At 34.3% G+C, this 126,858-nt stretch overlaps 11 protein-coding genes and 1 non-coding gene across 15 annotated transcripts; 7 read left to right on the top strand and 5 right to left on the bottom strand.

Moving 5' to 3' along the window:
* Window positions 1-12,299: 12,299 nt before the first annotated feature.
* Window positions 12,300-17,803, bottom strand: LOC146913248 (uncharacterized). The gene is made up of 7 exons (XM_085720895.1): window positions 17,560-17,803; window positions 16,940-16,989; window positions 15,785-15,971; window positions 15,094-15,526; window positions 14,389-14,646; window positions 13,762-13,818; window positions 12,300-13,383 (listed from the first exon to the last, which is right to left on the bottom strand). The coding sequence occupies exons 1-7, from the start codon at window positions 17,801-17,803 to the stop codon at window positions 12,300-12,302; spliced, it is 2,313 nt and encodes a 770-aa protein (XP_085577021.1).
* On the top strand, window positions 17,127-17,232 carry LOC146913249 (small nucleolar RNA R71). Its single transcript, XR_015017232.1, has one exon. It is a non-coding gene; the product is annotated as a small nucleolar RNA R71 (small nucleolar RNA).
* A 14,053-nt stretch (window positions 17,804-31,856) lies between the features above and the next one.
* On the top strand, window positions 31,857-37,702 carry LOC146913247 (putative membrane protein At3g27390). 2 transcript variants are annotated; one of them, XM_085716477.1, is made up of 10 exons: window positions 31,857-32,139; window positions 34,733-34,841; window positions 34,943-35,124; window positions 35,455-35,591; window positions 35,684-35,972; window positions 36,086-36,192; window positions 36,278-36,419; window positions 36,664-36,859; window positions 36,974-37,214; window positions 37,414-37,702. In XM_085716477.1, exons 3-10 carry the CDS (start codon window positions 34,963-34,965, stop codon window positions 37,637-37,639), a joined length of 1,500 nt encoding a protein of 499 aa, XP_085572603.1. In that variant the 5' UTR covers window positions 31,857-32,139; window positions 34,733-34,841; window positions 34,943-34,962; the 3' UTR covers window positions 37,640-37,702. The 2 variants fall into 2 exon arrangements, with proteins under 2 accessions (XP_085572603.1, XP_085572602.1); XM_085716476.1 differs by having other exon boundaries at window positions 34,929-35,124.
* Window positions 37,703-38,315: 613 nt separating this feature from the next.
* On the top strand, window positions 38,316-39,446 carry LOC146913246 (early nodulin-like protein 21). The gene is made up of 2 exons (XM_085716475.1): window positions 38,316-38,726; window positions 39,012-39,446. The coding sequence occupies exons 1-2, from the start codon at window positions 38,510-38,512 to the stop codon at window positions 39,302-39,304; spliced, it is 510 nt and encodes a 169-aa protein (XP_085572601.1). The 5' UTR covers window positions 38,316-38,509; the 3' UTR covers window positions 39,305-39,446.
* A 5,141-nt stretch (window positions 39,447-44,587) lies between these two features.
* Window positions 44,588-50,337, top strand: LOC146913245 (cystinosin homolog). Of its 2 annotated transcripts, XM_085716473.1 has the most exons (8): window positions 44,588-44,884; window positions 44,967-45,099; window positions 46,717-46,806; window positions 48,055-48,179; window positions 48,680-48,722; window positions 48,848-48,965; window positions 49,066-49,115; window positions 49,388-50,337. In XM_085716473.1, exons 1-8 carry the CDS (start codon window positions 44,760-44,762, stop codon window positions 49,541-49,543), a joined length of 840 nt encoding a protein of 279 aa, XP_085572599.1. In that variant the 5' UTR covers window positions 44,588-44,759; the 3' UTR covers window positions 49,544-50,337. The 2 variants fall into 2 exon arrangements, with proteins under 2 accessions (XP_085572599.1, XP_085572600.1); XM_085716474.1 differs by lacking the exon at window positions 46,717-46,806 and having other exon boundaries at window positions 44,679-44,884; window positions 49,388-50,052.
* A 963-nt stretch (window positions 50,338-51,300) lies between these two features.
* LOC146913244 (cystinosin homolog) lies at window positions 51,301-55,974 on the top strand. The gene is made up of 8 exons (XM_085716470.1): window positions 51,301-51,509; window positions 52,170-52,302; window positions 53,230-53,319; window positions 53,429-53,553; window positions 54,516-54,558; window positions 54,842-54,959; window positions 55,057-55,106; window positions 55,599-55,974. The coding sequence occupies exons 1-8, from the start codon at window positions 51,391-51,393 to the stop codon at window positions 55,731-55,733; spliced, it is 813 nt and encodes a 270-aa protein (XP_085572596.1). The 5' UTR covers window positions 51,301-51,390; the 3' UTR covers window positions 55,734-55,974.
* Window positions 55,975-57,562: 1,588 nt separating this feature from the next.
* LOC146913243 (cystinosin homolog) lies at window positions 57,563-59,130 on the bottom strand. The gene is made up of 4 exons (XM_085716472.1): window positions 58,993-59,130; window positions 58,633-58,750; window positions 58,495-58,544; window positions 57,563-57,923 (listed from the first exon to the last, which is right to left on the bottom strand). Exons 1-4 carry the CDS (start codon window positions 59,017-59,019, stop codon window positions 57,810-57,812), a joined length of 309 nt encoding a protein of 102 aa, XP_085572598.1. The 5' UTR covers window positions 59,020-59,130; the 3' UTR covers window positions 57,563-57,809.
* Window positions 59,131-60,042: 912 nt separating this feature from the next.
* On the bottom strand, window positions 60,043-61,112 carry LOC146913242 (cystinosin homolog). Its single transcript, XM_085716471.1, has 3 exons — window positions 60,926-61,112; window positions 60,681-60,813; window positions 60,043-60,385 (listed from the first exon to the last, which is right to left on the bottom strand). Exons 1-3 carry the CDS (start codon window positions 61,042-61,044, stop codon window positions 60,152-60,154), a joined length of 486 nt encoding a protein of 161 aa, XP_085572597.1. The 5' UTR covers window positions 61,045-61,112; the 3' UTR covers window positions 60,043-60,151.
* A 39,047-nt stretch (window positions 61,113-100,159) lies between these two features.
* On the top strand, window positions 100,160-103,873 carry LOC146913241 (cystinosin homolog). The gene is made up of 8 exons (XM_085716465.1): window positions 100,160-100,483; window positions 100,606-100,738; window positions 101,299-101,388; window positions 101,910-102,034; window positions 102,617-102,659; window positions 103,200-103,317; window positions 103,433-103,482; window positions 103,590-103,873. The coding sequence occupies exons 1-8, from the start codon at window positions 100,365-100,367 to the stop codon at window positions 103,740-103,742; spliced, it is 831 nt and encodes a 276-aa protein (XP_085572591.1). The 5' UTR covers window positions 100,160-100,364; the 3' UTR covers window positions 103,743-103,873.
* Window positions 103,874-109,200: 5,327 nt separating this feature from the next.
* On the top strand, window positions 109,201-113,105 carry LOC146913240 (protein FAR1-RELATED SEQUENCE 5-like). The gene is made up of 2 exons (XM_085716466.1): window positions 109,201-109,258; window positions 110,491-113,105. The coding sequence occupies exon 2, from the start codon at window positions 110,591-110,593 to the stop codon at window positions 112,889-112,891; it is 2,301 nt and encodes a 766-aa protein (XP_085572592.1). The 5' UTR covers window positions 109,201-109,258; window positions 110,491-110,590; the 3' UTR covers window positions 112,892-113,105.
* A 523-nt stretch (window positions 113,106-113,628) lies between these two features.
* LOC146913239 (TPX2 (targeting protein for Xklp2) protein family) lies at window positions 113,629-119,108 on the bottom strand. 2 transcript variants are annotated; one of them, XM_085716468.1, is made up of 9 exons: window positions 118,895-119,108; window positions 116,981-117,625; window positions 116,150-116,512; window positions 115,630-115,685; window positions 115,439-115,513; window positions 114,815-114,890; window positions 114,653-114,718; window positions 114,303-114,416; window positions 113,629-114,095 (listed from the first exon to the last, which is right to left on the bottom strand). In XM_085716468.1, exons 1-9 carry the CDS (start codon window positions 118,961-118,963, stop codon window positions 113,844-113,846), a joined length of 1,716 nt encoding a protein of 571 aa, XP_085572594.1. In that variant the 5' UTR covers window positions 118,964-119,108; the 3' UTR covers window positions 113,629-113,843. The 2 variants fall into 2 exon arrangements, with proteins under 2 accessions (XP_085572594.1, XP_085572593.1); XM_085716467.1 differs by having other exon boundaries at window positions 116,150-116,515; window positions 118,895-119,074.
* A 1,423-nt stretch (window positions 119,109-120,531) lies between these two features.
* LOC146913238 (uncharacterized) lies at window positions 120,532-124,364 on the bottom strand. Its single transcript, XM_085716464.1, has 2 exons — window positions 124,236-124,364; window positions 120,532-122,685 (listed from the first exon to the last, which is right to left on the bottom strand). The coding sequence occupies exon 2, from the start codon at window positions 122,280-122,282 to the stop codon at window positions 120,567-120,569; it is 1,716 nt and encodes a 571-aa protein (XP_085572590.1). The 5' UTR covers window positions 122,283-122,685; window positions 124,236-124,364; the 3' UTR covers window positions 120,532-120,566.
* Between the last annotated feature and the right edge of the window lie 2,494 nt (window positions 124,365-126,858).

Genomic DNA, 126,858 nt, shown 5'->3' with positions numbered 1-126,858 from the left:
GGACAGATTCACGGACCATCTGCCCCTGCAACAACAAAGCACAGCAAGCATCATAGCCCTTTCGAGCACAACAAACTCTTACTACAGTGAAGACATCTGAACCACGTCAGGACGGATCAAAGCAGCATAACAAGTCTTATGATTCAACAAAAGCATGGTGTGTCCCCTGAAGGCAGCCATGCTGACGAGAAACCGTCTTTGAGACCGAACCACCGAGAATCCCTTTTAGAAAGATCTGCGGACCACCAAACATGAACCATGAGAAGCCACCGCCGTGAAAGGAAGCGGAGCTGTTGAGAACAGACCCTCTTACGGGTTGTACGGACAAAACGGAACCAATCAAAACCTCCGAGATCCGGCAGCGAGAAAAGCTAACGGCGGAAGTTTTGTGTAGAGCAACGGTGATGCGGAGAATCTGTTCGATTTGGATTGACAGAATCTCATCGCATCACCATCATAAAGGTCACATGGTGGAAGATGGATTTGGATTGGGAGGGGAGAAAGCTGTACCTTGATTGAATTAGATAATGAATTTTGTCAAAACTTGTCCAACTAAAGAGGATTCACTCTTAAACCTTGTGATGGTGTCTTTACCAGTTCAATGATTGGTCAAGTTTTCTAAATATTAGTTAATCATGTTACATATTCATCACTTAATTTATACTTTTTTTTAAGCAAGAGGAAAATTATATTAAATAAAAAAAAGATACAGAGACTAGGGGTCATTAGATATGACTAAGGTATAACCCAAACGAAAATACATCATGATAAAATAGACCAAGTGGACGAGTCATGATCTATCATAACAAAAATTCACTTATCACAGACGTAACTCAGGGAATCCGTGTACGACCGCAAACCATGTTACAAAGAATACGAAGAGTAAACATCTGCAAAGAACAATTAGGGTTTAAGAATGGTGAATGGATTGACCGCCAACACGGTAGCAAAAACAAAGTGCCAACAACTTTCAGAACAAAACAACTAGCATAAAATCTCTTTCGCACATTAACATTTTGTGAACATTCATAAAGTTGCACAGATAACCAACCGGTACCAAAGTGAAGGCAGACATATCGCCTTGATAGTTGCATATCTCAACAAATCTAGAATATCAAATAATTAAATAGACCAGACCACCAAACACAACAAGTTTCAATGATGTGTAAAAACTCATATCGAGGGATAAGTCCAATATGTTAGTAATCAGAAGCTTTCGTGTTAATAGAACCATACCCTTTTGGGTTTTTGAAACTAAACCACATCAAAAAGAGGCCATAAATCTTCGGCCACTAAATGTTTTATCAAGAACATAAGCATAAAAACACATACTAAATAGTCGGAGACCCACAAAAACAAACAACACACCAGTGACAAAACCAACCACACACGAACACCACCGACGACCCATCCAGAATGAAACAAAACACCAGTGGCCACCAAACCAACACGGGTGACAATACTACCACCACATCGCCTCAGCAATGGCTCTATCCACCAACAACCATCAATCTTCTGCACGTACACCAACCTCAGTTGGAACTAACCTCGTAAACAATGGAGAAGATCGAACTAAGGCACGATGGGCACCAACCTGAAGGAGACAACCTCCAAAACACACTGCGCAAAAGCATAGGAACCAAAGAAAATCAAATCACGGCACCGAAAGACTATAAAAGGGGGTGGGTGAGAAGGAATGCTCTCATCTCACCACCGTTAGAAACTATTAGTATTTACGTAAAAAAGAAAAAAAAAGTTAGTGTTATTATTATGAACTACGTTTTCGTCCCTATAAAAATAAAATAATTTATTTTTAGTCCATATAAAAAAAAGGATCCCACATCAATCAAAAAATTCACATTTTAGTTCCTAAAAAATTATCTTGCAAAATGTTTTAGTTTATATTGTTTAGACAACTTGTATTTTTCAAAACTTTTCTACATGAATATTTAGAACCTTATACAATTTTTTTTTTTAAAAAAAAGAGATAGAAATTTGATTTATAGATTCAGATTCAAGTTACTTTTATATGGTGTTTTTGCCATTTAAAAAAAATTGGTCCATATTCAATTCATATTAGGTTAAGAAAATCTAAAATTTTGTGGAGGAAATTTTTATAATGTTCAAAACATGTATGCGAAAAAAAGAATTCAAAATTTTAAAAGTTAATATATTTCAAGAATGTTTAACACATGTTTGTTGTTTAAGTTCCACTATTCAATTACAAACTAATTGTCATCCAAACGTTTAATTTGTGGAACCTAATTTATGACAGAAACACTCAAGTTTTTTTTTATTCATAAAAACAATCAATTTTTCAATAATAGTTTGATCAATACGTCAAGAGAGAATAACAACAGTTAAATTTCATCTTAAATCCTATGTTGAGATTTTTTCATTGTCCACATGCGTTCGAAATAAATGGGAAATAAAGGGGACTAATTAGTCTCAATGTGGGTTAGCATTAATCAAAGAATCCATATGAATTATGCAATTGAATTGAAATTTAGAATTGGTTTTAGTCAAATTGGTTATTGCGTTTTACATTTTCATTGACATCGTGCTTTTTTTTTTTGCCAAATTGGTTTTAGTCCCTACACGAGTGGTATTCGATTTCTTTGAACTTTTTATAGATATGAAGATCATTTTGTTCTCTATGAAAAATAAGAAAGACGAAAAGAATCAGAAACATGACTCACATGCCTTTCGTACGAAAACATTTATGAACTCTTTAATTATGGCTATTTGTATCATCACATCATATTTTTATTATATGCTCTAACACACCAAAAGTTATGTTGAATTTTGATACTTAACCTTCCAACTATTATTTGACCTGGCCTTTTCTTTTTTGTGTTTACAATCTTGTTTGTAGGAGAATGGATCCTGGTAATCAGGCATGACACCAAAACCTGTATATGCGGGTATCCGTCTAAACCCGCTCCAATTGGACGGGGTTTCCCGCTTTAACTATGTTCGGATATGAGTTTGAGTTTTTCCCGATTTAAAAACATGGCAACAAGACAGGTTACAGGGACATAGGTACCCAGCCCAGACCGTTACCCGAATCCGTCCCTGAATGTTGAAAATTACTTTATCACTCTTTTTATATAAATAAAAACGCAAATCCTAAATCATTTCACTCAGTCAATAAGAATGTTAGTACGTGTTTGCATTCACCCGAGTTCTCTTTCTTCTTCCACGTCTCATACCCTCAATCTCTCTCTTCTACATTACAACATTGCCCTATGGGCTGGAAAAATTTCTTTCTGTATTTTAAAAAAATGATTCGCTTAGGATACGGGGATACCCGAATCTGCCGGAGATGGAGACAAAATTCAATTTCTCATCCCTGTTGGGTATGAGTAGGCTAGAAAGTAAGTATATGATAATCTGGGACGGGGATGAGAAAGGTAAAACCCGTCCCCACCTCGCCCTATTAAGTTGTATCTCATTTTCTGACCTAAATAACATTATTTTTTACAATACAAAAAAAATGAAATTCTTTTTTGTTTTTAGTTGTGTTAAAACATTGGTTGAATGTTTATTCTATGTTGAACGTAGGTTTTGGATGTAATTATTATTTTTTTGGTATGATGTTTGTAATTTGTATTTCTATTTCAAAATTCCAGTTATTGTTTGTTTTTGTATTTAGCATATAATTTATCCTTTGCTTTATATATGAACTATTTTCTCTTTTTACATTTGTATGTGCAAATCAATATTTATCACCGTGTTTTTAATTCAGCGTGGACAATAGCTGATATACCATGGTTTCATTTTTATATCCGTTGTTTTGCCAAACTATTGGTTTAGATTTTCGAATCGTTATTTTTGTTTGGAGTTCTTACCTTTTTTTTTTTATCAATGGTGTTTTGCTTGTATAAGGCTTTAGATTTCTGTGAACTAATCTCTTCATTTTTAGAGATACATTTTGACTTAGAGTATGTTTTCTGGGGCTGAAAATGCATTGTGTAAACAATTTTTACTTTTTTTGTACTTCGTTTTGTTTGCAACTCTAACTTAAACCAGAGTTCATCTGCTTAATAGATATCACCTTTATGCTTACTTTTGAACTACATGTATTATGAAACATACATAGAAATTATGAAACATACAATGAACTTAGTGAATACGTCATTTGTTTTTTTTTTTTTTTGACTTGGAAGACTCCTTGGATATTGTGACAAATATTTTATGACTTTTGGTGACTTTAATGTGTTTGTTTGTTGTTGTGGTTTTTGTATTTTTGCAGCTATTACTGAGTAATGGTATTTATTCTAAATTGATGATGACAATAAATAATCAAATTATGACATGATATCTACGGCGGTGTAGAGTTAGTTTGTTATTGTCGTTTTCAACTTTAATTAAAAATAAAAAATTAATTTTCTCTTTGTAATCAAACTAACGTGTTGTATGCAGGGTGTTCCAGCAAATTGATGAATTATAGATGAGGGTTGATGTTTATTTGTGGGGTAAAATTCAGGTATTAAGTGAAGTGTTGATTTTGCATTGAACAACTTGTTGTAATGGTCTTAGTTTTCGTTCTACTATCGTTAATGTTTGGTAGTTGCTTGGATTGTGACAACGATTGCAACATAAATAAATCTAATCATGACATAACATATACTGATGTGTATAATTAGTTTGTTATGTTTGTGTTAGGCTTCGATTTAAAATTAACTTCATTCATCCAGTTTAATAAATTTAAGAGTGATTAGTCACTTCTTTGTCGGAATTTTTGTTCTTCGGTCAGTTTCAGTTACAGACAAAATTAAATTTTGAAAACTGGACCCGCCCATCAGAACCCATTTGAATCTGTTTTTAACAACCTTCCAAACCGTAAACCGATCCTACACACCCGATAATAGGATTTTGCGTACGGGTTCAACGATTCATGGTCGGTTCATGCAAAACTGCTCACCCCTAATAACCACACGGTTACGGGGCTGACGCAAATATCATATTTATCCAATTAGACGAGAATGAGTATCATACTATCCATACTCATGGATACCCATGGACATCTCTACTTCAGACATATACTTTTTTAGCGTTGTGATATGTTACGTGAGCGATGAAGTATTTATTTATATATTCATTTTTTTAAGGAATTTATATATTCAATTATTGTGTTGGTAATTATACCATATCCAATATGACAATATATTTTAGTTTAACATTTTATATATTTACCAATATTATAGACACGTTTATGTTTATGTGTTAATATGTTGTAATGTGTTAATATGTTGTATTGTTAATCAGTTATAAAAGGAATCATAAAATCAATCAAAAAATAGTCTTACGAAGGTTGTGGAAGTGCATAATGAACTCCCGAATCCACAACCCAGAAATGATACGACCGTTCCAGAAAGGTGAACGTCATTCCAAAGTAGTTCGCAACAGACGTCCCATGATCCATAACACACATATTCCCGAGGCATAGCTCAGTTATTTGCGCGTTAAGGACATCTTCGTACCATCCTACGGCAAGAGGACACCGTCCTTGTGGCACAGGAACGATGACTATAAGTACCTCAACAGGAGAGAATGGAAAAGCTTGTAAATTAAATACATTCTGAATTTGCTGCGAATCAAATTGTTCCATTGCGAAATTTGTTGTGTTAATTGGATTCATTGTAACCTAAAAAAAAAAATTAGGTCTTCATTGTTCATACTCACTTCAAATCAAAAAATTCTTACTAAATCCCTTCTTCAGCGGATAAATTACTGTCGGATGTGGGTCGGTTGACGGTTTACAAAACTGGAAAGTTTATAAGATGAACTACTTTTTGGGCTGATATGATATGAGACAGTTCCTTCATTGCAACGTCGGAGAGATGATCGTATGATGGGGAATGGATAGAAAACAATTGTTGAAGACGATCGTACGAATGGATAGAAAACAAGTTGAATAATAACTTTTCAAAAAGCAATTTTCATGAAGCTCTTGTGGTTATGTATATATAATAGGGTCCGTTTAGCTTGGACCCATTCTATGTTTTGATCTATTTTGCACCAATTATATGACCTGTTATCGGAGGTTTTCACCGGTCATTTCTATTTATTTTAATGAAAGGCATTTGTCAAAAACCAGCAAAAACAAATACAAAATAAATATGTTTGATTGTAACATAATTTATATCACCGCGTAGAATTGATTTATTGTTGCGATGTTGAAATTCAATTCGAATTAATTTTGCTTTTGTAATTAAATTAATGTAATTGATCATATAATGTTAATGAATGATATTTATCTTTACTTAACGACAACAAATATAGCATAAATAAACCTGATTATGACATAATTTGTACTTCCGTGTAGAATTAATTTGTTATTGTCGTGTTCAACTTTAAAGTAAAAATTAATTTCGTCTTTGTAATCAAACTAAAGTCATCTGTAAGTGTTATAAACTGTGCAACGCATTGCGACTTATCATTTTATGAGACTATTGTTAACGAAAGACATTTGTTGAAAATCAACAAAAACAAATACGAAATAAATATGTTTGATTGTAACATAATTTATATCACCGCGTAGAATTGATTTGTTGTTGCGATGTTGAAATTCAATCCGAATTAATTTTGCTTTTGTAATAAAATTAATGTAATTGATCATATAATGTTAATGAATGGTATTTATCTTTACTTAACGACAACAAATATAGCATAAATAAACCTGATTATGACATAATTTGTACTTCCGTGTAGAATTAATTTGTTATTGTCGTGTTCAACTTTAAAGTAAAAATTAATTTCGTCTTTGTAATCAAACTAAAGTCATCTGTAAGTGTTTTGAACCGTGCAACGCATTGCGACTTATCATTTTATGAGACTACTGTTAATGAAAGACATTTGTCGAAAATCAACAAAAACAAATACGAAATAAATATGTTTGATTGTAACATAATTTATATCACCGCATAGAATTGATTTGTTGTCGCGATGTTGAAATTCAATCCGAATTAATTTTGCTTTTGTAATAAAATTAATGTAATTGATCATATAATGTTATTGAATGATATTTATCTTTACTTAACGACAACAAATATAACATAAATAAATCTGATTATGACATAATTTGTACTTCCGTGTAGAATTAATTTGTTATTGTCGTGTTCAACTTTAAAGGAAAAATTAATTTCGTCTTTGTAATTAAACTAAAGTCATCTGTAAGTGTTTTGAACCGTGCAACGCACGGGATTGACATACTAGTTAATAACATAACCTAGAAGCTTAAAAAAACTAAGACTATACAAAAGACAAAATTATCAAAAGGCATGACTCCTACATAACGGCGTGCAGAACGTGGAGTGTACTGTGCAGGGGAGTTATTGATGGTTAATAGAGTAGACATAAGTAGAGTATGTAAGTAAGATAAGGGACATATGATGCTTTTATTTTTTGATATAAAAGAATGTCAAAAGAGAAAGAAAAGAAAAGAAAAATAAAGAAAAAAACAAGGTTGAATTGACATAGTACATTAGTATCCTTATCATTTCAACCTATGTTGACTTTAATAATAAGCTATAGCTATTGGATTTGGACCACATGCAGTGGTTGACCACCTCTCTCCTCACATGAGCAATTATCGAGTTTATACAATGCCAAAAGTGTATACATAATTTAATTTAACTTCTTATGAATTTTATTACTCATAATAATAGTGAATATTGAATAAATTATACGATAAAATGTAAAATAATAGTGCAATGCTTATAAACAATGAAACAATATTTCATAAAAATTGATAGATATCTGGCAAGTGTACCAAAAACTATCGAAGTAGTAATAAATATCGATCCACAAGGACTGTGTTAGTTTCAATTATAACCAGTACGTTATACGTTAGGATGTGTAAAATTTATATTTGGTTGCCCTAGGCAGAAAAAGTTTGTTTTAATCAGAGTTGATTAAAGTTGAAAGAGTTTGAAAGAAAATTATGTCAAGATGAATGGTTAAGCCGGTGAATCCACTATTGCTTTATATGAAAAAGTCTACCTCTCTCTACTCTCAATTACTACTCAGTTTTTACGATAAATTAACTAAGTGACTTTGATCAATCTCTCGCATCAAAGCCCTTTCCTAAGTTATAACCCTATTAATCTCTTAACGTGATTGAATAACCGCAGAAGCAATATTGGAACGTTAATTCATGTATCATAACCCTCAATTTCCTATCTCTAGGTTCCTAGTGTTGAGTTAAACAAAATTACTATTTCAGGATTAAAAGCTAGGGCTAGTAGTCATTCAATTCCTAAGATCAATTCATGTGATTGCAAGAAGCTAGGGCTAGTAGTCATACAAAACAATAATCATGAAAAGCAATAAACACAAGTAATTCTGAATAAAAACTGAATAGCATTGAATATAGAGAGAGTTCAACTACAAAATCATATATTACAAAAGTTTCATCATGGCTTAACCAAACTAAAGGTTTAGCTACTCATAGCTAAACAATCATAAGAAATAACAAGAGAAAACATACATAAATCTAACCAACAGAGTGTTGGTATGAGATTCAGGGCTCGTTCCTTGGTCTCCTGTCGTCCTTGATGCTCAAAATCGTAATAATAATCAGTACCCAAAACCCTTGCTAGCAGCTGGATATTTATAGAAAGAAAATTAGGGTTTCAGAAAAGCCCATCATCGTGCCACGTTACGGGCTGGTCGTGGCACGATGCTTCATTAATCCTACGTGGCAGCAGACAAAATCAACCATCGTGGCACGTTGCATGTTTCTTCGTGCCACGAAAATTCCAGTGCTGAATCCTTTGTCCCACGCTTCCTTCAACGTGCCACGAACGTCACCAACGTGGCACGATGCTTCATTCTTGGGCAATTTTCCTTGGTTTCTTGAAGTTTCTTCTCTTGAGCACTTGTTCCTGTTTTAGCTTGATTACACCATGAAATCATTGCAGTTGACTCTCTAAATGCTATAATAAAGACCTAAATATGACTAAATAACTAGTGTTGATGCACTGTCATCACAACCCCAAACTTAAACCATTCCTTGTCCTCAAGGAATCAATTTGCAAATGGAAAAATCGCAGTGAGATAACAACTTACCAACCAATGATATGCTTAAAAAGTTCACTCCTTTCCGGTGTAGTGATGTACCGGATGCCTAGCTCATACCTCCAAATCCACAACTCCACGCAATTGTTTGAATAGGGTCACAATCATCATGCAGGTCTGTTGTATTACCATAAGCTTGAAAAATTTCTAAACTGTCAATCAAAGTCAGAGTCAAGTACACACTGTCAAGGTCTTTCAGGGTTATAACGGGGCTTAGGTGAAAGGTGGATATATTTAGGAAGTAGTGTTATAAAACAATGAAGTTAAGCTCATACTACTTGGATATCTTTGGTAACATCACAAAAAACCAATCCTTCCTTTCAAATTTAACACAAAGAGTACTAGAGAACTTATTATTTTTTTCTGAGACATATAAACATTGTTGGTCTCATACACAAGATTCTTTTCTTTTCATTCATCATTTTTTTTCCGCACCATTTCAAGTGCTTTTTGCTTTATTTTCAAGAGATAACATATAAAATTGAATCATTTCTCTTCTCTTAGTTCTCTAGTACCCCCACCCCAAACTTAGTAAGTTGCTAATTCCAAAAGCAATCCCAAACTTGAACATTTACATGACCTAAAGAGCTTACTTCAACAAATAAGTGGGACCTTCATTCCTAGGGCCTTCTAGGTTTGTAACATGTCTCGTCACCGAACAAAAATGATCTATACCTAATGGCTCAAATTGGCTTTACAAAGGATAAATAATGCATAAATCAAGGTAGGCTCAAAAAGGCTCAAGGTACCAAGCACTTTGCCTTAGTGTGTACAAAACAAGACCAATTAACAAATAGAGAAATATCGCAAGTTCTAGAAACAGCAGTTGCATGGAACATTCATATATGTAAAATTGGAAAAATAAAAATTTGGCTATGGACCTTACAAGTTTAGATATCTGGGAGTTATGGCTACCTATTTCCTTTGCCGAACACTTCCCTCTGAAACAATTAGGCATCATCCTCCTTGAACTCTTTGGCATATCATTGGTATAGCACTGTTATGAGACTGATAAATTTCCACAAACAAACAGATTCGTTAATAATAAACAAAGGAAAGCATTACAAACGGGGGGAAATTAAAGTTAAACAAAGTGCAAACCAACAAAATGTTCCAACGGAATGAAAATTACATCAAAATAAACGAAACAAAGATAGAAAGCTGAAAAATAAAATTGGACTCAAGTCCATCACTGCTCATCGTCATCAGTGGCCTCTGGATCACCCTGCAAACCAGCATAAAACTCATTTACGCTCTGATCACTAGCTGCCTTCCCATGAGCAAAATCGGATTTAAGACGACCCTCTCTCTCACCAGCACGTCTCCTCTGCTCCATAATATAGTCCTCCATGTTGGCTTCAGTGCCAAAACGGTCAAAAGCATTGCTCTGCAGCGACCTCTGACGGTGCTGGTCAGCAGCAAGAGAAAGCTCTGCTCCAAAGTAAGGACCGTCCACATACAGCTGTGATGATGTATCCTGAGCCCAGCAAGCCATACCTCCTAAGTAGTCCAGCATCATCGGGTGTAGTGGTGGGTATTGAGGTGCATCCTCCTGCATGGGTTGTGCCTGAGATGATCCTCCACGCTCTCTCTGAACCGGTGGTCCCTCATGACCCTTCTTCTTCTCAAACTTCACCATAGCGGTATCATCAATGTCTCCCTTTGACTTTAGCATGATGTCCCCAAGTTCTTCCGGGACACCTTCTTCCTTACACAAGGCATTAATTAAACATACATGTCCCAAATGCACCGAAGTCCCGCAATCTGCCATCTGCTGGATACTCCGGTGGATCAATCGCCCAACATTGATCCCATAGCCGAAGATTATGGCCTCCAAAATGTACAGCCGCTCCATAGGTAACTCGAATGTAGCAGAAACACTCTCCACGGTGGAATGAATGAAGGAAGCCCAAGCCTTGTATTGTGGCTTAAGATCCACAACATCCATTCTAGTGGGAAGTCCAGTTGCCCTAGACCTCACATAATCAGTCCCTGCTTCACCAATTTCTTGCAATATCTGCTGAAGCACATCATCAGAAGGAAAATTGTTTGTGCTCCTCTGCCTCCTAAACTCCACATGACACTCCCTTGGTGGCCTTAGCCCTAGAAATGCATTGATGGCTCTAGGGCTATAATCAACCTGCTTCCCACGAACAAAAGCCATATGATCTTCATTTCCAAAAGCATTAGCAAAAAATTCGAGAGCGATGGTACGATTGCTCTCTTTGGTCACCATGTTGTTAAGCTTCTACCACCCAAGAGTTCTTATGGTTGTTTCAAATTGGGGGTATCTCTGGAGATTGATGAAATCAAACCTACGTTCGCCAGTAAACTTGAAACTCTTAATCTTTTCAAAACGCTCAGAATGTACGTCATCCTCAAATTTCTCATATGTGGGTTCCGGTGTGGGTTGGGTTGATCTGGTGTTGCGGGTTGATCTAGAACGTTTGTTGGATGCTGAGGCCATTTGTGGAGTTAGATTAGATGATTTGGATGTGTTGGGATAGAGGAAGATGAAGATTTGGGGTTAGGGGTGGGGGTTAATGAGAAAAGGGTTTAGTTGAATTTGAAGTTAAAGATTAATGGGTTGGTTATTGTGTGGGTTAGGTTGTTTGTAGGGGTGATGGAGATGATAAATTTGAGGTTAAAGGACGAATTTTTGAGGTTGAAGATGAGTGAGACGAAAATTTGGCAGAGTTTTGGTAGGGGAAATGGAAATGATGAGAAGTTTGTGAACTAGGTATATATATAATAAGGACCATCGTGCCACGTTACAAGGAGATCGTGCCACGAAGCTATTTGTAACGGTCTAAAAAATTTAAAACTTCCCACTCACGTGCCACGATGCAGAAAAGCGTGGCACGATCATCGTTCTGGGTAGCGTCGTGCCACGATCATAGAGCCTTCGTGCCACGTTCTTAGTTCTTCCAGCAAACGTGCCACGTTCTGAGAGTGTTCGTGCCACGAAATTTCCGGTGGCGAACAATGTTGGAGCAACTCTCAAAACGTGCCACGATGAAGAACCATCGTGCCACGATGATCTAGGTTTTCACAAAAAAATTCTTTTCAACTTTCTAAAAATATTTTTGCTGTTTTTGTTTTATGAAAATGCAATAAATAAATAAATAAAAACAATACCTGAGTGGATTTAAATCCGATGGGTTGCCTCCCATCCAGCGCTTCTTTACCGTCACTAGCTTGACTTATGATGACCCCTAAGGATCATTCAACACCACTCTCGCTCTATTCTTTGGGAGTTCACCTCCAAGGTATGGTTTCAGCCTTTGTGCGTTTACCTTGAAAGTTTCTTGCTCACCAGGCTTACTAAGCTCCACTGCTCCATAAGGAGACATATCTACAATCACGAATGGTCCGGACCACTTGGATTTTAACTTCCCGGGAAATAACTTCAACCTGGAATTAAACAGCAAAACAAGTTGTCCAATATAAAATTCTCTCCTCACCAACCCCTTGTCATGATACCTCTTAGTTCTCTCTTTGTAAATCACGGCGTTCTCATACGCACGCAATCTCATCTCCTCTAGCTCATTAAGTTTTAATAACCTTTTCTTTCCAGCTAAAGTTTGATCAAAATTTAGGGCTTTGATAGCCCAGTAAGCTTTATGTTCCAATTCAACCGGGAGATGACAAGCCTTTCCGTAAACCAACTGATAAGGGGACATCCCAAGGTGCGTTTTAAACGCAGTTCTATATGCCCAAAGAGCGTCATCTAACTTCCTAGACCAATCTTTCCTAGAAGACGCTACAGTTTTCTCCAAAATTTGTTTCAACTGACGGTTTGAAACCTCCGCTTGACCACTAGTTTGAGGATGATAGGGAGTTGCAACTTTATGTTTGATATTAAACTTTTTAAGCACAGTTTCAAGAAGATTGTTGCAAAAGTGCTTCCCCCCATCACTGATCAAAACTCTAGGGGTTCCAAACCTAGTGAAAATATTTTTCTTCAAGAAATTAACCACAGTTTTAGCATCATTAGCAACACATGGTATCGCTTCAACCCACTTGGTAACATAGTCAACACACACAAGTATATGGAGATAAAAGTAAGAGGAGGGAAATGGTCCCATAAAATCTATGCCCCAACAATCAAAAGGTTCAACTTCAATGATTCCAGTTAGGGGCATTTCATTCCTCTTTGAGATACTACCTGTTCTTTGGCATTCATCACACCTCTTTACGAACTCTTGGCAATCCTTGAAGAGAGTGGGCCACCAGAAGCCACTTTGCAAGATTTTCGCAGCGGTTCTTTCTCCACAATGGTGGCCCCCATAAGCTGAGCTATGGCAGTGCCACATGATACTATTAGCTTCCGTACCTGCAACACAACGTCTAATCAAACCGTCAGCACTTACCTTAAATAAATAAGGATCATCCCACAGATAGTGGTTTGCATCCTTGAAAAACTTTTTCCTCTGGTGCTGTTCCATGTCATCCGGGATTATATTACCGGCCTTAAAATTTGCCATGTCAGCAAACCAAGGCCTTTCTTCAATCGCCATCAGCTTTTCATCCGGGAATTCTGCTGTGATAGCCTTCTCTTTCTTCGTCACCTCCTCATTTTCCAACCTTGAAAGGTGATCAACTACTACATTCTCCACTCCTTTCTTGTCACGAATCTCTAGATCAAATTCTTGCAATAATAGGATCCACCTCAACAGCCGAGGCTTTGAATCACCTTTTGTCAAGAGATATTTAAGAGCTGCATGATCTGAAAAAATAATGACTTTGGAGCCTATTAGATAAGAACGAAATTTCTCCAATGCAAATATTACTGCAAGCAACTCCTTTTCAGTAGTGGAATAGTTAACTTGATTTTCATTTAAAACCTTGCTTGCATAGTAAATTGCATGGAAAAATCTGTTCTTTCGTTGGCCTAAGACTGCACCAACAGCATAATCACTTGCATCGCACATAAGTTCAAAAGGTAAATCCTAATCGGGTGCAATGATTATTGGTGCAGTCACCAACTTGGTTTTAATCAAAGAAAAAGCATTTAAACACTCAAAATCAAAATCAAAATCATTTTCTTTGACCAAGAGGTTACAAAGGGGCTTAGAAATTTTTGAAAAATCTTTTATAAAACGCCGATAGAAACCGGCATGCCCCAAGAAACTCCTAACTCCCTTAACATTAACAGGTGGTGGAAGTTTCTCTATAACCTCTATCTTTGCTTGATCCACTTCTATGCCTTTAGCACTTATTTTATGTCCCAAAACTATACCTTCGGTAACCATAAAATGACATTTTTCCCAATTTAAAACAAGGTTAGTTTCGATGCATCTTTTTAGTACTTCATTTAAGTGGAACAAGCATTGGTCGAAAGACTTACCAAACACAGAAAAGTCGTCCATGAATACCTCAATGTTCTTCTCTATCATGTCAGAGAAGATGGAGAGCATACGCCTTTGGAAGGTCGCCGACGCATTACACAGCCCAAAGGGCATTCTCCTATAAGCAAATATACCAAACGGACAGGTAAAAGCAGTCTTTTCTTGATCTTCCGGAGCCACTGCAATCTGATTATACCCTGAATACCCATCCAAGAAGCAGTAAAAGGCTTGACCAGCCAATCTCTCTAGCATTTGATCCATGAATGGTAATGGAAAGTGATCTTTCCTTGTTGCAGAATTCAGCCTCCGGTAGTCTATGCACATTCTCCAACCAGTGACGGTACGTGTGGGTATCAATTCATTCTTTTCATTAGCCACTACCGTCATTCCTCCCTTCTTAGGCACCACATGAACAGGACTTACCCAAGAGCTATCAGAAATAGGGTAAATCATACCTGCATCGAGCAATTTTAATACTTCCTTCTTGACAACTTCCTTCATTGTTGGGTTTAGTCTTCTTTGAGGTTGAACCACAGGTTTGTATTCAGCCTCCATATGTATTTTGTACAAGTAATAGGCTGGACTAATACCCTTTAGATCAGAAATGCTCCATCCCAATGCGCCTTGATTACTTTTCAACACCCTCATTAGTTTCTCTTCCTCTAAAGGTGTCAATGTATTACTGATGATTGCTGGTTTGGAAAAATCCTCACTAAGAAAGACATACTTCAAGTGTGGAGAGAGTTCTTTTAACTCTGGATTTTTTTCTTTTTCATTGTTCAATGTTTCCAATCCCCCATATTTTTCACCAAGTATGTTTTCAAGTGGCGGGTGGTGCATTTGTTGCTTGCTTGCCTCAAGTTGCTTGACACAATCCTTTACCTCAATATCTTCAGTATCTTCATCATTCTCTATAGAATTAACTAATGTTCTCTCTAAAGGTTGTGTTGGTTGAGGCTTACGAGAATCATCTTCAATTATCTCATCAACAACATCAATTCGGCAGCACTTAGGATTTTCAGCTTGATGTTTCATGGCTTCAAAAATATTAAACACAACTTGCTCGTTGTGGAATCTCAACATAAGCTGGCCTATTTCAACATCAATCAAAGCTCGACCGGTTGCAAGGAAAGGTCTTCCAAGAATGAGTGGCATGTCTTCATCTTCAGCCATGTCTAGGATTACAAAATCAGCAGGAAATACTAGCTCATTGACCTTAACTAGCACATCTTCAAGTATACCAAAAGGGTAAGAGATTGACCGATCAGCTAGAGTAATGGTCATTCTTGTTGGCTTTGGCTCCCCACATCCAAGCTTCTTCATCATTGAAAGAGGCATCAAGTTGATACTTGCCCCTAAATCACACAACGCTCTACCAATGTCTACCGGTCCAATAGAACAAGGAATAGTGAAAGCACCTGGAGTTTTTAATTTGGGTGGAAGTTTCTTTTGAAGAATTGCACTACAATTTTCTAAAAGTGCAATGTTTGCATCATCTTTTGGTTTCCTTCTTCGAGTCAGCAAGTCTTTCATGAACTTAGCATACATGGGCATTTGATCAAGAGCTTCACCAAAGGGAATGTTCACCTGAAGTTGTGAGAAAAGCTCCATGAACTTCTTGAATTGACCTTCCTCCTCCTTCTTCTTTTTGGCTAAGTGAGGGTATGGAAGCTTCCCATATGATGGAACAACTTGTGGCTGATCTCCATCCTTCAATATTTGACTCTTAGACTTCCTCAAGATTGAATCTTCATCAATCAATTTCTCATTTTTTTCTCCCTCTATTTTTTTCTTCCTTTCATTTTCAACTACTCCTTGATCATTATCTTTTTCAACTACAACCTCATTATTCTTTTCAACTTCACCTTCTTCTTCTTCCTCCACTACTACTTCATCAGCTTTCTTTAGAACTTTTGGAACTGGAGGTGTCAAGACCTTCTTGCTCCTCAACTCAATAGCATTGCAAGACTCATTTTTAGGGTTGTCTTGTGTGTTACCTGAGAATCCGCCTTTGTTTTGTTCAGCCAATTGTTTAGCTAATTGCCCAAGTTGAGTTTCAAGCATCTTCCTGGAGGCTTCATTGTTCTTTCTCTCAGCCTCTTGACTCTTCTTCATCTCTTCAAAGTTGCCTTGAGTCATCTTCATAAAGTTCATCATAGTTTCCTCAAGAGCTGAAGGCTTCCTTTGTTGTTGTTGTTGTGGAGGATTAAGCATCTGAGAGTTCAAAGCGTTGTTATTTGAGTAACTGAGATTTGGAGGCTTGTGATACCTGAGTTGTAGTATTGATTTTGCCTTTGATAACCTCCCATGAAATTAGCTTCCTCACTTGATCCTTCTGGAACACATTCACCATTGGGATGTTCTTCACCGCATAAGTCACATTTGATTGCAGCCACCTGTTGTTGCTTATGAGCCAAAGTAAACCCTTGAAACTCCTTAGTTAGAGCCTTTATTTGTTTGTTCATGGCTGCTTGGTTAGCTAGGATTGTTGTTTGTTCACTTACCCCAAACACTCCTCTTTCTTTCTTCTTAGCTTCAGCACGATATTCATTGCCTGCCATATTTTCAATTAAGGCTTGAACTTCATGATCAGTCTTGCTCTTAAGACTTCCTCCCGCGGAAGCATCTAAGAACATTCTAGTGTTTGGTGTCACCCCCTCAGTGAAGATTTGGAGGTATTGTTTCTCGGTGAACTCATGATTAGGGCATCTTTTCAGAAGCAAATTGAATCGCTCCCAAGCATCATACAATGATTCACCTTCTCCTTGCTTGAAGTTAGAGATCTCCATCTTCTTTTCCCAATATTTAGACATAGGGAAATATTTCTCCAAGAACTTCAGCTCTAACTCTTCCCATGTTTGGACAGTCCCGTTTGGAATTGTTAGCAACCAATCTTTTGCTCTTCCCGTCAAGGTGAAAGGGAACAACCTTAGTTTCTTTTGTGCTTCAGTCACGGTGGCTGGTTGCACACAAAACTCGCAAGTTTCAGCAAAGCGGCTCAAGTGTTCATGAGGACTCATAGCTTCAGTCCCATCGAATTGCTTGTCCCTCAAACCGTTGAGGACAGTTGTCTTGATGTCGAAAGCAACAGGGTTAGCTGGTTGAAAAGTGTGGGTCAGTTGACCGCGATGAGTTGCTAACCCGTAGTCCCCTAGCTTTGGTCTTGGTGCAGGTTCTCCCATGATAGCAGATTGAGGAGAAGCAGATGTTTCAGATTCAAGTGAGAGTGGCTCAGGTATTTGTTCTCGAACACCCGGTGGAACGGAATGAGACAACCTTTTCAACCGGGCAGCTTTCCGGAGTGCTCTAGCAGTCCTTTCTATTTCCGGATTGAATTCGAGATCTTTGGAGCTCACTTTACCTCGCATAAACAGCAAATACCTTAGTAGCACTACACAATACAAAGTAATCAAATGAATACTGAAACAGAAAAATAAAACTAAAAACAGAAAATAAAATTGCAGAAATCCTAAATTATAACGTAATTGCCTTGTTGAAATAAATCAACAGTCCCCGGCAACGGCGCCAAAAACTTGATAGATATCTGGCAAGTGTACCAAAAACTATCGAAGTAGTAATAAATATCGATCCACAAGGACTGTGTTAGTTTCAATTATAACCAGTACGTTATACGTTAGGATGTGTAAAATTTATATTTGGTTGCCCTAGGCAGAAAAAGTTTGTTTTAATCAGAGTTGATTAAAGTTGAAAGAGTTTGAAAGAAAATTATGTCGAGATGAATGGTTAAGCCGGTGAATCCACTATTGCTTTATATGAAAAAGTCTACCTCTCTCTACTCTCAATTACTACTCAGTTTTTACGATAAATTAACTAAGTGACTTTGATCAATCTCTCGCATCAAAGCCCTTTCCTAAGTTATAACCCTATTAATCTCTTAACGTGATTGAATAACCGTGGAAGCAATATTGGAACGTTAATTCATGTATCATAACCCTCAATTTCCTATCTCTAGGTTCCTAGTGTTGAGTTAAACAAAATTACTATTTCAGGATTAAAAGCTAGGGCTAGTAGTCATTCAATTCCTAAGATCAATTCATGTGATTGCAAGAAGCTAGGGCTAGTAGTCATACAAAACAATAATCATGAAAAGCAATAAACACAAGTAATTCTGAATAAAAACTGAATAGCATTGAATATAGAGAGAGTTCAACTACAAAATCATATATTACAAAAGTTTCATCATGGCTTAACCAAACTAAAGGTTTAGCTACTCATAGCTAAACAATCATAAGAAATAACAAGAGAAAACATACATAAATCTAACCAACGGAGTGTTGGTATGAGATTCAGGGCTCGTTCCTTGGTCTCCTGTCGTCCTTGATGCTCAAAATCGTAATAATAATCAGTACCCAAAACCCTTGCTAGCAGCTGGATATTTATAGAAAGAAAATTAGGGTTTCAGAAAAGCCCATCATCGTGCCACGTTACGGGCTGGTCGTGGCACGATGCTTCATTAATCCTACGTGGCAGCAGACAAAATCAACCATCGTGGCACGTTGCATGTTTCTTCGTGCCACGAAAATTCCAGTGCTGAATCTTTTGTCCCACGCTTCCTTCAACGTGCCACGAACGTCAACAACGTGGCACGATGCTTCATTCTTGGGCAATTTTCCTTGGTTTCTTGAAGTTTCTTCTCTTGAGCACTTGTTCCTGTTTTAGCTTGATTACACCATGAAATCATTGCAGTTGACTCTCTAAATGCTATAATAAAGACCTAAATATGACTAAATAACTAGTGTTGATGCACTGTCATCAAAAATGACCGTTAATCTTGTTGGTTTAGATAACAAATTTACAAATATCCTTCAATTTGTGATTACATCGTACAAACTCCCATCTAATATGCTTGCTTGCGATGTTCATTAGTTGTTACGATTTTTTCCATGCACTGAAAATCAAGAAAATTAGACATAATGATTTTCATCATGGTATTAAACTTGCAATTGAAAATCAAGACACTTCTTTAATAAACTATTAGAAAAAATTATAAAAAATTTGATATTTTAAAAATATCCATCAAGACACATCCAACAACATCTTATATGCTATAATTTGTTTTTGTATATTAGAAGAAAAAAATGATCAAAGTATATGTTATCATCAAAACTCAAACCTAAACCTAAACAATTCTAACAACAATTCTAATAATTCTAACATAAACCTAAACTATCATAAAGTCAGTACCTTAACCTAACAAGTTTAACAATTATACAACAATATTATATTCAACTATAATCTAACATCTAATCATAAAATCAACAAAACCAATTTATGTGACAATTTAACCAAAAAAACTAACAAATCAATCAGAAAATTGCAATGTAATAGGATGGTAACAACTTACTTGATTTTGTGAGCGTAAATGACTTGGAATCCGCAACAACTTGATTTTGTGAGCGTAATTGAAGTGGAATCCGCAACAATTGTGAAATTTGGCACCTCTTGAACTTCAATCCGCAACAATGGAGTTTTGGAAACTCCTATGTCTGTTTCGTTTTTATAACAGATGAGCGGCAGTTAACTACAGCTGACACCAACAACATTTAACTGCTGCCGGAATGCTCCTGCTGGGGGCATTTAAGGACTTTCCATATGTTAGTAGGAAGTATTGTACACAACAATTTTCAAATGCCTTTATTCTCTTTTTCACTTGCTTACAGTAGGCAACACGCCTTACTCGCTCACTGTAGAGAGCGACGTGTGATGAAAATGAACCGTTGCAACACTTAAATTAATTCACGTTAATATAGGAAAGGAAGCACTTATGTTATCAATAATGTATCAATAATGAACCGTGTGATGAAAAGGAAGCATGTTGATCCAATGTAAACTCAACAATCTACAAACCTACAATAATTTAGGAAAATTGGAAGCACTTATGTTGTGGTATGAACTTATGTTTTGTAACAATAGAAGGATTTGTTTTGTGTTTTAATGTGCTCTTTATCTAGGCCTAAGTAATCATGCTACAAAAGACATTATTCTATATTACATTTGAGATAAGTCAGAGAGATAATCTTTTTTATTATAAAATTTTTTGTTGAGAGAATTACGTTCTATATTAACTTCTTTACAAAAATAGAAACCCAAACATATATAAATTTTCAAATCACACAATGTTATCAATAATGTACATTTAAAACGGTCTTGTAAGGTCTTTGTGAGTATAGCTCAGTTGGCAGAGACAATGCATTGTTATATGCAGGGTCGGGATTCGAACCACGGACACCACACTTATTCACATTTAAAAAGTAAATTTTAGCACTATGCTACTTGACAAAATAAATAAATAAACGGTCTTATAAGTACAACTCATTGAATCCGCAATACTATTCTTCTATGCACCACGATTTTGTTAGTATTGTCGCTAAAAACGTTTTGAAACAAGAAAAACATACATTTAAAATATTTATTCTTTTTTAATCAAGTAGTATTGTGACTAAAATTTCACCATTAAAACAAATAAGCCGGAGACTCAAGATTCAAACTCCGATACTACATGGACAAAAAAAAATTATATCACACATGAATTTTATTCCAAGGAATATTTTTTTTTTTGAAAGAATTCCAAGGAATGTTTTAACAATTGTGTTTGGTTGATAATTTATTTTCCTTGACAATGCTTATTTAAAGAAATGATATAATTATTGAAACACCCTTATCATATAAGACAGACGTAGCACACATATTGGTTGTAAAAATATCATTTCTCTATTGATTAATATGTGTGGTGGCCTTGCGGTTACATATTCCCATCCCTTTGTGCTGGGAATTATCTTTGAAATTTAAGTTTATTATACATAGTGAGGGCGTTTAATATATTTTCAAGAAGTGAGATAGGTAATTTTTCTCCATATTTTTTTAATGGCTCCAAACTCTCTTCTTTATCTATCTTTATCTCTAAATATATACACAAGTTTGTTACACGAATGAATGAGAGGGATGATGATGATTGAAGGGTCTCATACAAGAAAAGCAGAGAAGATAAGGAGAATGAGGGAGAGTGTGAGAGGGAAAAAAATAAAAACCCTAACACAAGCTAGAGAGAAGGCGTATGAAGGGTAGAATAGGAATTACAATTTTATTTAGGGGCATACATAGAAACGTTGGTTATTAATAATGGAAATATAATGTATGCCCATAAATTTCTTGAGTTGGTATTTTCCTTATTAATAATGGAAATATAATGTATACCCATAAAAATTCTTTTGAAAAAGCACTAGAAAAATGTCGACTTGACCTACGTCCATCCACTATGTCAATAGTTCCTCTATATCCACTTCTATCCACCACTAAAGCACATCTAAGTCCACTTCTACCATAAAAAAGAAGAAACTACATAGTGTAACAAAAAAAAAATGCACGTCTGGCCTCATTCAATCACAGATTCAAACACGTTAGAAATCTCATATCATGTTCAAAGTAGTTGAACTTATAAAATACTCTTTAGTACCACTAGGGTGCTAAATACACACTTAATTCTTATAAATTTTTCGTCAAATTCCCAGTCAAATCGGAATAGCATAAAAATACTCTTGATCTCATTTTTGTGTGTGTAAAAACTTAATTTACTTTCAGAAGCATGGACCAAAACATGCATGTTCATACATACAAAGTAGCTCAATAGTTTCTCAATAATCTTATATGTTAAAAAATTGCATGTAGAAAAGCATACCATAAAATTATTAAATGAGAAAAGAAGGAAAAAAAAATGGGACACAAATCAAAATCCATGCCAAACCAATTTAAGATAATTTTTCATTTTGCAAGATAGAGCAAGTTGTTGGAGGTATCCATCCACTGGCCACTAACGAGTGAGAATATGGTTTAGTTTCTACTATCTTACAGTTACAACAACAAACAATGTTTGATTTGTGCTGATTATATAACACTTTCACATAAAACAATATGACCAAAAATGTTGATAAGAAGTGGATTATATATCACTTTTGTAAGCGTTCTTGAGTCTTAAAATATGTCCTGATTTTTTTTTTGGTGTACTAAATATGTCCTGATTTTGATCAGCCTTTGAAGCCCGACTCACTGAAATTTATTAAAAAAAAAAGTTTTAAAACTAAAATTATTTTGATCATACAATAAAAATTAAAAAACAACTAATAAAATAAAAATTGTATTTAACAATGTTTTGTTGATATTTATCATTTATCTTTTAACTCGAGTACATACCATACAAAACACACATTTTCAACTCCAAATTTTATGATTCAAATATAGCAATCAAAGTAACATTTACTTTATATGTATTTTTATACGTTTGTCTCAAAAATTATCACATTTTGCTTGTTTAAAATCACTCCTCTCTCAACGAAAAAAAAAGAAAGATATCACTCCTCCTAAAAGTATGATAACATGCAAAATACATTGTCTAAATAGTTTAATTTTTATTTATTTTGGGGTCGTTTATTGTGTTTTGCATGTCTTCTGCCTAGTATTTCGTTGTGTTTCAGGTATCGAGGGTGTCAAAAGTAAAAGAATGAAAGAAGGAGGTGCAAAGAGCAACTTGAGCTAGTACAGCCCATCACCAAGGTTAATGACATCATGCTGATGTCACACCCAAATCAGATGAAGGAAACGCGTTGAGGGAACAAAATTACCGAGTCTTCCTTCCAAAACTTGAGATTTCATCCAAATCAAAACTTTTGAATCATTTCATTTCACAAACTAGCGACAAATGAAATGATCTTTACTTTGTGTCCATGGATGCAAACCGTATATTGTCCCATTTCACAAACACTTTATTATGGTGCCATATGTTCAAATTACATTGAGATTCCATTTAGAGTGTTAAATATGTTTTTAGTCCCTATAAATATACGAACTTTTCGTTTTAGTCTCTCCAAAATTTTCCTTCAACTTTTAGTCCCTATAAAATTTCCAATCACTACTTTTGGTCCTTATTTTAAAGTAAAATTTAGTATTTTTTTTTTAATGAAATTGTACAGAAATGTGTAGAATATTGTAGAAACCGTTCCAAAAAAAAAAATTAGAATTTTTTAACCAAACATAAATTAAATATGAATTTTTAACCATAAAAAATATAAAAATTCATATTATAATCATGTATTGTTAAAAAATTCTAATTTTTTTTGAGAGAGATTCTTGTAATATTATGAATTTTTCTGCAAAATTTTATTCAAAAATATGAATTCTACATATGAGTTTACTTTAAAAGAGGGACCAAAAGGGAAGATGCAAAATTTTTTAGGGACTAAAAGTTGAAGGAAAATTTTAGAGGGACTAAAATGAAAAGTTGATACATTTATAGGTACCAAAAACATATTTAACCATTTATAAGGAAAAAAAAAAATCTTATGTGGATACGTGTCTTATTTTTTTTGGACAGAATGTGAACATGTGTCTTCACACTCAAACTTCTTTTTCCAAAAATAATTGCATGCAAGAAAAGCATACCATAAAAGAGGAACTAAATCATGACACGCATAAATCAAAATCCATGCAAAACAAATTTATGATCATTCATGAATTTTGTGTTACTTAGCTATTATAAGAGGAAGTTTAATACCTTTGAGAGTTATATACATGTAAACATTGTAAAATTAGAATGATATTGAATCGTTTTCCCTCTAAAATTAAACTAATAGTGATGAGAGTTTTACATTTGATAATGATATGACTTAACAAAAATTATAAGTAGTTGACATCTCACACCTAGAGGAGCTTATAAATCGGTTTTATTAGGTTGATTTACTTCTAATCTAAATTTTAAGTGAAGTTTTAAGTATTTAAAGTGAGATGAGTGCACCAACATAGAGTGACACAAGTGACAAACATTTTCTTTTATACAATCAATGTTGTAATGTTCATTGTTAATTTGTTGGTATTTTTGGAAGTGAGAATCGAAACCACAACTATTCTTATCATTCCACCACTAAATTCTTTTATCTATGTCACTAAGTCAATTTTATATCTCTTTTTGATATATACTTGACTCTTTTAACTATTTGGTCGAGGGTATGATCTTTGATCTGTGCATATTAAAAGAGGTGAATATCTTAAATGAATCTCAATTATTTCAATGGATTATAGTTTTAACAATTTCACTAATATAAAAGAAGAAAAGAAAAGAAAAAGATATGAGTGTTTTAGTGTAACACATACTTATTGCAATCTAGCTCACGTTCAAAGTGGTCCTTTTTCCTTTTTCAAATCCAAAAAGATGGCACCTCATCACAACAAGTCACCATAAACTCGCACTTGCTTTGCTTTTAAAACCATAATTTGGATGTACCTTTTTTGCTTATGATTCTCATAAATTTGAAGGTTACAATTTTGATTTTATGAGTTTGACAACATTGTAATTTTTTGTTTGTAGCTACATGTTTATGGTGTCTTTTTTCAAAATAAAAATAAAAATATGTTTGTAGTGTTTCTATTTCTTTCTGTCTTGTTGTCTTACATAAACAACGAAAACCGCTACAAATAGTGTAGTTGATTCTTGGATCTGAGTGCAACTTTGCGGCAATCGAAATCGTCACAATGGCTCATGAAAACCACTGAAGTTCAACCATTTTTTTGTATTGAATTGAGAAAAATAAAGAGGATTTCAACCGAGAGAATTCATTTTCTTCAACGATGACCCGTGACAGCAAGAAACATATATAATTTTTTTGAGCTTTTATTTTAGGTAGTTTACTTTATATTGATTGGGTTTTGATTTTTACTACCTCATTGTAGCTTCACTCCTTTTTATTTTTTCCGGCATTTAATAATTATTTACTGATTTTTATTCCCTCATTCTAAAAAAAAAGCCGAGAATAAAAAAAGACAGAGAAAGAATTGGTATCCAAGAATTTATTGTTGTTTGTCAACTTAGCACACACTCTCCTCTCGAAAGTTGAGAATGGAAAGAAAAAAAAAAATTCACTTCCATCAAGTTTTAATTTTTTAGAATTTGTAGTGTCCTTTGGGGTTGTTGTGAGAGTTAAAGGTTGTGTAATAACATATTGCATATTTTGTTCATAAGATATTATAAATTTGATATCTTGTGAACGAAATCCTTAATTTGTTATTGATCAATCTTTTACTCTTTCCAACCACGATGAACATTATGAGTTATGAATTAATTAAGACTATAGATGATATGAATCTTTTGTTTTCTCATTCTCAAAATCAAAGAAGAACACGTTCTACATGGAAAACAAACAAGCAAAAAATCACTGGACCTCGATTTTTTTTTTGGTTAGAATTGTTATTTCTTTCTTGAGTTACACCAATTAAAGAATGCTCTTTAATTTAAGTTTGGTTCAAATGCAATTTCTAATGATTGTTTTTCCCCACAATTTAAGGTTAGTATATTTTTCCTTCACAATTGTTAAGCGAGGTTATGTTTGCACACTTACATTGACAACAACATTGATAATCACATAATAAAAACAAATCAGAAAACTATATTAGAGTTTTTTATGTGGGGAAATTTTATTTTATCTTAAGACAAACAAATAATTTTTATTCAGTAAACAGACGAGAAAAATACAAATGGTACTAAACTTGCAAAATTACATGAACATGAAGGAAAAAGTACAAGAGACGTCTCAAACCCAAAAAAATGAAAGAAACATGAAGGAAAAAGACCAACAAATTTCAAAAATAGGTCCTTTCACAAAAATTTATGTTTTCTTTGTAATCATTCTGAAATGATTAAGGTACAAGTGCTTGGTAACTCTGGGAATGTTGAATAGATCAAGAACAAGTAGTAGATACCTAACTTCAATCAAACATCCCTTCTCCAAATTATCCACCCCTTACCTTAAGCCAAGCTATAACCCATGAAAGCCCTCTAAAATGTGTGTATTTAAAATACTTTGATTCGTGTTTAGAATGTTTGTGTTCGGGGGACATAGCAATATAGCATTATTATGTGGGTTTTTGAAGTAAAGGATAGAGGTAAAACGAAAAGTACAAGGATTTATAATTAGAATCATGTGCATATAGTCTAATGACATCTAGATTACATAGTAATAGGAAGAATGAAAAAAAATAAATATTGAATCATGATAGTAAAATCAAGCAAAGCTATCATCATTATTGTTGTGAAAGTGACTCAAAATTGGAGTTTGGAGGCCAAAATTCATGTTTGCTGGAACTGGGAAAATCGGCGCCCGATTTGCAAAATCGGGGCCCGATTTTGGACGTATGTTGGAAGCTGTTGGTGCTGGAAAAATCGGCGCCCGATTTTGCGTGCTGTTATTTTTCAGAAACGTATTTTTTTGGCCAGATTTGGTACAATTTTATAGGAGTTACTTTTACTATAAATATAGGCATTGTATCAGTGTAAAACTTGAGATAGAGGGGGCTGAAACAAGGGTTTAGAAATCAAACTAGGGTTTGTATAGAGTTTGTCTCTTGGCAACAAACTAGGGTTTGAAGGTTGATTCACCTTGGGAAACACTATTAGGATTGAGTCTCTTGGTTACGGGAAGAGGCTGGGATTTGGGTAGAATTAGGCGGGAGACTTATTCTTGTAACCCATTGATATCTCTTTTGTAACGTTACTCATCATATAGTGAAACAGAGGGCTGCTCTCTCCCCTAGACTAGGTCAATTTTGACCAAACTGGGTAAACAGATTCTTTTGTGTTCTCTCTTCTTTTCTCTCGCTGTTTTCTACTTTTAACTTGTGTTTATAACTTCCATACACTTTGTTTTGGTTGCTTGACTATCCCTTGCTCCACACATCAAGTTTGTTATTGGTGTGTTTTCTCATCGAATTCGCAACAATTGGCGCCCACCGTGGGGCAAAGGTCAAAGGATAATCAAGTATCATGGGTTCGAAGTGGGATATTGAGAAGTTTACCGGAGATAATGATTTTGGGTTATGGAAGGTAAAGATGGAAGCGGTGTTAATACAGCAGAAGTGTGAGAAAGCTTTGAAGGGTGAAGGTTCGTTACCGGTCACCATGTCACGAGCGGAGAAGACCGAGATGGTGGACAAGGCCAGGAGTGCCATTGTCTTGTGCCTCAGAGATAAAGTTTTGAGAGAAGTAGCAAAGGAACCAACCGCGACATCGATGTGGGCAAAGTTGGAATCTTTGTATATGACAAAGTCTTTGGCTCATCGGCAATTCCTAAAGCAACAACTCTACTCATTCAAGATGGTGGAGTCAAAGGCCATCATGGAGCAACTTACGGAGTTCAACAAAATCCTTGATGGCTTGGAGAATATTGAGGTGCAACTTGAGGATGAAGATAAAGCTATACTCTTGTTGTGTGCTCTACCGAAATCTTATGAGTCGTTCAAAGATACCATGCTCTATGGCAAAAAAGGCACTGTTACCTAGGAAGAAGTTCAAGCGGCTTTGAGAACCAAGGAGTTGACCAAGTCCAAGGACTTGAGAATTAATGAAAATGGTGAAGGCCTAAGTGTCTCAAGAGGGAATGATGGAGGTAGAGGTAATCGGAGAAAGAGTGGTAAGAAGTCAAAGTCTAAATGCTTTAACTGTCACAAGATGGGTCACTTCATGAAGGATTGTCCGGAGATTAATGGTAACTCCGCACAAATTGTCTCTGAGGGTTATAAGGAGGCAGGTGCTCTGATGGTGTGGTGTTGTTTGGAGGATGAAGAAGGTGATGTTGGTCACCTTGGTATTGATGCCTAGTGGAGCGGTGGTCGTCTGGAGAGACGTTAAACACTCAACATCAGCCTGGAGAGGCGGTGGTAACAATACTCATGATCAGTCTGGAGAGGCGGATGCAACAATACTCATGATCTACCTGTTGAGGTGGAGTTTCAAGGTTGAAGACATAGTGGGATGTACTCATTTACTAGTTGAGGTAGAGTACGCTCAGATTGAGGTGGAGTTGAACACACCGGTAATGCTACGACTATGGAGGACCTTAAGTATTATGCTCTATGGTGAGCAAGGGATTTCTTCATGAAAACGAAAGTCATTCCGGAGGTTGAAGAATGTATAGCACGGCTTGCGGGAATACCCTAAAAAAAGGCCAAGGGTGATTGGATGCAAGGAGACCTTCAAGGAAGCGGGAGATGTCCTGTGTTGAAGATGTCATGGTGAATGCTTGTGGAACTACCTAAAAACTCCTAGTGTAGTTGGACTGCAAGGACTCTTCGAGAAGGCGGAAGACGTTCCGATGGCTGAAGAGGTTAAGGTAAATGCTTGTGGAACTACCTAAAATTCCTAGTGTAGTTGGACTACAAGGACCTTCAAGAAGGCGGAAGACATTCCGATGACTGAAGGGGTTGAGGTGTAAACTTGTGGAGCTAGTTGGTGTAGTGGGAAGCAAGGGAAAGAGCAGCAAGATGTTGATGTTATATTGGCATCATCACTAATTTGGAGTCAAGGTGGAGATTGTTGTGAAAGTGACTCAAAATTGGAGTTTGGAGGCCAAAATTCATGTTTGATGGAACTGGGAAAATCGGCGCCCGATTTGCAAAATCGGGGCCCGATTTTGGACGCATGTTGGAAGCTGTTGGTGCTGGAAAAATCGGCGCCCGATTTGGAAAATCGGGGCCCGATTTTGCGTGCTGTTATTTTTCAGAAACGTATTTTTTTAGCCAGATTTGGTACAATTTTATGGGAGTTACTTTTACTATAAATATAAGCATTGTATCAGTGTAAACCTTGAGATAGAGGGGGCTGAAACAAGGGTTTAGAAATCAAACTAGGGTTTGTATAGAGTTTGTCTCTTAGCAACAAACTAGGGTTTGAAGGTTGATTCACCTTGGGAAACACTATTAGGATTGAGTCTCTTGGTTACGGGAAAAGACTGTGATTTGGGTAGAATTAGGCGGGAGACTTATTCTTGTAACCCATTGATATCTCTTTTGTAACGTTACTCATCATATAGTGAAACAGAGGGCTGCTCTCTCCCCCAGACTAGGTCAATTTGGACCGAACTGGGTAAACAGATTCTTTTGTGTTCTCTCTTCTTTTCTCTCGTTGTTTTCTACTTTTGACTTGTGTTTATAACTTCCATACACTTTGTTTTGGTTGCTTGACTATCCCTTGCTCCACACATCAAGTTTGTTATTGGTGTGTTTTCTCATCGAATTCGCAACAATTATGAACTGTGTTTTTGTGTTGTTGTTGTGGGACATGAATTTAGTTATGCATCACAGAGGTTTCAGTGGCCAAAGGAACCAATGTGAACTCAACAATCTGCAAACCTACAATAATTTAGGAACATTGGAAGCACTTATGTTGTGCTATGACTATGAACTTATGTTTTGTAACAATAGAAGGATTCCTTTCGTGTTTTGATGTGCTCTTTCTCTAGGCCTAAGCAATCATGCTACAAAATATATTGTTCTTTGAGACCGGACAAAGAGATAATCTTTTTGGTTATAAATTTTTTTGTTGAGAGAATTATGTTCTATATTAACTTCTTTAGAAAAATAGAAACCCAAACACATAAATTTTCAAATCACACACAATGTTATCAATAATGTGCATTTAAAACGGTCTTATAAGTACAACTCATTGAATCTATAATACTATTCTTCATATACACCGTGTTTTTTTAGTATTGTCGTTAAAAACATTTTCAAACAAGAAAAAAATACGTTTAAAATATTTATTTTATTCTTAATAGGAGTAAAATGTATATCCATAAAAATTCTGGTATATTTATTTCGAGGCATACAAAGTGTGATTCTTTTCTAACGTCAATCTAAATCCACTTCTAACATCACCACCGCACATCTGAATCCACTTCTACCGTTAAAAAGAAGCTATAAAGCGTAGCTCAAGAAAATGCACGTTTAACCTCATTCTACCCCTGTTCCAAACATGTTAGGAATCTCATATCATGTTCAAAGTAGTTGAACTTATGAATAATACTCTAGGGTGCTAAATAGACAATTAATTGTTATAAATTTATTCCTCAAATTCCTAGTCAAATCGGAATGGCATACAAAATGTCTTGATCTAATTTTTGTGTGTGGAAGAACTCAAAGTTACTTTCATAAGCAAGCATGGACCAAAACATGCATGTTCATACATACAAAGTGACCCAATAATTTCTCAAAAAAGAACATGGTTTCTTATTTTATTTTTTTTGCTTAAAAGGTGACCCTTTATATAATGATTATCTTATTGGATTAGTGCTGCTTACGACATGTTTAAATACTAATATTATTTTTATATAAATAATAATTATATGGTCGAATAATACAAATAAACAAAGAAAACTTTTGAATCATTTCATTTCACAAACTAGCGACAAATGAAATGATCATTAAACATTGTCCCATTTCACTTTTATGGTGATCTGTTCAAATTACATTGAGATTCCATTTATAGGGGGAAAAAAAATCTTATGTGTACACGTGTCTACTTTTTTTGGACAGAACGTGGACGTGTTTCTTCTCACTCAAACTTCTTTTTTCGAAAAAAAATTGCATGCAGAAAAGCATACCACAAAATTATTAAATAAAAAAGGAACTAAATCATGATAGACGTAAATCAAAATACATGCAAAACAAATTATGATCATTCATGAATTGTGTTACTCGGCTATTACATGAGAAAGTTTAATTTTTCATTTTTTTAAGAAAGATTAATGCTATTTCTCTAGGCATAGCAACAAAGCTCATATTCATAGATACGCCTCTGAAACAAACCCAATTTAATGAGTTTTTCCTGCTTTGACTGAGTTTAGATACATGTTTAAGTTTTTCTCGATTTTAAAACATGAGTACGGAAAGAGTGACAGGATATAGGTATTCACCCTGAACCCATACCCAAACCGGTCTAGAGTGCAGAAATCAATTTATACTCTTTTAATATAAATAGAAACTCAAAGCCTAAATCATTCCACTCACACATTCAGAGTCTCAGTTCCAGATGACATTGACTATCATAGTTATCTTTTTTTTTTCTTTCATATCTCACACTCTTGGCCTCTCTCTTCTCCTTCATTGTAGTCATCGTCGTCATCATCTTTTTGCTGAATAATGCATTACAACATTGCGTCCGAGACTAAAAAAAATAGAAAAAGAAAATATATGCATTACAACATTGCGTCCGAGAAAAAAAATAGAAAAAGAAAAGAAGATATGAACATTTTAGTGTAACACACATTAGTTTCCGCAATTCCATTGATATAAAAAAGGGAAAAAGCATATGAGTGTTTTAGTGTAACACACATACTTATTGCAATCTAGCTCACGTTCAAAGTGGTCCTTTTTCCTTTTCAAAATCGAAAAAGATGGCACCTCATCACAACAAGTCACCATAAACATCACACTTGCTTTGCTTTAAAACCAAGATGAACACCTAAGAAAGAAAAAAGATATTAAAGATATGATAATATATGAGGATTTGGTTAACCACTTTGTGACACTCCTTCATTCCTTTTTTTCCAAAATATATATAAACCATTCTTTTACCAAAATACACGCACACACAATCTTAGTATTATTTAAGGCCTCAATTCTAAAAGTTCCAAAAAAAAAGGGAAGAAAATGGGGATTATGAATGATCCTTTTCTTCTTTTTCTACATCTATGGCTATTCATAATGAAGTGAAATTTGAGTTTTTAGTATTATTTAGTAAATTGTTGTCTTTGTAGACATCTTGGTGAGAGTGTAATGGAACCTCCTCATGATATTTGGTCTTCAATATGGAGCTTGTTTTGCTTTCTACCATATTTCGTCAGCCTTTTTATTCTAGGCAACATCAAAGGTAAATTTAGGCTCAATTCTTCCATATTATTTTGGATTAATTCTTATTGTATGCTTTGATTCATTTTTTTGTGAAATTTTTCATGATTTATATCTTCATTTAGCAATGGTAGAGTGCACCTTGATTGGTGTTTCTTGCAAGTATTTAATTTCATTTCGAATTATATTATATATTTGAAGACATAACTCATTTTTTAAGAACACAATCAATTAGATTTGTTTACTATAAGTGCAACAGATAAATTTCATGAAGCAAATGATTTTAAAAATCAAAAAAAAAAAAAGGAAATGTTAATTTGTGTCTTTAAGACACAAGTTAATGAGTTAAAAGTAGAAATTTTTTGTTGTAATTAATGCATTTGTATTAATTTTTTTTTTACTTTTCATTAATTGAATGCACAAAATTTAAGAAAATTTTTATACTTTTTGGTTGCTTAACATGTGCTCTTAGGACACAAGTTAGCATGATAAAAAAATAGAAAATGTTAACCGGTGCCCCCGGGCACTGGTTAAGGAAGCAAATGTAGACAAGAATATATACTTTGTCCTATTTGAATAAACAGTTTAATTAAACATTTATTATATAAAATATTTATGCATATGTTACTCTTGTAACAACAGATAAAATATCGTTAAATTACTTTTATGTAATCTATAAGTTTGTTCGTAAACCATATCCTGAAGAGCTTATGAGAAAATCTCTATTTGGGTAAACTATAATTTCAAAATTGTTCGTGAAAATTATGAATGATTCACAGACACTTTTATTTTTGACAAAGACACTAGCACTTTCTTATGGTGCCATTTGTCCAATGTACATTGAGATTTCATTTATATGGGGGAAAAATCTTAAGTTGACATGTGTCTTCTCTCTCAAACTGATTTTTCTTTTTTATTGAAAAAAAGTATATGCAGAAAAGCATGCCATAAAATTATGAAATTAAATAAAAAGGTAACAAAATTATTGATGACATAAATAAAAAAATACATGCCAAACAAATTTACGATCGTTCTTGAATTTTTTACTTCTCAGTTCTAAGATAAAGTTTTATGTTCCCTCATTTACATCTCTTGAGATTGAGATTTAGGTACAATCACCGTAAAATTTGAATGATATTACACAGTCTTCTCTATGCAACTAGATTAATAGTGTTTAGAATTTGAGTTAAATATGTTTTTGGTCCTTATAAATATGTCAACTTTTCGTTTTAATCCCTCTAAAATTTTCTTTCAATTTTAGTCTCTATAAAATTTTCAATCTTCACTTTTGGTCCCTCTTATAAAGTAAACTCATATGTAGAATTCATATTATTTAATAAAATTTTCCAGAAAAATTCAAAATATTATAAGAATCACTCCAGAAAAAAGGTGACATATTTATAGGGACCAAAACATATTTAACCCTTAGAATTTTACATAATGATATGAGTTGAACAACACGGGACAACTTTACCAGGGAAGGTTGGTTAGTTTACAAGAGTTGGTAAATAGGTGATTCATCCAAAAAGTCGTGAGTTCAACTTTCGTTGTTAATGTAAGGATCTCTTTGGTGAATGATCTGTAAGTACCTTGAAAGCACTCTATAGTCTATGAACATTGAGGTATGTTCTGACTATGGTGAGCCCCGAAGCCCAACTCTCCTAAACTTGTTGTAAACAAGAAAAACATCTTTCACCTATCTCTCATCATCTTTTCAATTGATTTTATTGGGTTGATTTAGTTATAACAAAAATTCTAGTGAAATTCTATGTATGTAAAGAGAGATCAGCGTACCAATATGATGTGACACAAGTGATAGATACTTGACTCTTTTAATTATTTGGTCAATAGTTTGACTTCTGACCGATTTCTATCAAAAAGAATATACATGAAGTAGTCAATATGTTTTTAAAAGAAGTAGTCAATATTTAAATGGATCTCAAATATCTTGATTGATTAGTCTTCGATAATTCACATACATACCAAAGAAAAAGATATGAGTGTTTTAGTGTAACACATATAGTTATGGTAATCTAGCTCACGTTCAAAGTGGTCCTTATTCCTTTTTCAAATCCAAAAAGATGACATCTCATCACACAAGTCACCATAAACTCACCCTTGCTTTGCTTTAAGCCAAAGATGAGCACCTAAGAAAGAAAAAAGATATTAGAATATGAGGATTTTGCTAAGCATTATGTAACATTCCATTCTTTTTTAAAAATATATTAAACCATTCTTTTACCAAAAATTTACAAACAATCTTAAAGTACATTTTTAGAGAATTTCAAATAATTTAAGGCTAGACCCTTTCGTTGTTTTTCTACATTTATGGCTAATAGGTGCAAAATGAAGAATTGTTTTGGAACTCTCTATTGTGCAATGAGCATATGTAATCTATATCGTAGTATTTAAACACAACTTGTACTCGTTAACCAAAATATTGCGTAATAGAATACTACAACATCCACTTCATTGTCGGAGACGTAGGCACAATTGATCGAGTTCTATGATCACTCGTTCAATTGTTGTTTTCTTGTGCGTTTATTTATCTGTTTACTTTAGAGCCGATTTTAGAGTACGATCGTCAAACTTACTCTCTCTCAAACTGTTTTCAGGTATCATTTTCTGTCCCTTAATATGCTTAATCATGACAATTGGAAACTCAGCTATCATACTTGGTCTTTGGTGCATACATACTACATGGACATATTACTGTGTTGTGAGGTACGTTTCTTAGCTTCGACAAATCGATCAATTTATTTAGATTTGAGCTTTTTTTTCCATCGTATTGATTTCCTTAACTGACTACAGATGTAAACAATTAGGACCATTACTGAAGTTTGTGATGTGCACAATTTTACTACCAGTGCTGTTGATTTTATGGCCAGTGTTGGGAATTGTTGGAAGTATTGTAGGTGGTGCAGCCTATGGATTTCTTTCACCATTATTTGCTACTTTTGAAGCTATTGAAGGAGAAAAAGAGAACAAAATTTTCCACTGTTTTATGGTATGTTTTGTTTTATGAAGTTTTTAAAGTACTTGTTATTTCTGTTAAACGTGGTTAACACATTTAACCACGATTTTCATGTGTACATTTTAACACAGATCGTGGTTAATGGACATCATTTACATTTGAACACCGACAATCCTAGTTTATGACGTTTAAAATCGTGGTTAAATATGTTCAGTAGATGATTAATGAGTTGCGACACGTTGTTATATTCATTACGTAATTAACCACATATTTGAACTATGGTAACCATCTAAATCGTTGTCGAAATTTTTCATCAAATTCGTGTGTCAAAATGTCGTATCTGATTTCATATTGGATCCTTAGGATGGAACATGGAGCACTGTTTTGAAGACATTTGATATTGTGAAGGATGTAAGAGATGCATGCTTCCATACTTATTTCTATGTAATGGATGACCTGAGACAAGACGGACCACCAAAAGGAGAATATTACGAAATCAGGTTTGATAGTCTTATTGAGTCTCTAAGCATGAAAGCACACCTTGATTTTCTGTGAAACTTTATTGATGTTTCTAATCGCTTTTTTGATGCAGGCCACATTATTTTCCTGGTGCTATTGTAGCAGCAATTCTTGGCATCACAGTCGATGTGCCGATTATATCATTAGTTGCCTTATGTAAAGTTCCATACATGCTTTTCAAAGGTTGGAACCGTTTGTTTCGTGACCTCATTGGTCGCGAAGGCCCTTTCTTGGAGACAATATGTGTGCCTTTTGCAGGCCTTGCTATCCTTCTATGGCCATTGGCTGTTGTCGGCGCATTTCTGGCATCTGTAATAGTGAGTATCTTTCTCGGTGCTCGGGCTGGAGTTGTTGCCTATCAGGTTAGCCCTAAAATAAGATATTATTGTTCCTATATCATGTTGTGTATGAAGTACTGACATGGATGCGGACAGACACGATACCAACACTGACATATAGAGAGATACCAATGCAGGAGTCCTCTTTCTTGTTTGGCCTTCGGTACATTGTCGCAACTTTGTCTCTTTATGATGAATATAGTAATGATATTCTTGATATGCCGGAAGGATCTTGCTTTCCAAGGTTTTACTCTTCTTTCCTTTGTAATACATGTTGTTTTGAGATTTGCACTTACTGATGCCCTTGACTTGTGTTTGATATTTGATAGGCCTAAATATCGACGAGAAAAGATTGAAATATCACGGACATCTTCGCATTCAAATTCCTTCTCAAGAACTAAGCCCTTAGCAAAGACTATTTCCCGTACAATTTCTCTAACGAATAACATAGCTGAGTTGAAACCATTTGAGGTACTTTTTTACAGATTCAGATTTAAAACATTCGTGTTTTCCCGCATTTGCTGTAATAGCACATCGATATTGTTTGATTAAAATCAGATAACTCACATTTCGGCTACATGATTTGAGTCAAAATGAGTTGTTTGATTTAGATCGAACGACTCACAATTTGCGACTACAGAAAATGCAAGACTTTCTAGTTTTATCTTTTTTGTTCATTTGTGAACTAAATAAATGTTGCTCATGAGTCGTGTAGTTATTGGATGGCTTGTGCAAGGAATGTCTTCATGTAGGAGAAACTTTGGTTTCTCAAGGACTAATAACACATGATGACATACAAGAAGCCATGTTTGGCAAAGAGAGTAAAGTCATTAGTATTGGTTTGCCAGCTTATTGTCTTCTTCAAGCACTTTTGCGCTCTATTAAAGCCGATTCCTCGGGTATATTGATAAGTAAGTAAAGCACTTGTTGCTGTTCTAGTTGCCTTTAGGCCCTATTCGGATAAACAACTTAATTAAGCACTTCTAATATGGAATAAGTGATTTTTGATTACTTCCTCAATGCAGCTGATGATACCGAACTAACTACTTCAAACAGACCAAAGGAGAAGTTTTTTGAATGGTTCCTTAATCCACTTTTGATCATTAAAGATCAAATCAAAGCTGAAAATCTTTCCGTGTCTGAAGAGGACTACCTTTGCAAGTTAGTCCTCTTCAATGGTGATCTAGATAGGGTAAAAAATTTAACTTTTGGTCCTCCTCCGGAATCCGATCGCAAACTAGCCGAACTTGACGCATTGGCTAGAAGGTACATGTCACAAAAAAAAAATCATGTTACTGAATTAGCTTTACATTGATATCCAATAAAATTTCAGTATTTTACTGTTATTATGTTTATATCGCTGAATTCTCATTGAATGTCGGTATAAAACTAAGTCACACTAACGATGAAATTTTGTTAAACTTTTTAATTATTTTCAATAACTTTTGTACTTATTTCTGTGAAGGCTTCAAGGTATAACAAAATTTATCACAAGGTTTCCGACATACAAAAGACGATTCGATGTTCTTGTGAAAACATTATCTGAAGAGCTTGCAGAGAAACATGGAACTTCAAAAATAATTAGATCAAAGAGTGCTTTTCCTCGGATATTTAGTTTGAAATCATTCAACAAAAGTAATGGTTCTGATGAAGAATCTGAACTTGGAAAAAATTCAGAATCTTCATTATAAGAAATTTAAGAATATCATGTTATGTAATTTTTCATGCAAAGAATGCCAATCATTGATAACAAATGTGGTCCATGTGATGATTTGTGTGATATACTCAACCATAAAGAATTTGAGAATGTATGATGATTATAATGTTTAAAAAAATGGAATGAAAATCGAATCCACGAGACCTCTGCGTCATAGTTTAACTAGTTTAATCGTTCAATCACGATTGATCTGGTTGAAGAATAAATACATAAATGTAAAAAATGAAAGTCGGTTGAACGAGATCAACTTAGTTCGATCTCAGTTCAATCATAGTACAATGTAATTAGAGGATCAAACCAACCGAGAAAATCATCGATTCTCAATTTAATGTGCTGAACTAAATTTTGTTTTTAAAATATTGGTATGCACATATCTGATTTTTTTCTCTCTTCACTCATGAAAACTATTAGAAAAATAACAAATTAAATTAAAAACATTATATTAGTATTTACTAAAAAAAACATTATATTTGTAAAATATTAAAGTGAGTATGTGACTAAACCATCGTGGCCCATGATCCATAAGTTGCAAATTTCTTCTTTTTCCCTCTACATTTTCCATATGAAAAATTTCAATTTAGTTAATCTAATTGCAGATTAGACCCTATTAACTAAGTCAAATAAATTTAACAAACATAATGCATAAAAAAATATGTACGACTAATTTTACATGTAACTATAACCACCCACTACCTCCATTTCCCATACGACTCTAGTAAAACCAACTTCCCCACTCTCTCTATAAACACATCTATATATTAAACTAACCTTAATTCCTCAAAACTTTCACCACAAATAAAACTCTTGCAGCACTCACATTATTATTCGCACCCCCATAACACACATGAAAACAATGGCATCTTCTTCTTCTTTCTCTTTGTATTCCACCACCTTACTTGTGCTTCTCTTGGCTCTTTTCTCTTCACTTCAATGTTCTATTGTAGCTTCAACTGAATTTGAAGTTGGTGACCTAAAAGGTTGGGTTGTTCCACCTTCTAATGACACCGATATCTACAATATTTGGGCTTCCAACAAAAGGTTCCAAATTGGTGACTCCATTCGTATGCCCTAAATCCCTCTCTTTCTTTTCATTCATATAATTTTAGGGTTTTAAATTGTAGTCACAGTAGCCGTTATAATTTGTTTATACTATAAAAATGAAACGGTCAAATGTGGTCGGTTCAACTTTCATTAAGGTCACATGCATTACATACTTTGATGTCTCGCCTTAATCGCATTCATGAACCTTTCTTTCTTTAAAAAAATTATTACGGCTACATGCATTAGATACTTTCATTACGGCCACATGCATTAGATACTTTGACATTTTTTTTTTGTGTTTGTAGATTTCAAGTACAAGAAGGATTCAGTGATGGAAGTTGGCAAGGAAAATTACGACGATTGCAATGCGACACAACCAACATTTTTCTCAAACAATGGAAACACTGAGTTCAAGTTAAATCATTCAGGGACATTCTACTTCATCAGTGGTGCATCAGGACATTGTGAGAAAGGACAAAAGATGATTGTTAGAGTGATGATTCAGGATGTTCATTCTAAGTCTTCTGGTTACCATGTTCCTATTTGTGTCTTTCAAATTGTGTTTGTTTTGGCATTTGTTGCTTCCTATGTAATTTGAGTACTTAGGAAATTAAATTTGTTTGCTAGGGTATGGATAATGCAATATGTTTTTCTTATACCATGTCTTTTAATTTTGTTTCCCTTTAATTTGATTCTAGTTTGCTTTGGTATGTAATTAAGATCATTGGATTTGTTTGGAACATTATTTCATGGTAATATATTCTATTATTATTTATGATATTATTATATTAAACGTTATTTGATTTTCATGTGAAAAATATAAATGACTTTTTTTATGATTAAAAGTATAATGGGTTTAATATAAGAAATTTAGCCACATTATTTTTTCAAGACTCTTGAGAAAGAGAGAGGAACAAAGACAAAGAAGGGAAAGAAATGGGGACGTGGATTGTTAGTTATTTCAAGAAAGGGTCCACGAAATGAAATCATGGATTGGACAATGTAACTTTAATTCTCAAATCAAAGATCCCAAACATGAAATATGATTTGCTCACCATTGATGTAGCTCAAATTTAAAACCTTTGTCTTTAAAACAATATATCACGTTGAGGTATGATTCAAGTAGATTTTTGCATGCATGTGCCAAAACCACATTGAAATATCACGTTGAGGTATGAAAAAAATATAAACATGGTTCAAATAGACTTTCTTTCTAATATTCTTTTTAATATTCATTTTTTTATTGATTGAAAATGAATCTTACATAAAGCAGGGAGATGAGTTTTAATCTTTAATGAGTGAATATTAAAGAAAATATTAGAAAACGAGTGTTTTTTTTTAAAGAAAAAAAATTAAAAATGTGTTCATAACACTCCTCATAAAATAATGGTGTAGCAAAAGAATAAAACGGATTTAATTGATCGTAGAAGCTAGGAATATGAGATTCAGGCAAAATCAATTTTAGGCTGTAAAATCTGTTTTCCTTTGTTAAAGCCAAAGAGTTTTTAATGATGCATTCCTTAATTGCAGTTTTGTGCATGTGTTTCGTGTGTATGTATGTTTCTTGTTGCATGCTTTCTCATATCGAAAGCGCTTATGTTGTTGGCCTAACTGTTGCTTACTTATATGATATGATTTGCATATGCATATGTAGCTATTTTTGCCTTTTTTTACTTTGCCTCTTTGCATGTATATGCCAAGTTTTAGAGGAAGTTAAATGCCAACATCATCAACATTAGGTTGACATCATCAAAAAGGGGGTAAATGAAGCTTTCCTAGGTGTTGGGGTTGTTTTGATGATGTTTGGTTAAGACCAGGTATTAAGTGTGTTGATGATGTTTATTGTTTACATGTTCATAGTAATTAGTATATGTTAAAGCACTACCTAGCCATCCATGATCTTAAATTTCTTCAAAGTGTCTTGTGTGTCAAGTTTCATTTTGTGGCAAAACTCCTTTCTCTATACCTTTAAATTATATCATAAATTGTTGATTCGTATCATACTCCGCAAGTCTAGTTCTTAGAAGTGTATTCTTTGTTTTTGTTCAATGTGTTCAAAATCCATTTTTAGTGATTTGATTCAATTCAAATATTGCATTTAATCTCTTGTGAAGTTTGGAGTCAAGTTTTGTGTTCAATATGTTCGGAATCCATTTTTAGTGATTTGATTCGATTCATATATTGCATTCAAGCTCTTGTGATGTTTGGAGTCATGAGTTGTGTTCAATATGTTCAAAATCCATTTTTTTATGTTTGGATTCAATTCATGTATATGTTGAATCAATTCATTCAAATTCTTGGGTGTTTGGCTCATGAAAATTGATTTTGAATCTATTTAGAATTATTTGATTCTTATCAATCTTCATCTATATTTTTTTGATTTGAATCACAGATTGTCCGGTTCTTATCAATCTTCATGACAACTCGGATTTCACATTTTATATTATTGAGTCAATTCACTACTTTAATGATTCGAATCAAACCATTTTTTTAGTGTTATTTTGAGCGCAACTTACTCCTATCTCACTCAACTATAAATACTCTTACCCACACACTTCTATACTCACTAAATCAATTGCAACTATCTCTCTTGAGTCTTCAAACCTCTCTTTCCACTAGTTCTTCAGATTAAACACTTTTTCTAAGAATCTCTGTGGTATTTGAGTCTTAGATTGCTAGAGTGCTTTGTAGATTGGTTTCATTCAAGGAACTTGATTGGGAATCAAGGGTCCAAAGTGAATAGAGTGATTTCTTTCCACCTTCAAGCGGATTAAAGGTTCTTTCTAATCTTCTCAAGTACAAGCTCCGGACATAGTAAAGAAGAGTTTGAGGTGAAGAACTTCAAGGATTGCATGGGAGTTTGAGTTTTGAAAATTTGGAGAATCACCGATTTCAAGGGTTTTACTTGAAGATTTGAGGTTGTGGTTGCCTAGTATTGAAGATTTTGGTAATTGAAGGAATTCTTTGTAATCACTACAATTGTAATCAAATTTCTACAATAGTGGAAGTCCTTGATAGAGAGGTATTTTATCAAGAAGAGTAGACGTACTTCGAAAGGGAGAACTACTATAAAAATTATGGCGTTCTTCTCTTCCCTTTTCCTGTTTAGTTTTGCTTTAATTGTTGTATATGAATTTTAATGCTCGTTGCTAGTTGATTTAATTGTGATTATTTTTAAGACTTAACCTAATCTTAGTTCATTGAATTAAGTTTCAAATCATTAAATCATACTTTCTGTTTCATAGTGTTAATTTGTTTTAATTCAATTAGGTTTGATTTGAGCTTGTCTAGTTTTGTAAATTCTGATTGTTGAATAGTGATAATAGATTGTGCTAGTTAAGATTCTACATTTGAACATCTCAATTCAATAGTGAATCTTAGTGCTATATTCATTGTCTGGATTCTTTTATCGTTTATTGTGCACGAATCCAAAAAATCGCACGTTTTCTAATTACGTTTTTGCTAAACTCAAGAAAATTTTCTAAAACGCTATTCACCCCACTCTAGCGCATACTCTTGAATCTTAACGTGAACATATTTTCAATACTCCCTCCGTCCCAGTTTAACTGAGCCAGTAGACCATTTCACACAGATTAAGAAAAGTGTTTAAATGAAAGAGAGAGAACAATGTTTTTGAGTGTTTAAATGTAAAGTAGAATTTATTGACTTGAGAGATGTGAAAATAGTATTAATTAGAGTTATAATTGGAAAAAAGTAATTAATGTTGTATTGAAAAGTGAAATGAGTCAAGATTCCTGGAACAATATTTTTTTTACAAATGACTTAGTTATTAAGGGACGGAGGGAGTACTAGATACCACATAAATGAAAAGGTGTCTAGTTTAATCATTGATAGCGAAAGTTGTACTAATGTAGCCATCACCTTATTAGTTGAGAAATTGAGTTTGCCAACATTAAAACATCCTAATCCAAATAGACTTCAATGGCTGAATGATTGTGAAGACATAAGGATGACTAAGCAAGTGTTGATCAGATCAGAAAAGATCAGATCCTAGTCCATATAGAAAATTTTGCCAAATTAGACTAATTCCTAACGACACTTATTAAAACTAATACATGTCTATACATGTGTACTTGATCGAAAATCATGCATGTAACTGATGGTTCATGCAAAATGTCTTCATTATTTGGCTGCTGCAACCAAATATCACATTCAATGCCAATGGATAATTAATTCCCAAATGAATACACTTAAGATAAAGGTCCACCCATAAGGTTCATCACCATTTGAAACTGAATTTTTGTCCAAGCCAATCAATAACAGCTAGTCATGAATTTCAAAGGCCAATAGAAACATCACGTGATATGTCCAAGTCATTTTCAGCATCCATAAGCTCAATTGTTTTAGGGTGATACTAAGTTGTGCTCAAAGGGTACAAGTTAAGGGTCTAAAAAACGAATTAAAACATAAATTTTGTATTGAAAAAAAAATAAGGTTTTAATCTTTCAAGACTCTGAATACATCATTTTCAAAATTAAATTTCTACATTTAGCATCTAAACTCAAGACACAAGTTAACATTTTCCATCATTTTAAACTAGCATAGCAAATTGTGGCTCAGGGGTGGGAATGAGCCGGCCCGAGCCGAGCTTTGCTTAAATAGGCCTGGCCTATTTGAAAAAACTAAGGCATAAGCCTTGACCTTTTACCTGTCAAAGGCTTTATTTTAAGTCTGGTCTGGCCTTTTTAAAAGTCTAGCCTGACCTATTAGCCTGTTTAAAAGCCTAGTTTGTGTTACAAATTTCAAATAGAGTCGATTCATCCATTTTTCTTTCTTTTCAATTTGTGTAACATACTTAATGTAGAGATAAACATTAGTTAGATACATATTAAACTAATAAAACACAATCGTAAAATTTATAGATGGATAGAAACACAAGAATAATCATGTATTATAACAAGAAGGATTTCAAACTTAATCTGATAATCATACTTAAACTTAGGCATATTAGTACCAAGCCTAAAAAATCCACACAAGTCAAATGACAATATGGTATTTAATGATAACTAAACAAGCTTTCAAATAGTAAGAAACTGAAAACAAAATTAGCACTTAAGCAGGAAAAAATGCATAAAATCTTCAATGCGATAAAAAAATCACCGACTTAATATGAGAATTTGAAGGAACTGTTATTATTTTTTTGTATTACTATATGAATAAAAAATATATGAAAATGTAATATACTCATATACGGGCCGGCTTGATAGGCCTGATAGGCTTTTTTATAAGCCTAAGCCTAGCTCATTTAAATTAATAGGCTTTTTAAAAAGCTCATGTCTGACCTATTTATTAAACGAGTTAGGCCGGACAGTAGGCCGGACCATAGGCCCCTGACGAGCGGTCTGGCCTACTGAATTAATAATAATAATAAAAAAAATTAAGATGAATAAAATATTTTTATTTATGCATTTTTTATAGGTTTCCTTTCAATGTTTAATGAACTTATGATGACATCAAAGTTTAGTCTATAGTAAAAAGCCACATAATATATTGGAAGAATTTACATGCGAATTCTTTTATAAGTGTTATTTGAGCTTAACAATATCTTCTCCCCATGAGCTTAAAAAATAGTTTTCATTTAGGTGAATTGTGTCACATATATACAAGTCCATAGTGTCACCCTATCGTGTCTCATCATCATGAGATCATATACTAAAATAATAATGCAAAAGAAGGTTGCAATTTGCATTCAGATTCCACTTGACGGTTTCCCAATTCGGTGCAGTTATCAATCAATGTCTATCCTTTTCTCTTTTATTATATTAATTTAATTCTAACAAATATTTCTACTAAATAATACTATTTATGTGTTCCTCTATAAAAAAAAAAAAAACATTCTCTATAATATCCAATGAAATGTAAAGTTAAGTATAATAAGAATTTGACCAATATTATATAAAATAAAAACTAAAAATTCGGCCTTATAAACTCAATAAGTGAAATGTAAATTTCTTCATAAACTATTGCATATATATAATAATTCCCTCATAGAAGTTGGAAGATATTTCATTCCATATATTTATTATCATAAGATGGAGGAGACAGCATGGAACTCTGAAACCTTTAAAATAGCATACACCGTGTTTGGATGGATTGCTTTTGTGGTTTGGTCTAGTAGTTTTTATCCTCAATTTATCTTGAACTATTCAAGGAAAAGGTATAAGCACTTTTTGTTATCTTATTATTTTAGTTTTTCTCTTGAAAGCAAAATTTTTTATGTGGAAAGTTGGAAATTGTAGTGTGGTGGGATTGAACTTCAATTATTTGATATTGAACAACACCAAACATACCTTGTACCTCATCTACAATGCTTCCTTGTACTTTAGCCCTAATGTTCGGTTTCAATATCATCAAAAATATGGATTTGATCAGGTATTTAATCATTTATTTCATCAATTCATCACTTTTTTTCTTTCTCTCTTCCCTTTTCCTTTTATCTTATGTGTGTACTCATTTTCCATGTTTCCAATTGATAAAGGTGTGTATATTTTATCTATGGGAACCTCCCAAAGATTACTTAAATATGGACTTAGCCTATAAGGAGAAGTTTGTAATTAATTACACTTCATTTTTTTGAAGGAATTAATTACACTTCATGTTAACTCATTAACTAAGATATGTACTATATTATTAATTATGTACTTAGCCTCTAATGAGAAGTTTGTAATTAACTATACTTTATGATAACTCATTAAGTAAGATATGTACTCATAATGAGTGAATGTTGGTTAGGATAGTTTAGGGTTGGTACGTTTGGTATGTTTTTACATGATGTACTCCCACTTAAGTTTTAATTGGGTCAGGTCTTATGTCCTCTCAGTCTTTGTATCTCTTTTTCTATATTTATTGTATTTGTTTGATTGGCCTAAAAAAATTAACTAAGATATGAATTATATTTTTTTTTTGAAGGAGGATATGAATTATATTATTATTTGATAAATTAGTAGTAATTATGTGTTTATGAAAAATAGAAGCATAGAAAGTACTAGTATTTTCAATTTATGTACCAAAATTTAATTCAATTACCGCCTATGAAAAATGTAATAAGAAAAAGAAAAGGATAAGGACAGGTATTCTAAGAAATTGTAGTATAAAAAAGAAAAAGAATAAACATATTAGATATTTTTTTGGTAGAATAATAAACATATTAGATAACTTGTGGCCCACTTAACTCCACAGAATCTTTTTTTTTTTTTCTACAGAAAGAATCTTCTTGGTTATTTGCATTTATCATCTGTATGGTTAAGAAATGAAACTTAGAGAGTGAAAAATTAGAAGATGTTTTAGATATTTGGCATATATGAGGAAATGAAAAGAAATCCTTCATCGAACAATCAACTCTTATACTATTGTTGGGTTTTGAGGAAAAGTGAGTTAAACACTATATTTTGTTGAGATAACTGGAGTTAGTATTAAGATAATTAGAGTTAGTTAAGGTAGTTAGAATTGGTTAAATGTTAATTAGAACTATAGTTAGTTACACTTATTATTTCTGATACATTTTAACCTAAAATATTAAAACATTGAGTTTATAAGTCATTTCACTATATAATTAATGTTCGGTTTATAAGTAAGGGTAGCACTGGAAGATATTTTTATTTTTATTTTGCTTTGTTTGGTTTAGAAATGAAATTCAGAGAAAAAAAATGATAGAAAATAAAGTAAAATGAAATAAAATAAGTTGAAAACGAGTATCTATGCGCATAAATAATGGATGACAAAACTCTCTCAAGAAATTTACAAATTTTGAAAAATATAGGGATCCAATATGTAAAATTCAAAAAAATAAATGGGAACTAACATGTCAATTTTGAAATGTGTAGTCACAAATTTGCATAATTTAAAAGAATAGTGAGTACTTGCTTTTTTCCAATCTGTCTAATTTAAATAGGGTATTTTAAGTATATTGGTGTAGTTTTAGCTCAAAAAATCTACATTTAAGCAAATGAGTAATAAATATTTTGGTTCTTAATTTCTTTGCTATTGCAGATGATACCTGTAGCTGCAAATGACGTTGCCTTCTCAACACATGCTGTTTTGTTGACCTTAGTCTTATTGTTCCAAGTTGCAATTTATGAGGTATTGTTTCACATCAATATCAATTGTTGGATAGAAGTTTTTACCAAAAAATATTGTTTGGATTTATCATTCATTATATACAAGCTGGACCGTTGAAAAAGACCTGTGACAAAGTTTAAGAAAATTGGCATAGTATTAAATCGTAGCGTGACATTTGAATACCACACTTTTTCGTCCATCCATTCAGCATCTCATTTTATATCTATATATCTCTTCCTATAATTTCATCAACATATTACATCATTCTCATTTTTTCCTTCATTTCAATGTGTATACATATCCACATTTGGTGTACACTAAACATTTTCCTATTTAATTTGGTAATAATAATTGACATCATTTTTTACATGTTTATCGTTCAAAATAGTTAATTTATGTTTCCATCGCATATATTTTTTTTTAAAAGGCCAAAGATAATTTCATTAATAAAATTTTGACAACAAGTCAAAGGTCAAAACTGTAAAAACAATGCATCCAAAGTCTCTCCAATCCACGTGTAATCTGGATTATAAAGAACATATATACTCCCTCCGGTCATATTTACAAGAAAATATATTGAATAATTTATATATATAGTCAGAAATCTATACTAGATACGTAAATTATTCAATGTGTCTAAAAAGTTAATTGTTTCTTGTAAATAGAACCGGAATGAGGATTTAGTTAAATAATGGACAGTTTGATTGGTCTTGTCAATCAATGTCTATCATGTACAAAATTTGAACTGTGAAAATAAATAATAAAATTAATACAATTCTCAATAATAGAACTAACATGGGAGGAAGATTGTCGATAACCATTCAACGCTACAGCCACATATGAAGTATTTGATTTGATTATACTATAAAATCTAAAAAAGGCCGTATCTTTTGCAAATTTCAAACCCATTGGAATATTTATTCTTGAGAAAGATGTGAAATAATTAGAGGTATGTTAGTAAAAATATATTTAATGTAGTTAAAAATTCAAAAGGATGTTATAGAGTGATGGCTCACCTTAAGCATTCTAGACTCAACAAGTTCAATCTCTGATATGCTTTGTTTTAAGGGAAATGTTAACTTGTGCCTCTGGGACACTAGTTAAGGACCTTAAATTGTAAATTTTTATGAAAGTTCGTATAATTAGTGCATTGAAAATTGAAAATTTAGAATACTTAAAGAGTGTCTCCGAGACATTTTAGTTACACACCAACATTATATGTAGAAGAGCTAAAATCATGATTTTATATTTTGCCTTTTTTTTGTGCAGCGTGGGAATCAATCAATATCAAAAATCACAATGGGAATCATCACTGTGGTGTGGATTACTGTTGGAGTTTGTTTCTTCATAGCATTCCCTTCCAAATCCTGGCTTTGGCTAATTTCCATCTTTAAGTGAGATATATTTACTTCCATAATCTTCTATTAAGAAAAAAATTAAGGAGGAAATAAAATATTCTTAGTCAATTGATAAAATTAAAACTACAAAGCATGATGAAGAAAATAATATTTCAAATGTCATTTTTCATGTACTGCCTTAAGCAATGTTTTCAAAAACGAACTTGATGGTTCAATCGGTTGAATTGAGAATCGGTCAATTTGTCGGGTGACAACCACAATAAAGTCAAAGTCTTATAAAACTTGATCGAATCGCTTGAACTGTGGTCGGTTAATATGCTCCTTTTTTTTAAAGCATTTTAATACAAATTTATTTAATACTCATCCAATTCAACGGTTGTTGAAGTAATTGAACCATGATCTGAAAGTCTCATCTGTTCGATTTTAGGTCCGGTGTGAAAATATTGGCCCTATGATGAAGGTTCAATGTCATTGAAAAACAATATTTGGTTATATTTCAATTCATATCTAACTACTGAAAATAATATTTTGTGCAGCACAATGCAAGTAGTTCTGGCAACTATCAAATATATTCCACAGGTTAGAATTTCTTTCTTTCATTCTGACTCTCTAATGAGTGAAAACCAAACTTTTAGGCCTTTTTTTATTTTTATTTTTAAATGTTACTAAATTTGATCTTCAATATGATGTAAATGTTAATACAGGCATTTATGAACTTCATGATAAAGAGCACAGATGGATTTAGCATTGGAAATGTGTTCCTTGATTTCTGTGGTGGAACGGCAAACTATGCTCAGATGGTTATACAATCAATTGATCAAAGTATGTCTTTATTTCCAAATTCACATTATAGTAACATTCCAAATGACTTTATGCATCAATGCATATAATTAATAGCATTTCTTCTCCTTTTTCATTCTAGACTCTTGGGTGAATTTCTCTGGGAACCTTGGAAAAGTATTGTTATCTCTGGTAAAAATTAGTCCCTTTACCTTTTCATTCACTTCAATTTTGATGATTTGATATCTTCCTTTTTTATGTTTCTGCTTCTTAACCTACAAAATTTGCATTAGAATAATGAATGTTCTAAATCAATCGCAAATTCTTTTAGCGACAAATTTAGACATCGATGTAGTTACCAGGTTGAAAAATCGATTGCAAAATCGGTCGTAAAGACAACATTTTCTTAAGCTAAAAGTGCCTTAATTTTCTTACTCGTGTATATATAATGTAAACATTTTCAGGTTTGTATGTTCTTTGATCTTCTTTTCATGTGTCAACATTATGTGTTGTATCCATCAAAGAAAACATCATCAATTTCTCCTTCTAAACTCGATGACAACATCAAAGAGCCCCTCATCAAGTCTCCTTCAAATGTGCCGGTGGCTGAAAATGTTTGAATTTGTAATTATGTTTGGTCACAATACATATTAATGTATATAATTAGTCACCTGTATGATTTTAGCTAGTGTGTAGATTTTCCCATGATAAGGTTGGTGGGGATTTTCCCATTATGAGGTTAGTGGGGATGCTCTCTTGGCTGAACTGCGTGCTATACAGATAGGGATCGACATTTGTCATAATCGAGGTTACACGAATGTGATTTGTGAAAGTGATTGTTTGGAAGCTGTGAATATCATTGGTTCTAGTAGACATAACTTACATGTTCATGCTTCAACCATTCTCCAAATCTTTAAGGCCTTACAACAAGAAGAGAATTATACTTTGGTGCATATTTTACATGCGTAAAATATGTGTGCAGATTGTATGGCTAAAGAAGGCTCCCATTCGGCTTCTAGTGTTACCTGGGACCGTCCCCCATCAGGCATGGAGTTACTCCTCTTGAGAGACAAGTTTGGAAGTAGGGAGGGCAAGTTTATATATATAGAATGTTTATTTTATTTTTTAAGCAGAAGTGCAAGTGAGGCAAACTATGGTTTACCAAAAAAAAAAAAGGGATCCTTAGAAAATCAAAGGTTAAGAGTTGGTTTCTTTTGGGATAGAAACTAGGATTAGAAAACACTTGGTAAATACATTAGAGATAAATCACTGAGTCTCTAATAGAAAGTGATTCGAGAGAAGGATAGAAATAAGGGTTTGTTGTTACAAAATTTGCTAAAGGTTAATTTCTTGTAACACTTGTATCTTTTTTTAAGAGTAATCAAAACCTAGTTGCATGATGTATATACAAAAATTGGAGAAAATTCATATGATTTGTTTCCAAACAATTCAACAGGAGAGTGAAACAATTCATATTAAAAAAAAATAATATTAAACTTCGAAAAATGAGTTACTATGACCAATTATATACAAAGAATTCATGGCGTCCGGCCTAACGATTTCAATATTTTTTTTTTGTTGAGCAATAATCTTTTTTTTTTTTATCATGATATTGATACAAAGTTTGCCCTACCGCTTAACAATAGCTAATCTTTGACGGAGGACTTGTACGAGTTCTCTCCTCCCAACCATTTGTTTTTCCATATGCATGAAACAATAATGAAACTCCTAACCACATGTTTAAGTGCTCTAAGTCCCTACCATTTTGACTAATCCATTGTTTTTTTATCAGGTAGCCTAATGTGTTTGTGGTTCCGACCTATGTTGATAACTTAACCTTTTTTATTCACTACTAGAAAAAAAAATTAACAACAAAAATTAATGAAGGAAAAATAATAATTCACTCTTAACAAAATTTAGTGACAAATGATTTTTCTTTGCTAATTTTAAGTAACTTTTCTTTGCTAATTTGAAGTATTTTAGTAGTATTTTTTTTTGTTGTCATTACACGTATGTCGAAGATAACCCAATTGAAAACATGTTTATATCAAACATATTTTTATTTTTTTCTCAATATCTCAAACATGTTTATATTGGGAATATAAGCGAATCTCACAAAGCATATGCGGCGACTAATACGCTATTATTAGAACAATTCCTAGATTAATTCTAACGGTAATTTTGTTGGTCAAAATTTAAGAGAATAATAGGCTATTATTAGAACACATGATACTCATGACTAGGGCAATATATGAGTGTACACACACTTTAAATAATTAAATAAATGAAAAATGTGTCACAATTAACCCTAACTTTCCTCATTCTGTGTGATTTTCAACCATAATTAGTTTCACTCATCATAACATATATAACACATATTAGAGAGATACTTCACATTACACATCAAGATTTGGTTTCACCATTTCCTACATTGTTAGGAGTTTTGGGTTTTGGTGAAAAAACTTCCATGGCTTCTTGGAATTCAATTAAACTTCGTGTGACATATGAAGTTTTGGGTTGGTCTGCATTTGTTTGTTGGTCTATTAGTTTCTACCCACAAATCATTTTGAATTTTCAAAGGAAAAGGTATGTACCCTAAATAAATCATTTACTAATGTAACCAAATGTTAATTTGGATCCTTAGATTAGTGAGAGCATTTCAAACGGTGTGTATGTGATTTCTTATATCTAACAATATTCTCCAACAATGTTCTTGAGTGATTTGATTCTTCTTTTGTGAATTGATTCTTCTCAAATTTCACTAATGGAGGAAGATGAGGTGTATGTGGAGTGCATATGTAAGAACATTTTTTTATTCGAAAATGTGGTTTATTAGCATCTTTTTATTCATAAAACCAACAATGTTAAATCTTTTTATTCATGACACCAACAATGTTTTTTTTTAAGGGTAAAACCAATGATGTTAAATTCTATATGAGGTGTTTTGTAATTGCAACTTATATGGTAAAATGTTACATACAAGAGATGTAACAGGATGTATGTTCGAACTGACAATACCCATTTTCTCATAAGTACAAGTTGTCGTTAGACTCTTTTAAAGATATCACTACATTTATTGTTATATTTTAAATTAACATTAATTTATTTTCTTTACCTTATCTATTTAGTGGTTTAATTATAAGAACTATGGGAGGAGCTATAATATTAATGTATATACTTGTTTATCAAGTTCTTCAAATTTGTTTCATTATTATTATTAATTGATTTGGGTTTTGTTTTGATTAGTGTTGTAGGGTTGAACTTTGATTATGCGGTGCTAAACATGGTGAAGCAATGCTACTATTTGGTCTACAATACTACTCTTTACTTCAGCCCTGTCGTTCAGAGGCAATACGGGAATAAATATGGACACAAACAGGCAATTTACTATACTATACGATATAAGAAGCACGTTTTTGGTTGTGTATTCTATCATAATCGTCATGATATTATAGGGTGTGACACACAATGAGCCTTTCTCATGTTGATCTCTCACATACTTTTATTAGAAGCTCGTGTTCAGTTGTGTATTTCATCGTATTCGTCATGATATTATAGGGTGTAACTCACAATGAGCCTTTCTCATGTTGGTCTCTCACATCCCACGGACTATTTCATTGTTACTATAATGCGGCATTTCATCCGAAGCTCGTTTTTTCCCATGTTGATCTCTCATATCCCACATACTTTTTCATTGTCACTATAATACGATATTTTATTATAAGCACATTTTCGGTATTGTATTTTATAAAAATCATCATGATTTTATTGGATATGACCCACAGTAAGCCTTTCCTCATGTTGGTCTCTCACATCCCACATACTTTTTCATTGTTACTTTTTTTTTACTTCAAGGTCAAGTTCATTGTTACTATTACTAAACTCAATTATCACAATGAGATATATGTTAATATTGTTAGATTTAATTCTACTTACTTTATATGATTAGTGTTTTTAATCAAGGTTTGTTTGGTTAAAACATAAGATAATTAAGTTGGTTATTAGTTTGTTACATTTTAGCTTGTCTTTAGCAAAGTTAGTTAGGGTTTGTGAGATAACTTGTCTCGCAAGCCAAGTAGCTAAGCCTGTATATAACTATCATTGTATGTGTAATTCACAACTAATGAATTCACAATTTTACATACTTTTAACCTTCTCATTCTCTCTTCTTCTTATTCTCTCTAAATTGCTAAAATTAAAACCTTAAATTCATAAGAACCCTAGCTTGCATTGCAAGCAATTGATTGTTGCGCTAACAAATATTATGTGAGAGAACTAAACTTTTTTTTTTATTTTGATTTTTCAGATGAATCCTGTGGCATTAAATGATGTTGCATTCTCAGCCCATGCTGTTCTACTTTCTGCAGTTACCTTATACCAGATTGCAATTTATGAAGTACACACACACACACACACACATATATATATATTTTCAATACACTCACTATTATTCTTGTTTAAAATTGATGATTGTTTGTACTAAAAGCTGCAAATTTGACATGTAGCGTGGAAATCAAAAAGTGTCTAAGGCTGCTTCAGGACTCGCAATTTTTGTGTTGATAATTTCAGCAATTTGTGTCTTCATAGCTTTGCCTAATCGCCACTGGCTTTGGCTGATCAGCATCTTCAAGTATGTGTATTCTATGCTCATCTAGTTCTTTGATCAATGGCAATAGTTATTTTAGTTTATTGATTCTTAATTTGTTGTTTTTTGTATTCAGATTTTAGGCAAATTTATCTCGTAATAGTCTTTGACCTTAAATTTCATGGATACATTAATTCAAGAGAAAAAGTCCTCAAGATTTTTCAAAATTGCAATGATCACCAATTTCATGAATAACATGTACATTTTATAATAATTTAGCTTCTCTAAACTCTAAGGTGATGTTGAACCATCTGATCTAGCGTAAGAAATTAATGCGCAAAGTGTGAGAGTGTTCTAAACATCGGATTATGAAGTTTGATTCCTGCTATTAGCAAGGGTTATGCTACATGGACATCGATTAAGGATACCAACAGGAAGTTTGACTTTGTATGGATTGATTACACAATTTTCAATGCAATAACTACTATATAACTCCCTTAGTAAAAAAAAAAAAACTATTATATAATATCCTTTTTTAGTATCTTAACTAGTGCTCCAAGAGCATATGTTAGCTAACTCCCTTAGTAAAAAAAAAAAACTATTATATAATATCCTTTTTTAGTATCTTAACTAGTGCTCCAAGAGCATATGTTAGCATTTCCCTATTAATAAAGTGCGTGGTTTCTTTTTTTTTTTTGTGGTCGGGGTTTGAACCCTAGACCTTGCATATATTATGCATTGTCCCTACCAACTGAGCTAAGCTCACGAGGACGAGTGGGTGGTTTCTTAATTAAGTGTAATCTTTCTTTTTATGATACTAATGCAAATACTGTATAATTTATATCTTTTTCTATAAGGAATATAATTTTTATCTTTAAAGGAATGTTGCTCTAGTTGTTTAATTATTATCTTTGTTAAATTTTATTTAAGCCCATTATCATCACTAGAGTTGTTACTTTACTATTGTTGCTCTTGTTCTAATTATGTTGAAATTGATCATGTTACAGTGTGGTCCAAGTTGCTTTGACAGTTATAAAATACATTCCTCAGGTGAGGGATTTCTCCTAATTTACCTTATTTTCGATCAATATATTTCATTTGTTCATATTAAAAGGCTTTAAATAAATTTATAAAAATATTAACTTATTATTATATATTATAAATTAATATTGATTTCAACATTTTTCAGTGGCTGGTCAAAAATATATATTTTATTGGCCTAACTAGGACATTTTTAAATATTTAAACTTTTTTTACCAACTATTTAAAATTGTATTATTGAAATTATTTAACTATTCATATTCAATTAATATATTTGTGTTTATAAATATAGGCAGTGTTTAACTTCATGAGAAAAAGTACTGAGGGATGGAGTATTGGTTTGGTTTTACTGGATTTTTTTGGAGGGGTAGCAAACTTTATGCAAATGATTACACAATCAATTGATCAAGGTGTGTTATCTCCTTAATTCAATTACCAAGTTTTTTTTATTTTATTTTTTACTTTAAACTTTGAACTAACATTTATTACATCTTTGTTCATCAATAGGTTCTTGGAAGAATATATATGGGAATATAGGGAAAGTTCTTGTTGCAGTGGTATGAAATATTGATCTCTCATCTTTAATATCCTCTTTCATTATTTATTTATTTATTTTATATGTCACATCCCCTTCCATTTCAACCTAAATACATATGCCCTCGTGAACTTAGCTAAGTTGGTATATACAATGCATGATATATGCAAGTTTCAGGATTCAAACCTCGGCCACCACCAAAAAACCTGAAGTAAATCACAAAGAATTTTACGGACTAAGGGAGCTAAGTAATATTATAGTAGGGCGTAAAATTATTTCATATTTTTATTTCTTATTTAAATTTTAATTGCAAAACTATAATATTATTTTTAATTCTTCAAGTTTTTAGATATTTGTATAGAACGAATGATAATATATTTTTTTGAGCATGAACGATAATAATTTTTTACACAATGTACTTAGGTCATATATCGAGTTTTTTTAAAAAAAAAATTAATATAAGTTGTTTATGTTGATATATCATTGTTTTTGATCGAATATTTATTCATTGTAGGTATCTATCATGTTTGACCTACTTTTCATGTTCCAACATTATTGCTTATATCGTCACAAATCAGAGACACCTGTTGAACCTGCCAAGTCTCAAGATCAACAGTTATCAGAGAATGCTGCTTCAAATGCAGTTTAGTCCACAAATTATCTCTAGTTTAGATTTTAAACTAGAATGTTTGTTTAACCATAGAGCATAGATGCTAGAAATTTTGAAAGGGATTTAATCACTTTCCAAGAAATGTTCTCTATGATTTGTTAGGTTCACTATAATATTCACCACTTGTATATATAATTATTTTTTCTAGCTAGCTACATTAGTATTGTTTCAAATCAAGATTAAGATTGAATTGTTAGTAGAACATGGTTTATATATCTAATTTTGTTTTATTTATTAATTATTTGGATTATTAGTTTATTTTGAGACATCTTTAACACCCTGAGCCTTTTTTTTTCTTCCCTTTTTTGGTTTATCAAATTGATTGTCAATATGATATGTATTCTTGCAAGATGAATTTAGTAACACTTTTTGTCAACTAGAACCAATTTTGAATGGAGATATAGCATCTCAATCTCTCTACAATCATAGATCATTAGTTAGTAGTTGCTCTCGAAGTTTCTTGAGACTCTTCAAATATAGACGTTTAAGATATTGATTACATTCATTGACATTGTGAGCGATCTCAAGTCTCTTGGAAAGGTGAGGACTTGTTAACTCTTAGGTTGTAGTGTGAGCTATTGGGATCATTTAAGGTGCACGATAGAGAGAGGGGAAATCATAAATCATTAAAGGTGTCCGAATAGATTAAATTGCGTTAAAATTAGTACAAATCCTTTGCAAGACCTTCAGTGATGAATTGTCTATCGCAACAAACGAATGTTCTGGGAAGCATCACTAGAGTAAAAGGTTGGTGTCCTTAGGGGTTCCCCAACGAACGACAGAGTAACACTCCTCCTTGTCAAAAGGAGCACCCTTCATAGAATAAATCCATCACGAAATATGGAGAACTTAAAAGTTGCATAGAAAAATTCAGGAAATTCAAAAGAGAAGTTGATGATAATGGTTCAAACCTATCTCCAAACCTTCATAGGAACTCAGCATTACCACCTCCTTTAGGAACAACTTTTTCCTCCAGGCTATGATAGCTGGTTCGGTTCATATTTATGTGTACAATTGAGTTTGGTATTATTGTTGGTCGACACTGTAAGTTTTTGCGGCCAATTAGTTGTGTTATGTTTTTCATTTTTGTTGGTTCTGAAAGCATTGAATGTGAATCCTAGAATACCTACGTACTTTGAGGATCTGGTAGTATGTAACACACGAGAAGAAACATGCTTTGAGGTTCAGAGTACGACATAAGAAGTGAAGGTTCGACTTACAAAGTTGATCATGGAGGGAGAAACCAATCACTGGTTTAACCTTCACGCGAGACCGAGAACAATTTGACGTATGAGAGATTAAAACAAAGCTTGATTGAAAGTATGGTGAAAGACTTGGTGGAAATACATTTGAAGAATTGCAAGATACGCAACATATATGTGATATCGAAGAGTATATCATTGAATTCGAACATATTTCCTAACAGGTTTGGCTTCATGAAGATCTGTACCTAGGGTATTTCTTCGAAGGTCTTAAATCGAAAATATAACTCACATATCTCGCATTCAGGCCATGAAATGGCACAAGGTGTATAAAGAGAGTTGCGAAGTTTATTGTTTCCTCGAAGTGTCATATGAAGTTAGACCCAGAGCAAAACAGAAATTGGTCAGGTAATTGATTGTTTAGTTCGTTTCCAAACATAGGAAATTCACCTGATTCCAACCTTAATCCAAACATAGGAAATTGCAAAACTATTTTTTATTGTTTTCATTTTATGTAAACTCAAACGTTGAGTTTGTTAGGAGACAAACAAGGTTGTTCAATCACTTGCTAAGACGACCACATTTTTAGCTAATATCCAAAATCTATATGATGTTCGAAATTGTATTGAACATATATTGATCAATGAAATATTATAACTTATAAGCAATGTTTCTTTAAAAAAAAAAAAAAATAAACCAAAGCTACTAGTAAACAAAACAATTAAAAGTGTAACTAGCCAAATTACTCCAAAGTTACCAATATCAATGAGTGACATGAAAAATATAAGTGCAGGAAAGTGTCCCCACAATGTTGTGACCGTCCCTGACCATGGATTTGTTGATTTCATAGACTTCAGCAGATTAGTAGTTTATGAATTTCTCCAGAATTCTTAGTAGTAAGCCCTTTCTTGTGAGGATATAATACATAATGTTGACACATTAAAATTGAATCATAGAATATAGTTACCTGCAATTGTGATCAAAAGAGTAGAATAATTTATATTTTTTTGGAATTTAATAATAATCTATAACAATAAACAAATTTGCTTAAGAGAATACATTATTTTTTGGGCTTGGATTTTTCATTATTCCAAGGTCTTTAAAAAATATTACAAAAAGATATTTTTTTTTATTATTTTAGTTATATTATTGGTGGTGTTGGTTTGAGACCTTAGAGCGTTTTTCTCTTAAGGTCTCAGATTCCATTTTCCCTCGTGCCAATTTAGGTGGGCTAGTTTAGTTCCTTAAAAAAAATGTTATATTATTGGTAAAAGATAACATAGTAACAATATAGAGTTTATGATCTATTGTTTCTTAGTCCAAATAAGCAATGTCATATCATTAGATGTAATTTCACACTAATACTAAAATTTTAGTATTTTGAAATGGGAACTATACTCTCGTTTGAGTTAAAACATGGGAACAAAAAAGATGTTTCACTGTATATAATAAAAAAAAGATATTTTTTTACAATGATAAAATAAAAAAAATATAAAGATGTTGAGAAAGTATATACGGAGTAAAAGAAAATTGCATACCAAGGATACCAATACTTTACCCATGTTTCCATAGAAATTCACCCAAGAATCTAAATATAGAGAAAAAGTTGAAATTCCAAAGTCATAATTAGTAACCATTTGTAAATAATTAATTTTATCCTAGTAAAAATCGCAAACCTTGATCTATAGATTGCACAACCATTTGTAAATAATTAAAGATCCCTCCGGAAAAGTCAAGGAGAATAGTGTCAATGCTAAATCCATCTGTGCTCTTTCTCATGAAGTTCATGAATGCCTATATTTCATAACAAAAATAACAACAATATAGCAGCAAATTATTCACAGGAATAATTGAGTTAAGAAGCACTTAATGAATTTTATGCATGAACTTAGGGTGTGAACTCTGAAAAATAATAATTGTAAATAATAATCGGTGAAAGCATGCATGAAATTGTTATAAATAAGCTATCTATAGCAAAAATTGAAAGTGATTTTTAAAGAACTATGAAACATAATACGTAGGCAAGACATTGAAACCTGAGGGAAATATTTGATGAGGGTCATATATACTTGAATTGAGCTGCAAAATAATTGATTTTCACAAACTATTAGAAGAAAGTCTGTCTGATCAGTCGTAGCATAGTGCAAAAGATAACTACAATGTTAGCAATTATACTAAACTTATAGTGTTGGGAGAATTAAAGAAAAATGAAGATGATCATTACATTAATCCACACACTAGTCATCTTTTATTTGTTTTTATTTAGTGGGATCTTACTTTAATTCTCAAGATGCATATGATGTACTACGGTATAATTTTTAGCAAGTGAATGAGTATAATCATTATGTTAAGAGTTCCACATCGGTTAGGAGATGGCCTGACAATGTGTTTATAAGTGGGGGTAATCCTCACCTCACAAGCTTGTGAGGTTGTGCCATGATTTCTCTTCACGATTCTTCTTTGGGCCACCAGAGCCTCTTCACGATTCTTCTTTGGGCCACCTGTTAGCAGGTTTCCGTTATCGGACCACCCGTCATTTATGTTCACGCTTCAGATGTTCAGTCCTGAGCGTGAGGGGGTGTGTTAAGAGTCCCACATTGGTTAGAAGATGGCCTGACAATGTGTTTATAAGTGGGGGCAATCCTCAACTCACAAGCTTGTGAGGTTGTGCCATAGCTTGTGAGGTTGTGCCATGATTTCTAAGATTACTTGATTAAAATCAGAAACAATAACAATGAATGATCAAACCTTTTTAACAACTCCAATTTAATGCACTAAACAAAACAAAAAAACAACTCCAACTTAATTGGCAAGAAACTATGTGTTAGGTCGTGAGGGAAAATCTCAGGAATCATCATATTGTACATCATAATGTTATCTAAAACCTTAATGCACTAAATTTCGAGGTCATCTTACTTATAAAATATTCAACTTTCATTTTTTTTTAAAATAATATTAATTTCTAACTCACTTGAATTTATGGATCCTCTCACTATGACATTTTCACATAATATGAGATGTCTAACTCTCACTTGTAAATAAAAACTCTCACTTGTAAAGAAGTTGCAATTTCTTTTGGAAAAAAATGAAAATATGAAGAAACAAAATATGATGATTTCCAATAAATAAAGAAACGGTACATATAAAATAAATAAATTATTAAAAATACTTTTTTTTTAGGGATATTAAAAATACTTATGTCATTCTATCTACCAAATTTATATATGCAAACAGGGATAACCAATCAAAATTTTCTACATAGAGTAAACAAGTTTGAGTCATAAGAAATAAACTTGCTTGAAGATGGAGATTAGCCAAAGCCAAGATTGCCATCACGTAGGGTAATGCTATGAAAAGACAAACAGCAGCACCAAACCATACAACAACAACAATTGCCATCACATATTTGGATAACTTCCGAGTTCCATGCTGCATAAGCCATTTAGAAAAATCAGAAAGCTCATTTACTATATTAATTAGGACTTGTATGGTTTGAGAAAACTTTTTTTGTTTTTTTGTTTTTAAAGGGAAATTAGAAAAGGAGGAAATTACTCTAAAAGATGTTTGAAATAAAAAAAATACTTGATTCAGATCCTTCTCAAAGACTCATTTAGAAATAAAGACTCTCCTTTTAAAATAAAGACTCTCCTTTTAAAGCTCATTTAGAAAAGGACTTGTATGCTATTGTCACAATGTAAAAAAAAAAAAAAAAATACATATATACCTGTCCAAAACCATACTTCTCAAAGTACTGCTTTTGAATAACAGGACTAAAGAATAGGGAAGCATTGTATATGAGATATGTCCAATGTTTGGTGAAGTTGAAGATCGTATAATCTAAGCTTAAACCCACTACACTGTCACCAATATTACAAAACCAACAAATTCAAAACATCATAAGTAAAATAGAGAAATATATTAATATAAACATGAAGAAGAAAATATGAAATAAAAAAAAAAATTATTAACCTTTTTCTACGAAAATTTGAGATGAGTTGAGGGTAGCCAGCAATACACCATGAAAGAAAAGCTAACCAACCAAATACTTGATAGATTATTTGTAATGGAAATGAATTCCATGGAACCATTTTCTTTGTCTCTGATTTGGAAGAAACAAGTGTGTCTCAATCACAAAAGTCAACGAATAAGTTCAGTTAACTTGATTCAGATCCTTCATTTTTTTATTTATTTTTTTGTCACAAGGAAATTTTTTAACTTACATGAAATATTTTAATTTTTTAAACCATTTTATCGTTACGAAGTATAGAACATTAATTTGTCTCAGAGAACACGTTGAACTCAATAATGGTTTGTTTGGGTTAGAAGAGAGTAATCCAATTATCTATCGTTATATAATCCAATTATTACTAGTTTTAATTTTGAGTATTTTAAATATATAGTACATTTTGTCAAAAAAAAAAATATAGTACATCAGTCCCTCAATTTTTTTATTAGTTTAACTCATTATTAGATTAATTAATTATTTGTGTTATTTTGGTAGAGCACGGTTTTTTTTTTTTTTAAAAAAACACTAGAATTGTTAAACACAAGGGCAAAGTTGGAACTGGAAAAAAAGGCATGCTCCCTCTCCCACTTGAAGATTGAAAATGGAGAAAACTTGAGAAAATTTTCAATGAAGAGAATCCAAATCACTCTCCTAACTTTGTTATTCCCTTTTCTCTTGTCTCTATTTCACCTCAACCAAACACATTGCAAGGGCGTTCTTCCCCTCGTAAGTCATATTCTCGCACATATATTGTGTGCAACACGCATGCATCCTTGATGTTGCTTCATGGGTGAGACAACTAAGCCTAATATATAAGATGTATCATGTTGGTGATTTCCAAAATAATGGAATCACTTTAGAACCAAAAGTTGTAACTCTTCATGGAAATCATTCATATACATTGGAACATTATTATTTATTGATAGATAATGAACCATGACATTGATTCAAGTGTATATGGTTATAACATTTGGCAAAAGCGTGCTTAATGAACCATATCATTGATTCAAGTGTATATGATCATAACCTTTGGCAAAGGGGTGCTTAATGAATCATAGCATTGATTCAAGTCAAAGGGGTGTCTTCTCTCATGTGAAGAGTCATATAATGCACTATAAATGCTTGGCATTTGGGCATTAGTTGGACACACAAGAAAAACACTACAACACACAATTTTTGGACAGAATTTTGTTACATTAACAACATAATTCTTCATCATTCTCTTACTCTAAATCATCCATTAATTCTCTAATGCATGAGTGAATTGCTGGAACCATAAATCTGTAAAATACTGTTAGGAGATACACTTGGTGTGGTTGTGCAATACACGTCAAGGAACTCATAGTATCATGAAGGGGATTCGCCGGTCATTCCTTATTGCATCCAATATACAGTTATTGGTGGGGGCGAATCGAACCTAAAGGTTAGTATGACAACCCCATACGCTTTGAGTTTACATGCATAACTATTAAACTTTTCAGGTTTCAAGTGCAGCAGCATCTTCCCAACAATCAAGATATACAACAATCTTTGGAATTTATGTGCACACTTCATCGTATTCATCTTCATCATCTTCTTGGTCAAGTTATTGCAGCAGACCCCCAACACAAGTTCCAACATATCATATCCATAACAATTAATATAGGTGTTTGTAAAAAAAATTAGGCCAGTGTTATTGAGCAATTTACGGACATATATCTTTTTGTAAACAACCCTAACTTTACTGAGGCCAAACCATATGTGTCCTGATTCATTGATGGAAAAGCCATAAGTCACCAAAATAGAGCAAGCAAGATAGTCGGAGAGAGAAAGAGATAGGAAACAACACAAGCATTTATCCTAGTTCATCCCACAATCCGAGTATAGTCCAGTCGCTAGGGATTTTTCACTATAATCACACAAGATTACAATTACTTAGACACACAAGTCTAAGATTTCATTGCCACATACAGGAGGACTTCTACAATCATAGTTTACAAATAAAGTTTGATTGTTTACACTTTGTACTCAGAGAGTAGTAAACTAACTATAAGCTCAAATGACTTCTGACACTTAAGAAATTCTAAGATATGATAGTTTGTAATGATTTTTCTAAGTGTTTGTGTGTTATTTAATTTGGCAGAGTTTTGGCACTTAAAAAATTACGTGAAGTATTTTTTTTTGTTCTCAAACTGGTCATGTCCTTAAATAGGAGAGAATAATAAAGTCATAGTTTGAAGAGGCGCCATCGCATAAATCGTTCTTGCCTCTAATGGATAATTATGTTAAATAGTACTAGAGGGATCTTTTGCTTCTTTACAAATGATTCATTGCATTCTATTTGCCTTTGAAAAGCTTTGTTTGTTTCTGCACGTGGTAAAAAAAAAGACAACACAATGCGATCAGAACTTGAAAGCGACGTTCCTTCAGAAGAAGACAAAACTAGTCAGAGTGACGTGTCCATCAAAACTTACTTTCATCATAACCTGGTTCCATCAGAACTTGTTTCCATTAGAACTTGTTTCCATCATAATCATCAGGGCTTGATGCATCTTCATATCATCTTATAAGTCTTCATATCATCAGAACTGATAAGAGCTTTGACTTTTTGTTGACCATTCTTCATATCATCTTATAAGTCTTCAGAGCTTCTCTTGAGTACCAAAATGATTTCCTTTGCATTCAGAGCTTGATATTTCAAAACCAATAACTTGACTTTGAAGTTAAAATTTAATTATAATGTCCTGTTGAACACACATTAGAGTATCCAATTGTTCTTTCATACAATGTTATCATCAAAACCTCAAAAACATTGTTCTAAAATCCACTTTGTTTCAACACTTTGACCGTCCAGAGGTGGATGGTGTTACTTTATCCCCCTATGACAACTAGAGATGTCAAATGGACTGATCCAACCCGACCAAACAGGTTTGTTCCATTTATCATCGGAACACATACTAATGAGCTTGATTCCGGTCCATGAGGGCCATAGGCCAACCCGACACATTCTTTTTTTACTTTTTTATTTATTCACTATATTTTATGTCACATTAATATATTAGTCCATCACAATTAACTATCTGCTAATATATGATTGAATGGACGTGGAAGTGTAAATAATTTTTACAATAACGTACAACCTAATAAGCCAGAGCCCAATGAAGACAAGGCCATAATCAGTGAGGAGCACGCGAAGTGTTGTGCGGATTACTGTAACAGCCCGATTTTTCGCTAGATTTATTTTATTATTTATTTAATTGCTTTTAAGTGTGTTATATGTGCTCATATGTGATTATTTGCCTCTGTGTGTATTTTTGGTCGGGAATTGTAGAATTCGGTGTTAGAAGGGTATTTTAGTCATTTTGGACTTAAGGGTATTTTGGTCATTTTGAGAGTAGGGGTAATTTAGTAATTGTGTTGAGAATTATTTTTAGTGCTTAGTGAGAGTGGTTATTTTACTAAGTGCTAGAGGGAGTGTAGTAATTATTTTATTACCGATAGGTGACCGTTAGTATTACATTTTACCGTTAAGTGAGTAGTAACATTTTTGGTTAGAATAGAAATGGGTTAGGCCCATTTAGATGTTGTGAGTTGAACCCAATTAGATGGAACCTATATAAGCTCTAGTTGGTAGAGTAAATAGGGTTTTTGTCAACATTTTTCATTTTCAATTGAGAAGAGATAGAGATAGAGATAGAGAGAAGACAAGGGTTTGAAGAGGAAATCTAGAGAAGGCTAGAGGGAGGTCAAGCTTCAAGGATTGGAGCTAGGATTGGAGGTAAAGTGAAGCCTTAGTGTTGATTGTGAAGAATTGAGGTAAGGGGGTTAGGCTTTAATCATAATCCTTTAGTTTAATTCTACCCCAATTCTTTGCATAATTGTGGTTAAGTGCTTAATTTGATTTTGGTTGTAGAATTTCGTGCTTAATTTTGTTGACATGATTATGTACATGAATTGAATGTTAATTGTGTTGTTGTTGTTGAAAATGTATGTCAAAATGGGTAGATATGAACATGATATGTTTTTGTACGAAATTGATGATGAATGAAGTTGTGGTTGTTGAATTGTTGATGAATTCATGTTCAAATGTTGTTGTTGTTGTTGTTTTAACTTGTGTTGTTGATGAATTGATGAATTGTTGATGAATTTGATGAATTGGTGATGAGAATTGTTGTTGTTGTTGAAAGTTGTGGAAGTTTGGTGATTTGATGAATTTTGTTGTGTTGATGTTTTAATCTCAAAACTTGGGTATGTTTAAGTGTTTTGAATGTTATATGACCTATAAACACCTTTGGGATTAAGTTTTGGGGTTTGGAATGATCAAAATTGGGATTTTTGGGTGAAAATGGGTTGAAACCCGAAAGTTTAATTTTCTGAACCAGTTCAGAAGCTGAACCAGTTCAGAAGCGGAACCAGTTCAGAAGCTGACCCAGTTCAGAAGCTGATCCTGTTCAGTCAGCACGTCTGTTCTGTGTTCTTGCGTCTTTTTCTCACATTTCTGTTTTGATTTGGCTTCTGACGTAAACATGAAAGTTGTAGATAATTTTGTTAGCTTTCCAGAGGCTTTTGTTTGACTTGAAAATGATTTTTGGTTTGTGAGTTATGAGGAAAATACTCCAAGGAGGTCTTAGGGGAATTTTACGAAAATTCCGCATAACTATTTCTAAGTCAACCCAAACTCTGTGGAATGTTTCTTAACTTCAAACTTATGTTCTCTAAGTTTAATTAAGGTGTTTTAGAGTATTCAACTGATGGTGTGATGGATCTAACTTGTTTTGAAATGAAAATGGAAATTTCTTGAAAAGTGATAAAGTGAGACGAATCTTGTGATTTTCATGATTTCGTCTCCTTTGGCCGGTGAAACGTAATTGTATCCTCTACTGTACTTATAATTAGCCTAGAGGTATACTTAGTTGAGGCATTGAATCTTGTTTACTTGGTTTTGGTTTAATTGCTTCAATTATTTTGAAATGGTGAAATTAGAGACGAACTTTGATGAAAATGGTTTTAACAGCCGAATGCTTTATGAATCCTTTATGGATAGTTTAATATGATGGTAAAAAGATGTTTGAATGATTATTAGATGAAAGATATGATGTTTGTTATCATGTGTTGTATTGGAATGAAGTTGTTGATACTTTATAATAAAGTAAATGTTGATATAGCCGTTGCTTATAGCCGTTGTTTATAGCCGTTGAATATAGCCGTTGAATTGTGGTGAACATATGCGTAGTGGATTGAGTCATATGTTCATGCATCATATGTCGTGTCGGATGTTATATCCATATTGCCGTTGATATGATATATTGTCATTGATTATAGCCGTTGATAATGATGTTTTTGTTGCATCATAAGGTGACGACCTTGGAGGAGTTTGGTACCACATGCATCTAGAAAAGTCTAGAACATTGCATGCATTTGATTAGTTGATGAGTTGTGACATAATTGAATATGTGACTTGATGAATTTTGTGATTGTGTGGATTGGTGTATATGTACATTGGTGGATTTTGTTGATGGTTGTGAATAACTGAACTATGTTCTAATTGCATGTCTCACTTGCTTGTACTTATACGCTTGGTGAACCTATTTGATGATAGTTACTTTGATAGTATGATGAAGTGAGAATTGTATATGTATATACATATGATGTGGTGATTTCTTTGACGATGATGATTACGTGCTTATAACTTTAAAATGATAAATTGTACTTGTTGAGTTAAGCATGCTAGATGAGTAATGAGGTGAGTATTATTTTCATTGACTGATGTTGATAAATGACGAGCTTATGTCGATGACTTGTTTAGAGATTGAATATGTCTGTTATGCTATGATAATAATGTGATAGCTTAAGGTGCAAGTAATGGGGGATAATAATCATGTGCGGCTAGTATTCTAGGAGGGATGGTTATGTATATGTGTTATGCATGAATCCTTGAATGCTTATGTTTGTTTTTGTTGATTATGATTAATGTAATGCTCACCCCCAGTGGTTTCGACCGCCTACCTGTCTGTCAGGATGGGTAGACGCTGTGCAGGAGTAGTCGCTTGGTGAGATGCTTGTGGATGTTTGGATAGCGGGAGCTATCTCCGCTATCATTTTGGCGTTGTAGTCTAGGGTTCTGATTAGGTTGAGTCGGTGTCTTAATTTTGTCGGAATATTTTATTTTGGAATGTACTCATTGTTGAGATTCGGAGAATTTTATGTTGATGTTATTTGACCATGGCATATATTTTCGGAGATGTATGAATTATATTTCGCTGTGACTGTTGAGATATTATTATATATGCATGCTGGTTGTTGTTTAGATGAGACGTAGCGTCTATTTCTTGAATATTGTATTATTCGCGTGTTTTATCGCTTTAATAGAAATAGGGCGTTACAATTACCGCATATGAGCACATCTGGATCTCATCTCCACCGTCCACATCAGCACCAACGGCTCCGTAAGATCACACCACGTTTCACGAAGACAATTTGGGTTTTCCACGCCTATATAAGGGTGACTTTGTGTCACCTTCAAGGTACACTTAACTTTTATCACTTTTTCGCACATAACCACCCCTCTCAGATACTGACTTGAGTGTTTGAGTGTTAACATACCTGCAAACACTTTTCTCCTCCACACCATGAAGACTCTGTTGGAACAAAATGTGTTTAACAATGAACCTTAAAGAGTTTTGATGATAACAAGGTATTAAAAATTGTAAATTGGACTAGCTAATATTTGTTCAAGTGTACAGGACCATAGTTAAAAAATTTACATCATATAAAGGTTCTGAAGAACAAATAGAGAGCTATGGACTAAAGAAAAGGAAGCTTAAAAGCATCTGAAAAGAAGTGCATCTGAAGTCATAAGTGCTCCTGAAGAATGATGACGTCATCAGAAGCTGAAGGTCATCAGAAGCTGAAGGTCATCAGAAGTTGAAGGTCAACAGAAGCATATAGCCTTCAGAAGCGAATAGTCATCAGAAGCAGATAGTTCAGAAGCGACTTCATCAGAAGCTGAAGCTCATCAGAAGCTGATTATCACCACAAGCTGAAGATTCAAAGATCAACACTTCAAAAGCTGTCTATTGGATTCGAAAACACTGCAGAAGACTAGTGGATGGTTGCAACGGTCATTTTGGTGAAGATTTGAAGGCTTTGGAACCTTATCTTTAAAAAGTGTTGACATTGTACTTTGTACGAAATGTACAACCACCTTCTCCACTACTCTGTTTTGTGTCCACGCTACAGGACAAGAAAACAGCTCCAGAATAACAACTTGCCTGCAAAGATGTTCCTTCACAATGGAAATGGGTTTCAAATTGGTTCTTCTTAGGACAACAACCAAATCAGGTAAAAGATCATTGGTGAAAGATCAAGCTTCAACAACGACTCTTTGATGTGCTGGTAATTTTACAACGTCTCTTTCACACTTCTATATAAAGGAGTGAAGACTTAGAGTTTTGGTAATGCAAGAACGCTGAACGAAAGACTCATAACATTTTTACAAGTGCCAAACCTCTGCTGAAATTGTTCTGCATTCACTTAGAATTTCTATGTCTCAAAGTTTCATCTTAGAAATTCTTAAGTGATTGAGTCTGTATCTGATTTGTATTGTGAACACCTCTGATTGTATATCAAGTGTTCAACCTTAAACAATTTTCTGTGTAATTTTGTTTAGTTAGAAGTCTCTTGCAGTTGTGCTTGAGCATGGAAGTCTCTTGATTGTGTTCTTGAGCATATGAAGACTCTTGCAAAGTGTGCTTGAGCAAAGGAAGTCTCTTGCAGGTGTACTTGAGCAATTGTAATCAGATATTACTCTTAGTGAAATCTCCTTGGAAGTGCAAGGGGGACTGGACTACTTCCAGATTGTGGAAGGAACCAGTATAATTGCTTTGTGTCGTTCTTCTTCTCTCTCTCTGTTTTATTCCGCTGTATTTAGATTCTGATTACCACTTCAGAAGCTGTCTCACTTAGTTTCTGACCAGTGTGTTCAGTTTTTAGGAGAAACGAAGAATTTTCCAAAACACAATTCAACCCCCCTTCTTGTGTTTTTCTCACCTACAATTGGTATCTAGAGCCTTGGTTCTGTTGATAACACCTAACAGTGTAACAGTCTAAGATCAGAGAAAAACATGTCTGAAGAATCTGTTTCTGGAAATGGATCTGGCAACAACAACAAAAGTGTTGCATATTGTTACAATGTTGACAAGAAATCCAGTGTTGGAAAGATTCCAAAGTTCAACGGAGATGCTGAAGAATTTTCTTGGTGGAAAACCAACTTCTATAGTTATATCATAAGCCTAGATGAAGAACTATGGGATATACTAGAAGATGGTGTTGGTGACTTAGTTCTTGATGAAGAAGGAGCTGCTGTGGATAGAAAGAAACATACTCCTGAGTTGAAGAAACTCTACAAGAAGCATCATATTATCAGAGGAGCCCTTGTCACTGCCATACCCAAAGTAGAGTACATGAAGATGAGTGGCAAATCCACTGCTAAAGCTATGTTTGCTTCTCTCTGTTCAAACTACGAAGGCAGCAAGAAGGTCAAAGAAGCTAAAGCTCTCATGCTTGTACATCAGTACGAGTTATTCAAGATGAAGGATGATAAAACTATTGAGGAGATGTACTCAAGGTTTCAAACCTTAGTCTCTAGGCTACAAATTCTAAAGAAGAGCTATGTTGCTTCTGACCATGTGAGCAAGATACTCAGAAGCTTGCCTGCAAGATGGAGACCAAAGGTGACTGCCATTGAGGAAGCTAAAGATTTAAACACTTTAAGTGTCGAAGATCTTGTTAGTTCTCTCAAAGTTCATGAGTTAAGTCTTAATGAACATGAGTCTACTAAGAAGAGTAAATCAATAACTCTTTCATCCAAAGGCAAGTCATCAAAAGCTTTCAAAGTGGTTGAATCTGAAGAGGAAGAACAATCTAGTTCAGATTCTGAACCAGATGCTGCTGAAATGGCCATGCTCTCAAACAGACTTCAGTATCTGGCCAAGAAGAACATAAAATTTCTAGCCAGAAGGAGTAACTCCAGAAGCTCAAGGAAAGAAGATCAGAAGGGATGCTTCAATTGTAAGAAGCCTGGACACTTTATTGCTGAATGCCCTGATCTTCAGAAGGAGAAGTCAAAGGACAAGTCAAAGAAGTCAACGTTCAAACCAAGCAAATTCAAGAAGCAGATCAAGCAGAGTTTAATGGCAACCTGGGATGATTTGGGAAGTGAATCTAGATCTGATAAAGAGGAAGCTGATGAAGATGCAAAGGTAGCGGTTGGGTTAGTTGCCATAGCAACTTCAGAAGCTGGATCAGAATCAGATTCTGAAGATGAAAATGAGGTATGTCTATGAGCAGCACCAAAGCAAAGATCATGGTACCTAGACAGCGGTTGCTCAAGACACATGACAGAAGAAAAGTCCATGTTCCTCAGCCTAACAATGAAAGGGGGAGGAAATGTGAAATTTGGAGGCAACCAGTCTGGCAAGATCATAGGTACAGGAACTATTGGTAATTCCTCTACCTCAATTAATAATGTATAGTTGGTAGATGGTCTTGAACATAACCTTTTGAGCATTAGTCAATTTTGTGATAATGGTTATGATGTGCTTTTTGAGAAAACCAACTGTACTGTAATCAACAAGGAAGACAAATCCATTGTGTTCAAGGGAAAGAGAGTTGATAATGTCTACAAAATCAATTTTTCTGAACAGGCTGATCAGAAGGTGATTTGCCTTCTATCAGTGAATGATAAGAAATGGATGTGGCACAGAAGGTTGGGACATGCTAACTCGAGATTAATCTCTAAACTTAGTCAGTTACAACTTGTCAAAGGGCTACCAGACATTGACTATCATTCAGATGCACTCTGTGGTGCATGTCAGAGAGGGAAAATTGTGAAATCATCTTTTAAAACCAAAGACATTGTTTCAACCTCCAGACCCTTAGAACTACTCCATATTGATTTATTTGGACCAGTAAGTACTGCATCCTTATATGGAAGTAAATATGGATTAGTCATTGTTGATGATTACAGCAGATGGACTAGGGTGAAATTCATAAATAGTAAAGATGTTGCTTGTGATGTATTCAGTAGTTTCTGCACTCAAATTCAATCTGAAAAAGAATCAAAGATTTTGAAAGTCAGAAGTGATCATGGTGGAGAGTTTGAAAATGAGCCATTTGAAGCTTTTTGTGAAAAACATTGAATTATCCATGAATTCTCTTCTCCTAGAACTCCACAACAAAATGGGGTTGTAGAGAGAAAGAATAGAACTTTACAAGAAATGGCCAGAACCATGATCCATGAAAACAATTTACCAAAACATTTTTGGGCAGAAGCAGTGAATACAACATGTTATGTCCAGAACAGGATCTATATCAGACCTATTTTGGAGAAAACAGCATATGAACTCTTTAAAAGAAGGAAACCCAATATCTCTTACTTTCATCAATTTGGATGTACATGTTACATTCTAAATAACAAGCTCTACCTAAAGAAATTTGATGACAAGGCCCAAAGAGGAATCTTCTTAGGTTACTCTGAAAGGTCAAAGGCATACAGAGTGTATAATTCAGAGACACTCTGTGTTGAAGAATCTATGCACGTTAAATTTGATGATAAAGAGCTTGAAGATAAAACTTCAAAGCAAGGTGAAAGTGTTGCAGAGATACAGGTTCCTGAAGCTACTCCAGAACCTGATCAGATAGCTGAATCTGAAGAAAGTCCAGAAGCTGAACCCACATCAGAAGCGCAAGATGAAGCAGCTTCTGATGAAGCACAAGATGGCTCACATCAAGCAGATCCTCCCAGAAACACATTCAAGCACAAGTCTTCACATCCTGAGGAACTAATCATTGGAAACAAAGATAGTCCAAGAAGAACAAGATCATACTTCAGACAAGAAGAATCAATGATTAGACTGATCTCAATGATTGAACCTACAACAGTTGATGAAGCACTTTCAGATGATGGATGGATCTTAGCTATGCAAGAAGAGTTGAATTAATTTCAAAGAAATGATGTGTGGGATCTGGTACCCAAACCTCAGCACAAGAACATTATTGGAACAAAATGGGTATTCAGAAACAAGTTAAATGAGCAAGGAGAAGTAACAAGAAACAAAGCCAGACTTGTTGCACAAGGGTATAGTCAACAAGAAGGCATTGATTACACTGAAACATTTGCTTCAGTTGCAAGATTGGAAGCAATCAGGTTACTTCTTTCCTATGCAGTTAATCATGGCAAAATATTATATCAAATGGATGTCAAGAGTGAATTTCTTAATGGAGTCATAGAAGAAGAAGTGTATGTCAAGCAACCTCCTGGATTTGAGGATATTAAATATCCTGACCATGTTTTTAAACTGAAGAAATCACTATATGGCTTGAAACAAGCTCCTAGAGCTTAGTATGATAGACTAAGTAATTTCTTAATCAAAAATGATTTTAAAAGAGGACAGGTTGATACAACACTCTTCAGTAGGAACCTTGGGAAAGATATTCTTGATGTGCAAATATATGTTGATGATATAATATTTGGTTCTACTAATGCATCTCTTTGCAAGGAATTTTCTAAGTTAATGCAGGATGAATTTGAAATGAGCATGATGGGAGAGCTGAAGTTCTTCCTGGGCATTCAAATTAATCAGTTCAAAGATGGAGTCTATGTTCATCAATCAAAGTATACAAAGGAGCTTCTGAAGAAGTTCAAGCTTGAAGATTGTAAAGTGATGAACACTCCAATGCACCCTACATGCACCTTAAGCAAAGAAGATGAAGGAGCTAAAGTAGATCAGAAGCTGTACAGAGGTATGATTGGTTCTTTGTTATACTTCACTGCATCTAGGCCAGATATTTTATTCAGTGTATGCTTGTGTGCAAGATTCCAATCAGATCCTAGAGAATCTCATATGACTGCTGTCAAGAGAATCTTCAGGTATTTGAAAGGAACAACTAATCTTGGACTCCTTTATAGGAAATCCTTAGATTATAAGCTAATTGGATTCTGTGATGCTGATTATGTTGGTGATAGGATTGAAAGAAAGTCAACCAGTGGCAATTGTCAATTTCTGGGTGATAATCTTATATCCTGGGCTAGCAAAAGACAAACAACTATTGCTATGTCTACAGCAGAAGCAGAATACATTTCAGCTGCAAGTTGTTGTACACAACTACTTTGGATGAAACATCAGTTGGAAGACTATCAGACAATTGCTAACAGTATTCCCATTTATTGTGATAATATTGCTGCTATTTGTTTGTCTAAAAATCCAATTTTGCATTCAAGAGCTAAGCATATTGAAATCAAACACCATTTTATCAGAGATTATGTTCAAAAAGGAATTTTAGATATACAATTCATTGATACTGAAAATCAATGGGCTGATATATTTACTAAGCCTTTAACTGTTGAAAGGTTTGATTTTATAAAGAAAAATTTGAACATGCACTTTGTGTCTGATTAAATGTTTGCTTGCTCCTGAATAGGATTTTAGGTTCTGAAGTTAGTTCAGACGCAGTAGTCCATCAGAAGCTCTTTATTGAGGTTCTGAGGAAAACTCGCTTCTGATGATGACGTCAGCATCTGAAGTCCAGAAGCTGGATTTTATGCTTCTGAATAGTAGAGTTAGTGGAAACGTTGGGAGTTACTTTTTATGGTAACTTCTGGCCCACTAACTTGGTAGTTACTCTGAAAGTTTCTGACGTGGCCTGTCTGTATTGGTGTATAACTAAAAAGGGCAATGATGATTTAATAGCTTTGAAAAGTACTTTCACGCGCCCCCAATTTGTCATTAATGATATGTTTGTTTGTCTCTTTTGAATTGCAATCGTTTTTACTCTTAACACTTTGTCAATTCACACACTACTCACTTCACAAACAAACACTTTGCTTTCAAACCTCTTGCGAAGTAAGCGCAATCCCTAAAAGTTTCATCTTCATCTCCAATCAAATGGCATCATCAAGCTCGCATCAAGAAGCTCTAGAATCTATTTATGACTACAGAGGAAGAAGCATGAAACTAGAAGAATGGGAACTGCTGGTTCAAATAGAAAATCCAGTTGATTTTGCATCTCTAGCATTTCATACGTGTTGGATCAGAAACTACTACGAAGTGCAAGGTCTATTGCCATACTTCAAAATGTTGAATGGACCAACATACGAAACCATGGTTAGGCACTTCAGGGTGAGAGCTAAGGTATTCGACAAAGAAGCATCTATAGCTGAAGAAAGGCAAATGGTTTTGCTTTATCCAGAACTGGAAGGGAAGACGAGAGAAGAAATGGGACTTGAGCCATTTACTAGTGTTGAAATCAGGTCAAGTATCTGTGGAATTCCAGTAAGGATTGCTGAATGGCAAATAGAAGATGTACTTGGTGTAGAAGCTTCTGGAAAATACTCTGGAATTGATCTTTCCAGTGCTGCTGAAGAACGCATTTGGAAAGAAAAAGCTAATTTGGTTATATACAATTCCACGAAGGAAGGAAAATATGCTGACTTGAACATGGAAAAGAAGATGCTTCTGAAGATTCAGAATGCGAATTTGCTTCCATGTGGTGGAAGTGAGAAACCAAATTTGGCTCAGAAGGTCTTTCTCCAGCACTTCATCAAACAGGAAAAGGTGAATGTGCCAAAATACATGTTCAAGTATCTGATAGAATGTCTGAAAAAGAGCCAGCTGCAGGACAGACCCTGGGTTCCTTATGGAAGGCTCTTATCAGAAATATTCTATCAAGGAGGAGTTTTGGACAGATTAAGCAGAGTTGAAGCCTTCACATATAAGATACTTGACACTAAGACTGAGAAGTTCATCAATGCTCATACACTCAAAAATATGAAGCTAATCAGTGAGGTCACCAAGCTTGAAACTGATTTGAATGAATCCAATGCAAAGTCTGATCTCATGAAAGACTTTCCTCCTATCTGCAAGAAGGATCCTCTTGATGTCCAGATGTACTACATCAAGGAGCACTTTGAGGCAACCAATGAAAGAGTCAGGTTGGAAGATGTACCTGAGGAGATGTATGGTGGTGCACTGCCATGAGCCAGAGGTAGAAAATCAAAGAGGAAAATGACTGCAGAAGAGTATCTAGAGGTTGAAAAGTCTGTTAAGAAAGCAAAAGTTGCTTCTGACAAGCTCAAGATTGGTGGTTCCTCAGTACCATCAATTGAAGAAGATATTGAAGACATGGATTCAAGGTTGATCCTGGATGTTGGTATTGCTCTTGATCAACCTGCAATACCAAAGAAGAAGAGGAAGCCAGCAGTAAGGAGGACCAAGGACTTTCCTCATGTTACTGAGAAAGCAGAAGCTGCTACTACTGCTTCTTAAGCTATTGGAAAAGCTTTAGAGATTGCTTCTGATCTTCAAGAGATGGTTATGACAGAGGCTTCACAAATTCTTAACATACCTGGTACTGCTGAAGATGATCAGAAGAGGACAGCTGAACATTCAGAACCGGTAATACATGAGATATCCAGTGACTCTCCTTTAACTTCCTTAGAAACCCCATTATCATCATCTTCTGATTCTGATGATATACCCATAGGACTTCTTTTTCAAAAACCAGTAAAAAGCCATCCAACATCAACCAAGACCAACACAAAACCCTCTCAGTCAAGCACTTATGATCCAGTGGGTCATATTATCAATGAAAAGCTAGAAGAAATAGCTGAGAGAAGAGACAAAGTCATTGATAGTATCCTTCGCCATCATCCTCAACCCCTTAACATTCAACCCCTCAACATGATTGTACCAGAAAATGTTGAGTTTACCTCAGAGAAAGCCTCCGAGACAACATCAGAAGCAGTTGCTTCTGAGAAAATTGTTTCAGAAAGCCCCATCAAAAAACACCAGAACCACACAAACCCACATCACCCCCACAACAACAATCACCATTAGCTGACATTGACCCCCAACTCAACATTCAAACACAAACTTCACCACAACAACCACCAACCAACACTAAAACTGACTCTCAACTGAACCAACAAACAGAGCAAACTTTACCCAACCCCACTCCAATGGATATTGACACTCAGCAAGTCAATCTCGAAGCCTCAATCTCAACCTCACACATTGCTTCTGACCAACCATCATCCTCAACTCCATCTCAACAAATCACCATTCCAGAATCCAACCCTGTTCAAGACCTTGTCCTTAGTGATTCTGACCAATCCTCAGACCTTGAAACCCTTGAACAACCACCCCTGGACATCCTGGAATCTGATTATATTGATGTAGAGCTACTCAAGATCCTCTCCAAAATGCATAATCTGGTGGATCAAAGAAGGACAATTGATCTAACCAATGCATATGAGGAAGAATGGGCATCAGTTCAGAAGAGAGCTACTGAGATGATAGAGGCTGTAAAGAACAAATGCATCAGAATCAAGGGAGCTACTGTCAGAAGATTGCTAAAGGATCTGAAGCAAAGACTTAGAGCTGGAGGTCCCAAACTGCTTCTAGCAAACAAGTCATTCTTCTCAGAAGCTGACTACTTGACCAGAGAGGCAAGAATGTTCAAGCTGCTCAGGCAGAGGATGGCACAGTGATAAGTGTCATAAAAGTGTTAAATTCATGTTATATTTTAAGCACATTTTGTTGCTTGCTTTGCAAGTAATTGAAGGAAAAGCCAAGAAATAAGCGTTAAATGCCTTATTACGCTTTACTTATCATTACTCTATCCTTTTGTGCAGTAATTAGCCTCAAGACACTGATCAAAGTCCAATTCATCATGAAAAAGTGCAAAATGGTAAAAGTTGTCCAGCAAGCTTGAAGAAATGACGCTAATAGCGTGTTCTACGCTATTAGCGTGTTCAAAGAAGTGTCAAAGTCCAGAGAGATACGCTATTGGCGTATCTGGAGCTTAAAGAAATTTCGCTATTAGCGATTTTGGCGCTATTAGCGTAAGTTAGGCGGTTTGCTCAATTCAAGTGGCCCACTTGCTATTCTTGGAAGATATTATGTTAGATATTATTTAGATATTATGTTAGATATTATTTAGATATTATGTTAGATATTATTTAGATATTTTGGGCTTGATATATTATATATTATTAGAATTTCATTAGAGAGATATATAGTTCATATTAGTCTTAGTAACTTAGTTAGTTTTTCATAGCTTTTCTCTTAGTTTTCATTGTAATATCTTAGAGAGAAAATAGGGTAGATCATATGAAGTGAGAGTGATTTTGGAAGTTGGATCCTTATTCCTTTGTTCAGACATCACAAGTGTAATGGTTCCTGTAACACCCCGTTTTCCCAACATAAAAATTTCATTTAAAATCAGAGTATTTAATTCATAACGGAATGTCACACACTACTTTAACATCTCAAAACAGATAATAATAATTATCCTTCAAATTCAACATCATGAAAATCTTAAACTGTTGCAGCGGAAAATAGTTCAACATTTAAAAGTCTTGGCACGCAGGCCTTATTGGAATTTCTCATAAATTAGTTCATAAAAGAGACACGTAAGGAATAGAAGTAAAAGCAAGCCCCCATCCCGTTATGTATCAGAGCACCTAGACACCAAGTGAGGAGTCTACTCACGAACGCCTCTAATCTTTATTACCTGCACATTACCCACGGTCGAGGCAACATATACGCAGAAGGGGTGAGATTTCATAATCAATACATTAAGAATATAATCCAATAAAATGCATTTAACAATTTAAACATTAATAACGTATCAACAATTAGCATATTTTTCATTTCATAACAAATACAATCATCAAATACCATTACTAATTTTCATCACAATTCATAATCCACTTAACACTTAACTTGACGACACAACTCATCTTTGACCATGCAACTCTATCAACTCAACAACAACTTGACAACTTAAACATCATGAACTTCTTGATATGCAAATGCATGTGGTACCAATCAACAACAAAATGAGCATAATAGGCTCCTCAACGTGTGAGCACAAAGGCTGCCGGGCCTAAAGCCCCCAACTTTAATGAGCACAATGGCTGCCGGGCCTAAAGCCCCCAACTTTAATGAGTATGCAATGAACTCAACTTCCAACAACTTAGACAGCAACATAAACAACTCATACGACTCATAATCATGGACCACTCCTTGAATTCTACAACATAGACCGACTCATGCAACTTCAAGACACTGACAGTCGAAAGCAGGGAACAACAGCAAGATACAACATTTAATAACATTTGAATGCGTTAACATCATCTAAGGTATGAATTACATGAACATAAATACCATAAAGCATCATTATAACATTCATGCAACCACACTTCTAATCTCAGTCACCTGAACAGACTGAAGGGTCTATAAAAACATCCTAAACAGCTCTCTTACTTAATTCTAAGGTCAACTCAAGACTACACGTGCGAAGGGATCGCATCGGGACAATTTTGGGCAACTAACAGCCTAACTCGCAGTGGCGAGTAACTCTGCTCGCAATGGCGAGCAAAGCGTGCATTCTGGGTTCCTAAGTCTTTACTCGCAGTGGCGAGTTATTCTGCTCGCAGTTGCGAGCTTACAGGTCACTCGCAGTTGCGAGTTGCATTGCTCGCAGTTGCGAGTTCTGGGTTCTAGCTCGCAGATGCGAGTGTTCTTGCTCGCAGGTGCGAGCGATGAATGTCAGTACGGCCAGAAACCTAAAAATCACAACTTTTCACCTATATTCATGATTCCTTCATCCAAATAGCATCTAATTATCATCTTAAGTCATATCTAAGGTCTGTACACTAATTTTGCATCAATCTAACATCTGTTCTTGATTCATTCATCAAAATTGATCCTAAACCTAATTCTCAATTCTCACCAAAACTTAACCTAATCATGCTAAATTCATCCTATAGACTTATACCCTTAATAATATTGAAAATTAGTCTCACCCTTACCTGATAATAGCAGAATCGCAGCCCTCCTTGGTTCTTCTCTCTTTCTGACTTTTCTCCCTTTTTCTCCAAAAACGTACGTACTATTTTTCCTAACTTATGTCTGTCTATTTATCTCTCCTTTTTACTCTTCTCACTACTAATTGCTCATCTCACCACGCAGCCCAATCTTTAATATTTTTATTTTATTTCTCATATCTTATTTTATTTAATAATAAAATAAGTCATAACAACATAGCAACTTCACCACAACAAAATACTCCACATTATGCAGTTATAAATCATATAACCCACTCAACTTCATGAATCATAAAATTCACACATATCAATCATGAAAATCACGTAAATCATATATATAAATATATTTTTAAATAATCGAATAATTAAGACGGGCGTTACAGTTCCTTCCTTTTCAATCCATCCTTGCAAGGCTTCCATGATGATGTGTAGCTAAACACTCTTTGTTGGGATGAGAGGTACTTGATTCTTGCTAACATGTAATCTTTTGATCTTGCAAAATATGATTCTAGCAATTTATATTCAATATTGTTGTTATTCTTGTGTTAATGCTTTCAATGAGATTCAAGATGATTTGGACACAAACTCTTGAATCTAGAGCTAGAGTAGCAATATATCTTAGGTTATATCATTCTTGACAAGTTTGTTAATCTTGTGATAATCACCATAATCAAGAGTTAAATGCTTTCGGATACTTAATCAGGCTGGACACGGTCGATTAGGTTATTCGATCGACTTTGTTATCGTTTAAGGGATTTGGACACGAATGTTTAAACGATACCTTAGAATTAATTATATCGCTTTGGACACGAAGGATAGTTTAGAATTGATTGTGATAATGTTGTTTATAAAGCTAGAATTCGTATGGATCATTAGTTTACGTGTGACGCTTGGTTAAGGAACGCTACTCCTAACAAGTTTCAATCCTTATTAATCTCATCTTTTACTTTTCGCATTTAGTTGACATAGTTGTAAATTCAAACAAACAATCACCCTTTTTACTTAGAATGATATTTGATGTTGAAATATCCGTGATGTCGCACTAATCCCTGTGGAGACGATACAAATACTTATCTTGTTTTTGATGCAAAACTACTTCATCAAAATGGCGCCGTTGCCGGGGATTGGTGTTTAGATATCATAGATAGAACGATTGATTTATTGTTTTAAGTATTCGTACATATTCCGTAAATATTTTTCTTTACTTAATAGTTGTTACCACTAACCCCTCTTTGATAAACAAAGAAAAGTTTCTTGTTAGTTGTTTCCATTTCAGATCATCACCTAGACAAAATCATGGTTGATCATGGTTATAACAACTTCTACACTCCACCCGAGTATGAACCATATCAACAGCATCAACAATATCCTTTTGAAGATGAACGAATGACCAATGTGGAAAATACTTTGAATATCTTCATGCAACAATCCATGATAAACATGCAAAATACCAACCAAAGATTGAGGAATTTATCAATTCAGTTGGAGATGATTCAAGCTAAAATCATGGATAATCAAGTCAACATTCAATCCACTCATGACGGAGAGATTGTTGGAGAAGGTGTTGTTGAACTTGAGGAAGATGCAATAGTAGAGGAATGTGGTCCACCACATGAAATCGAACTTCCTCAAGAAAGGTCATTTACTGAAGAGGACAAAACTGTTGATAGCGGAGAAGTGATAGAGGTGGTAGAGAGAAAGGAACGGTTACTTAGCAAGGAAGAAACATTTGAACAAAAGGAGAAGAAAGTGAGCAAGGCTGAAATTGACCGGGTCATTGACGAAATTTTCGCCTTGTTCAAATCAAAGTTAAGGAGGACATGGACTCCACATCATCTGTACTTAAAGTTCATGGAATTCCTCCCACAGAGAAGGAACACAAAGGATGATGTGTTGTCCGTCTCATTTTGGCCACCCTAACGAAAAAGGCGTCGAGCTAACGACGTTAAACAAGCGCTTGTTGGGAGGCAACCCAATTCATTTACTGTTTTAATGCATAATAAGTCTAGCAGTCATGTGCATGCATCAAAACAGCAAAAACAGAAGTTAAACAGAGAGCAGAATCCTGAACTGACACAACTCGCAATGGCGAGTAAAAACAGCTCGCAATTGCGAGCAAGTATAGTTTGGTTTTTTGTTTTCTTTCTTGATACCTTTAAACACTAGTTTGCTTCTGTTGTTTGTTTCATTTTGGCACATGAACTCGTATTTTGTTTTATTAGTACTATGTTTTATGTTGAATAATGTGTTAGCATTTTTTGTTGATTAAGTACTTCATTTTGTTTTGAGAATCATGGAAGCTTCATTTGTATCACTCTTGCTTAATTTCAAATCGCAGATGATTGATAATGATTCATAGTTGTGATTAAAGCACAAAGCCAAGGTACAAGTTTCCAGTTTTTCTAGGTTTTTACTCGAATATGGAACGAGTACTTTGTGCAAATTTCATTTCATTTAGTTCTTTACAATAATTTATTTGTTTGTGAACCACGCAGTGTTGGAACAAAATGTGTTTAACAATGAACCTTAAAGGGTTTTGATGATAACAAGGTATTAAAAATTGTAAATTGGACTAGCTAATATTTGTTCAAGTGTACAGGACCATAATTATAAAGTTACATCATCATTGGTTCTGAATGAGCAAATAAAGAGCTATGGAAACAACAAAAATTTGAAGCTTGGACGCTCCTGAAGGCAACTTGCTACTGAAGAGAAAAAGCGCTCCTGAAGTCTAGCTGCTCCTGAAGAAATAGCGCTCCTGAAGTAAGCTGCTCCTGAAGAATAGTGCTTCTGAAGACAAGAGGTCCAGAAGCCACATCATCAGAAGCTGCGTCATCAGAAGCTGCAGAAGTCATATCATCAGAAGCTGCATCATCAGAAGCTGCCTCATCAGAAGCCATTTCACCAGAAGCTGAATATCAACTGGATTTGCAAAGAATCAAGAATTGAAGAATTATCAATGCAAAAGCTGTCTATTGGATTCGAAAACACAAACAAAGGATTAGTGGAGTTTGCAACGGTCATTTCAAAGGTGTTTGAAGGCGTGTGTTTGCAATTTGGACGAAAGCGTTGACATTGTACTTTGTACGAATTGTACAACCACGTTCTCCACTACTCTGTTTTGTGTCCGCGCTACAGGACAAGAAAACAGCTCCAGAATACGGTTTCGCCTGCATAGATGTTCCTTTGGATAAGGAATGGATTTCAAATTTGTTCTTCAAAGGACAACAGCCAAATCAGGCAAAAGATTATTGGTGAAAGATCAAGCTTCAACAACGACTCTTTGGTGTGCTGGCAATTTCACAACGTCTCTTTCACACCACTATATAAAGGAGTGAAGACCTAGAGAATTGGCAATGCATGAACTCTGAACGAAAGACTCACAAAGATTTTCACAAGTACCAAACCTCTGCTGAAATTGTTCTGCATTCACTTAGAATTTCTGTGTCTCAAAGTCATATCTTAGAAATTCTTAAGTCCATTGAGTCTGTATCTGATTTGTATTGTGAGCACCTCTGATTGTATATCAAGTGTTCAACCTTAAACAATTTTCTGTGTAATTTTGTTTAGTTAGGAAGTCTCTTGCAGTTGTGCTTGAGCAGGAAGTCTCTTGATTGTGTTCTTGAGCAAAGGAAGTCTCTTGCTTGTGTGCTTGAGCATTGGAAGTCTCTTGCTTGTGTGCTTGAGCATTGGAAGTCTCTTGCTTGTGTGCTTGAGCATTTGTAATCAGATATTACTCATAGTGAAATCTCCTTGGAAGTGCAAGGGGGACTGGACTACTTTCGGATTGTGGAAGGAACCAGTATAATTGCTTTGTGTCGTTCTTCTTCTCTCTCTCTCTGTTTTATTCCGCTGCATTTAGATTCTGATTATCACTTCAGAAGCTGTCTCGCTTAGCTTCTGATCAGTGTGTTCAGTTTTTAGGAGAAACGAAGAATTTTTTCTAAAACGCAATTCAACCCCCCTTCTTGTGTTTTTCTCACCTTCAATTGGTATCTAGAGCCTTGGTCTGTTGTGTATCACTTAACCGTGCAACAGTCAAAGATCTGAGAAAAACATGTCTACTCCTACTCCTACTGGTCCTGGTGATACTAGCTATAAACATGTCTCACATGATTATAGTGATAGTAAGAAAACCAGTATTGGAAAAGTTCCAAAGTTCAATGGAGAAGCTGAAGAGTTCTCTTGGTGGAAGACCAACTTTTACAGTTACATCATGAGCCTAGATGAAGAATTATGGGATATTCTGGAAGATGGTGTTGGTGATTTAGTCCTTGATGAAGAAGGAGCTGCTGTGGTTAGAAAGAAACATACTCCAGAACTGAGGAAACTTTACAAGAAGCATCATATTATCAGAGGAGCTCTTGTCACTGCCATACCCAAAGCAGAATACATGAAGATGAGTGACAAATCCACTGCTAAAGCTATGTTTGCTTCTCTCTGTTCAAATTATGAAGGGAGCAAGAAGGTCAAAGAAGCAAAGGCTCTCCTGCTTGTACATCAGTATGAGTTATTCAAAATGAAGGAGGATGAAACTATTGAGGAGGTGTACTCAAGGTTTCAAACCTTAGTTTCTGGTCTACAGATTCTAAAGAAGAGCTATGTTGCTTCTGATCATGTAAGCAAGATACTCAGAAGCTTACCTGCCAGATGGAGACCAAAAGTGACTGCCATTGAGGAAGCTAAAGATTTAAACACTTTAAGTGTCGAAGATCTTGTTAGTTCTCTCAAAGTTCATGAGTTAAGTCTTAATGAACATGAGTCTACTAAGAAGAGTAAATCAATAGCTCTCCCATCCAAAGGCAAGTCATCAAAAGCTCTCAAAGTGGTTGAATCTGAAGAGGAAGAACAGTCAAGTTCAGACTCTGAACCAGATGCTGCAGAAATGGCCATGCTCTCAAACAGACTTCAATATCTGGCCAAGAAGAACAGAAAGTTTCTCTCCAGAAGGGGTAACTCCAGAAGCTCAAGGAAAGAAGATCAGAAGGGATGCTTCAACTGTAAGAAGCCAGGTCACTTCATTGCTGAATGCCCTGATCTTCAAAGAGAAAAGTCAAAGGACAAGTCAAAGAGATCTACATTCAAACCAAGCAAATTCAAGAAGCAGATTAAGCAGAGTTTAATGGCAACCTGGGATGATTTGGGTAGTGAATCTGGATCTGATAAAGAGGAAGCTGATGAAGATGCAAAGGTAGCTGTTGGGTTGGTAGCAACAGCAACTTCAGAAGCTGGGTCAGATTCAGACTCAGAAGATGAAAACGAGGTATATTCCAAAATTCCCAGAGATGAACTTGTTGAGTCACTTAAAGAACTTCTTACACATTTTGAAGTAAGAACCAATGAGTTGAAGGATTTAAAAGAAAAATATGCTGATTTGGTACAACAGCAAAAATCAACTTTATTGGATCTGAAAGCTTCTGAACAAGGACTTAGGGGCTTTGACTTCATGTGTAAAACATATGAAGATCAGCTCAGGTTCTTATGTCAGAAGCTACAAGAAAAGTGTAATGAAAAACCTTTAAGTAACCATGAAATTGCTCTTGAAGATTTTATTATATCTGGCATTGACAGAAGCAGAGTGGCTTCTATGATTTATAGCATTTACAAGAACAATGGCAGAGGAATTGGTTTTCCAGAAGTGAAACTGGAGAAAACCAATCTAAAGTCTTGTTGTGAATGCATCAAGGAAGGTCTGAAAACATTCTTTGTACCAGAAGGGGCTGAGTTGGAAACTGTTGTTCAATCAGAACCTGAAGCTTCTAGTTCTAAGGCTAAGATTATTTCAAAGCCAAAGAACTCTAAGTCAAAGGCTATGATCAAATCTGATTCCAAGACTTCAAAGGTTAGGATCCTGAAAAGATCAGAACCTATTCCTCAGAGTCTGGTGAAACCAAAATCTGGGGTTCTGAAGTCTAAGTTTCAGAAGAAGACAGTTATTGCTTCTGAAGTACCAAAACCTAAGGTGATGGTTAATCAGAAGCAACCCAACTCACAGCACAAGGTACAAGAAGTGAAGAGTAAAGCCTTAAGTACTAACCTTCCAGGACCCATAGAACAATGGGTACCTAAAACTAAAAATGTCAATGATGCAGGTATGTCTAAGAGCAGTGCCAAAGCAAAGATCATGGTACCTAGACAGCGGTTGCTCAAGACACATGACAGGAGACAAGTCCATGTTCCTCAGTCTAACAATGAAAGAGGGAGGAAATGTGAAATTTGGAGGCAACCAGTCAGGCAGGATCATAGGTACAGGAACTATTGGTAATTCCTCTACCTCAATTAATAATGTATGGTTGGTAGATGGTCTTGAACATAACCTTTTGAGCATTAGTCAATTTTGTGATAATGGTTATGATGTGCTTTTTGAAAGACTCAACTGTACAGTAATCAACAAGGAAGACAAATCCATTGTGTTCAAAGGAAAGAGAGTTGACAATGTCTATAAAATCAATTTTTCTGAACTGGCTGATCAGAAGGTGGTTTGCCTACTATCAGTGAATGATAAGAAATGGATGTGGCACAGAAGGTTGGGACATGTTAACTGGAGGTTAATCTCTAAGCTTAGTAAGTTACAACTTGTGAAAGGGCTACCAGACATTGACTATCATTCAGATGCACTCTGTGGTGCATGTCAGAGAGGGAAAATTGTGAAATCATCTTTTAAATCCAAAGACATTGTTTCAACCTCAAGACCGTTAGAATTACTCCATATTGATTTATTTGGACCAGTAAGTACTGCATCCTTATATGGAAGTAGATATGGATTAGTCATTGTTGATGATTACAGCAGATGGACTTGGGTGAAATTCATAAAGAGTAAAGATGTTGCGTGTGATGTATTCAGTAGCTTCTGCACTCAAATTCAATCTGAAAAAGAATCAAAAATTTTGAAAATCAGAAGTGATCATGGTGGAGAATTTGAAAATGAGCCATTTGAAGCTTTTTGTGAAAAACATGGAATTTTCCATGAATTCTCTTCTCCTAGAACACCACAACAAAATGGGGTTGTAGAGAGAAAGAATAGAACTTTACAAGAAATGGCCAGAACCATGATTCATGAAAACAATTTACCAAAACATTTTTGGGCAGAAGCAGTGAATACAGCTTGCTATGTTCAAAACAGGATCTATATTAGACCTATTTTGGAGAAAACAGCATATGAACTCTTTAAAGGAAGAAAACCCAATATCTCTTACTTTCATCAATTTGGATGTACATGTTACATTCTGAACAACAAGCTCTACCTAAAGAAATTTGATGCCAAGGCCCAAAGAGGAATCTTCTTAGGTTACTCTGAAAGGTCAAAGGCATACAGAGTGTATAATTCAGAAACACTTTGTGTTGAAGAATCTATGCACGTTAAATTTGATGACAAGGAGCTTGAAGATAAAACTTCAAAGCAAGCTGAAAGTTTTGCAGAGATACAGGTTCCTGAGGCTACTCCAGAACCTGATCAGATAGCTGAGTCTGAAGATAGTCCAGAAGCTGAACCCACATCAAAAGCGCAAGATGAAACTGCTTCTGATGAAGCACAAGATGGCTCACATCAAGAAGATCCTCCCAGAAACACATTCAAACACAAGTCTTCACATCCTGAGGAGCTAATCATTGGAAACAAAGATAGTCCAAGAAGAACAAGATCACATTTCAGACAAGAAGAGTCAATGATTGGACTAATCTCAATGATTGAACCTACAACAGTTGATGAAGCACTTTCAGATGATGGATGGATCCTAGCTATGCAAGAAGAGTTGAATCAATTTCAAAGAAATGATGTGTGGGATCTGGTACCCAAACCTCAGCACAAGAACATTATTGGAACAAAATGGGTATTCAGAAACAAGCTGAATGAGCAAGGTGAAGTAACAAGAAACAAAGCCAGGCTTGTTGCACAAGGGTATAGTCAACAAGAAGGCATTGATTACACTGAAACGTTTGCTCCAGTTGCAAGATTGGAAGCAATCAGGTTACTTCTTTCCTATGCAATTAATCATGGCATAATATTATATCAGATGGATGTCAAGAGTGCATTTCTCAATGGTGTCATAGAAGAAGAAGTGTATGTTAAGCAACCTCCTGGATTTGAGGATATTAAATATCCTGACCATGTTTTTAAATTGAAGAAATCACTATATGGCTTGAAACAAGCTCCCAGAGCTTGGTATGATAGACTAAGTAATTTCTTAATCAAAAATGATTTTAAGAGAGGACAGGTTGACACTACACTCTTCAGAAGGACCCTTGGGAAAGATACTCTTGTTGTGCAAATATATGTTGATGATATAATATTTGGTTCTACTAATGCATCTCTTTGCAAGGAATTTTCTGAGTTAATGCAGGATGAATTTGAAATGAGCATGATGGGAGAGCTGAAGTTCTTCCTTGGCATTCAAATCAATCAATGCAAAGATGGAGTCTATGTTCATCAATCAAAGTACACAAAGGAGCTTCTGAAGAAGTTCAAACTTGAAGATTGTAAAGTGATGAACACTCCAATGCATCCTACGTGCAACCTGAGCAAAGAAGATGAAGGAACTAAAGTAGATCAGAAGCTGTATAGAGGTATGATTGGTTCTTTGTTATACCTCACTGCATCTAGGCCAGATATTTTATTCAGTGTATGCTTGTGTGCAAGATTCCAATCAGATCCTAGAGAATCTCATATGACTGCTGTCAAGAGAATCTTCAGGTATTTGAAAGGAACAACTAATCTTGGACTCCTTTATAGGAAATCCTTAGATTATAAGCTAATTGGATTCTGTGATGCTGATTATGCTGGTGATAGGATTGAAAGAAAGTCAACCAGTGGCAATTGTCAATTTCTGGGTGATAATCTTATATCCTGGGCTAGCAAAAGACAAACAACTATTGCTATGTCTACAGCAGAAGCAGAATACATTTCAGCTGCAAGTTGTTGTACACAACTACTTTGGATGAAACATCAGTTGGAAGATTATCAGATAACTGCTAACAGTATTCCCATTTATTGTGATAATACTGCTGCTATTTGTTTGTCTAAAAATCCAATTTTGCATTCAAGAGCGAAGCACATTGAAATCAAACACCATTTTATCAGAGATTATGTTCAAAAAGGAATTTTAGATATACAATTCATTGATACTGAAAATCAATGGGCTGATATATTTACTAAGCCTTTAACTGTTGAAAGATTTGATTTTATAAAGAAAAATTTGAACATGCACTTTGTATCTGATTAAATGCTTGCTTGCTCCTGAATAGGATTTTAGGTTCTGAAGTTAGTTCAGAAGCAGTAGTCCATCAGAAGCTCTTTATTGAGGTTCTGAGGAAAACTCGCTTCTGATGATGACGTCAGCATCTGAAGTCCAGAAGCTGGATTTGTTGCTTCTGAATAGTTGAATTAGTGGAAACGTTGGAAGTTACCTTTTAAAAAGTAACTTCTGGCCCACTAACTTGGTAGTTACTCTGTGAACTTCTTACGTGGCCTGTATGTGTTGGTGTATAACTAAAAAGGGCAATGATGGTTTAATATCTTTGAAAGTACTTTTCACGCGCCCCCAATTTTGTCATTAATGTTATGTTTGTTTGTCTCTTTTGAATTGCAATCGTTTTACTTTTAACACTTTGTCAATTCACACACTACTCACTCACAACAAACACATTTGCTCTCAAACCTCTTGCGAAGTAAGCGCATTCTCTCAACCTTAGAACCCTAAAATCTTCATCTTCTTCAAGTCTTCGTCAATCATCAAATGGCATCATCAAGCTCGCAACGAGAAGATTCAGTATCTACTTCACGAATGGTCCCTGAATATGACTACAGAGGAAGAAGCATGAAATTGGAAGAATGGGATTTGCAGGTTCAGATAGAGAATCCAGTGGACTTTGATTCTCTGAATTTTCATAGGTGTTCAATCAGAAGCTACTATGAAGAGCAAGGACTCATGGATTATTTCAAAATGTTGAATGGACCAACATATGAAGCTCTGGTTAGACACTTCTGGGTAAGAGCAAAATTCTACAACAAAGCGGCATCCTTAGCTGAGGAAAGTCAGATGGTGCTAATGTATCCTGAATTAGAAGGGAAAACAAGAGAAGAAATGGGTCTTGCGCCATTTGTTGAAGATGAAATCAGGTCCAGCATCTGTGGTATTCCAGTAAGACTTGCACAATGGCACATAGAGTATGTTCTCAAGGCTGCAGCCTCTGGATACTACTCTGGAATTGATCTTTCAGATGCTGCTGAAAAACGCATTTGGAAAAAGCAAGCCAACTTGGTGATATACAATTCTGAGAAGGAGAAGAAATATGCTGAATTGAGCATGGAAACTAAGATGCTTCTGAAGATTCAGAATGAGAACCTGTTTCCAAGTGGTGACTGTGTGAAACCAAATCTAGCTCAGAAGGTCCTTCTCCAGCACTTCATCAAGAAGGAAAAGGTGAATGTGCCCAAATACATGTTCAAGTACTTGGTAGAGTGTTTGAAACAGAGTCAGCTACTGGATAAACCCTTGGTTCCTTATGGAAGACTTCTCTCAGAGATATTCTATCAAGGAGGTATCTTGGACAGTCTCAGTCAATCTCAAGGCTTCACAGATCAGCTACTTGACACAAAAACTGGAAAATTCATTAATGCTCATACTCTCTTGAATACGAAGCTAATCAGTGAAGTCACCAAACTTCAAACTGATTTAAGTGAATCATTTGTTAAGTCTGATCTTATGAAGGACTTTCCACCCATCTGCAAGAAGGATCCCATTGAAGTGCAGATGTACTATATCAAGGAACATTTTGAGGCAACCAATGAGAGAATCAGATTGGAAGATATTCCAGAGGAAATGTATGGTGGTACTCTGCCACGAGCCAGAGGCAGAAAGTCAAAAAGGAAGATAACTGCAGAGCAATATCTAGAGGTTGAACAACCTGCTAAAAAGGCAAAAGTTGCTACTGACAAGCTCAAAATTGGTAGTTCATCAGTACCTTCTATTGAAGAAGCCATTGAAGACATGGATTCCAGGTTGATCATGGATGTTGGCATTTCTCTTGATCAACCTGCTATACCAAAGAGGAAGAGGAAGCCAGCCTTGAGGAGGACCAAGGATTTTCCTCATATCACCTCTACAGCTCAAGATGCTTCTGATTTGGAGTTAAAGAAGTTACAAGAGAAGAAGGCAGCAGCTGAAAAAGTCTTGGAAATTGCTGCTGAGCTACAAGAGTCTGTAGTCTCAGAAGCCAAGAAAATGTTGCAGATGACCAGTGAGTTTGCTCAAGAGGATTCTGATCCTGAACCAGAGAAGGTAATTAATATATCATCAGATTCCGCATCCAAATCATTATCAGACTCTGATGATTCTGATGATGATATACCCTTAGCTCAACTGTTTCGAAAACCAGTAAAAAGCCAATCAACATCAACCAAAACCAACGATAAGCTCTCTCAGTCAACTACTTATGAACCAGTTGGTCACATAATTAATGAGAAGTTGGCTGAACTGGCTGAGCAGAGAGAAAGAGTCATTGATACTATTTTTCGCCTTCACCCTCAACCTCTTAACATTCAACCTCTCAACATGATTCCTCCAGAAAATGTTGAGTCTACCTCAGAAAAGGCCTCTGAAGCAACTCCAGAAGCAGCTGCTTCTGAAAACGTTGTTTCAGAAAACCCCCATCAACAAACACCTGAACCACAAAAACCCACAACACCCCCACAATCACCAATAGCTACTATTGACCCCCAACTCAACACTCAAACATCATCTTCACCACAACAACCATCAACTGAAACTGAATTTCAACCTTTACCTGAACACTCCCCTGAACCAACTCCCATGGATGTTGACATCTCTCTAGTCAATGTTCAAGCCTCAACCTCCACCACACACATTGATTCTGACCAGCCTTCATCTTCAAACACACAAACACACTTTACCATTCCAGTTCCTAACCCTGTTCAAGATTTGGAAATCAATGATTCTGATCTTGAAATCCTTGAACAACCACCCACAGACATCCTGGAATCTGGATATATTAATTCTGAGCTTCTGACAATTCTGAGTCAATTGCATAATCTGGTGGATCAAAGAGGGACAATTGATCTCACAGGTGCATATGAAGACTCCTGGGCATCTCTTCAGAACCGGGCAACTGAGCTAATTGAAAGCATAAGGGCTAAGTGCATCAGAAGCAAGGAAGCTACTGTCAGGAAGTTAATGGAGCATCTGAATCAGAGTCTCAGAGTAAGAAGTTCTACACTGCTCCTGGCAAACCAGCCTTTCTTCTTTGAAACGGATTACTTGACCAGAGAAGCAAGGTTGTGTAAGCTTCTGAAGAAACAGATGGCACAGCAGCAGCAAGAAGCTAGAGAAAGGGAACAAGCTCTTCTTCAGAGGCAACAACAACTTGAAGAACTGTTGAAGAAGAAGATTGAAGAAATGGAAGAGATGAAGAAACAACAACAAACCAACCCTTAGTTGCACACCCTTGTGTTTTTCTTTGTTTGTTGTCTGTTTTAAAATTTCTTAGTCCTTGCTTCTGAAACCATCTTGTCTTATTTCTCTTGCTTCTGAATGCCTACTGATTCTGACTGTTTAGCTGCTTCTGACAATTGAATATACATGTTCATATATTTTGCTCTGATTTATTTAGTTCATTGCTTAGTATACTCTCTCATGTTTGAGTTTTTCTCATATCTCTTTGTCTTTTATGCCTATATATTTCAATTTTTTTTGATAATGACAAAAGGGGGAGTATATGTGACAAGTATTTAAAGGCTCTGAGCCCCATTAATGGCATTTGAAATTTTTGAAAACCTTCTATCATTTTTTTTACCTTATTGGTATAAGCTATGAACGAACGAAGGAGTATCAAAATTCAAGTAAAATTAATTGAACCATTCTTCTTATCTATAAGTTAATTCTTTCAATGATTCAATTTTGTTTTTAAGCTCTGATAATATTATTGCGCGAAAAATGAATTTAATTAACCTGGATAGAACTTAGGGGGAGCTTACAAACCTCACCTTAAAGACTATCAGACTCAGGGGGAGTTTGAGCTTACAAACCTCAGATTCTGAGCTTACAAACCTCAGAACCCCAAAGTCAACTTGTTAATTAGATTAACAACAATTGATCAATTTTAAATACTTTTGTTTGTCATCATCAAAAAGGGGGAGATTGTTGGAACAAAATGTGTTTAACAATGAACCTTAAAGGGTTTTGATGATAACAAGGTATTAAAAATTGTAAATTGGACTAGCTAATATTTGTTCAAGTGTACAGGACCATAATTATAAAGTTACATCATCATTGGTTCTGAATGAGCAAATAAAGAGCTATGGAAACAACAAAAATTTGAAGCTTGGACGCTCCTGAAGGCAACTTGCTACTGAAGAGAAAAAGCGCTCCTGAAGTCAAGCTGCTCCTGAAGAAATAGCGCTCCTGAAGTAAGCTGCTCCTGAAGAATAGTGCTTCTGAAGACAAGAGGTCCAGAAGCCACATCATCAGAAGCTGCGTCATCAGAAGCTGCAGAAGTCATATCATCAGAAGCTGCATCATCAGAAGCTGCCTCATCAGAAGCCATTTCACCAGAAGCTGAATATCAACTGGATTTGCAAAGAATCAAGAATTGAAGAATTATCAATGCAAAAGCTGTCTATTGGATTCGAAAACACAAACAAAGGATTAGTGGAGTTTGCAACGGTCATTTCAAAGGTGTTTGAAGGCGTGTGTTTGCAATTTGGACGAAAGCGTTGACATTGTACTTTGTACGAATTGTACAACCACGTTCTCCACTACTCTGTTTTGTGTCCGCGCTACAGGACAAGAAAACAGCTCCAGAATACGGTTTCGCCTGCATAGATGTTCCTTTGGATAAGGAATGGATTTCAAATTTGTTCTTCAAAGGACAACAGCCAAATCAGGCAAAAGATTATTGGTGAAAGATCAAGCTTCAACAACGACTCTTTGGTGTGCTGGCAATTTCACAACGTCTCTTTCACACCACTATATAAAGGAGTGAAGACCTAGAGAATTGGCAATGCATGAACTCTGAACGAAAGACTCACAAAGATTTTCACAAGTACCAAACCTCTGCTGAAATTGTTCTGCATTCACTTAGAATTTCTGTGTCTCAAAGTCATATCTTAGAAATTCTTAAGTCCATTGAGTCTGTATCTGATTTGTATTGTGAGCACCTCTGATTGTATATCAAGTGTTCAACCTTAAACAATTTTCTGTGTAATTTTGTTTAGTTAGGAAGTCTCTTGCAGTTGTGCTTGAGCAGGAAGTCTCTTGATTGTGTTCTTGAGCAAAGGAAGTCTCTTGCTTGTGTGCTTGAGCATTGGAAGTCTCTTGCTTGTGTGCTTGAGCATTGGAAGTCTCTTGCTTGTGTGCTTGAGCATTTGTAATCAGATATTACTCATAGTGAAATCTCCTTGGAAGTGCAAGGGGGACTGGACTACTTTCGGATTGTGGAAGGAACCAGTATAATTGCTTTGTGTCGTTCTTCTTCTCTCTCTCTCTGTTTTATTCCGCTGCATTTAGATTCTGATTATCACTTCAGAAGCTGTCTCGCTTAGCTTCTGATCAGTGTGTTCAGTTTTTAGGAGAAACGAAGAATTTTTTCTAAAACACAATTCAACCCCCCTTCTTGTGTTTTTCTCACCTTCACGCAGTACTAGCCTAAAAGTGAGGAAACCTCAAATGTTTGTACATATGCAAGGAGACCGGATTCATTGTTTAACTCAATTGTGTTATTTTAAATCCGATATTTGTTTTAAAATTGTGTGAAGGCATGGAAGTGATCAAGGCATATTTTTGTTAATGAGAGAAACGTACTTGACCACAAATAGCCTACCTTGTGAGAAGAGCGAGTATTTGCTAACCCACTTGAGCCAAATGAATCGGAGTCCTCAATTATGAACTGTCAATTCATAAGCACAATGCTTGATGAATTTGCCTTTAAAACTTTTCAATATCCAGTTCATTTTTGACGCACTTTAGGACTCTGAGTTGTTTTTAATTGTTGAACCCTAAACTTTCATTGTTATTTGTCCCTTTTGCCTTAGAGTAAAGGAACATTCAAATAGGGTGTATTTTGATTCAAGTTGGGGAGAGAAGGTAGATGTAAATCTTATGTCAAGTACAATGGTGTAATTTTATCTTTGATCAAGACAACATGGTGTTATAAATACAAAAGAAAAGAAAACAATGTGTACATGAAAAGAAAAAATAGAAAAAGAGAAAAAGAAAGAAAAATATAAAAAGAGAATAAGTTGTCAAGATCAAAGTGTATCTCATGTGAACACCAAGGGTTTGTAATAATTGGTAGGGAAGATTGTGGACTTTAATGGTTGATACAAGGAATGTTCCTAGTTGTTAGGCTTTTTGATTTCAATTGCCCCACATATGACATTTCTTTTGTAGCCAAGCCAAGTTATAACCCTCAAAGACCTTTTGATCCATGTTTTTATGCCTTTTGAAATGATATTTGGATGGACACATAACTTGATTGGAATGTTAACTTGATTTCCGGATGTGTGTTCATAACCCTCACTTATTTGTTGTCAATTGTTTATCTACTTTCAAAGAAGTGTGTTAGGTGTGGTTCGTGAATATATGTATTATTGTTTTGAACTATTTGGCATGATCTTTGTACATAGGACTCATCTCATATTAGTAGTAGAATTCTAAATTAGTTGGAAACTTAGCCTTGCACGCGCATTCATTTTGAATCATTCATCTGAGAAAGTTTTCAAAGCCTTTTGTACTTGTGTCTTGTCATTAACTTGTTTGATTTTAAATCCTTTGTTTGAGGACAAACAAAGAATTAAGTTGGGGAGAGTGATAAGTGTCATAAAAGTGTTAAATTCATGTTATATTTTAAGCACATTTTGTTGCTTGCTTTGCAAGTAATTGAAGGAAAAGCCGAGAAATAAGCGTTAAATGCCTTATTACGCTTTACTTATCATTAATCTATCCTTTTGTGCAGTAATTAGCCTCAAGACACTGATCAAAGTCCAATTCATCATGAAAAAGTGCAAAATGGTAAAAGCTGTCCAGCAAGCTTGAAGAAATGGCGCTAATAGCGTGTTCTACGCTATTAGCGTGTTCAAAGAAGTGTCAAAGTCCAGATCGATACGCTATTGGCGTATCTGGAGCTTAAAGAAATTTCGCTATTAGCGATTTTGGCGCTATTAGCGTAAGTTAGGCGGTTTGCTCAATTCAAGTGGCCCACTTGCTATTCTTGGAAGATATTATGTTAGATATTATTTAGATATTATGTTAGATATTATTTAGATATTATGTTAGATATTATTTAGATATTTTGGGCTTGATATATTATATATTATTAGAATTTCATTAGAGAGATATATAGTTCATATTAGTCTTAGTAACTTAGTTAGTTTTTCATAGCTTTTCTCTTAGTTTTCATTGTAATATCTTAGAGAGAAAATAGGGTAGATCATATGAAGTGAGAGTGATTTTGGAAGTTGGATCCTTATTCATTTGTTGAGACATCACAAGTGTAATGGTTCCTTCCTTTTCAATCCATCCTTGCAAGGCTTCCATGATGATGTGTAGCTAAACACTCTTTGTTGGGATGAGAGGTACTTGATTCTTGCTAACATGTAATCTTTTGATCTTGCAAAATATGATTCTAGCAATTTATATTCAATATTGTTGTTATTCTTGTGTTAATGCTTTCAATGAGATTCAAGATGATTTGGACACAAACTCTTGAATCTAGAGCGAGAGTAGCAATATATCTTAGGTTATATCATTCTTGACAAGTTTGTTAATCTTGTGATAATCACCATAATCAAGAGTTAAATGCTTTCGGATACTTAATCAGGCTGGACACGGTCGATTAGGTTATTCGATCGAATTTGTTATCGTTTAAGGGATTTGGACACGAATGTTTAAACGATACCTTAGAATTAATTATATCGCTTTGGACACGAATGATAGTTTAGAATTGATTGTGATAATGTTGTTTATAAAGCTAGAATTCGTATGGATCATTAGTTTACGTGTGACGCTTGGTTAAGGAACGCTACTCCTAACAAGTTTCAATCCTTATTAATCTCATCTTTTACTTTTTGCATTTAGTTAACATAGTTGTAAATTCAAACAAACAATCACCCTTTTTACTTAGAATGATATTTGATGTTGAAATATCCGTGATGTCGCACTAATCCCTGTGGAGACGATACAAATACTTATCTTGTTTTTGATGCAAAACTACTTCATCACACAGCAACAGCAGTAAGCAAAAGCAAGGGAACTAGAACTTCTTCAAAGGCAACAAGTTCTTGAAGATCTGTTGAAGAAGCAAGCAGAACAAATGGAGAAGATGATGAAACAACAACAAACCAAACCTTAGTTGCACATCCTAGTGTTTATTTTTGTTTGTTGTTTGTTTTAACTGTTTCAGTTCTTGCTTCTGAACATCTTTTGTTTCTGAATGTTAGTAACTTGCTTAGTTGGTTCTGATTCATCATGCTTGATATTCTGCTCATACATTGCTCTGAATTACTTTATACCCATGATTATATTTTTGATAAGATTATAGGTTCTGATTATAGTTATACTCTCTTCATGTTTGAGTTTTTCTCAAATCTTTGTCTTTATTGCTTATTTGATTTTTTTTGCTAATGACAAAAGGGGGAGTATATGTGATAGTATTTAAAGGCTCTGAGCCCCATTAATAATATTTGAAAATTTTGAAAAACTTCTATCCTTTCGTTTTACCTAAAAAGGGGTGTATCAAAAAGGGGGAGTATCAAATTTCAAATAAAAATTAATTGAACCATTCTTCTTATCTATAAGTTAATTCTTTCAATTTTAAGCTCTGATATTATTATTGCGCGCTAAATGAATTTAATTAACCTGGATAGAACTTAGGAGGAGCTTACAAACCTCACCTTAAAGAATATCAGACTCAGGGGGAGTTTGAGCTTACAAACCTCAGATTCTGAGCTTACAAACCTTAGAACCCCAAAGTCAACTTGTTAATTAGATTAACAACAATTGATCAATTATAAATACTATTGTTTGTCATCATCAAAAAGGGGGAGATTGTTGGAACAAAATGTGTTTAACAATGAACCTTAAAGAGTTTTGATGATAACAAGGTATTAAAAATTGTAAATTGGACTAGCTAATATTTGTTCAAGTGTACAGGACCATAGTTAAAAAATTTACATCATATAAAGGTTCTGAAGAACAAATAGAGAGCTATGAACTAAAGAAAAGGAAGCTTAAAAGCATCTGAAAAGAAGTGCATCTGAAGTCATAAGTGCTCCTGAAGAATGATGACGTCATCAGAAGCTGAAGATCATCAGAAGCTGAAGGTCATCAGAAGCTGAAAGTCATCAGAAGCTGAAGGTCAACAGAAGCAGATAGCCTTCAGAAGCAAATAGTCATCAGAAGCAGATAGTTCAGAAGCGACTTCATCAGAAGCTGAAGCTCATCAGAAGCTGATTATCACCACAAGCTGAAGATTCAAAGATCAACACTTCAAAAGCTGTCTATTGGATTCGAAAACACTGCAGAAGACTAGTGGATGGTTGCAACGGTCATTTTGGTGAAGATTTGAAGGCTTTGGAACCTTATCTTCAAAAAGCGTTGACATTGTACTTTGTACGAACTGTACAACCACCTTCTCCACTACTCTGTTTTGTGTCCACGCTACAGGACAAGAAAACAGCTCCAGAATAACAGCTTTCCTGCAAAGATGTTCCTTCACAATGGGAATGGATTTCAAATTGGTTCTTCATAGGACAACAACCAAATCAGGCAAAAGATCATTAGTGAAAGATCAAGCTTCAACAACGACTCTTTGATGTGCTGGCAATTTCACAACGTCTCTTTCACACCTCTATATAAAGGAGTGAAGACTTAGAGTTTTGGTAATGCAAGAACGCTGAGCAAAAGACTCATAACATTTTTACAAGTGCCAAACCTCTGCTGAAATTGTTCTGCATTCACTTAGAATTTATGTGTCTCAAAGTTTCATCTTAGAAATTCTTAAGTTATTGAGTCTGTATCTGATTTGTATTGTGAGCACCTCTGATTGTATATCAAGTGTTCAATCTTAAACAATTTTCTGTGTAATTTTGTTTAGTTAGAAGTCTCTTGCAGTTGTGCTTGAGCAGGGAAGTCTCTTGATTGTGTTCTTGAGCATAGGAAGACTCTTGCAAAGTGTGCTTGAGCAAAGGAAGTCTTTTGCAGGTGTGCTTGAGCAATTGTAATCAGATATTACTCTTAGTGAAATCTCCTTGGAAGTGCAAGGGGGACTGGACTACTTCCGGATTGTGGAAGGAACCAGTATAATTGCTTTGTGTCGTTCTTCTTCTCTCTCTCTATTTTATTCCGCTGCATTTAGATTCTGATTACCACTTCAGAAGCTGTCTCACTTAGCTTCTGACCAGTGTGTTCAGTTTTTAGGAGAAACGAAGAATTTTCCAAAACACAATTCAACCCCCCTTCTTGTGTTTTTCTCACCTTCAGACTCAACCTCGGCCGCACTAAAACATCGTGAACAATCGTTCTTCATCTGTGGTCTTAACCGGACATATCAAATATATTTTTAAAATTTATATGAAGGAAGGTATAATTGATTTTTATGATTTACTAAAAATACTGACTTAAATTATATCTACAGTAAAAAGAGATTAATAATCTTTTTTGACAAAAACAAAACAATATTCATTCATTCAAATTGAGAGTACATCAGATACAATAATATGTTCAACCTCGCTAAAAACGTAAAGGGTAAATCTGCGAACAAACTCGCATCACCCAAGTTAATAGCATACAAAGGCAAAATGCCTACAAATAATATGATAAATTATATGTCACTGAAATACCCATGATTCTGGATCTGCAACGTCGACACCCAAATCATTGATTGAATATGTAATTGACTGAAGTTGATCTTTCAATAGAAATCAAACGAACACTCCAACAAGACGCGAAATCAAACGCCACACAAGACGACGAACAACACAACGTCACACTCAGACGGCGAAATCACAAAAAACACAAAATGAAAAACTTGATATGTGTGAAAACCACTTATTTAAATTGAAATAAAGGGAAAATGGATGTAGATTGCAGAGGGGTGACTCTAGGTCAAAAAATGACCTAAAACCACCCCTCCTCAATGAATGAAGGAGAAAGAAATCTTAGAGAATATGCATTATTGTGATTGATTAACAAAAGTAAAATGTTTGTCAATATGGACGATGTATCAAGAATAATTTCATGTATTAAAAAAAAATTTGATAATAATATTCCTCTATAGTTTTCATGAAATTGACATAATAATTCATAGTATGGTCGGTCGATAAATAAAATCTTATCAAAATTGTTTTAATCAGAATTCAAACACAAATTCTTCTAATTGAGTTGTCCTTAACCGATTCATGTTAATAGCTCGAGGTCGATTGCTTAATGGCCTCATAAATAAAATAAAGGAAAATTGTAACAAATGTTCTTAAGACATTTGCTTAAACAATTAAAATAAATAACTTTTGTATAAAATGTCGTGTAAATTTCAATTTTTCATATGTTTGATTTGTTTTTTCGACAAATTTTTTTATTATATATTCCTTAAACAATGTCGTGTAAATAAAATACTCTCACGATGAAGACAACTATATATTTATTAAATACTTCTTTGGAAGAATCTCATGACAAATCCTATGAATTCAGCCTCAATACGATCTCTATTCATAGTTTTCATACCAATATTTTACAAAAAAGAAAAGCATTAAATAAGGATTCTTCAAAAAAAAAAAAAAGCATTAAATAAGGAAATGTATTATTTCCTTCAAAAAAAAGGAAAAGTATTATTGTTTTTTGAATAAATCAAGGAAAAGTTTTTTTTTTTTTTTATCTGATAAAGAAATCAAGGAAAAGTATTTGGATATATTAGCAACAAATGAAAGAGAGAATGAATCTGGTGTGTTTCTTGGACCAAGTTCATGGAAACTAAAGTCCAACAAAATGAAGTAATAATAAATTAATGACAAAGAAAGAAAAAAAATCTACCAATAACGTTTGAAAATAAAAACCATGTCAGCAAAGTATGTACGTGGAAGTTGAACAAGTTATATTTAAATTAAATATTTTGGCCTATGTTAAAATTTCGGTTAATATTTAGACTTACATGGTATATATTGAGTGACGGTGTAAAATTATTTTACATAAATTATGCAATAAAGAAAGGTATGACGACAATATATCATCAAATAAAGTAAAAGTATCAAAGACAAGCAAGAGGAAATGACTTGAGAGAAGAGAACTCAATTTATGTGTCAACAAATTTATACGAAGACTCATTTATTATTGAGTTTAACAAGTTCTTTGACGTGGATTAGTGTCTGATACTTCGTAACGATAAAATAGTTTTAAAAAGTTAAAATATTCCATGTAAGTGCAATTTTTTCTTGTGATAAAATCATTAAAAAATGAAGGTTGTGAATAAAGTTATTTATTCACTATGTTAATTTAAGCACACTTGTATCTCCAAAAGACAGAAGAAAAAAAATGGTTCCATGGAATTCATTTCCATTACAAATAATCTATCAAGTATTTGGTTGGTTAGCTTTTCTTTCATGGTCTCTTGCTGGCTACCCTCAACTCATCTCCAATTTTCGTAGAAAAAGGTTAGTTAATTTTTTTTTTTATATAATTTTTTTCATCTTTCTTCTTCATGTTTTTATTAATATATTTCACTATTTTTCTTATGAGTATTTTGAATTGATTAATTTTGTAATATTGAAAACAGTGTGGTGGGGTTAAGCTTAGATTATACAATCTTGAACTTTACTAAACATTGGTCATATCTCATATACAACGCTTCCCTCTTCTTTAGTCCAGTTATTCAGAAACAGTACTTTGAGAAATATGGTTATGAACAGGTATGTTTATTCTTCCTTATATTATGGTTTTCAATTTTATGCAATAATGGAAATAAGTATGATCATATTTGTGATGAAACTTGTCTTTGTATTCAAGATTTTCAATAATGGTCACGATAACGGTTGCAGCCGCGATATTTGATATTGTGGAAAACCGTGATTAAATACGGCTTATCAGCCTCAATCGTGGCCGCGTTGTGACTTTATCAATATCTAAATTCATTAAAGTCTAATATGCGGACCTTCGTGCATATATCTTAAAGATATATGCTAGGAAGACGATATTAAAGATATTCTTCTCAACACACTCTCTGATTGGTTGAAAGTCAAATTGATTCCACTAAAAATTGTAGTCCCACACAAATTTAGTGGAATCCATTTGAATGTCAACAAATTAGAGAACGAGTGTTAAGAAAAGTATGTTAAAAAGTGTGTCGCCGACACTTCTCTTATAATAAGAAAATCAAAAGTATGCAAAGTTTTTCTTAATGATGAATGATGCATATTTTTTTTTTTTGGGTGAAATAAAGGATGCTTTTATTATCTTTTGTTAATTGCAGATGATACCTGTAGCTGCTAATGATGTTGCTTTCTCCACTCATGCAGTTATAATCAATCTGATTGTATTGTCTCAATTTGCAATCTATGGAGTAAGTATATATAATCAATTTGTTGTTTAGCTTTTGATAATTCAAAGAAAGAGTATTTGTTTTCATGTTTGAGTACACTTTGCTTCGGACCAAATGTTCTTTTTGAGGCGCGCTCAAACATGAAAGCAAAAACACTGAGGATCTGTTTGGTTTTAAAAAAAGGGAAATGTTAACCAGTGCCCCGGGGCACTGGTTAAGGAGTTAAATATAATAGTATCTTGCATTGAAAGTTGTGCTGTCATTGCATTAAAAGCTTAAAAAGTGTTCTTTTTGATTTAAAATTTCCACTTTTGGCTTCCTTAACCAGTGCCCCGGGGGCACTGGTTAACATGACCCTTAAAAAAAATATAGTTTTTAGATTATTTGTTCTACAAACTGATTTTAAAAAGAACGCGATAAAACCCATGCTAATTTTGCAATTTAAAGTGAAACGGAGAATAAAAATAAAAAATGTTTTCTCAAACCAAACAAGTCCTAATAATAGTAAATAAGTTGCTGATTTTTCTAAATTGCTTATGCAGCAAGGAACTCAGAAGTTATCCAAATATGTGATTGCAATAGTTGCTGTTGTATGGTTCAGTGCTGCTGTTTGTTTTTTCATAGCATTACCAACCCAATCTTGGCTTTGGCTAATCTCCATTTTCAAGCAAGTTTCTTTTTCACTTAAAAGTTTGAACATTCAATTCATATACTTTAATTTTTCATCTCATATGTATGTAGATAAGATTTTGTCTTTGATTATGAATCATATTGCGTGATAATATCAACTTATTTTGTCTCCTGGTTATGATGAAAAATGTAATAATGTCGATTAAAAAGCAAGACCTAAATATAGAAAATATGATTGATCCAATTACGAAGGATTTTAGTTATACATAATGTAGGGAAACTGAAAACTTAAGGGACAACGTAATGTTTTTTTATTGATCCTCGTCGACTGTCTACAAAAAACTATGAACAATCTTTGATATTTCAAACCTTAAGACTACCGTTGATTCATAAGAGTAAGAAACGAAAAAGTTGGAGTTACTCAAAAAAAGTCGTAAATGTGAGTCTCTTTTGTGATCTTTCAATGTTGATATGCTCCTTCATTTTTCCTTGTATTTCATCAATTTGTAACAACACTCTTATTTTGATATAATTGTTATTATTGTAGCTGTGTTTTGTAATGTGCTATATGGTTATTAGATTTTCTTCTAATAGTTTGTTAAAATTAATTATATTGCAGCTCAATTCAAGTATGCATGACCCTCATCAAATATTGTCCCCAGGTTTCTATGTCTTACCCTTTATGCTCATCTTCAACTTTTAATAAGCTAATATTAGTTTTCTGGGTAGTCCATCCAGAAGTCCTAACTCAACTGGCAAAATGCCGAAATTGTTAGGCCGGATGCCATGATCGGGGTTCGAACCCCGGTACCTCCACTTGTGTGTGTGAGTTTATAATGGCTTTGCCATTTCGTCTATCTAAAAAAAAAAAAAAAAAGTTTTCAAGGTAGTCCATGCTTAAAATTTATGTTGTGATTCTTAGCTCATCAACCGAGCTACCTATTGAGACAATAAAATCATGAATTTATTGTGTTTTTCTTTTCTTTATCTTATTAGTTTTATAAATCGAGAAAGTGAGACAGTAAAAAAAATTGAAAAAATGAGACATACTTTGAGTGTAAACTAATTTTACATCGGACGTATAAGTTACAGGGTGATGAATCTCATTAATTTCATTTTTTAAAGGTTTGAAATATATTAACTTAATTAATCCCTTGGATAATTTCTTGCTAAGTTATGGCTATTTTTGTTTTGAAATATAGGCATTCATGAACTTCACGAGAAAGAGCACAGATGGATTTAGCATTGGCAATGTTCTCCTTGATTTTTCAGGAGGGATCTTTAATTATTCACAAATGGTTGTACAATCCATAGATCAAGGTTTGTGATTTTTTACTAGCATGTAAAATTGAATTATACCATGCAAAATCAAATTATTTGACCATTAGTGTTAGTAGTTATGACTTGTGAATTTAATTTAATTTTTTATATTTAGATTCCTTGGTGAATTTCTATGGAAACATTGGTAAAGTAATGATATCATTGGTATGTAATCTTTTACTCCACGTCTTATTTTATACAATGAAAAAAAACATCTTATTATTATTAAATTTCAAATGATGATTAATTTTAATTTTTAATCACAATTGCAGGTAACTATATTCTATGATTCAATTTTAATGTTTCAACATTATATACTATATTCTCACAAGAAAGTGTCAATTACTTCTGAAAATTCTGAAGAAATCAGGAAACCACTAATCTACTCAAGTTCATCAGATCAACAAATCCATGATTCAGTATGAATTTTATCACCCTCTATTAGAAGTTGGAGGTTCTTAAGGCATGTAGTGTACAAAACCAAAAAGAATCAATATACCTTGTGTAAATGCTTGTTTGAATATTTTTAACAAATAAAATCATCTTGTATATATAATATTTTAATAGTTTTTATTCTAGTTTAATTTTTTTATTAAGATGATAAACAATCATTTTAATTATCTAAAATAAATATTTGACCCTAATCCTTTCGAATTTCAAACAAATTCTTCTGTTTGCTGCAGTCATAAACTCAATAATCTTTTCTAACCCATCTCAATAAATGTTTTTGACCCTTCAAAGATATCTACAAGGCTTTATGTCTTTTGAACTCGCAAAAAAATTAATTATTGAATCGGCAAGACATTCATTTACTTCTTTTTTTATATACGGGAAATTAGGTTATCTCTTAAATGAGCGACTCAAATAATCAAGAAAGTGTTTAGGGAGGGACTCCGACTGTCGCGCTTAGGGGTGTTCGTGGGTGGGTTTGGGTTGGGTTTAACCAAACCCAAAACCAAACCAAATAAGGTACTCCGGTTTGGGTTGGGTAAAATAACCATCCGTTATACTATTGGGTGGGTTTGGGCAAACCCACTAATTTTTGGGTTGGGTTGGATTGAGTAATGAGTTACCCAACTTATTTTTCAAATTTTTTAATATTAAATGACTAAATGACAAGTCCTCATAATTTTGTTTAAAAATTGTACTCTACTTTTTATTTTCTTAAAAAAAGATGTTTAGCTTATTTTACTACAATTTTATGCATCATAGAATATCAAATAATAAACTCCATCATAAAATACTTGCAACAAATTAAAGTTGTATGACATAAAATTGCATTAGTATCAAAATAACCAAAAAGTGCAACATATTAATTTGTAACTCTAGTATGTTTTGATTTTCAATATATAGGTTACAATGTGTATGTTTTGGAAATATAACTTTCTTCTACCCTATGAAAATAAATATAAAAAATATTAACATTATTGAGTAAGTGGGTTTCATGGGTTTGGGCCTGGTTTTACCCAAAACCCATTTATTTTTATGGGTTTTTCATTTTTAGAAACCATACCCACCCAATTACTCAACCCAACCCATTTTTTTGGGTTTTTTGGGTTGACCCAACCCATGAACACCCATCTTCTTGTAGATAGGGTGAAGCTCTCTTTTTGGAAGTGGTTCCAGGTTAAGAGTTATGTCAGCCTCTACTCCTTATACGAGTGGGAGGCGCAACCTGTCCTGTGCAGGTTTCGGTAGGGTGTTTGGGTTGTGGGTTCAGGTCCTCAGCTGGGTGTTGTGGTGGGTCAGCCGCTCTTGTCCGGCTTGTCGAGGAGGTGTTTTCTTTTTGTTTTGTTTTCCTTATTTCTTGCCTTAAGGTTTTTCAGGGTGGTTGTAGTTTGGTGTTTTGTTTTATTTTTCTGGAGTACCTACACATAGCCAGGCGCCTGTTGGCTCTCTCGTGTTCAGTTTTGGTTACTCTATTTTTGTACTATTTTGGGACTTGATCCCTGCTTGTTTATATATATTATTACTTTGCCATTAAAAAAAAATAATCAAATTCATATTCTTCGTTAAAGATAAAGTTATGTTACCAAAAAATTGCTCAATATACCGTCAATGTCAACCCCTTTGTATTATAATTGAATCATATTCATAGACAAGAACAAGTACAATACATCAAGACTTGTTTCTAGTCGAGGAAATAAGTCAAATTGTCAAAAGAAGTCTATGACCTTGTCTATATCTTTTTTTTTGAAACGGCATAATTTATTAACCGACAAGCCCGTGCGAGAAGCACTAACAAGCCCGGGTGGAGAAAAAAAAATACAATGAAGGGGAAATCGGTTGCCATTCAATCACCAGGCTCGAACAAAAACCCCTTTAAAAAACCACCCAAAAACAAAATAAACAACCCAAAGAGTAATGATGCAAGGATATACATTTAATAACACACATGCATACCCCTGCATCAACACCATAAGGCCACACAAACAGCCAATAGGACCCAACTAAGACCCCAAAAGACTAGCAAACCGGCTGCAGCGGTAAAAGAAACACCCAAGGAGCAAACACCAGCTGCTGCAGCAGGAGCAAAGGCGCAAACAGAGCAGCTAACAAACCACAGAACAGCTGGACAGCAGTAGAAAACCAATCCAGAAACACCACTATCCAGCTGAAACACACACACCAGCTCGCCTATGCCCTCCCTCTTCTACCAAGACACCAAATAGGGTCCCAACACCACTCATAATAAAGGCGCGTCTTTGTCTTGGTCCTACTTAAAAGCCATCTCCAAGAAAGGACTTTAACCTCTTCAACAACATCATCGACCTCAAAATGCACCCCATTAAATATCTTATCATTCCGGACTTTCCACAACACCCATAGAGTCGCCAACCAAATCATCCGCCGACCCATTTTGATGTTTTTATTCCTTTCGAAATCCCCCCAACACTTCCAATGAACAAAAAGATTAGGAGGGATAAGAAAGCAAACCTCCATCCACTTCATCAATTTCAACCACACCGAAGTTGCCACATTACAATGAAGAAATAGGTGAACCGAGGACTCAACCTCTCTCTCACACAACACACAAGCAAGAGACCCATCCGGGGGGAGAACATTACGCACGGCAAGGTTTAACTTTGACGAAATACGATTAAGAAAAACCTTCCATGCGAAAGCCACTACTTTTGACGGCGCGGGGGTACTCCATAACTCTTCAAACACCCTTTTTTCCTCCGGACTCCACCCTACTTCTCCCAAAACAGCCCTTTCCAACTTATCATAAGCCGATTTAACCGAATAGATACCACTCTCTTCAACCTCCCATCTCCACTCATCCTCCTCTCGACTCCATACCATACCCGCCAAGTCCTCCTTGAGGCTAATCAAGAGTTCCTCCTCCCACATAAAAAGATGCCTCCTCCAACTAAACTCCCACTCCGTTCCTATCTCCGTAACCACTCCTACCTCCCCCACTAAGGCCTCCTTATTAATGGCAATAGAATAAAGTCTCGGGTATTTCAATCGGAAACATTTATCGCCTCTCCACCTATCATGCCAAAAGCTAGAAGATAGCCCATTTCCCACCTTACGAGCCACCTCCGAATTGAATCAATTATCACACCCATAGTCCCCAAGCCTCACAATATCTTTCCGCCAACGCGAAGCGTGCCTTGGCCAATCTGTGGTTCGGCCTACCAGCAAAGAATCAAGATGCACCCCATATTTCACGTGAAGCACCTTTTTCCACAAGGCATTTTTACCGTCTAACCACCTCCACCTCCACTTGGCTAACAAGCTAGCATTCATCACCCGAATATCTTTCACTCCCAAACCACCATTACCCTTTTTTTGACACACCGACTCCCACTTCACCCAACTAATTTTCTTCCCTCCTCCTACACCTCCCCAAAGGAATTCTCTTTGGATTCTCACAATCTTTTTCCACACTTGCACCGGTAACTTAAGAAAAGAGAGATAGAAGATAGGCAAAGAATTAAGCACCGAGTTTAAAAGCACAATTCTACCTCCAAAGCTAATATACCGATGACCCCAAGAATTGAGTCTCCCTCCTAAACACTCCAACAAGGGTTCCCAAGTACTCACACTCTTTGGGTTGGCCCCAACCGGAAGCCCCAAATACTTAAACGGCAAACAACCTTCTCTACAATTCAAAAAATTACAAGCCATCTCCATGAACTCCTCACCCACATTAACCCCTATCAAAGAGCTTTTGAAAAAATTAATTTTCGAACCCGACACCATTTCGAACCCACTAAGGATGGACTTCAACGTCCAAAGATTTTGATATGACCTTGTCTATATCGTGTGTTATTCCCGACTTATTAATCAATTAAGATATACAAGAGATTTTTTATATAAAATAATTTCTTAGACTTTTTTTAGGAAACAATTTTCTTAGACTTAACAGACAAACTTATTTAAATAATTATAATCATAACTTTTTAGTTATTATTATAATATTATTATTAACCTTTGCCATTCAATCAAACTAGACATAAATTTATAAAACATATGCATCTTCATAAGTTCATTATTATATATATATGGGTTATGCTATAACACACCCTCTCACTTTTATGAAGGTGTGTTTTAGCATGAAACACCTTTTATGTTTGGACAAAAATACCCCAACTTTTCTTTTGAAAAACAATTAGAGAAGAAGGGTAAATATGTAAATCATGATTTAATTTATGTTAACATGCTTTTTTATTCCAGCTTTTCTCTCTCACCTCCTCTTCTCGTCCAAAAAAATAAGCTCTTCTCCTCTAATGATGTTATTGCATTGTTATGTTTGTATTTTACTTGAACAACGACTATGGAAGACTTGGCCTAAGCCTAATAGTGGTGGAAAACTTTCGTGGAACATGGCAAACAGTCAATATGGAAATAATATAATTACACACCAAAGAGAGTATCGGTACCAATAAAATTAATAGTGCAAATAAAGCCTCTTAAAATTTCACTCCTACAATTTCTTGCTAAATATATGGAGTAAGCAGCCAATACATTCAGGGACTATAACGATATCAATTCACACATCGAGAGATCTAAATATATGGGACCTAAACCAAAAGCTTTCAACCGTTTGGCAACAGTATTTATCTGTGATACTCTTTGGGGGAGAAGAGCAGCTTTTTTTGGACGAGAAGACGAAGAGAGAGAAAAGCTGGAATAAAAAAACATGTTAACATCAATTAAATCATGATTTACATATTTACCCTTCTTCTCTAATTGTTTTTCAAAAGGAAATTTGGGGTATTTTTGTCCAAATATGAAAGGTGTTCCATGCTAAAACACACCTTCATAAAAGTGAGAGGGTGTGTTATAGCATAACCCATATATATACATACATATACATATTTTGGGTAGTTTTCTTATAGCAAACCTTTATTTTAAGGAGGGTTGAACCATGACATCATTCAACCATCAAAGTTGATTTAGTTGATAAGAAATTGATTCATTTGCAAGATCGTGCGTTCAACTCTCGTTGTTAATGTAAAAAAGATTTAGCGATTGATCTATAAATATTTTATTAAATGCCTAGCCAAACTCATCTAAACTTTAGGCCTGTTTGGATTGCCTTATTTTTTAGCTTATGAAAAATAACTTATGCAAATAAATAAACCTTATATTAATTTATAAGTTTTCTTCGACGAAAATTGTATCTTCGTATCATGTTTATTTATAAACTTCTTCGACAAAAAACATAAACTTATTATTAACTTGTGCATAAGTTGTTTTTGCATAAGCTTAAAATAAGCTATCAGTTATAAGTTATCAGCTAATTTATCATTGTCCGCTATTTTTACCAAACAAACCATAATCCGCTGGCCAAAAAACATGACATCATCCACCTTAATATCTGTCTCTCCGGTTCGCTATTCATGTCGTGTCTATGAACCAAACAAACCGAACAGGTCCAAATAATATCACAAATTCTACGGTTCTTCCAATTCCTCTCACTTCTCAGGTTTCATTCTCACTCTCTTCCCTTTTCATTTTTCTCAATTCACTTCATCATCATCATTAATTTTTATTCTAATTATCCTTCATTTCGTCACACTTAATTTGTTTTTAATTTGTTTTTGAAATTATGTGTTATTCTTCTGCTTAATTAAATAGCATTCGAAAATCCTAACCCTATGATCTAGTTCACATTTTTAGGAGGCCTATGTGATGTTATTTTTTGTGTGAACTGAGTATCTTTGTATGAAGCACAAACTCATCAGATTAGGCGTGTTCCAGTGTCGGACACGTATAACACTGTTCTAATTCAGATTCATGATGTACCCTTACATTAATTCAATATCTACTTACCTATTGGAAAGATATGAGTTGAAACTAAAACCACCAAATCACTTTATTACTTGATAATCTTTTGGTGATTGATTAAGGTCCACTGCATATTTTTTTTTATTTTTTTTTGTAATCGCTGCATTTCGCTTTTTTGTGTCCGGATGTGGCTAATCAGTTATAACTTAGAAACTGTTGTTGCATTTGCTATTAGCTGCATTCAATGTTCTAGATTGTGGTAGCATTGCGATTCTTAATATGGTAGCATTGAGATTGAAAAATCATAGAAAATCTTGATTTCGTGACCACAATTGTGGTTGCAGAGCTATACAAAACTTTGATGCCGCAGCCACAATTGTTGTCGACATTTTTAAAGCCTTGGCTGCATTTTTTCACAGTCACAATCACAACAATCGCAACTGCAATTTTTTATCTGAACTTACTGAATTTTGATAGAAAGTGGATAATGCAAATTGGGCAGCAGCCACCACCACCCTACTACTATATAATGTGCAATGGTCCAGTTTGTATTAGCTTTTTATTTATGAGAATTTCTCAATTGAAATAAGTTTATAGTTCTTCTCAAATCTCAATTAAAATACACTTTATAGATGTTTATGGAGAGTTGAAGAATAAGTTTTAGAGCGGTGTTTATGGCATGCCTGTTCAATTGCTGTGCAAATAACATGACAAAAGTTACAAGTCATAACTATAACACAAACTGTTTTTCCTGTTTTCTATTATTTCTTTTCTTCATATTCTGCAAGAGATATAGTGTTTGCTTCTTTTTTATATAATTAGCCATCATTGTATTTTGATCAACTCCTTTGTGCACTATATTTATCGCCAAATGTCTTATGTCGCCATTATATTTTGCCCTCTAACTTGTTTTCCTTTTTGTATATTTAGAACACAAGTCCAAGGAGTATACCGAACCTGATATAGAAGGCATCCCTAGTAAAGTCATGCAAAAAATGAATGTTTAATATCAGTTCGAGTAGTGATTGATATGGGGCAGGAGAATCAATGCCCGAAGGATTCCTGTGCTGCAGACAGTAAAGTGAACGTTAGCAATGAGACTGATTGTACAAGTGCAAATGCTCATCCTGTTGGCCTTACTCAGATGGAAATCATTGATGAATGTCAGACCTCAAATACTTCCAATGAAGACCAATTTCGTATTGACGCTAGCAGAGGACCGATGTGTCAAAACCCCGATGCTACCTCTATAGCAGAGACCGTTACTGATGTAACAAATGAGGAGGAAATATATGTGGCGCCAAATATTGGCATGGAATTCGAATCGGAAGACCATGCTTACAAGTGTTACAACAAGTATGCTTTTATGAAAGGTTTCAGCATAAGAAAGGATTTCATCAACAAAAGTAGGATAGATGGTTCAGTGATGTCCCGAAGATTCACCTGCCATAGACAAGGTTTTCGTCCTAACAAAGGCCATACAAATCCAAAGAAATTTCAACAGGAAACAAGAACCGGTTGCTTGGCACATTTGACTATTTCTCGTCAGCCAAATGGCAAGTTTCGTGTCACTAGTTTTGAAACTGAACACAATCATGAGTTTATTACACCGTGTAATGCTCATATGCTGCCATCACAGAAAAAAATGAATTTCGCTCAAGCTGTTGAAGTGAACATAACCGAGTCCACGTTGGATGGAGTACCAAAACTGGGAATGGGATTTGATTCGGAGGAGCATGCATATGAATTTTATAATGCATATGCTGCACAGGTAGGTTTCAGTGTGAGAAAAGATTATGTAAATAGGAGTAAAGTTGATGGTGCTGTAGCATCAAGAAGATTTACTTGCTTCAGGGAAGGTTTTCGGCAGAAAGAGAAACGAGATACGGATGTAAAGAGACCTCGGAAGGATACTAGAATTGGATGTTTAGCACAACTGATTATTTCTCGTCAGCCTGATGGCAGGTATCATGTAACTAGTTTTGAAGAAAAACACAATCATGAGCTTGTGGCTGCGAGTAGAGTTCATATGTTACGATCGCAGAAGAAATTAGCTGCAACTCGAGCTGAAGACAACATTGTCGATGAAGGTTTTCATGATCTGGATTATGACCCTGTGAATTGTGAATATCAACTACCTTTCAAACGCACAAGAGAAATACAAGAGGAAGAAGTCGAAAAGATTAGGCACTACTTTCAAAGCAAGAAATCAAAGGATGCTTCTTTCTTTTATGCTTTTCAGCTTGATGCTGAGAATCAAATAACAAACATATTTTGGGCTGATGCAAAGATGATAGTTGACTACAGTGATTTTGGCGATGTTGTTTGTTTTGATACGAGTTATAAATTTTATAAAGACTCCCGACCATTCGCTCCATTTCTTGGTATAAATAATCACAGGCAAATGATTATTTTCGGAGCTGCACTTCTATATGATGAATCTGTGGAATCTTTTAGGTGGCTGTTTCATGTTTTTATCGAGGCTATGTCTGGAACCAATCCAAAGACAATCCTAAGAGATCAAGATGCAATAGTAGCTGAAGCTGTTAACTCCATACTACCTCAAACAAATCAACGAGTTTGTGTATGGTATGTCTACCAAAATGCCCTCAAGCAACTGACTCATATGTACGTTGAATCCGATTCTTTTGTAAATGATTTGAGCAGCTGCTTTTTTAACCATGAGGAAGAAGAGGATTTTGTTAATGCATGGAGTACTCTCATGGACATGTATAATCTGTGGGAAAACGAATGGTTGTGTCAAATATACGAAAGCAGAGACCAATGGGCCATAGAATACGAAAGACATATTTTTTGTGCCGACATGGCAAGCTTGCTTGCACGAGAAAATCTTATCTGCAACTTGAAAAAGCACGTAAAGAATGACTCAGGAGCTCTTCCATTTCTCAAGCATCTTGGGAAGATGGTGACTGATTGGCACTACAAGGAATTAGAAGCTAATTATGATGCAAGCCGGCATATGCCAGCCCTAATGGGTGATATCATTACATTAAAGCACGCAAGAGATCCATACACACCAAAGATATTTGAGATATTCCAGAAAGAATATGAAGCATGTCTAAATCTAGTGCTGGAGCATTGCAGTGAGAGTGGATCATTGTATAATTATAAAGTTAGCGTATATGAACAAGTCCGAGAGTATACAGTTACTTTCGATTCGTCTGATGAGACAGTCAGTTGCAGCTGTATGAAGTTTGAGTGTGTGGGAATCTTGTGCTGCCATGCATTAAAAGTTCTTGATTATAGAAACATAAGGATAGTTCCATCCAAGTACATCTTAAAGAGATGGACAAAAGAAGCTAGAGTTTGAACTTTCAGTTTTTAAAGGCAGATTTTAACATGTCATTTAGAAGGTTTTTAATTAACCAAGGCCCACACATGGATGCCATTTTTTGTATTTTGTGATAATCTACTGATATAAGGCAGCATTTTACTTCCTGGAAAACATCAAGGTTGAGAGAAAAGGATAACCTATGTATAATTTCATTTGAAAGTTGTATATTATTAGTCTCTTTTGGCATTCATATATTGTGTTTGCATTTTTGGATGCATAGATTGCTTTGTCATTTTATAGCCCCACAATCTCTTTCCAATTTGAATTTATAGAAGCCTTTTCTTGTTATCTTTTTCCTGTTTTATTCTTGTGATACTACACTAATCTTAGAAAAAGAAAAGTTTTTTGCTTCAACTTGAACTTTTTTCTATGCTAAAATTATCATGTATTTCACCCATCATAACACTCAAGATATGTTCAAATGACAGTAGAAATTATCTTTTAGACATTTTAAGCTACATAATGGGAATGTTATTTGAATATATTGAGGGTACAAAATAAAAGATATTGGTACCCAAAAAATGAAGAAAAAGGAGAGGACTAACCAATAATTTTGATCCCTGGCATTGTCATTATAGTTCTTAAATGTATCAAAATTATATAAACATCCCTAACTGTGTGTTTTTTGTTAGTAATTTTATGGATCAAGTTGACTATTTGAAGACATATTTGATGACCAAACTATCTAACAAACGGCACATTTGAGGGCAAAATTCACTCGAGAAAGATACATTTCAATATACTTTTATAATTTTTGATACATTCAAAAACAACTGCGACACTGCCACACCAAAATGAATGCTTAGTCAGAAAAAGAGGGTGGAAATAGACAAAGGGTCAGAAAGCTGCCAAAGTTGCTATAACTTTGGTGCCTAAGTTAAATGTGGTACAGCTTCATTTACAAGATTTTCTCCTCTCAACATAGTCCTTATTTGTAATTTCTACCAATTTGGTTCCTATGCTGAATATTTGGTGATGTATTCTCATGAGCTGTAATAATCTTCATTGAATTTGAAGTCAGAGGATGATGTGCTAAGATAGGACCATTCTTTGCTATGAAATTCTTGGTGCCATTGTTCTTCAGTGACGGTCTGTTAAGAGGTAAAGAAGTTTTACACTCTTTCATACTGAGAATTGGATATCTTCCTTCATTAGGTGATTCATGATGTGTCTGCGGAATCTGCAAAACAAACAGAAGATGAACATTTACCAATTTTTACTATTATGGACACAACACTGACATGTCGACGCCATGTAATACTATATAATTGAAAATAACTGAATGTGTCGGTGTCGTGTAAGTGGCCGACACTGACTGGTGGTTCAAGTACATAGACATGGACTTGATGAAAATCTCCTCATTTACCAATTTGAAAAACAAGATTACCTTTCTTGTTTCAATATTTGATGCTTTCCTTTCCTTGTAAAATTCAGGTAGTGGTCTAGCTTGGAAGCAAAAGCTTTGGCGCAGTTTTCTTCTAATCTCGCTCCCTGTTTTCTCCTGCAAATAAGAGCATTATATAATATTATTGATATTGATTCTCACATTGAAATACTCCTTTAAAGTCTAGTTTCTGTGAAAAATTTCATCCATATTTAGTCCTTAGTCTGGTGATTTCAGTAAATTCTTTATGCATGTTTAGTCTCTAAAATCACCTTGTAGGACTAACTTAACAAGAGAGTATTTCATAGAGACTCAAAATATATTTAATATTGTTAATTTTGTGTGTTGCAAACCTTGAATTTTTCATGCGGCTGCTGCACTTTTTGTTCTTCATTAGCATTGAACTTTTCTTCCAGTTTCTAAAAATGATGAAAAACACAAGTACTTTAATGATCATATGAAGTAAACCTCATAATCAATTAAACAGAAGAGAAACATAAGGGTTTTTGTTGTACCTTCTTTCTTCTTGCAGCCCTTTCTTCTGTCCTCAAGCTGAAAGGCGATGATATAATTGGTGATCTCATTTTGTTTCTGCATGCAAATAGAACATTAGAAACAGTTATAACCGAAAAATAAAGCCCCTTCAAGTAAAGTAACAGTTATAACAGTTATTGTGTGTTTAAGTGGTCATCTGTCAAATGTTTTAGATGAACTTTATCTTTGCGAGTGAGTTTGAAGTGAAGTGACTGTTTTTGAATTTCAACACTCGCACCACGTGGTGAGAGCATCCCCCACTGCGGTTCCAAACACTCTTTGAACTGTTTTCGACAGAACAGAATTGTTTCTACCAAAACCACGTTTTAGCCAATGTTATTAAACATCATAAAACAACGTTTTGAGCTTTGAAATTGCAGTTTGAGTGCAAGAAACACTGTTCCAAAAAAGCTATTAATATGATGCTACTGAAACACATATTTGTACACTTGGTGGCTATATTCCAACCTTAATCTAATAAGTTTCAATTTTTTTCCAATATGGTATGAATTAAAAAGGAATTCAACACACGAATTACTCAATATTGGATTCTGTCTAACACTGAAAATTTCATTACTCGTGTGATCAAAGTAAAAACGACTTACTCTCCAGAGAGCAAGCGCCATTTAGGACCGGCTGTATGGTTACGCGAAGCAGACGAATCAATAGGTGTTTTGTTCCTATGATTTTACAAAATACATAAACACAATGTCAGGATGAGAACAGCTAGAGAAAACTTGACACTGAAGGCAAACAGTTCTACATTATATTTAGTAACTTTGTAGAAATTAGGTACCTGTTATTTTCTGTTAATGGAGTCAATGATGAGTGCTTTTGCATCTCCTTAGAAGCCTGCAATTAGTAAAATGACTCATTTTAGCATTGTTTACAGCAATTGCAACTTGGAGATCAGTCCAAAACTGAAGTTGAAGGACTGACTATCAAATCAAGATTTAAATCATGAATCATAAGACCTATTTTTCGAATCAAATCTTATTATGAATCGTAAGATACATTATCAATAAAAATATGACATTTTAAGCTAATATATTATATACAAATCATTCAAGTCATAATTCAAATGACAAAAGAAAAGTGGCTGCATATAAAAAGTCGACCAAAAATGAATCATCATAGTGAACCAGGATTCATCAAAATGAATCGAGATTCATGTCCAAAATCCAAAATATTTTTAGACTCTAAATATTCATATTGTTGAGTTTAGTTTTGTATTGAATTGAGATACAACTCAGATGTATCATAAGATACTAATAGTATAAGGAATCGAAAAGACAAAAGCAAAGAAACTGAAATACCATAGTTGGAGTTTTTAGAGGAGTCAAGCTATCCTTTGAAGCCTTGGAAGAAGAAGCACCAACTCTTGTATTTTCAAATCTCCTCATCACTGATGCAGTCAATCTATTAAATTCTCTAATAGGTGTAAAATTTACTTTCTTTGGAGTTGGTCTCTTTATATCTGCATTGCTTAATGCAGAAGGCCTATTGTTGCTCATTGGAGTAGCAAAGTTATCTATTTTGGAAGAAATGGTAGCAGTAGATTTAACAGGTGTAGTAGTGGTGAACTTGGAGGCTCCATTAGACTTTATCAACTTGAAGGAAGAAACCGGCGGTTTCTTCTTGCTAGTTGATGCTGAAACTTCTTGATCAATGCCAGAAACCTGCTACAATAAGTACCAACATGTTAGTGCCACGGCTATGACCTAAAAAAAAGACAAATACAGTTTTGGTCCTTATATGCTGTCGTCACAGATTCCACACATTCACACAGTCAACACATCGGTGGTCATTGGACTAAGATCAGATGGTCAATATTTCAAGTTCGGTATTTTAGAGTCTTTTAAAAAAAATATGTTTGCTTTCTGCATCGTCCAATCTCGATACAACAGTCACCATTGTGCTGACTGCGTGGAATTTTTAAGTGCGGCAAATCTAAATCCACATAAGTATGTCGCTTATCGATCATAAAAAATCAACTCCAAATGCATACACTAGGAATATGGCACACATTTCGAGCACCAAAATCGTAAATTTAAAAATGAAGGTACTATAAATGAAATAAAACAAAATTGGAGACCAAAACTGCATTTAATCCAAAAACATTCCTTGAAATAAAAGAACATAATAACCTTCAATATTGGTGTCATGGTTGGAGGTGTTGGACTAAGCTTTTCACTTTGCTCTTGAAGCGTATCAACATTTTCAACCTCTTTTCGCAATTCATCCCTTAATGAATTCCTTAAAACAACTGTTTTTTCCAATATTGGTGTCATGACTGGAGGTGTAGCACAGAACTTTTCGCTTTGCTCTTGAAGTGTATCAACATTTTCAAGCCTTTTTTGCAATTCAACCATCACTGAATTCCTTAAACCAACATTGTTACTTTCAGATACAATGCATTGCTCCATATATGAATCTAAATCATGATTCAAAACCTTTGCATCATCTTGTTCTTCCTTAACAACCACTTCATACTTTGAACTTTTCTGCGAATCGTTGTTTTCACTATTATCTTGTTTACCATTGACATTGTTTTGTGCAGCAGCATTGTTTTGTTGTTCAAGCAATGCAGCTGCTTTTTGAGCAGCAAGTTTCTTGTAGTGAGCTTCAAAGAAAGCTTTCTTCTGTGCAACTGAACCTGGTTTTGAATACCTTTCGGCTTCTTCGACGTAGCGGTTATGAGAGAAACTTGACCATTTCTCCCATGCTAGTGACTCTGACATGAACCTCCCAAATGAGACTGATTGTCCAAGTGCATGATTTGTGTTGGTGTTCTGAAATGAATAAGTTTCATAGTTTTTTCAATGTGAACATTCACAAAACGTGTATTTTTTCGATCAATTCAACCTATGCATATACTCCTAAAACAAAATCTTAAGGTTTAATGTATCATGTTGTGACGTAGTATGATACAAGTGTATGTTTGGTTCCACTTTTCGATAAGTCAAAATTGATTATAGCATGATTGAATGTTCTCAAGTAGAGTTGATTTTATATCTAAAATTGATTCTAAAAGCTAGAATTTGGAGATTTTGCCTATAGAATTGATTTTTAGTCTTGTATTTACATGAAAATATCCATACAAAAATCAATTTACATACAAATCACTGAAATCAGTATTAGCCATGATCAATCTTGCATCATTCAAAACAAATTTTTGTCACCGCAAAACCAATTTTATGTGAACTATTGAGAAAATAGAATATGCACTGACAGTGTAAAATAGTTTTACACTGACATTCAATGGGCGTCTTGTATTCAGGCAAGTCATAAATATACTCTGAAATTAGTTGTATGATATATGACAGTGTAAAACTATTTTACACTGGAAACTATTTTAGTTGTATGACACTTATGACAGTGTAAAACTAGCTCATAAAAAAGTGACAGTGTAAAACTATTTTACACTGTCATGTCCATTCAACTCTAAACTATTCTTAACTTTACATGTTTGATTAATGGGCCAAATACAATTATTAAATATAATTACACAATATACGCCGTTTACCACATAATCTAATCAATCATCAAAGATTAACAAACATGCAAAATCAGTAACAATGAAAAACTTCACTTGTATCATGTAATGGTAACAGCCCAACTCATCAATCATCTATAAAGTTTCTATAATCAATTATACACTTCTACAATCAATTATTGAGAACATTTAAATTCTCAAATTCATGAAAAATTAACTAAAAGGGGTCCCATATTTTGAAAATTATGGCAATTAATGTTATAAAAACATAAATTAATGAACACTTAATTATAAATATTTATTTCTCCGTGTTCATATATTGTTTCATAAACTACATGCATAACAAACTAAAATAAAACTCCTAAAAAAATTCTGAAAACATGTAGGAAAAAAAAAACTAAAATAAATTGTGATTTATTTTGGTGTATAAGAATCCAAAATAATGAAAACTAAAATAATAAAAACATGTAGAAAAAATAAGTGAATTATTTTAGTGTATAAGAAACCAAATTCAATAATAGAAATTCTTGAAGATACAAGTGATTGATGAATGAATGAAGATTACCTGATTGGAATCATTGGAAATTCCAGAAGCATAACAAAATGGTTGCATGAGACAAGCAGAGTCTCCCATGATGATGTTTTGTTTTTTCACTCCAACAACGTTGAAACCTCAAAAGATCCAAACTATGTTGACCCTGTTTGTTTGTTTAGTTAGTTAGTTGCATTGCATTATTATTTTATTAATATATTTTATATGGCCGTTTGTATAGTATAGTATTCAAATTTGAAATTTGAAATGTAAAAGGCATGTGGGGGTATGATGTGGAAAATCAGACAAAAAGTGGAAGTGTGTGTTGTGAAAATCTTTTCTTGTTTTTCAAAGTGTGGGGTCCACCACCAACAATAACAAGGTGTTTTGGAGAATGAGGAGCCTCGAGCTCTCGACCCTTGTTTTATGTTTACCGTTAAAATCTAAAAAAAAAAGTCACACTCCGATTAATTCAAATGGGTAATGAGCTATGAAGCATAAACATTTCTTAGATTAAATGTGTTTTGATGTCAGACACGCGTTGATGTTCGACATCAATATCGATACGACATTTATGATTATACTGAATTATGTCATTTTTACAACGTATCGGCGTGTATATGTGTCTGTGTGTGTCTGTGTTTCATAGGTAATGAAAGATGTTATACGAGCAAATGTTTTTTTTTCTTAAGAGATATGAGCAAATGTTTATAAATGGGTGGTGATTCTTACTTTATAAAAAAGAATTATGTTCATTATATAAACATATGATATTAAAGTCTATTCAATATTTATTAACTTTTTTTTTTTTTTTTTTTACAAAAGAAGGCCAAAGTCCAAATTAGATTATTTATCATCAAGTCGAGATGTTTAGACATAAGCATGATCTGAAATATGTTTACAAGTGGGACAATTCTTATCTTAACAATAATTTCTACCAATATATAAAAAGCTAATATCAAGTACAATTAAACTTCTTTCAAAAAGTACAATTAAACTGAATAACTAATAAAAAATAATTTAAAAATATTTTCAGAATAGAAAAACCTAGAAAAATATTTAAGTAAGATAAGTACTGCAAAAATTAAAAAATGGTTGAATCAACTCCAATTTGACAAAACTATAATTTAAATGAAATTGAACCAATTAGTAAAGCTAAGTGATTTCCGATCCAACTTATGGAACCAACTGATTCAGATTTTTAAAACATTGATTAGGAGTTAGGACTCACATTATGAAAAGTGTTGAAAAAACATTCCAACGTTTCATACCGTATATGTTATGTTGGCTTGTTTGAATCGAAGCATCAATTGAAATTAATTTTTGTTCTATCTAAAAACAAGTAAGAAGTTTCTCTTATATGGAAATTACACATGTATCCAATCACATCACTTTATCATATCCCTTTTTAAGTTAATTCCTAAATATTTTAGAAATATCTATTTGGCATGATTTGATGGTATGCATGTGTAAAAAAGGAAATAAAAATAAGTGAAATTATTTAGATTTTGTTTTAATTCTAAGACATGTAGTAAATTTTTTTGCACACCAACAAGGCTAGAACTGCACAGTAAATTTAAATATTATGGTCTTGAATAGGAAAACTAAATTTTGTAGCTAGGAGGATTATATATATATTTTCTTCATATCATGGTGACTGACAAATAAAATAGAATCAAACAAAGTAAAATTATGAATTAACAAATTATATTACACTTTCAAGATCAGCATCCAAAACTTCTCTTTTGTCTTTGTGAACCATATTGTACAATGATACTGATGGCTTTAATCCCAAATTTACCATATGCTGTAAAACAACCTCAGCTTCCTTCAATTTTTCATCCTTGCAAAGAAGTCCTATGGTTGAACAAAAACTTGCTACATTTGGAACCATTCCCTTACCAATCATTTCATTGAGTAACCTAAGAGCCCTATAACAGTTTCCTTCTTTGCAATAACCATGAATCATTGTATCATATATCACACTATTAGGTTCCATGTTTAACTCATTCAATGAATTAAAGAGTTTAGATGCTTCTTTCATGCTACCATTCATACATAACCCATGTATTAATACACCATATGTGTATACATCTGAAACCAAACCAGATTTCTCCATTAAAGAATGTATCTCAAATGCTTTTTCCATATTATTTATTCTTACAAATCCATTAAGTAGAATTGTATATGTCACTTTGGTAGGAGCAATGTTTCTCTCTTCCATTTCCTTGACCAAGTTTAGAGCTCCTGCTAAATTTCCGACTTTGGAATATCCTGCAATCAGAGTATTATATGTCACGACTGTCGGAGATAGTCCGTTTGACTTCAGTTCGTTATATAATCTAACGGCAGTATCGATCTTTTCTGCATCACAATACCCTTTGATCAATGTGTTATATGTAAATATATTAGGCCTTAGGCCAACACGGTTTACACGATAAAATAACTTCACTGCTTCACCAAGCTTCTTCATTCGACACAACCCGTTTATCAAAAGGTTGTATGTCATGATACTACATGCTATATCTTTTTCGCGCATTTCATCAAACACGTTAAAAGCTTTATCTATGCTCCCGTCGTTGCAATATTCACCAATCACAGAGCTGTAAGTATAAACATTAGGCACAATTCCGCTTCGTTTCATGTTTTCGTACATTTGAAATCCTTCCTTTTGAAGGCCTTGTTTGAAAAACCCATTTATTAATACGCTGTAAGTATGCTGATTGGCGACTAGATCCAATCCTTTCATCTTGCAAAACAACTTCTTTGCTAAATGAACATCACCATTCTTGCAACAGCCATCGATCAATGTAGTGTATATGACAACATTAGGAGACAAACCAGTCTTTTCCATCATACCCAGAAGCTGAAAACTTTTCATCAAGTCACCGGCTTCACAACAACCCTTGATCATGATCCCAAAACTGTAAACATCGAGAACAACCTTGTTCTTTAAGTCGTCAAAAACTAACCATGCTCTGCAAAAACTATTTGATCTAATAAGTAAGTTCAAAAGATTATTGAATGTGTTTGATATAGGAGCATGGCCCTTATGAATCATCTCATGTAAGAAATAAAGGGCTTCATCTGGTGATTGAGAATGAACATAAACATTAACAATTGCTTCATAGAGAAGAGAACAGGTTGAACTAGAGGTTAAATGCGTTTGTGTTAGTTCTTCCATAAGTGAAGAATGGGAGAACATTGACGAAGTGACTTGACCTGAGATTACGCGGACAAGAACAGATTGAGCCTGAGATTGCAGGCCAGAGGAGAGGAGACGGTTTAAGATGAACGATACGGATTGAGAGGTGTGTTGAAGGCCTTGACATGTTGAGGAAATGAAGAATGAGAAAGCTTTTTCTGGAGGAAGTTTCACCATCTTCTGAATCAAAATCAGAGCTTCATGGGAAGGAGACATATTTCTCTTATCAGTACAGCACTGTCACCTCAAGCATATAAATAAGCTTCCGTTGAGTTTTGCATGATACACAGTCAAAGAAGCCACACCTTGTTCGGGTTTCGGACGATAAACCACAGCCATAATTCAGTTGAAGGTTATTGATAAACAAGTTTCACATAAAGGACTAAATACCAACCCAGATCAGTTTTCCATGAAGCAGGTCACAAATCTCAGCCATCCACTAAAATAACATCATTTTCTTCGGTTATATCACGGTAATTCTCTGGGGGGCCGTTTTCCAACCAGTCCACCTTATACTGAGCACACAAACTTGTTTCATTTCCTTGAAGTCTGCTCGAAAATATTTTAACAGTATGTGAGTTTCTCTGTCAACTTTCTCTGGCAGGTGCTTTTTTCTAATCTGCACAAAGGACAACCATTTAAGAAAGGTTCTAGAGAAAACCCTCAAACCAAATAACTACTCATTAACTAACACTGCCAACTTGCAACCCACAATAGTGAAATAATTATTGATGAAAAATCAAACATGGTCATAAGTAAAAATTAATATAAAGCCATTAATCGAGTACAAAGGAAAGGATGTGGTATTGGTGATTCACAACTTCAAACACCCAAACACCAAAAGAAGAAATAACATAAAAATATCGATTGGCATCTTCTATAGGTACATTATTAAGAATGAAGCAATTTTAACCTACATGGATACAAGTTCCACATAGGTAGCTCGGTTGGCGAGCTAAGGGACATTGAAAGAGTTTTAAGCAGGAGGTCCCAGAGTAGATTCCGGAAACTAACATAAACACTAATTAGTAATTAGTAATAACTAACATTTGCCAGTAAAAAAAACTGCATAGATAGAACTATATGTCTAATTTTGAAAATTTAAGGACTTCCCTCAAATCAACAACATATGTAATTGGAAAACAGGGTACCAAAGGCCATGTTATCATGTTGACCGTTAAATTACCACTTTATTTAATAATAATATTGAAGACATAAAAGGTGCCAACAAATGAAGGCCAATGTAGTGAAAAATATATAGCAGTAATGAATGTCATATTTGGATTTCCAAATGGTCATTGTTAGTAGGCAAAGGAATGAACTGCGAGTTCTCTATTTAACACTTACATTGTTACACATCTTCATAACACCAAACTTTCTTCACTTTTCTTATTTTAGTAGTGTTTGTTTCAAATTTTAAAAAATCCATTAGTAAAAAAAGTCATTTTTAAACTCAAAATGAAAAGCTATTCCTAGTAGCTTTTTCAAAATCCATTTTTTCTAAAAACACAAGGAACTTAAGTGTAAGAGTTGCAAATCTTAAAAAAAAAATGATTTTTATGATAATAAACAAACAGAAATTAGCTTAAGCTTTTCTAAAAAATATCTAGATATTTTAAAAAAAAAAAAAAATCATTTTTATAAGCTGAAACACACGCACCCTAAAAACTTCTCATTTGAAGTAGTTTTTAGATTTTGTTCAAATTCTCATTTTTTTTTCTGAAAATTTGTAAAATTGATTATTTTATTTAAAAAAAGTTGTAACAAACAAACTCTAAAATTGAAGCACCTAGGCTAAAAGCTTTTTGATATCAACTTCTACTGAACAAAACAAGAAACCATGCATACTCAACCAACAATATCAACTCTCAAGCACATTACAACAATTAAAAACTCAAAATAAACATAAGAAAACTCATTGAAACATTTCAACAAACACCTTACGTACAAAACTCAATCCTATACCAAAACAATAAATTCATACCCATCAACACTATCAAAAGAAACAACTCAAACACCACAATAATTTCAGCATTAAAAAAATGCACTTTCCAAACAAAACGATCATCAAATTCAGATTTAAGTCATTTAACCAATGCACTAGTCATTCAGCATGAAATGGATGAGCATGAAAATCACAAAATGAAAGAGAGAGCGCATGTGAGTTACCTTCCTGTAGAGAAGTGCAATGGCTTTGCGTTCGATGATGGAGGTGGACGGCGGCGATGTTGCGTCGGAGTTTAACGGCGGTGAGTCCACGACGGGGAGAGAGAGGTGGGAAAATTATTGAGTAATCACACTAAGTTATAGTTTTTTTGAGAGAATATTAGAAAAAAATCTCAAGTAAACAGACCAATAGTTATCCTTGAATTTTTTTTTTAAATAAAATAATATCAAGGATATACTATATTAATGGTAGTTAATGTTGGTGAGCCTAGCTCAGTTGATATGTATAATATCCGGTGTTCGAACCCCGCCACCACAAAAAAATATTAATGGTGGTTATGTTGTTTTTTTTTTAAATAATTTTATAATTAGAGTCTGATGTAGTATTTTATATTTAAGACGGATGAAATAATTCAAAAAAAAATGTTGTTCATTATTCCATCCGTCTTAAATATAAAATACTACCTCATACTCTAATTATAAAATTATTTAAAAAAAAACAAAATTACATTTTTTATAAGATTGTTTTGGTATTTTCAACTATAATAATAATTTTTTACCAGCATACTGCTATTTATTTTACATTTTTTTTGGTCAATTATTTTACAAATATATTTTTTATTTTTCTTTTTACATATATTTATTCAATAAACAAAAAATACTATGTTGAAAATCTAAATTAAGTATTTCTTAAAAGATAAAATTGTAAAAAAATAAAATTAACAACAAATTTAATACTACTATCAACTTTTTTAATTAATATGATTTGACCAAATTGGTCCTATATTCATGGAAGGATATAGCAATAAAAAAACTCACTTTCTTTTTCCAAATTTTAAGTAAAAAAAAAAAAAGATATTCACTCAATCTCAAAATAGATGTCACGTTTATTATTTTTCTTTGTCTCAAATTATTTGTCTTTCTTTTGATAACAATATAACTTTTTTCTTTCTTTCACCGATGTAACACCCATACTAGACGTATCTAGAAAGTCTAGCACGTGCATTATCTTTAGTATTGGATACATTAAAGATTTACAACAATAAAACTTCAAATGAATGTTTATACAACAACATGCGTTCGTACAAGAGATTACAACTTAAACTTTCCTAATACATAATGTATACATCCTTGAAGATCCACATCATCCGGCACCGGGTACGAACCAACACTTGTCGCAGCATCCATTCGGCTACTAGCTTGCAAACCATCCTGATATCTGAAACAAATAAGGATTGGGATGAGACATAATGTCTCAGTGAGTTCCACCTAACCCTAGGCTATAGGCAACCTCGGGGGAAAACCTATAGTCGCCACGTGTCTACAATACAACCTGGCGGTTGATTATACGTGTGTGGAGTCTTGCTTTCCTAGACGGTAGTGCATGCTAAACCCGTCATAGGCTTATCTTACTTGTTATAGGCTTCTCATCTTACACGTGTCATGGCGGTCAAGGGGAAAACTAAAACCGCAATGCCAAGATACGATCTACACATCAAGGCCTTCACTTGCTAAAGTCATGACAAAACTCTAAACAGGACGATTAGGGGAAACCTATGATCATCGTCGGTATAACTCTCTTAACTTGCTTACTTGAAAATGTTGCATTTAACAATATATCATCTCTTGCCACAAAGGTGACTCTTTCTAGCTTGCTAGTTCTTGACTATTTACTTCTAAATTCTTTCTAGTTCTTGACAGTCTATGCCAAGGCTCTATGACATAACACATAAATGTATGATGAATATGCATAGTCAGCTTCATTGATTATGTTAGAGTGTAACAAACAATTATCTTAAATTCATTTTATGGATTAGTCCCGAGTGGAGTAACCCCGGAAGATAATCCCTCACTACCGGTGAAATGCTTAGCAAGAGCGCACCGGACTCCCTTAGTGAACGTGCGGATCCCTTACGGCTTACCCCGTTCCCCCCTTGGAGAACCTTTTGTACCCAACCTTGGACGGAATACAAAAGACACGGCACCTTAGCTTAGTGAAATGCGGCTCCCTTGCGGCTTAACCATTCCCCTTTGGGAACCCCTTGAATCCAATTTGGATAACAAGAGACATGACACTCTTTCTTTCTTATAAGTCTTAGTCTTATGCATGAAAATTAACTTAAACATGCTAACTCTTTCACCTCGGATCCCTAGACGATCCCACTAGAGGTAACTATGTGCTTGCTTAACTTACTTTGTGAATGGATATAAATCGATTCACATCTTACCATACTTGTATGGCACTTGCTTCTATGCGAAGGTAATACTCACATTACCTCGCGTCTATCAAGCATAAAACTAATGCAAAGCATTCTATTACTTTCTAACTATTCTAGTTCTCGTTGACTATACCGAGGCTCTAGTTCTTCCCTTTGCTTAAAGTTTATCTTGCTACCCGAATCAAACATCATACTCTCGCTTACCATGCTTTACCATACTTGCCAAATACTTGTTTCGTTTATAAGAAAGTCTCCTTTTTAAACTTTAACAATTAGGATCTTGGTTTGAGGGGTTCATATCTCTTAAAAAGACTGCACAAGAAAAACCGCTCGTGAAACGCCGAAACGACCTGAGGCGAACAAAACAATGGGTTTCCCCACTGTGTTGCTCGCCTAGGCGAGTAGAT

The sequence above is a fragment of the Medicago sativa genome, chromosome 6, assembly GCF_051527215.1.
Source record: "Medicago sativa cultivar Bolivia chromosome 6, Bolivia_mono, whole genome shotgun sequence".
NCBI lineage: Eukaryota > Viridiplantae > Streptophyta > Magnoliopsida > Fabales > Fabaceae > Medicago > Medicago sativa.
This window is presented reverse-complemented; position numbering and strand designations above follow the sequence as displayed.

What these genes read in the sequence shown, in the direction of transcription:
- LOC146913248 (XM_085720895.1), bottom strand. Translation starts at nt 17,803, where the DNA reads ATGCGAGGTAAAGTGAGCTCCAAAGATCTCGAATTCAATCCGGAAATA. An exon ending in ACATTGACACCTTTAGAGGA is followed by an intron (nt 14,647 to 15,093) that starts AGAGAAACTAAT and finishes TTACTGCTTCTT; the next exon opens with GGATGGGTATTCAGGGTATA. An exon ending in GGTGATTCAAAGCCTCGGCT is followed by an intron (nt 13,384 to 13,761) that starts GTTGAGGTGGAT and finishes GCACTGCCATAG; the next exon opens with CTCAGCTTATGGGGGCCACC.
- LOC146913247 (XM_085716476.1), top strand. Translation starts at nt 32,046, where the DNA reads ATGGAACCTCCTCATGATATTTGGTCTTCAATATGGAGCTTGTTTTGC. An exon ending in GGAGAATATTACGAAATCAG is followed by an intron (nt 35,592 to 35,683) that starts GTTTGATAGTCT and finishes TTTTTGATGCAG; the next exon opens with GCCACATTATTTTCCTGGTG. An exon ending in GAAGGATCTTGCTTTCCAAG is followed by an intron (nt 36,193 to 36,277) that starts GTTTTACTCTTC and finishes GATATTTGATAG; the next exon opens with GCCTAAATATCGACGAGAAA.
- LOC146913246 (XM_085716475.1), top strand. Translation starts at nt 38,510, where the DNA reads ATGAAAACAATGGCATCTTCTTCTTCTTTCTCTTTGTATTCCACCACC. An exon ending in CCAAATTGGTGACTCCATTC is followed by an intron (nt 38,727 to 39,011) that starts GTATGCCCTAAA and finishes TTGTGTTTGTAG; the next exon opens with ATTTCAAGTACAAGAAGGAT.
- LOC146913245 (XM_085716473.1), top strand. Translation starts at nt 44,760, where the DNA reads ATGGAGGAGACAGCATGGAACTCTGAAACCTTTAAAATAGCATACACC. An exon ending in TTGAACTATTCAAGGAAAAG is followed by an intron (nt 44,885 to 44,966) that starts GTATAAGCACTT and finishes TGGAAATTGTAG; the next exon opens with TGTGGTGGGATTGAACTTCA. An exon ending in GAAAAGTATTGTTATCTCTG is followed by an intron (nt 49,116 to 49,387) that starts GTAAAAATTAGT and finishes AAACATTTTCAG; the next exon opens with GTTTGTATGTTCTTTGATCT.
- LOC146913244 (XM_085716470.1), top strand. Translation starts at nt 51,391, where the DNA reads ATGGCTTCTTGGAATTCAATTAAACTTCGTGTGACATATGAAGTTTTG. An exon ending in TTGAATTTTCAAAGGAAAAG is followed by an intron (nt 51,510 to 52,169) that starts GTATGTACCCTA and finishes TGTTTTGATTAG; the next exon opens with TGTTGTAGGGTTGAACTTTG. An exon ending in ACCAGATTGCAATTTATGAA is followed by an intron (nt 53,320 to 53,428) that starts GTACACACACAC and finishes TTTGACATGTAG; the next exon opens with CGTGGAAATCAAAAAGTGTC.
- LOC146913243 (XM_085716472.1), bottom strand. Translation starts at nt 59,019, where the DNA reads ATGACCCTCATCAAATATTTCCCTCAG. An exon ending in TGTGCAATCTATAGATCAAG is followed by an intron (nt 58,545 to 58,632) that starts GTTTGCGATTTT and finishes CTCTATATTTAG; the next exon opens with ATTCTTGGGTGAATTTCTAT. An exon ending in GTAAAGTATTGGTATCCTTG is followed by an intron (nt 57,924 to 58,494) that starts GTATGCAATTTT and finishes TCACAATTGCAG; the next exon opens with GTAACTATATTCTATGATTC.
- LOC146913242 (XM_085716471.1), bottom strand. Translation starts at nt 61,044, where the DNA reads ATGGTTCCATGGAATTCATTTCCATTACAAATAATCTATCAAGTATTT. An exon ending in TCAAATTTTCGTAGAAAAAG is followed by an intron (nt 60,814 to 60,925) that starts GTTAATAATTTT and finishes TATTGGTGACAG; the next exon opens with TGTAGTGGGTTTAAGCTTAG. An exon ending in AGAAGTATGGTTTTGGACAG is followed by an intron (nt 60,386 to 60,680) that starts GTATATATGTAT and finishes TGGCTTATGCAG; the next exon opens with CATGGAACTCGGAAGTTATC.
- LOC146913241 (XM_085716465.1), top strand. Translation starts at nt 100,365, where the DNA reads ATGGTTCCATGGAATTCATTTCCATTACAAATAATCTATCAAGTATTT. An exon ending in TCATCAAATATTGTCCCCAG is followed by an intron (nt 102,660 to 103,199) that starts GTTTCTATGTCT and finishes TTTGAAATATAG; the next exon opens with GCATTCATGAACTTCACGAG. An exon ending in GTAAAGTAATGATATCATTG is followed by an intron (nt 103,483 to 103,589) that starts GTATGTAATCTT and finishes TCACAATTGCAG; the next exon opens with GTAACTATATTCTATGATTC.
- LOC146913240 (XM_085716466.1), top strand. Translation starts at nt 110,591, where the DNA reads ATGGGGCAGGAGAATCAATGCCCGAAGGATTCCTGTGCTGCAGACAGT.
- LOC146913239 (XM_085716467.1), bottom strand. Translation starts at nt 118,963, where the DNA reads ATGGGAGACTCTGCTTGTCTCATGCAACCATTTTGTTATGCTTCTGGA. An exon ending in CCATTAACAGAAAATAACAG is followed by an intron (nt 115,514 to 115,629) that starts GTACCTAATTTC and finishes GTAAAATCATAG; the next exon opens with GAACAAAACACCTATTGATT. An exon ending in AGCCGCATGAAAAATTCAAG is followed by an intron (nt 114,417 to 114,652) that starts GTTTGCAACACA and finishes TCTTATTTGCAG; the next exon opens with GAGAAAACAGGGAGCGAGAT.
- LOC146913238 (XM_085716464.1), bottom strand. Translation starts at nt 122,282, where the DNA reads ATGTCTCCTTCCCATGAAGCTCTGATTTTGATTCAGAAGATGGTGAAA.